The sequence below is a fragment of the Rhea americana genome, unplaced genomic scaffold (assembly GCF_003343005.1).
Source record: "Rhea americana isolate MKP2758 unplaced genomic scaffold, rheAme1 scaffold_75, whole genome shotgun sequence".
NCBI lineage: Eukaryota > Metazoa > Chordata > Aves > Rheiformes > Rheidae > Rhea > Rhea americana.
The window spans coordinates 1,434,661-1,567,294 of record NW_028186923.1 but is presented as its reverse complement, the minus strand read 5'-3'; the positions used below and the strand labels follow the sequence as shown (position 1 = coordinate 1,567,294).

General features: G+C 45.9%; 3 protein-coding genes across 6 annotated transcripts; all 3 read left to right on the top strand.

The window, feature by feature from the left end:
- The first annotated feature begins 34,458 nt into the window (after positions 1-34,458).
- MAPK4 (mitogen-activated protein kinase 4) lies at positions 34,459-68,894 on the top strand. Of its 2 annotated transcripts, XM_085322168.1 has the most exons (6): positions 34,459-35,947; positions 51,622-51,766; positions 60,451-60,612; positions 63,262-63,463; positions 65,330-65,837; positions 67,327-68,894. In XM_085322168.1, the coding sequence occupies exons 1-6, from the start codon at positions 35,402-35,404 to the stop codon at positions 67,390-67,392; spliced, it is 1,629 nt and encodes a 542-aa protein (XP_085178294.1). In that variant the 5' UTR covers positions 34,459-35,401; the 3' UTR covers positions 67,393-68,894. The 2 variants fall into 2 exon arrangements, with proteins under 2 accessions (XP_085178294.1, XP_085178293.1); XM_085322167.1 differs by having other exon boundaries at positions 65,330-68,894.
- An 11,356-nt stretch (positions 68,895-80,250) lies between these two features.
- On the top strand, positions 80,251-116,948 carry ME2 (malic enzyme 2). 2 transcript variants are annotated; one of them, XM_085322179.1, is made up of 16 exons: positions 80,251-80,363; positions 87,114-87,242; positions 97,790-97,923; positions 99,264-99,413; positions 101,282-101,357; positions 102,174-102,335; positions 102,848-102,951; positions 103,304-103,413; positions 103,523-103,620; positions 104,348-104,461; positions 104,553-104,667; positions 105,801-105,943; positions 109,375-109,477; positions 110,096-110,166; positions 110,896-110,994; positions 111,394-116,948. In XM_085322179.1, the coding sequence occupies exons 2-16, from the start codon at positions 87,135-87,137 to the stop codon at positions 111,541-111,543; spliced, it is 1,737 nt and encodes a 578-aa protein (XP_085178305.1). In that variant the 5' UTR covers positions 80,251-80,363; positions 87,114-87,134; the 3' UTR covers positions 111,544-116,948. The 2 variants fall into 2 exon arrangements, with proteins under 2 accessions (XP_085178305.1, XP_085178306.1); XM_085322180.1 differs by lacking the exons at positions 80,251-80,363; positions 87,114-87,242 and adding an exon at positions 97,300-97,576.
- Positions 116,949-118,171: 1,223 nt separating this feature from the next.
- Positions 118,172-122,441, top strand: ELAC1 (elaC ribonuclease Z 1). 2 transcript variants are annotated; one of them, XM_085322182.1, is made up of 5 exons: positions 118,172-118,315; positions 118,928-119,066; positions 119,148-119,326; positions 120,174-120,638; positions 121,455-122,441. In XM_085322182.1, exons 3-5 carry the CDS (start codon positions 119,170-119,172, stop codon positions 121,925-121,927), a joined length of 1,095 nt encoding a protein of 364 aa, XP_085178308.1. In that variant the 5' UTR covers positions 118,172-118,315; positions 118,928-119,066; positions 119,148-119,169; the 3' UTR covers positions 121,928-122,441. The 2 variants fall into 2 exon arrangements, with proteins under 2 accessions (XP_085178308.1, XP_085178307.1); XM_085322181.1 differs by lacking the exon at positions 118,172-118,315 and adding an exon at positions 118,660-118,838 and having other exon boundaries at positions 118,928-119,326.
- Positions 122,442-132,634: the final 10,193 nt, after the last annotated feature.

The following is a 132,634-nucleotide window of genomic DNA, read 5'->3' as shown; positions in this document are numbered from 1 at the left end:
ACCCTGTCCCCACCATCAACCTCGTCCTCATCATCCCCACCATCAACCCCATCCTCATTGTCCCCACCATCAACCCCATCCCCACCATCAACCCCGTCCTCATCGTCCCCACCATCAACTCCATCGTCACTCATCAACTCTGTCCTCATCATCCCCACCATCAACCCCATCCTCGTCATCCCCACCGTCAGTCATCATCCCCACCATCACGCCCATCATCCCCATCCTTATCCTCTCCACCATCCTTGTCATCCCCATCTCCCCTGCCACTCTCATCCCCATCATCCCTATCATCCTCACCACTCCTGTCCCCATCCTCGTTGCCGTAACTGTTTTGGTTGCGCTGAGGACTCGCCGCTCAGCACCGCGTGGGTCGCCGCAGCTTGCACTGGTTTCCCAGCACGCTGAAGCTCTCTGCTGTGCTTCAGGAGCTCCTGCAGGAGTTCCTCGCCGTCGCCCTGGCGCCTGGCTGGCCCAAAGGGCTTGGTGCCGCTCTGCGTCCACCCCCCCACCCTCCCGACTGGAGCTGGCCTCGTGGAGTTAACCACAGTTATTTTGGAGGGGGGAAATCTCATTGCTGTAGAGATTCCCACAGGAGAACGGCGGGGAAGGGCGATGGGTGCCTGCTCCCGCGTGAGGTGCGTGTCCGGACGGCAGCAGAGGTGTACACGCACGTTGCACGTGGAGAGGCTGGCAGCTGGCGCGTACCTGCTGCCTTTCCACATGTCGGCCGTGTAGCTCCTTAGCTTCAAAGCGCACTTTCCTCAGGGTGGTTCACCAGCGGCCCAAAACATTGTGTTTTTTGTAGCGGACCAAATTTTTAGCTGTGTGAATGCTTTCCCTGCAAGGAGCAAAGAGTGAATGACTGACCCACCCCAAGATTCGCCAAACCTCTCTCCACCCCGTAGCCCAAGAGACACCTTGACTGCCTGAACTACAGGTGGAAATGCCCAAGGTGGGATTCAGGCAACCTTTCTTTTGCACTTAGGACCGCATGGTGCTCGTTGCAGGGTGTTGCATGCATTCTTCTTCCCATCAAGGTTGCTGCTGCCTCCTTGCACCGCTCTATAAAGCGGCTGCTTCTGCGACAGTGGTGCATCCATCAGGGGCTCCTCGGGTGCCTCGCCTGCCTCCGTGCCTGATGGTTTACTAACTTCTCCTCAATCATGAGGATTTTCTAGGGGGAAGTGATACAGTTCTGAGGATGTTGTGAAACGACGTGTTTAACAGACTTGAGACAGTTTTGTCCAGGGCTTGGGTGAGCTAGCTTTGCTGTGAGGGTGCTTGCTCTGCCCCTGCGGGCTTTTCTCAATGCCCGTTAGAAACTGGACCTCCAGAAGAACGRGTGTGAGCCTGCTGAGGAAAAGTACTGTTTCAGAAAAGGTCCCTAAAATTACAGAGGAGTTAACTCAGCAGTTTCCATTTCATGTAACCCTTTTCAATGCTACTGCCGTAGAAATCGGAGATAATTCCCCGTAGGCTCCCAGTGGGACTGGCGCCTGCAGCATGCTCCACCGAGCTTGAAATAACGCCCATGGTGGCATTGCTGATCCTGCCCCGGCATGCGGCCTCCTGGTGGTTCCCCAAACTCTCCCTCGGTCCTGGCTTGTCCCATTCCTTCAAGCCGTCTCTCCTCATGCCCGCTCTAAGTCCCCTTCCTGCTTTTGGTTGCCTCTGCCCTCGGGCATGTCACGCCTGAGCCATCCGCTCCGTCCCTTGCCTGGCGCAAGCGGCTCGGTCAGCCTTGCAGGCTGCCTCGGACGTGACTTGGCGGCAGCAGGTGAGAGGCAGAGCTGTTGTGAGCTGCTCTGGAGGGTTACGGGGCAGACGTGACGGGGGGAATGGCGAGCAGTCGGCAGCAACGTTGGTCTGGGGTGATCCCTCAGCTGTGCTGCCCTGGGCAGCTTTGCAGCTGGGAATGCAGCTAAGCTTTTATTTTTTTATTTTTTATATCTTTTTTCCCTGTTCTATTTTTCTAGYGGACTCTGGGGAAAGAGGGCACTTGGCTGGCAGTGGGCTTGTGGAGAGACTGGCATAGCTGAGAGCTTGGTATGATAGCTCTGATTTTCTTGTAAGCAGTGTAATATCTGAAGAATAGTGTGGGTGGGTACCTGGGGGTATGAATGACTTTTCTGGAGACTTCAATTTTTATAATCTTGTTTTTAAAACATATGACATACCTACAGCTTTGGTTTATTGTCAGGGAAGTCRAATAAATAAACATTCCTTTCTCTCTGGTTTTACACCTCCTGGACAGACCCATCTAGATCTGTACAGAAGCAGACGGTCTTCAGCATGACTTGCTCTGCTCTCCAGCCCTCCTTCCTCACTGTCGGCACATCTCACATTCATATGCATGCTCGCCTCCGTTGCTTCTGGATTTCTGGCTGTGGAAATTGTYCCAACAAATTCCCATTATTCCCACTCCTTGAGGGTCACTGGGACTCTGTCGCTTGAGTCTTGAGGGTCACTCGGTCTCCTGGATCYCTGGGGAGACCCTGGAGGTCATCTCAACCTGCACATCCGGGCTTGATGTAAAGCATCGCAGAGGCAGGGGGCTCTGCAGGCGTTGATTCTGGGGAGACCTTTGAGCTTTAGGAGGTTCTTGATGAATAGAAACTGGATTCACACTTGAAAAAGATTTACTAAGGCTTTAGAAGAGTGCAATGGAACTGTTCATTTAGCAACATGCAACTTCATCTTATCCTTTTTTTATGCCACTTTTTAAGTAAAAATCTTTATATATATATATATATATATATATATGTAAATACATGTGTAAGTATGTGCATGTGCATGTTTATGTGCATATACATACATATATTTATATGTGCACATTATATACACACACATGCACACACCCCCTTTTTTAACCAGTAGGACTATTCACAGTTATTTTTATCCAACACAGTGAATGCCTGGGCAGAGAGTATATTAGATGCTGGTTTTTTGCACCTCAGCTTTGCAAGCAAGACTTTTCTTACCGAAGGGCTGTGGGCCAGTGCAGTCGGTTCAGGTGTGTGTCTGGAGGGGGCAACCGGCTTCTCTCTCCTTTCCTCTCTCTAAGGCAGTCTGTGTTTGTTCTGTGTTTTATTTATTTACTCTTAGCCTGAAATAGATCCTCTGGACCTGAGAGTATGCATTTTGCTCTGTTTTAGAAGACAGGTGGCAAATGTCCAGGCTTTAATGGCATCAAATGTACTTAATGTGAGGTAAACACACTGCATTTAAGTCAGCACTTAGCTACCGTGCTAGCAGGCACGGCACCTTGGAAAGATTCATCTTGGACTGATGTAGCATGAGTAACAGAAGTGAGGAAAAAAAACACACTTCAGAGTTTCTCTCCGCAGGGCTCTGCCCAAGACAGCGCTTTGGYCTGTTGGATCCTCCAGCCCTGGGTGCCTCGGCCAGAGAGACGCAGGACGGGTTAGGTGGGGGAGAGGTGAGTGTGCCCTGGCCAGGGCTGTGGGCCCAGGTGGGGTCTGGCGTGAGCCGCAGCTGCAGGAGGGGCTCGGAGATGAGGTGGCCGATGGGGAGAGGCAGCACCGCGCGCRCCACGAAGTCAAGCTGCAGCTCAGTGATTGTGCTGCCCTTCCAGGGRCATCGCAGCAGCTCCTGTGCAGCAGCTCCGTATCTCTTCAGAGCTTGGGCTGTGCTCTCATTACTGCTGGAACTAGAACCCGCTGCAAGCCGGGTCATTGGAGGTGATAGCAGAGGGATGGGTTGAGTTCTTTAATAAACAGATAAACACTTAATTACTCTCGGTCTAAGGAGATGGTATCTCATTTCAAGGTTGAACTTACCTAGTTTCAACTTCCAGAAATAGGATATTGTTATGCTCTTGTCGCAGAGGTGAAAAGTCCTTCCCGATTGCTTGTATGCAGTGATTGAATCACCTCTTAACCTGCTTGTCGGTTGCTTGAATCCTCTGAGTTGCCTTTAACCTCACACTGAAAAGTTCCTGTTCCACCTGGTATGACTTTTCYGGCCGTCTGTGGAACTTCTCCTGGTCCGACTGCGTTGTCCTTGCCATCTGGTTGCAGCCGTCTAGCAGTAACCTCAGCAGTGCTGTGTGTTGAGGCAAGATTGCTTTCCTGCTTCCAGCACCGTTCTTCCCACCACACATTCAGTGACCACATTTTTGGTTCTAGTTTTGCTCTGATGGCACGTGCAGAAGTGAGTTTTATAATCAAAATGTTACATGCTTTGAAGAAATCGGGTAAATTCTGTATCAGGGCAGTTGCCTGTGTCATGCAGCTCTATTGCCCTATCAAAGAAAAGTAAGTCTTTTAAACAGACCCAGTCCCAGGAAACTCTGCTGACTGATTTAAATTGTACTTCTAGTCTTCTGTTCTTACATTTACTTGAAATTACTGTCCTGCTATTTTAACTGGGATTAGCCCCAAGGTTCTCTGCTGCTCCTGGACTTTGCCTTTAACCCCTTTTTAAGTACTGGGACTATACTAAGTTTTCCCATTCATCCCCTGTTGGTTTTAAAGTGCTTTATTTTAGCAGATGTTTGGCAGATCCCAGAATCTATCACTAGAGTTTTTTAGGACAGGTTATTCAAAAGCTATAGAGAAAGTCCCGCTTTTGAACAAAGTGATACACTGGGTTAATTTTTAGACCCAGTTTCTCTCATCCTCTTTGATATCCATTTATCGCATCCCCAGCATCATATAGGCAGCACATAATACAGAACAGAAACTATTGAACATGCCATTGAACATTTTTATATTCTTTTTAGTATCATCATTTCCAATTTTACTGATGCTATCTAACAGTGAGGCTAACAGCTAGCTAACTCTCTATTCCTACTATGTTTAAAAAGTGCCTTACTTCATAATTAATCCCGGCGGCCATTCAGATTTAATGGATGCCTTTAGAGCCCTCATTAGTCATCTATGCTGTTAAATTTCTCTTCAGTGCCTTTTCTTTCTCCTCCTCCTTTTCTCTGTCTTTCAGAAAGATTGCGTTTTCTTGGATTTTCCACATCTCATTTTCACCAGAATAATTTTTGCCTGACTTCACTCTTACTGCCTTTCTGGGCTTGTAACTTTGGAGGTCTTTGGTAGATGTTTTAAGCAAGTCCTGTACTCTCAGTTATGCTGACAGTTGTTTTCAGCTTTAAAAAACTTGCCCCTTTAAATGTAGACATTGCTATCATTATTTTGGGCTCATTGCTTCCCTAACTAGTGCAGAAATGGGAAGAATGTGTAACGGAAGAGCACTTGCATTAGAAATGGCAGTTCGTTTTGCTACCACAGTGGCTTCATCATTGTCTCGTAGATCTGCTGCAACAGCAATTAACACTGAAGCATGAGGTATTCCACAGCCTGCCTAAAATCGCCAATCTTGGAAGTGCCAGTGGCTTTTCATCTGAAAGATTTATCGGTGTGTTTATTGGTTTTGTTATTGATTATTCATTAATTGTTTGCACTGTGGTATTTTTATTTGCCTTTCTGGGTTTATGTATGTGATGAATCATGGCAAAATGTCACCCTCCTTATATCAATGTAGTTGAATGTTGTAGAATAGAACCAAATYCAATGAACAGCCAGCAAATAGTCTTCACTTGTCTTTCACAGCACTGGTGAAGAAATCACATACTTAAATTCTCAAAAATAATTAAAACCTTATTAAGCTCTAAATCTCCTCTTTCTGCCCTGGCACCTCCATACTCACCTCCAAACCAATCTCTGCACCTTTCAAAACTCATCAAGTGCATTTGCCAGGCGGGTGCGATGCTAACTGATGCGGTCCACAACTTGCATGGGGGAGTCACTCTGAGTTTCCTGTGATCTGCACTAAGGCAAGGTTAAACAGTGATTTGCTCTGCAGGCTTTCCTTGCAGGATTGTGTGCGAGGATTTACTTGAGCCGATTTCCGTTCTGCTGGAAAGTGTCAGAATGACCTTGCTGGAGATCCCTGCCCGTAGGGCCAAGGCAGCAACTGTGCAACCTTCCCCCTTCTCTCCCAGCAACTTTCCCTGACCTGCAGACTGTAAGGCGATTTAGTGCCGCTTGTTCCTGCAGTATTTTGCATCAGAACTGAGGCTGTCTTTAAAAAGCAGCCAGCGTGGTTGTACTTGGAACAACCAGCTCAGTTTCTATATTATACAAAACAGTCATCTCTGTAGGAAGTGGGCCAGCCCACGTCACTACAGCATCTGAGTGCTACATGACTCTTCAAGTACTTWTCCCCAGGATATTCCTGGGAGGAAGGGAAGGAGCGGGGCAACACACGAAAAAAACTTCCCGAAGCACTTACGCGAGCATCCCCTGCCAAGAGGCAAGTGGTGGCCAGTTACGTGGTAGGTGCGTGGGTCTGGTAGGCCACCGGCAGGGAAGCTCACGTAGCGTCCCACATCGCTGAGCGTGCAGCGGCAGGTGGTTTTTCTGGGAGGGTTGGGGAGAGCAGTCCTGCTGTGGAACACGATGTGGACCTGTCACACGCCTCCCTGCCTTCCGGTCTTGGATCCTCAGTCTTGCGTTTGGTCGTGTGCTCGTAGGGCCTTCGTCACAGGCTGTGACCTGTCTCAGCTAAAAAAAAAATTAGCCTCCACTGCCCTAACTGCATGTCTTACTCCTAGGCTAAGTGATAGAAAGGTTTCCAYGCAGTTTCTCTTTGAAATGGTTTGGCCATCTTTTGGCTTCCACAGTATGTGTCAGGATCCCTCTGGATTCAGAGGAGAGCAAGCCCTAAGGTCAGTAACCATCGGTGTCCATCTGTTCCTGCTGTCCTGATTCTGTTTGCAGAAGTCAGTTCTTGGTTACACCTAACATTACAATGGTGTTAATTACAGGGTGACTGATACACCTGCAGCAATTAGCTGTGTAAACTAASATAAAAAGGCTAATCACATTCTATATTTTGGAGCCTTAGCTAATTCTTTATGGATGTTGAGGATTTATTTTCCATGTATGTAACCTGGCAAAAGTGTGTAGCTTTGTTATTCAGGGCTTCTCAGGTCCTCTGGAGGCACAGGGCGGATCAAGGCTGGAGGGAAGCRGCTGTCCCGTGTATACTGGTGCGACCTGAGCAGAGATGGGGCCAGTGGATAGCGGACAGAGGCCGGGCAGTAAAGCTCGGATGTACAGAGCCTACGCCAGCTCCTAGGAGGGGAGTGGGTTTGCACGTTGAAGCCTAACCATGTTGTGGCAAGAGCTGCTGCAATGGAAATCACGCAGTGGGTTGCACCTGGTCCTCTCCCCGCCGTGGTGATGCTTCCATGTTCCCTGGTGCTCCYTTTCACTTTTATTGTCAGGCTGTTTTCTTCTGGAAAAGCCTTTGGATATTGGACACTTWGCCCCTCTGCCAAATTCTCCTTCCCCTGAAGGAAGCTGCAGATCTTCTAGAGAAGACCCTGAGTAGGGTGTTTATCAGCTAAACCCCCCTTTCCTTCACCTGCCTGCCCAGTGGACRCTACGGGACCTGCCAACTCTTGTCTTATGAGTGAGGAGTGAGTTTGTGTTTCTCCTTGAGCTCCAGGAGAGGAAACGTCAGTGGTCTGCTGGAGCAAGGCTGCCTTTTTCAGGTAGCAGTGTTTTTGCTCCACCGCGCTCTTTCTGTGCTAGTTCCCCAAGTGACAGCTCTCTTCTGCTAGTAGATAGCCTAATTCTGCCCTCGCTCACTCTGAGGGGTGTCACAGCTATGCTTCTGCTTGTAAATGGAGCAGGGCCAGGACCCAGCCCAAGTGCTGGCACACGGTTGCTGGCACCCTTGCATTCATAGTGTGGGTTTTGCCTGGGCCATCTAGCACCTTCCTGGGTGAAGCCTGAGCACAGTTCAGGGCCTAGTATGGGCCAGGAACCATTCCTGGGGAGCAGTTTGAAGGTGGTCACCCTGCTGCAGGGAATAAGAGAGTTTTGCTGGGTTTGTGCCAAGGCAGCTGGTGTAGGTCRCAGCCAGAAGGAGGTTCCTGACTCATTTATTTACTAGTCAGATGTAGGCCGTATGGCCTGTATCAGCCTGCTGAAAGGCTGCATTTTGCAGAGCTCAGCCTGATTTTGCAGTAGTGCCCAGCACCTGCCTGGGTCTGCAACTCTTGTTGCTACAAATCTTGAGCTGTGATTCTYCCCCGGCCTGCTCCAGCCCCCAGGAACACTGTCCTTGCTTCCACGGGGTTTAGAGACCAGCTTTCCCCCAACTGCACTTTGGTCAGTTCGTAAATCAGCCCACTAATGTTACAGTCTCCAGCCAGCAGTGGTTGTGCACAGTCGCAGCAGTGGGTTACATGACTCACAACTGGAGAAGATGCTGGGGAGTAAAATCTTGAGTCWGTAGCAAGACCTCTGTTATGGTTTGTGGGGCCCCAGACTGCCCATGGACTGGGATCTGCAAAGGGCAAGCGCAGGCAGGCAATTTGGGGGCAGATTCAAGATATTCCCCTTCTCCATCTCCTACTTCTGTGCCTCTGATGCTGCTGTTGCCACTGGAAGGAGCTGGAGGCATCYGCAGCTCCCAAACTGCTGCTTTTCTGGCTGAGAATGACCACATACTTTTTGGGCCTGGCTGTTTATGTAGGAGAGGAGACGGAACAAAACACAGGCTAGATCGTGCTTAGGAGCAAGGGAAAATCATCCCGCTGCTGCAGTGTAGATGCTGCTGATTTTAGGAGGAATGGCTTGGTTTGATTCACTTGGTACCGTTCTGGGAAAAGTGCACGAATTAATGGTACAGCAGGTTCACTGCGRGGTGAGAAAACAGGCTGTGTGTGTGCCTCCAGGGAAGTCCCAGGCATCGCTTGGGGCAGTTAATCAGCTTCAGGAGATTTTCCAGCATTGGCTGATGCAAAACGYGTGCTGTAGAGCAGCCTGAGTCGTAGCGCTCTGTGCGGGTTGGACCGAGGAAGGCGATGCGAGGAGTGCGTAGGTGACTTTCATTCGGTTGGGTGCCCTGGCTTTTTGCTCCTAAGAGACCGGAGAGAAGTGTTCTGCTGTTCCTCGGAGCCTGCTGCACGTGCTGTGCACGCTGCTGCGCGGTGTCTGAACCCATCAGCTTAGGGACCCAGCATTAAACCAGCTCGGGCTGCTCCGGGGGGACGTGGAGGGAAGCGCCATCCCGAGGGCTTGGGTTGCCGGTGCCAGGCTGCCACAGATGCTCTCCTCCACGCGGCGAGATGTAATATTGACATGTTGTCTCCACCATCCACGAGGACAAGGATGTCTGCCTCGCCACAAGAAAGCCGTTGCTTGGTGGAATACCTTATTTCCATCGCAGAGAAGCGCTTGAGTTGCAACAGGCACTTCAAAGTATACAGTTAAGGTCCAGTCTCTACGTCAGTTAAATTCCAGGTCCCTTCAGYGAGAAAGGGGCGACATGGTGACACCTCTCACGGTATTTTGGGTGTGGAAGGTGTTGGTAGCTCTGGAAAACCAACCTGGCACCCCTGTATCTTCTGTCCGGGGTGTGCCAGCAAGCCACTCTCGCGCAGCAACGGCTTTCCCTGCTCACTCACCTGGGCTGGGTGAGAGCCAGGGCCCTGGTGGGCASAGGCTGCGTGGTCCATTAACTCGCCCTGCTGATCTGTCCAGTCCTGTGAAATATGGAAAGTTTTCGACTATTACAGAGCGCCTTTGGGTAAAGCTAAATTAAACCCTGGCCTGCTGTGAGGAGGCAGGGCTGAAAAGGTAAATGCAAAAATAGGTCCCAGCTAAAATGACTTCAAGGACAGAGGGTAGGTGCTGAGCTTTTCAGGATCTGATTCAGCTGGGGCTGGTTCCAATTAAAATGAGACCAAGGAGAAAGGGAAAAAAGTTGTTTCTTTGCCCGTCTTGTGGGTATAAAGCAGCTGTCAGTGTTGCAGTTTAAATGTTGGAACTGTTTTGGGTGTCTTCTCTAAGCAATGAAGCTGACAAGGAGAATATTTCTTTAGGAATTATCTGCATTCTGGGAATTTGCTTTTTTCGTTTGTTTGTTTGCTTTTATGATTCCAGGTTGTATCGACTTTAGAAAGCATTTCCCCAGAGCCACWGCTGAAATGAACAGGCTAGCATGAATTTCCTTCCACATGTCTCCCAGGCTGAGTATGGTCAGAAGTGCAGAAATGTCATCAATTAGAAATAATTATATGCTTTTCGTAAACCCGCAAGTATGGAGCAGACTATTGAAGACTGTGAAGTGTCCAATGCTCGGTGATTAGAGCCTCATTTCCCCCCAGCCATGCTGCTTCTAAAGGAAAGAATGGATTTATTTATACTTAAAAGGCGTAACATCAAAATTCCCCGTAGATGTGTTTAGTGCACTAGAAACAGTGCATGCAAGCGTCGTAAAGCCAGTACCAGATAAACTAAAATAAAGACTTTATCTTAATGCCAGCTAATAGCAGGGGAGAACAAATCCTTTCCCCAGAGCTTCCCTGCTCGCAGGGAACGAYGTTCAGGTCGAAGCAATTTGATCCAAGGACTGGGGAGGGGGATTCGCTTTCCTGTGGCTCTGCTCTAAGGTGAATGTCACCTCGTTGCGGTGCTGCGAGATTTAYGGCTTACGAAATCCCCACTTGCGCCCAGGAGCTGCGGCTGCGCTTCCTCGCTGCTCCGGCTGGGAGCAGAGCAGCAGGTAGCGCGGTGCGGGGCCGTTAGTAGGTCATTCTGATAGCTGGTAAAAGATTATTTGATGACAGCTGTGATTCCTGTAGCAGGCCCGTCAGCCCGGAGCGGCTTGCACGCTYTCGTGCTCTGAAACGGCCGCGGCGCGCAGGTGAGGAGCAGCTCTGGGCGCGAGCAAGGGCAGACGGAGGAACACAGCAGATGGGAGTGGGAGAGGAGCCGAGCAGCAGGAACAGACTCTGTGGTCAGCCAGGTCGCATTAAAGTGGGGCTAAAAACCAGTCACCGAGTGGCAGAACTGTAAAGGRTGGAAGCTGTCCAACTAAATTCTCTCTGCTGATGGTCGAGACTGAGGATTAACGATGCCAGGAGCTTTGTTCGTTCTCCTTTGCTGTGAATCCCTTTCCTGATGCAGCCGGGGACGGATCCAGCCAGGGAGCTGTGGAGGCTGCAGGCAGTTTCTTATTCCTTTGAAAAGAAAGGAAATGATTCGCTTTAAATGAACTGTTTCGAAGCTTTACCGTGTGGCTCGTGTTGCGGGTCCCGGCTCTGTGCTTCGGTCCCGTCGTATTCCGGCCGCGTGCCGGGGCTGACCCGTGCCTCGCCACCTCGCTCTGACTTGTTCTGGGCTCCTCGGTGCTTCCCAGCGGTGCTGTTCACGTTGGGGTGGGACGACCTGAGCCGCGGTGGCGCTCGAGCTCTGTGCCGCGAGCACTTGGGATGCAGCAGGAGCAGGTCCCGGCCCGGGTGCCGTGCGCGGAGAGCGGCCAGGCTGCCGCTCCGGGCGGGTAGTAGGGGCGCARGCACTTCCTCGGGCTGAGCCAGGGCATCCCTCATTTGCACGGGGTTGAGGGGGTGCTGCAGGACTGGTTCCCAGTGTGCATACAGCTTCGTCAGCAGCGGCAGACTGGGAGGCTCCATACAGGGCTTTCCTGCTTGCTGGAAGGACATTCCCCATTCCTGTAAGACTGCACTGCCATTTTCTAAACTTCATTGAGGTGAGTCTTAAAAAGATTGTTTCATAGGCCTGTTTCTCTCTCTCTTTTTTTATTATTATTTTGCTATTTGCTTTATAGCTGAGATCAGTCTTGAACTCCCTGGTAAAAGAGGCAAACAAGGAAATCCGATGGTAACTCTCTTAGAAAAAACAGCCACGTGTTTTAAACGGTGACTGTGAAGGGATCACAACACACACAATAATGTTTTTTTTATATATATATATAYGTATGCATATATATACACATGTGATAGAAACAGTGCAATATCAAATGGCATCTGATGTGCTTTGTCACACTTGCCAAACAATATCAGTGGTTTGACTTTTAAACCTATATCGTTTAAATGCCAGCTTCCTCTGAGTCTCACCTGGTGTTGTTATCAGGGATTTATTTTGCTTATCTAAAAAGGAATGAAAACAGATTTTTTTTTAAGTCTGCCATCACARTAATGACATGGCCTCACTCGCTTCCCAAAATACCTGCTTGACATTAAGCGTGACAGATGTCCATGCCAGCTGAGTGCCGCTTCTGCATTGCGTTTTGTTCAGGGTTAATAATTGGGGGAAAAAAGCCAGTTTTCCAGAGATGAGTGCTAATGAAAGGCAGCAGAGCTTGCAGTTCCTCTGGCCAGGCCTCACTGAGCAGCGCTCGCCTGAATGCAGGCTTGAATCTGCTTTTTTTCCCCACAGCTGTCGGACACCGTGTCTTCTGCTGAAACGGTCCTTGCGTCGCGCTTCATGGGGAGGATTTATCTAACACGGTGACCACGTTTAGGTAAAAAAAAAAATCCTCCGCTTGCAGAAACTGAGGTCAGGAAGGATTCTCAGCGCTGGTTCAGACAGTGAGGCTGTCCGTGGTCAGGAGTCGTCGTGCTTCTTTCTGCTCCTCGAGGGAGCCTTGCACGGGCACTGCCCCTTGTTGAGGCAGGCGGTTCCCGGCTCGCTGCTGGCCCCGTGCTCCGCGCAAAGCGCCGGGTGCCGCCGCTTGCACGGACTCCGTTTCCGCTCCYGAACGCAGAAGGGGGACCGGATCGCCCGCTGGATGCTTCTGTGCATCTCTGATTTATGCCGCACGTCGCTGCGCACGGCAGCGCTAAGGCTGGTGCACAGGCAGAGCAATAGCTCCGGGTAAGCGGCTCGGTAAATAACGGCTGATTAGCAAAATGGAAACGCTGCGAAGAGCCGTTGCTGAGCTTTGCRAGGATGGCAGAGATGCACACGAGCAAGCGTGCCAGCGGTGCAAATCAGACTGGTAGAAAGGAGTCTGATCGCTGTTCTTGAAGGCCCTCATTAGCTGGCGTGTTCATAAAGAGCAGAGGCAATTCTGCATTCAGGAAAGGCTTTTGCAGTCTCTGTCTCCTTAAATCATTAGAAGTGCCATGATCCTTTCTGTTAAAAAGATGGTTCAAAGAACAAAACAACAACAACAAAAAAAAGCGCTCAGCCTCTGTACTTGAAAGCTAATTACTGTCTACTCTTCAAATGCAAAGAGGGAACAAGTTTCAAGGAAATGCCACTTAACACTTGCAACATCTTTTCAGGATCCAAAAATGCTGTGTATTTCAGCAGATACCAGAAACACTTCTGGGATTAGTGCAGCAGCAGAACAGCAAGGGAAGATTATGAGTTCAAAGTTTGGGAAAGTTAATTTCTCCTTTTTCCATCTAGTATTTTTACTTATTTCCCCTGTATTATTATATGCACCGCTGCACGTGGCAGCTCCGTCCTGGTAGGCTGCCCAAATTCCCTGAGCCCCTGGGGTCATGGGGCTCCCGACAGGTTGGGAGAAAATCCTCCTTGCACACCACCAGTCAGTGTCCTGTGTAATGACTTGGGTGGCCTCGGGGGACCGAGGGCACCCCTGTTTTGGAAGCTGCTCCTTGTGGCCTGGGGCACTTGCCCTTCCTTTGTCCGCGGGCTGCGTTTGAGGTGGGCAGGAGGAGCCTGCAAGACGGTTGGATTGCCAAGGCAATCTTCAGCATCACTGTGACCGGATTTACTTATCCGTAAATGGGAATAGAGCTCTATTTGTGCAAAGCCCCTATGGTTTTGTGCTTATATCCTGGAATATAAACTCCTCTCCTGTGCTGGCCTCTTTTATCTGAATATATCTTGTGTGTCTGTTTCCATTCAGACAAAAAAGAGTCTTTATTGCTGTAATATATATTCGGCAGCCTTCCTTGATCCCAGAAAAGTGCTGTAAGATCTGCACATGAAAGGCACTCTAGAAATGTAAGATTTTTTCAAATAGTAAATATTGAAAGGGAAAAAATGTAAGTCTTTGAGATGTGGGTCTTACAAAACAATTTAGCCAGGTTTTCTTGGCACGATTCCTTCTGCAGAAATGGGTATTTCACTGCCCGCTGGAGCCAGAAGTCAAGAAATGGATTAGGCCCGCTGTGTTGCTCTGTCCTGATCACTCCGTTATTGCCGCGCGTGGAGCAGAAGGGATATTACAGAGCAGAGTTTGGCTAAATGCGAACCCTTGGCAGTCGAGACCCCGGGCTGGTGCAAAGGAGCGTAACTGCATTGCCTCGGTGGAACGGTCGCAGTTCGCGTCCGCTGAAGCCAACGCCAGCTGATGATCTGGCCCTGTGTTTAAAGCATCAGACGTCAAAACACCACAAAGCTTTTGCAGCCCCACGGTTCAGCCTTTGAGCTGCCTCTTCATCCCTTCTGGGCCCCCAGTTCACGAGGGGACCGGGATCCCCTTATTAAGGGCTCGTCTCAGCTGCAGTAAGAGCCAGGCCGCAGGCAAACGATGCTCTCTGCTCCTGTGAGCTGCCGCCTGGGCTTTGGTGCGTACATTTATCTCCTGTTTGCATCTCTTTTTTACTGAAAGTGAGCCTGGGTACTGGACCCCATGTCCTCCCAAGTAGCAGTTAGCTGGCACAGAAAACGCTGGGCAATGTCTTTAAAGCACGAGAGCCCCACGGTGGTGCGGGTTGGAGCTTTGAGGGGCGCTGCCCTGGGGGACAGTCATTCCCGGAGCCCTGGAGCATCCTGCAACGATCYGGGGAGGATCAGTTGCTCCTCCTGAGTTTTCTCATCCTGTTTAAGATCCCTTCTGGCATGAAGAGTGGAAAYGTAGTAACAGTCTTCGTTGCATCTAGACAACGGTGTGAATGGTACACCCCGAAAACAGATTGCATGCATGCGATGGGAGCCTGTGGCACAGCAGACTCGGCAGGACTGAACGTGGTTGTTGCAAAGGAGCCAATTACGAAAGCTGGAAAACTGATTCTGTCATAAAAATGTGGCGAGATGTCCCTGTGATCGCGCACTCAATGGCAAAGCGGCTCCAGCTCCTGCCTTCAACCCCTGGATTTCGACCCTTTCCGCAAGCGAAGCTGGTGATGTGAGGTGATTAGTACGTGTTGAAATGTGGCTGACGACGAGGACGGCATTTCCAGGAACTTTTTTCAGCAGTATTTTAGATCTGTTCCCCCTTCTCTGCAACCCCATTAAAATTTAAGGAGAAAAGTGGGAGGARTGGGAGAGAATTTGCTATTAAAGGCTTAATTCATTTTAACCCCAAGCATTAGCTGGAGCTTGTGCAAACCACTGGTAAGGCAATTAAASTGACTTTTTAGTGGGTTATTTTTGTCACTTCATCAGCACGGGAGCTAAAGATCCCAGACTGTGAGCTGCCTGGGCTAGGGGCCATCTTTTTACTGTGCTCCTCTTATGCTTAATCCCCGACTGGGATTCCTGCAGGAGCACGAGGCATGGTGGAGTCGCAGGAGGAAGGGCACAGAGATGTGCTGCAGCAGTACATGGAGAGCAATGTATTTGGGCTTCAGTCCCTGGGTCTCACACTTGAATCTATCTTGGAAAAAGAAAAGAGCGGAGAACTACTGGCATTGCGGTGCCCAGCTTATTTTGAACCTGCTGGGTGTTTTGCAGGGGGCATCTCTCTAGCTGCTTCTTTAAAGCCTCTGCAGCAAACTTTCAAAACCAACAGGAAAGAGTGAGGAGAAGGACCCGAATTCCAGCTTTAGTAGGGAGCAAGCTCCTTACTGCTGGCGTGACAGGCAGAAGAATCCTCGTTTCACTGCTGCTGATGTCGTTAGACCACGCGGGCAATTTAAACAATCATTTTAATCAGGATTTGAAATGCATTTGCCCATCTTTTTCAAGTTGCCCTCCGCGTGCTGCAGGATTKCTGTGTGCCAGGGCGCTGTGCACCTTAGGACACCAGGCCAGACCCTCGTGTTTCCTCCTAGCTGCGAGTGTCACTTTTTTCCTCTCGTAGTAGAATACATCYCAGGTTTTTCATTCCCTCCAGTACAGTAAGAAGGTGTCAAGTAAGCTTCAGTCTGTTTCACAACACACCATAGAAAAAATGCAAGCGCASACGCCAGCTAAATTAGTTTCTTGAGCAACTCAGCCAAGAGAAGGCAGGGATGAATCTGGCCCGGTTTTCCTGTGCAATGTTCTCTCACTTGCGTGATGCACCTCTGTTGCCTTGCAGTCTCTCTCCACAGAGGTGGTTATTTAGAGGAAGGATTTCTAAAAATAACTGTCTGGTTTCATGTCTTTCTGGTATTACTCTGTGTAGCATCAAAAATCTGCCTAGATGAGCTGTCCAGCCCATTGATGTTCTTTTAAAATAAAGTTAATCCGCATAATCTCATTATAGTAGTAGGCGATTATACTGAGAACAAGCATCAGCAGTGGTCCAGCAAAGCCTTTTATTCCCCATGTATGATGTCGATGGCTAAAAGTCACAAGGGGTGTTTTGGTTTTGCTCTGGTTATTTTAGGATGAGGATTTTTTTTTCTTTTAATTCTCTAGAAAAGTTCCCCATGTTATTTTTCACAGTGGCAGCACGTTTCTTCCACTGCCACTGGCTGTCCACCGTGCCAGCCACAAGTGTCCCGTGAGGCTGCACCACATTCTCCCAGAATCTTGAAACTCAGAGGCATCGAAGTGGAGCCTTTTTCGTGGGGGAGAAGCGGGGAAGCTTTGTAGGTCTGAGTTATTGGCCTGGGAATCCCAGTCTTCAGCATCTGTTTGCGACTGTTTGGGACCTCGTCTCCCTGGCTCTTCAGGGAGTGAGGCAAGGGAGAGAGCTCAAGTCTGGCRCGGTCCCTGTCCCAAGTCCCCGTCGCAGGGAGGACCTGACTCCTTTCCTAAAGGAAAGGCAGACGGGACGTATGATGGCAGGCAGACGGGTTATGGGGTCCCCCCATGGAGACCTATAGTTCCGGCTGTGCTGGGAGATACCGTGGGCCAGAGCTGTGCACCAGGGAAGCCTGGCACGGAGGGAGGGCTTGTGTCCGTACGGAGGAAGGGACARTCCAGTGCTCACTTGAAACAAGGCTCAAGCCTGCCCTTGAATAGGGGTGTAAATGCACTCCGGGAGGCTTATTGCCTAAACCCCTGTACGTGCGAGTCTCTCATAAACATTTGACACCAAGGGCTGTCTCTGCGACAGTTGCCAAATATCATTGAACTCATGGTAAAATATCATGTCTGGACAATCTCGTGGATTTATGGTTAATTCTGTTCGACGCTGGAAGCTATGCCGGTGCTGTCTGTGATGGATTGCAGGTCATGGTTCCTCGTGTACGTTGTCTTGTTAACCGGCTCGTTTGTGCAATAAAGCACAGCTCTGCCGGCGTCCCAGCACGTTCTAGCTCACAGCGCTTCTCCCGGACGTGGCGCTTACGGCAAAGAGCAGCGGTCTGAGGCTCTGCTTTGCTCAGCGTGAAAGCTCCTTGTTCTCAAGGATGCAAGCAGAAAAGGAACGCAGGCAGCCGGGAGGAAGGTGAATTCAACGGAGGCTTTTATCAGGCTCCCAAAAGGTTGTTCATAGGCGGAAGTCGCCATCGTTCACTCCTTGACCTCTCAAGGGTGAAGGAGGCAGGAGCTTGCAGCCGAAGGTATAGCTCCACTGAGCTGCTGTTGATTCCTTGAGGCTTTAGTACGTACCTGGTGCAACGTGTGAGGCACGAGGGGGTGTCAGCATTGCAGTTGTGGCATGGTCACTGGGCAAGCCTCTGCACCTCACATTTTTACCCCCTTTCCTCTCTTACCCAGTTCGATGTCACTGGAGCTGCTTTTTTACTGGTGGCTTGGGACTGCAGTACTGTGGGGACATGGCTGTGGGACTGCAGTGGGAGGAGAGAGSATGGGAGCGTTTTATCAAATGATTTCTGCAGACGAATGCAGCTGTTCTCTCTCTAAAGCCTGCCYTGACTGTATTTCTGAGCTGAGCATGCAGATCTGCAAGTGGTCCAGCCCAGGCCCCCAAAATGAACTGTGGTACAGCGTGAGATTTGTCAGGAGGTTATGGGAGGGGTTAGACATGCTCTGAGAGACACAAGTGCAAGCGCTTTTGCAAGATGACAGCTTAGTGTTTTGAAATGACATCAGGCTTTTTGCTTGCAGAGGTTGCCTTTGGTTTACAGCCACTTGTGGTCTGTTGGAAAGTAGGAGTAAGTCAAAGGAATCGCTCTGCTGTTTCCCTTCCCACATGTGCCAGAGAAAGTGCGGTGCATGCTCCTTGGATTTCCTTTGGGGTCAGCTGCATATTCCTTGCTCACAGTGAAAAAAGCTTCTAGGGATATATAGATGTATGTGTGTGTGTGTGTRTATATATATATATATATAYACAYATATATATATATGTATGTATGTATATGCACACACACACATATAGCTTTATCTTTCTACTTTTGCTTACCTTGCTTCTGCGCCACCAGTGATAACACAGGCAAAATGCAAACCCAGGGCATCTTTGGGGAGGAAGGTCCAGCTCTCTCTGATGAAGCATCTGGCTTCCAAGCTGCAAAGATTGGATTATCTCATTTCTTAGAMGAGGAGATTGTAGGTGCTAAACCAAAAGGGCAAAGTGATTAGATACCGTGTTTCCACTCTGATATGTGGCTAGTGGAGAGATTTCTGAGTCATTGATGCTAGTAATTGTTGAGTTTAGGTAAAAGAATTAATTCTGTTTTTATTTCAGTATGTTCMTCAGTATATTTTTAGCCATTAAAAGCAAGTTTGATATGAAAACTGCAGCTATTAAACCTGTAACTGAAGAATGAACAGGACAGAGGCTCCAGGTGCAGCAGAAGGTACCAGCTAAGAAGTTGTCCATCTCTTGTGAARTACTTGACATGATCAGAAAGGAAAGCTGCTTGTGTAGCGATGGACCCCAGGGCATAGTTGTGAGCATCTTATTAGATATAAAGCTGGGTTTTTCCAGCTTAACGATCTTGTGTCAAACAAATGTTTTAGTTAGATTAATAGCAGAAGGTATGTTGGCTGTTTGGTGTATGCACTAAACCAACATTTGTTCAAGGCATTATCTAGTTACTCTCTGGCTGCAAACCAGAGCACCCAGCGTTTTCTCATGTGTTCGGTTCCTCTGGGAAAGCGACCTTTCTGCACTTCTTATCTGTATTCAACAGTTTGAAGCTCCTAGCCACGGTAGATTTACCGAGACAGTCTGTCTGACTGGGGGTCAGCTGAGTACCTCTTCTGCACTACTGAAAATCTGTGCAAGTGTCAGCAAGTTCTTCATTGTTTTCTGTTCTTTCCATGAACTAATGAGTGTCATCTGATTTTTTTTTTTTTTTTTTTTTTTTTTTTTTTTTTTTTTTTTTTTTGCTAGTATAATTTGGCCTGGCCACAAGTGCACTAGCCATTAAAATGGAAAGTCCTATTTTCATGGAAGAGGTTTGGGTAGCAGAGGTGGCTTTGTCATGTTGAGTGATGCTGCTGCGCTTGCTTCCATGATGGTGGTATGTATGTGAAAACTGCATATATTTTTCTACCATTCAAGCCAAGACYCTGGGATCATTTTTATGCTCCTTCCCTTTGGTTCTGCCTTCTCCTTCAGGCTCTTCCCACACAGTCACACTGATTTCACCTTTCATCTGGGAGGCTGGGGGGCAGTGGCAGCAGCAGTAGCGTCCTGTTTGGTGTCTTCTTGCCTTTTGCTGCCACAGCTGGGCTCGTCTCCTTGCTTCTCACTGGGACCAGGGTTGCTGTGRGCTTCCAGTAGAATCTTGGTATTAAAGAAACCTGAAAAATACTATTTTGTGRGKGGGGGGGGGGGAAGAATAGGTATATGATCCATTGCTGAGCCTAGGTGAGGCCCCTCAGAGCCAGCGGTGCCGGAGCAGCGGGGGCCGTATGTAGCTGCCCCGTCCCTCATTTCTGACTGTTGTGCTAGAAACAGCTCTTGCATAAGAGGGTCTGATCCTGCCCGGCAGGGAGGACTTTGCTTGTCATAATAATAATAATAATAAAAAAGAGCTTTGCTCGGAGGAGCTCAGAACAGTAGCCCTCTAATTTGGCAGCTTGCTTTCATACGGGTCCAAGTGCTGCCTGGTGCCAGCAACTCAGTGCCTGAGCTTGTGCTGCTTCCAGGGGCCTCGGGACAGGACGTCTCCGACGGAGACGCTGGCACGGAGGTAGCTGAGGACGCGGCTGCACACCAGCGTCGCCTGCTCCTAGCATCCTCCAAAGGCTGAGTTGCTCCTGTCGCTGGCCGTATTTGCGATGAGGTGGGTGAATAGCTCGTTCCCCCAAAATCACAGGGCTGACAGAGCACTGGGTTTCAAGGGTCTGCAAAGCTGTTTGGGCCTCAAGAAGGGGCTGGGGTGAGGATGGAGCCCCCCACTGTGATAGAAACCTCATGTGCCTGTGAGGTCCAAGAGACTGCAAAGCAGAGAACAAGATCCTTTAGTTTACAGCTTAARCTGAAGGAAACTAGGAAAAGGGGAGGGAAAAAGCCATTTGCTAAGATGAGAATATAAACATTATATTTACATGTGCTCAGCCCTGAAGAATAACCCTGCTCTCTGTGGACGTTGCTGCGGAGCTTAGCAGGAGCCCTTGTTTATTGATGGGAAAGTTTAATTAAGCTGCAGCTTTAAAACTGTCCCTGGTCTGGGAGCGGACGAGCCGGTCTCTCTGCTGCATCGCCCGCTCCTTGGGTCTTTGCTTCGTGGCTCCTTTGGGTAGGAAATGACCTTTGCTGTGSTTGTGCACCGCTGTGCCCGGCAGGGACGGTGCTGCAGCACCGGTAATGATGAGGCCGCGATAAAGGACGTTTGAAGGCTTTTGTAAGGGAAGGAGGGATTCTGGCGGGGGACGAAAAAAATGAATCGCATCATGCTCCAGCCAAATCTGCTCCATGTGGGGATCAATAAGCTCAGTCCATCCACTGAACACAGTYAGCGGTACGACCCCTGCTAGACCAGCCCTGCCTTGCAGCGCGGTGTTTGATCTTGGACCCGRAGCTCCTGGTTTGCAGGATCTGGCCCTTTCGTTACACGGCTCTCAAGCGAGAGATCACTCTGTTATCCTCCTTTAATTAGCACCCGTGGTGCTGTGTTAATAACAGACGTCTTGTTACAGCGCTTGAGCTTTAATGAATTCATCCAACGATCCGTGCTTGTAGCAGGTTCAGTAAAAAGGAAAAGCTTCTTATGTTCAGCTCTTATCCGAGGAAATGCTGGAAGTGCATAGAGAATTGCGTACGTCTTCTGGAAACGACAGTCGAGAGCGGTGCAAAGGCCCCAGGAACCCTCTGACTGCACAGATTGCTGAGTGGGTTTGAAAGGGTCGYGGGCAGCCGGAACGGCAGCATCAGGGCAAAGCCCGTACGCTTTCCTGGTGATGTGATTCAGGAAAGCGAGTCAGGCRCAGGCTGCCTTCGCGCCCGCGGAAGTGCCGCTTCCCTGCAGGCTGAGGCATGGGAAYGAGCCGGGGCTGGTGCAATGAGAGGGAGGGAGGGAAGGGGAAGAGAGAGAATGAAAGAATGGGAGAAAAATTCTGAATTCCCTGGTCCTTGCCCTGGACAGCACAAGGGGCCCAGTTAGTCTCACCAGGTGATATGCTATGTAAACGGAGGCAGATGCAGCAGCTGCCCTGATGGAAAAAGTGAGTGGAAGGTAAATTGAAACTGTAAAACTATAGTTTTCTATGCAGTATTTTTCTACTGTTTTTTTAATTCTGGGTATAAGGAGCTGTATCTCTTTCTTGGTCGTACCTTCGTGCACAGGCACACGTACGTGACTGGAGGGCAGTTCGGTCTGAACACAGGATTTTCACAAGCTTGTCAGGCATTCCTGATCATTAGCTCTGGCTTTGCTGCAGGTTCAGTGTAGTAGAAGGTCAATGGTTTTGAAGTTATTAACCCAGTAACAGGAACCTGAATCATCAAATGGAAATACAATCTCACATGGCCTGAACGTGTTGTAGTTGTTCAACACAGTCAGTACAGATGAGTCCTAAGAAYTTCAGTGGAAATTCCCCAGTGAACAGGGACATCTCAGCTGGTGGGATGATCTCGGAGCACAGTAAATCCACTCAAATTCTGTGATGACAGTGCAGTCATGCCGTACTGCTTCAGTGGTATTCTGGAGCTCGTATGTATTTACTAAACAGACAAGATTTATGGTCTGCAGATATCAGAGAAATTTTCTGTAGAGAAAATTGGGAAAGTGCTTTCTGAAAGTTCCTTGAACTTACCTTGTTCTTGCTTTGTAGTTACAGAAGTTGAGGCTAAGGGATTTGCCCAGTGTTGTCTGAGATCAAGTGTGACCTGAACTCCTTGTACCTTTAGAACTGGGATAGATGGGAGGTGGGAATAGTTAGCACCCAGTTCCCCTAAGATTAGTGTCCCTCCATGTTCTTAAAATCTTCCAGCACTACAGCAAAATCCTCCTGTCAGGCTCATAAGCAAAATATCCAGGTGACTCAGCCAGTATAAACAAATCGAATGTATTTTTCTGCATGTCATCTTCATGTAAACACAAGTTTTATCACTCTCTGATCCTGCTCTATCATGCTTTAAGTCCTGTTTGCTGTATTGTACTGCAGTTTGCCCTGAAATTCCCATTGAATTCAGCTTTTAAAATGGATGGCAGAGCATGACCTCATCAGTTGAAAAACCCGTGGGAATCTGGTTCCTAGTTCCACGAAAATAGACCATGTTTTCCATCATCTGCAGCTAAATGGCATCACTGCTGTTTTTATGACCGCTGTTGGTCTCTGCAGCTGTTTTCTTCAAGCCGCTGAAGTAATGCTTTCTCATTGCAGTAGGCTTTGAGAGTGAGAAGAGAGAAAACCTGGGATTGCTCATGATGAGGCGGGCATCCTGAAATTCCCACTTCAGTGTCCGCGGTGCTCCCCCAGAATCCGGCCCTTTGTCGGATATGCACATTTTGGACAGAGTTTGGTGCTTGTTTCCCCGCTGCGATATCGGGGCATCAGCTGCTCAGATGACTCAGGAGCAGCATCCAGATCACATATGCACTTTACTTCATTTCTTTAGTGCTTCTAATGAAATAACCGGGCAGAAGTGATGTTTAATTTGGATAATGGAAGCACAGTTAAAATAACTCCAGTAGCCCTTCAGAGAAAGTTGTTTAACCTTTCATTATCTGATCCTTCGGGTTTCCTGTTGTCTCAGTTGCACCAGAGATGAAAAGGACAGGTGGAGGCAACTGTCGTCCCCGAAGAACATGTTGCCTGTTGACGGCTCTGCTGTTGTGCCCTTCTCCGTATTGTGCGGGAGGTGGGCAGCCAGGGCYGGGTCTTGACTCTAGATGGTTCAATAAGAAGGACCGTGCCACAGCAGCGAGGACAGGAGCTTGACTTGCGATCCTCCAGGACCATCCCCTCAGAAGTGATTTCTGCCTTGGCAGCTCTGTAGTTGTAGAAGGTGCTGCAGAGTCATCACTCAACAGGGCATTGAAAGAAGCCAGGGGGCCATGAAGCTTACGGCAGTTTGCTGTCATAGCCACAGGAGCTTCTGGGCTCCCCAAGCCCCTTGTTTGCCTGTCATCTTCTCATCCTGCTGGGCAGCAGGGGCACTGTATGCCCAGTGTCAGTGCACATCCTTGTGGTGTTCTGAGCAGGACACGATTTTTAAAAATTTTCCATGAATCCATTTTACCTAATAAWTTTTTCCTTTTGATCTGCAGATGAAATACGTTGTATATAACACACTGGTAGTAAATCAGAATCCAGATACTGCTATTCCCACCTTCCCAGCACCACTTTCAGCCTGGAGGATGAGAATTGCATTTCTCCACTGCTTTCCACTCCAGAACTCTCTGCAGGACATGCCTGTCTGCTCACTGGTCTGTGCACATCTMGCCCAACAGTTACTGGGTTTCCCTCGGTGTCCATTCCCTGTCCCAGCGCAGCCACACGTACCGCAGACCCACACTGTGCCCCATGCCTTCTGGTGTGGGTGCATTTTTGAGCAGAGTGCTGGAATTGCCTTGCCAACAGAGGAGTGGGTGGAAGGATGTAGAAAGGGGGCTGTAGTGTCATGAGCGTGTCGGTTAAATCCATGCCTGCTGCAGTAGTGTAGGTGTTACCAGCTTGCACCAAACAAGTTGTATGTAGTACAGAAGCACTTCTGTGCTGTACTGACAAAATAAGACTTTCTCTTTTAGTGATACACGTTGCATTTTCCCTGTCAGTGCTTCTAGAACTGTACTAATTTGATAATAATTAAACTGACAAGCCAGAACTTGATTTCCTTCCATTGCATATAAAAGAAGCCCAAAAGGTATCAGCAGTAGCTCTCTCTTCCTCCAGAATTACTCCTAGCCACCGACCATTTGGCATTCTTCTAGCACAATGTCTTCTCGCACATCCAAGCCTACCTGGTCTCAGCTCTACCTGTTGTGTTTGGTTCATATTGCCAAAAAGCTCAGAAAGGTGCTCAGCTCCAGGTGGCACAAACTTCCCAGTATGGTAGGACTGAGAGCTGGTTTGCAGAGACAGAGCTCAGATCCGACATGGCACATCGCCTTGCTGTCGAAGCTTGTTGGCCCAAGTGCTGTTTCAGGTGGGCACAGTTCCCTCTGCTGTGAGGAACTTTTTGCTACTTTCTTCTTGGTTTTCTCTACTCAGACATCCGGGAAACCTGTGCCTAGACTGAGGACTTCAGTGCGAGAAGTACGTCCTAATGGCTAATGGCAGCTGAAATAAAGCAGCTCTGAAGACAGATAAYTTATGGCTTAAGCTGGCAGCTTGATTTGAGCTACACCATCTTTGCAGTGGTGTAGCTGGATTTGAAATGCATGGGAAACTTTCCCACAGAGATTTGCACATGACTTTCTTCTGGTTACCTGCCCGATTCATCTTGCTCTCCTTGCAAAGCCTATGCATTTGTTTGCTTTCCTTTCTCCTTTCTCCATGTTGTTCCTTTTTTTCCCTCCTGTGACTTTACAAGCTAAGGCATCTCTCTGGCTTTGCATTGCCCGCTTAATGGCTGCAAGAGCTGATTTATCTGTTCAATACTTGCATTCAAAAGCCAGCATTGGATAATTGCTGGATTGAAGAGAGGCTGTAATTATTTTTGCTTCTAACTACAGGAGCGAGTGATGTTTGCCAAACTGTTCGGTAACTGCTGGCATATGCTTTTCCAAGGGTATCCCTGGACTTCCTACATCTCTCCTCGGTGTCATATGTTCCATATATCTTTATTTTAACCATTAACTACTTCTCTCTTCAAATACCTGCTCCACACTAGCTTGATATATTTCTCTTCATTCATGAGTCTATGTTTAATGATTAATTATAGAAAATCAAAACAAAGCTTAATGTTTAATATTTTCCATATCATTACTTGTAACTTCTGGTAGAGGACAGAGAACAGAAGGGTTTCAGGAAGGATACACTGGCATTTAAAGAGAATACTGTGAAACGCACAGTCAGGGAACCAGCTGTGAGCCCGCAGCTGGGTTGATGGAGCAGCTCTGGTGATGAAGGCCTAAACCAAAGAGTGAGGAACACAACGGGAGCAGAGTCACTTTAWTTTTTTTTTCTTTCTTCTTAGTGCCATTTAGACCGGTAGCTAATCTAGGGCTTCGCTGTGCAAAGTCACCAACTTTGTCACTGTGACCTTGTACCTGCAGGTGCTCCCGGCTGCGAGACTTCAGGGAGGCCCGAAAGCTGCAGATGCGGATGGGGCAAGGCTTTAGTTTGCGTGARGAACCTGTAGCAACGTGTAGGTGTAGCAAAATGATCTGGGAAGTCATGGGAGTGTTTGGGAGCAGCGCGTGTGTGGTTTGGGGTGGTTTTGTAGCGTGGCCAGGCAGGAGAAGTTTTCTYGACTCCTTAAGATTTGTACGAGTCAGCAGGAAGATGTGATAGGTTGAAAGCTGTCATGAGCAGCACATCTGGAAAAGACAAAAAAAAAAAACCCCATGATTTCCTTATGTTTCATTCCTTTTGTTTAATTCCCTTTCTAAATGAAGTAATTGGAGACCAAAAATTGCAATGTTTTATCTTGAAAACTTGTAGTGCTTTGACAACTTTGAAGCCTCTTTTCCTAACTGGAAAATTTGTCAGAGACAATCCTCTTCCCCTAGACCAYTTCTGCATGGATGACATTTTCCCGTGGAAAATAACACTTTGTCAGGAAAAAGATTCCTGATCATCCATGTATCCATCATGATTTTTTTTCACTGTTTCAAAGCACTATGCAAACCTTGGTCAAATCCTTTGAAAGGTCATTGTAATAATTATTATTGTAGTATAGGGGAAAAAAATGGCAGTTAATGGCTAGCTCAGGAAAACCAAGGCTGAYGGATGTTTAGCTGGAGCCCACTGCTAGTTTACCCTGATTTTGAGGAAATCTTTGCTAATTTGAACCCCCCCGATGGTCATGCAGTTAGACTGATCTCTGGCCTCCCGTTTGGATTTTTATTATACTCATTAATTTTTCCTGGGCACCGCTGATTTCCTTCAGTGACTGTCGGGATGCTCGGTGTGAACGTGCAGCTTTGTCTCCAAGAGCCGTCAACATTTACCCATCACAGCATTCACAGCCGTGGGGGTGAGGGGACCGTAGCGGCGAAGGGACAATTACCGTGGCGGCTCGGTCGCTCGTGGCTCGCCGGAGGAGCCGGAGGCCCTCGCTGTCCTCCGCGGCACTGGCCACGAGATGGACCTGCACCGCCGGAGCAGAGGGAGTCACGGCACAAAGATGCGCTTCTTGGATGGGATGGTTTCCACTTCAGTGCCGTCCTGTCACCCCTGGCTTGAAGACAGCCAACAAGTCGCTTACCGTTTCAGCGGATGCTCCCCTGTGTTTTTGAACGCTGGTGCGTCTTTTTAAGAGATTCCTCTGGCTCTCGTGGGAGTGTGTGCTAGCACGGCTGAAACGCAGACAGGCTCTGGAACACAGTTTTATGCTCAGGAGATGCCACAGCATGCTGGCTTTGCCCAACTCGTTTGCACGGGGTCCTGGCAAAGAGACGTGAGCTCCCCGCRGCATGAAACACGGATGCACCTTGGGTGTTTTCTCAGGGTCTTATTGAATAAGAACAGTGATATATTSCCAGTCTGGCAAGAATAGAGGCAGCACTAGAGGCCTCCGGTTGACCTGTGATGCATTAAATGTGTTTGTATCTTGAATTTCATATTCATTTGTTCCAGCTTGTTAATACCAAAAGTGTTATAAAGTCTTTTCATATGAAAAGAAAAAAAAAGGTGTTCCAAATTATATATATATTCAGCTGTACTTGCAAAGGGAACCAGCAGACGCTAGATTTGTCTTTTGACTTGCATTTGATTGGAGGAGTTCTTGGGTCTCAGTGAAACCTCTAGGAAGAGAATAACAAAAAATCTGCTCAGAAGGAGAGGTTGTACCTCTAGGTCAGTCAGCGGGAGCTGTGGATTTTGCAGTTTTAACAAGGAAATCTTCCGGCAGAGGGATGTGTCTGGTCTGCTTTTGTAGTAATTCTTTGGCTAGCTCAAGGCTTGTGCGGCTTGTAGAAGCTTACCCTTCATTTTGGGTGGTGAAAGGGAGGGCTCGGGGAGGCGTGCGTGCTTTTTGATGCTCATCATGCCCTTTGAGTTTGGAGGAGGGCTACACCAGGTCGTGGGGGGAAAGGGGGGAACCAGACGCAGGACCAGAAATAAATGCCCTTTGCGGTGGGGAAATGGGAGCTGAGAAACCAATTTCAACAGTGTTTCAAAATGACACTTGTCTGCTCTCTCCTGCGAGCCTGTGTCTGAAGCTGGCTTTTGCACTGAAGCACAACGTGTTCTTGCCTTGCGTAGAGGAAAATGCTACTAGCACCTTCCTAGTCAACCAGAACACGTTCCCACRCAGCTTTGCCAAGAGCCTGCAGGGTCATTAGGTGGCAAAAATAACAAGCAAGGACACAGCAGAGCCCTGTCCATGCTCTGCTTGCTAGTTACTGTCTTCCCAGCTGCAGCTCTTGCGAGTCTCACAAACGGCGTGAAGGATTTTACTTGGAAACAACAATGTTTGCAAGAGGTTCTTCAAGCTCCAAGCCCTGCAGAAATTAATGAATTTCCTTGATGACTTAAATGGAAGCTGGCTTATGCCCCTGGATACTACACTGGGACAGATGGGAGAAATTAGTTTCCTGGAATCAAGGGGAGAATAAATGATACAATTTTGTTTTATCACTCAGYGTCAATTGTGTGCTAGCAGACAGGACTGCCCATCAGCTGCAGCTATCAAGAGTTTGTTTTATCTACTTCAGTATAGGATATTAACCCTCTGATTGGTTAATAACATGACTGAACGCAATAGCAGATGTCAGTGCGTGGCGTAAGAGTACAGGTCAGTGCTTTGGTTTGGTATCCTTGAAAAACCATAACTTCTGGGGTTCCGTGTTTTCCCCATGTTTGTAATTTGCAACTCATAATAGCATCATCTCAATGTTTTCCCTAAATGCTCCATTCTCTCTGTGTCACGGGTGATCCCTCTGGGTTATATCTGTCATTTGGTGTGATGTGAAATGATGTCTATTACTACTGCACTGTACAAACATGGAGGCATTTTGAGGCCAGGGAGTTTTTACATCTAGAATTGAAATCTGCCTGTGGACATCAGGTCAAAAAAGACATCTGAGAGTCTGATTGCTAAAAATCACCAGAAATGAGTTACAGCATGTCTGTCTGCTTCTGAAGGTCACTAGGTATTGAAGAGATCATGGACTATCAAGGAAAACCAGGGAAGCTGCCTCACAGCAGGTGCTTTCCTACAATTTTGTAAAGCATTTTTACATACATAATACTCAGAGGCAGGGGTCTCTGGGCATCCTGCAGCGGCAGGGCCAGCCCTTGCCCACCAGAGGAACAAGCCCACACGGCAACACCCTCACATGCACAGACAGGAGAAGATGTGCACAAGGCAACAGGGAGGGCGTACGCCTTTGAGAAGGGCGAAGAAGGAAAGAGCAGCAGAGAGGGTCTCGGGCTGGGAGGGGAAGCAGAGAAAGCAGGAAAGGATTGAGAGGCCAGAGGACACCCCAGCTGGAGCAACGGCCCCTGGGCAGCAAACAGCATGTGGTGGGTTACATGGAGGGGAAGCTGGAGATGAGTTTGCCTCCGTGTCCCCAGGGAGCCTGGAAGGGCACTAGCAGAGGCTGAGCGGTCGTTGCGCTGAGCACCCATAAATACGCATTGGGTATGAGASAGACTGATCCTGTAGTCAGGCAGCTCATGCTGGCTGAGAAGACCTAGATTCAAGTCCTTGCTCCAACCATGCCAAAGAGATTTGAGCCATGCCAGCTGCTTTAACCACTGAGCTGCTTTTACTCCGGTGTGGAAGAAAAGCCTATCTCTTTGCAGGCAGGGGTCTGTCTCTTATTCCAGGTTTCAGTACCTCCCTCTGCTTGTGATATTCCTGCCTCTTTCCTTTGCTGTTTATTCCGATCTCATTCAAGGAATTCCCAAATCAGCTGTCCTGAGGAGCTGTTCCTTGAGATATCCAGCTCACCCAGTAAATTGGATGGGTGCCATGGTCTATAGCTCGCACAAGATGAGTCTGCTAGGCAGTGTGGTTAAGCATTTAAATAAGATCTAGACTGAGGACCTTTTGTGGCCATTTTAGGGGTGATGTCTGAGCATCTGTAGAGGAGCTTGTGACCGGCAAAAAGAGACAACCTTTGAATTTGAAAGCAAATATGAAATATATCTTACATTGCAAGGAACTGCCATTTGCCTGGAAGTCTTGGATTTAACACCCTTGCTTTGTAAAGGTGGTGCTGAGCATCCACATGGTTTTCAGAAATGTTAGTCACATCAAAAAATGTTCTTAAGCCATACAAGATTATTGAACATGTGAGATATTTTCTGAGATCCTGAGGGCTGGATTAATCAGTGAGGAATTGCTGAGGAGAGAGAGACCCACAGTACGCTCACTGGACTGAAGTTTCCTAATTAGACCGTTAGAAGAGAAATGTTAGCTATTCGGTACGCTTTGGCAAAAGAAATGTACTGCCACACATGACAAGGRCTTCTGTACTGGGCTTAATGGTGAAAAGTACTTTAGAGGAATCAAAGGCATTCTGTGAAAAGCTGTTTGTCTGATGTTATTTCATGCTGCTGACGTCTCAGAAAACAGCTAAAAAAGCCTCTGTTTAGCATTGTTAGAATGACAAGAAGTTAGATTTCCATTCGAGGATCCTCGTCCGGAAGCTGCCTAGACAGCAGCCTGGGTCCWTGCAACTGCAAGGAGGATTTGTGCTGATGTTTGAGATTAATCCAGAGAGAAATCTCAGCTTGGCTGTCAGGCACAGATCAGCTCCTGAGTATCGGGCTCTTGAGGTTTTTTCGTAGGACCTCAAGGACCCGGTGAGGATGCGTACGAGGAAGGCTCTCAGAAGGCTTTGCTGGGTGCTGAAGGAGGATGTATYTGCTGTGACCTGTCACAGGTCACCCACCAGCAGAGGCAGACTGAGCCTGCGATGCTGAAACTTCTAGGTGGCTTCTTACCTATTTCCCAAACTAAAAACTGGTAAAAAATGATTAAAAAAAAATGGGTAAAATCTTTCCTGCCTCCATACCTGCTGGGTATGGGGTGCTCAAAGCATGCTATGTGTTTAGACTGCATTTAACGGCAAGTCTCTCTGATATTGAAAGCAGAGTCCCTAAACACCCTCTCCTGCAGGGCCAAGGCTCACTCTTTACTCAGGAGAGGTTATCAAAAATGTGACTATCAAACCATCCGTCAGCCATTCTTTTCCTGAGCTGCTTTTATTCTTCAGGCTTTTTTAAAGGGCTGACTGATCGTTGTGTGTCAAAAACTACCTGGAGAAATGCCTTAATTGGGAAGGAAACCTCATAAAAATTCATTGTCAGAGGCRTAGGAAGGAGTGCTCTAAGAATCACCAGCATGGTTAGACTCCACGATCTGAGATCCCGTCACTCTCTTTGAGCTTGTTGCCGAGGGTGGAAGGGATCTCCCAGCACATTTCCCCATCATCCGAAGTCTCGAGGAGAAGCCGTTAGGATCCTTAGCGCTGCCAGGCTCGGCAGGCTTGCGAGGGCGATGTAGCTTCCCCTAGTCCAAGAAGGCAGTTCATCATCTTGTCTTAGAAAGCTGCCTGAAGGTGGAAGCACAGGAGGGGAGCAGAGCTTTCTGCACCAGTTGAGCAAGAGCGAATGCCTGACTTGGGAGTTATAAATGTAGCCAAAATTACCCCTGCCCTGTATGTTAGGAACATCTGCACAAATTTGAATTTATTAACTGGAATTTCATGCATCTTTTAGGGAGTCATAAATGTAGCTAAAATTACCTCTACCCTGTGTATTAAGAACATTTGCACAAATTGGAGTTTATTAACTGGAATTTCATGCGACTTTTAAGCTTGTGTCCCAAAAGTGGTACATCAGCGGAGTGATTCTCCTGTCGTGTGGGCCTTAAGGTCTTATTCCTGACTGCTACAGGAGTGAACCGGGTAGGATCAAACAGCGTCTCTGGGAAGTGGCAGCAGGAGCCGCGYAGGAGGAGTTTTGCAGTGAAGCAGAACTTCCCCGTTTCGCACCGCTCTGCGGAGCAGAGTCATCCAGTGAAGCGAGTGTTTGCAAGAGCAGACCGCTGTCAGACTTCCCACATCTACCATCCTTGGGAGTGTTACTGCTTCCCCGGGCCTGGGGGCCAGCAGCACCCCTGTCGTGGCACAACTTTGCAGGCATCACCGGCTTGAGGACCTCGGAGGGGGAGGCCTCTTGGCCTGGAAGCTGTGACCACTTCTTCGTGAGAGCGGTAACAGGGGGAAGAGCGCGCCGTGGGGAGGGCGGACGCGCTGGCTTGCCTGGGGCAGAGACACTGGTCTCCCGCTGTGGCCGCGCATTCGTCTGAGTTTTGTGCATCTCTAGGGAAGAGTTTGGCAGGACATTTGCAGGTTTGTAGGGGCCGGACGGGTCCTGCAGTACCGTTGCTTTGCCAGATACAGTTCAGAGCTTAGCAGATCCTCCAGCGCATAGGTGCCCCTGGTATGGTGGAGCCGGGCAGGGAGAGGACCCGAAGTGCGGGTTGCGTTTCTCCCAGAATTGCCAGTAGTGACATTCCCATGGACATGAGCGCAAGCAGAGTTAGAACAAAGTGGAGGACCTCAAAGGCTCTCCTTGAACGCTTCACTGCCACGGACAGTGCAAATCCCTGGGCGACAGGAGCAGCACCGTCTCTCTGAAGGACACTGATTTTTAAGGCTGCACAGTGTATGTCTGAAGATTTACGGTCTAGCTAGAAAGACAAGCAGTTGACTAGTGAGTGTMTTTGATGAGTTAATTATAATTCATTACACTTACACAAGCAAAATGTTTTGTGTTTGAAAATTCTTAAAATATTTAGAGGCCGCCGGTGCCTTGTCGCCTACCGTGCTTAGCGATCGCCAAGAATCCATTCATGAATAAAGCACAAGTAGGTTTTCCTGATTTGCGATTGGTATTTGATGCTGTCATTGTGATTTAAGAACTGGATATCATGGGGAAGAAGGCCAGAATCGGACTGCTGAAGCATGCAGCCTTCGTTTCGAGTTACCCAGCAGGCGTGCGGATGCCCTTCACATGTGTCAAATGCTTTTCTCTTATAAGTAACCCGATGGCTGTTCTCCCTGCGAGACAGTGTCGGTCTCCTGCCAAGAGCCTGCAGGTCGCATCGAGTTTGGGTATGCATTCGTGCACCACAGTTCAGAAAACACGCGTCTTTTGGCTTCCTTATGGCAGAGCAGGAATTGCTGGAGATCGGAGTTTGCCCCAGCTAGTTGCTGACCTGCTGAGTTCTCCTCACGCCAGGCTGAAAGCCTTGGACCCTGCGGAGGGGTTCCCACCRGAGCGCCGTGTCCTGGGGGAATGAGGAGTCCTTTTGTCCAAGGAAGGACTGTAAAAAGTTACTTTTTATAATTTACAAAAGAAAAAATTAACTAAAGCAGTTTGCCCATCCCATCAGAGGCTTAATGCCAGGTGCTGTAGCAGGTTTCACGTTACTGTAGCTTCTTTGTGACTTAGGGAGTTCATCTCTASTTATAACTAAATGACAGTTGCAAAGTAAGGTGAGAAAGAAAATGTCTTGCGGTGCCTTCCCCTCGTGCCGATGATATTTGGGCRCCCGTGTAAGTGCAGTGGGTTTCTTGTGTGTCTGAGATCAGCAACGCTGACCTGACTGGTGTGGGATTATTTGCCCCATTTCTCCCTCCTCCTCTTCCCCATTTAGTCCTACCRAATTGCATCGAATTCCCAGCTATCGTCTCTGTCAGTGTTTTCCAGCTTTTTAAAGCTGAAAAGTCGTGAACAGATCTTAGCTGCCTGCAGTCCCTGATGTCAGCCGGTGTTTCCCAGGCTCTGCGGAGACAGCGGGAAGCTGCGCCCGGGGCTACCCGTGCGGCATCACGGCTGCGTCGCCGCGTCTGGGTGCTGAACAGGTCCTTGACACAGTGAGAAATGAAGTCAACTTGTATTCTCCCAGCAGGTTTTCCCGCCCCCGGCCTGATCGCTGGCGAAGCAGAGGGACTCCTGCCCCCTCGGCGAGGGCTGCGTGCGGAGCAGCACGCCGCCGAGCCGAGCGCRTGACCTGCCGGCTCAGCCCCTGCCGATGAGCAGCAAATCCCCGTGCTCAGGATGGCACGAGTYGTCCATCTTAATGAAGACGTTCTCCTCCTGTCCCTGGAACGCGCTGTACCGTCAGCACTTCTCGGGGCGGGGGGGACGAGCTGCGTCGTTAGCCTGCTCTCGCTCTCTGRTCTGAAAAAACCCGCAAGATTCTTTCTTTATAACTGCGCTAAAAGCGAGTGAGTTGGCAGCGTGACGCAAGAGCTTGGCAGCTACCAGCGTTTGCAGGCGCAAAGCCCGTGGGATCCACAGGCTGATGCTGAGCTCTGCTGTGGGACCTTCAAGTCGGCGGGCGTCGCGTCCCCGAGCAGCGTTCGTTGCAGCGGCAGGTGGAGGGTTTCTTTTTTGTGCTGTTCGCCTGCCCATCAGTAAAGCTTGTAAACTRCATTAGCTTGTAAACTTTCATTTTGGGTGAAAGGCACTGCAGAAATGTAAGATCATTTTTGCAGCTTGGCAACTGAGGCAATTTTTTTACTTCGCTGGTGCACAGCGCAGATAGGAATCACATGCTGGTTGGGAACACTTTTCCCCTTGCATTTGCATACAAAAGAGCAAAAACACACCTGGAAATCTGTTGTTTTTAAGCCAAAATTACATTTATTGCAAACCAAAGAATGCCATGGCATTCTTTACCCTCAGTTTCTTAGCMGAAAATCCCTTGCACACCTCACGTACTGCTAATGTAATTTTCTTGCAGTTCAGTTAAGCATGTTTGTGCTAAGTGGGCAGTCGRAGGCATAAGTGTGTTACTCAACCTTAGCCTTCTGCAAATCACCTCATAAAATTTCAAACAGATTAAAAAGGAAAAACCCTGTAAAATGAAAAGCAGGCTTTATCAGTTTTCCGTGTATTTCAGCCCAGAAAGGAAAGATTAACCGTCTGAAAAAACGCTGGTAATGATGCATGCCTGTGGAGGGCATAACTAACGAATTTCCGAAAGGTCGCAGTTTTGCTGGTGTTTAACCTTCAGGAGGAAGCCTTTACATAGCGAGTGCATATTCAGAGTTGTTAGCAAATGAGCCAATCTCTTGTTTTCTTGCAGCGCCCGGGCTGGAGCCTGCCGAGGGATAGCCAGGCGGCACGATGCAGGGAGCTCCTCCGCCGACAAGCGTTCCGCCCGGCCCTGAAGCTCGAGTGACGCTTGGGTTTGCTAACGGAAGACACGCGAGGGCGAGGTGTTGGGACTGCAAATGCGGAAACCTGCTGCTGCGCTGAGCACAGCTGATAGAAAGCGGGTTTCGGTCCGAGAAAGCGTTCACTTCTGTCCGGATCGATACCTGCCGACGGGAAAATGGGATCCGTCCGCAAAGAAGCGATGAGAACAGCAGAGCTGTGCTGATTTCCGAGGAGCAGATCCAGCCCCCGGCTGCGTTTCGCTGGCCCGTGTGACACTGTCGCACCTCGCGGGCCACCGGGCTGTCGGAGCAGCAAAGGGGCTATGGGGCGGCTCTGGGCTCGGCCTYGCCGCAGCGGGCTCGGCGCTGGCTGCGTCGCAGGGCGGCTGCCCTTGGACTGAGGCTCCGGGCACGGGTGACGGGACGTTTGTCAGCACGAGCGAGCCCATCATTTTGGYGTTGTGTTGGAGACTTCAGGGAAGAAAAACAAGAAAGTGGCTGAAAAATGTAGTAGCACTGATCTTTTYGTAACAAGAAGAATCGCCTTTCTGTGTTTTGATAGAGAGTGCCACTTCTTCACTGCATTTGAAATACCCACACTGTTTGGAAAGTCTCCTTTACCCCTTGATTCCTTATCCGGTTTAAAACATTTTATTTGTGTGTATGTGTGCGTGTATGTGCTCACGTCTATTTTTAGTGTGTCAACGTGTCAGGAACTTCTCATCTTATAATCATGGGCTCAGAGCAAGAAATTCCTCCAAGCAGCTGTGAGTAATAATGACTTGCTTTATTTCAAAACATTTGTGATCTGGAAGTTCTTTGACTCTCCCAGTTTTTCAAGTCACAAGGAAGAAAAGCTGAAAGAGGACTGAGCCCGCGATGGCAGAGAAGTGTGACTGTATTGCCAGCATGTACGGGTACGATCTAGGCTGCCGCTTTATTAATTTCCGGCCCTTGGGCTTTGGTGCGAATGGACTGGTGCTATCAGCCCTTGACAGCAAGAGCTGCCGCAAAGTTGCAGTGAAGAAGATCACCATCAGTGACGCGCGGAGCATGAAACAYGCCTTCCGGGAGATCAAAATCGTCCGCAGACTGGACCACGACAACATTGTGAAGGTGTATGAGGTGCTGGGACCAAAGGGGACCAATCTGCATGGAGACTTTTTCAAGTTTAACATGGTGTACATCGTGCAGGAGTACATGGAGACAGACCTGGCTCGGCTGCTGGAGCAGGGGAAGCTCACCGAGGAGCATGCCAAGCTCTTCATGTACCAGCTGCTCCGAGGGCTGAAGTACATCCACTCGGCCAACGTGCTCCACAGAGACCTGAAGCCGGCCAATATTTTCATCAGCACAGAAGACCTGGTGTTGAAGATCGGCGATTTTGGGCTAGCCAGAATTGTGGATCAACATTACTCGCATAAGGTATGTGTCACAAACCAATCTTGGTAAAGTTTGTTTCTCTTTTCACAAGTTACTGTTCAAGATGGGCAGATGTTGAAATCAAATCGCCTGGATGCTCTTGCTCCCGGCTGTGTTGAAGAGCCAGTTGGGTGRTCACCTCCACTCTTGTGGGCAGCGATCTTGGTTGCAGTCACGCTGTACTGGTTGATCCCTGACTGGTTTCTCAGCTACCACGGCTGTGGGATGAGACACAGCAGCTTGAGCATTTGCCTGCCTACATTTGTGCTTCTTCAGTTGCCTGGCACATGCACACGTGTAACAGAGGGAGCAGGACCGCAGGGAGAAACTGTTGACTGAGCCTTTTCAGGGCACCTGTAAATGCTATTAGGATTCTTGCTGTTAGTATTCAGGCTCCCTTTGCTAAGCCAGGAGGTATTTGCTGGGTGTTAGTTCATGCGTTTGGCTCTTCCAAGCACACTGCAGGTTCAGGGCAGAACAATTCTTGAGCTCTGGAAAGTGAGGAGCAGGCGCCACAATTCTTCAAGTGCCATTCAAATTTTTTTTTACTGCTTTGTATCAGGCTGCTGCTTTTTTCCATCACAGTAATGGCTATGGCTTTTTATTTTCTTTTTATGTTTGCTTGTTTTATTTAAATGACTAAACTCAGTGTTTCTTGCTTTGTCTCTTTTATAAAACATGAGCCATCATTCACCTCTACAACAGAAGTACGTGAAAAGGGTATCTGACTCCTGTTAGTAGACATTGTATTCATATTTATCCTCATTTTTGTGCCAAGTGTCCTTGGTTCATTTGCAGAATGTTTCTTCTTCTAGCATTTCACTCCATGTCTAGCTGGCATCAGCCACTGCAGAGGTGAGAACCAGGTCTCGTGATGCTGATCAGATTTGCTGCTGTCTCTCTCCACGTACGTTCCTCTAAGAGAGATCGTAGAAGAGGATTTCTGTGCTGTCCCTCCTCCGCTCGATCGCACTGTTAAAACCGTGGCTCCTCCGGGATGAGCTTGCAGTGGGATGAGGCTCATTAGTGCTGTATGTGCACCACAAATGAGCAWATAATCAGGTAGTTTCGCTTAGCAAAACTCCTCTGGCATCCCCTCCAGCTGTAGCACAGTTGAGAATGGCCTAGCGGCTGGGAGGACACCCTGCCAGTTTATACAAGTATTTACCAAACCTGGGGACTGCCACAGTCGAGGTTGGTTCTGCGACTTGRTTTTGGTCCGGAGAGATGACGTACGCTTCCCTCGGCCCCCCAAGAGAGACGCTGTTTCATTCCGCGTGCAGGCTTGGTCTGTGTGGGCTCCGCGAGGGCTCTGGAGTGCAAGAGAAAGCTGTTTGCTGCAGGATCCTCTGGCATATTTTTTTTGCAGAGTGTAGATGGTGTGGGTTACATGCAGGGTTGATTGCGTKTGGACTGTTAGAGCAGGTCAGGACTGTGGTACAGAGCTGGTGTCCGTGTTGCTTAAACTGGTCTTTTTAGACAGTCACTGGCAGCACACTTTTTGTTTCTTAAGATCTACTTGCGACAAGCCTATGTAAGAAAATATTTTCCTTTCTYACAATTTATTTAAAGCTCAGCACTGGCTTGAATTCAAGGCGTTCCATGGTTTTTAAGACACAAGCTGGCTGCAGGGCCCGTACCCTAGAATAGCCCACAGYCTGCTGCTCACGTCCCGGATGGTGAGGACCTGGGTACAGTCATTCCTCCTCTGCCAGAATTAGGCACTATGCAGCAGGAGACAGTTTCTGTTTGTTTTCACATCCTCTGTTTGTGTAAACACACCGAGGAACCACGTACCTATTGAGCTGGGGAGGCTGGGACTTCCTGAGAAGTTGGAAAGTACCAGATAATTGGGTGTGAAGCATCTCCAGCCACAGACGCAGTAGGAAAGCCAACAAGGAAATAAATCACTGGCTTTTCACRATGATCCTGAGGCACCAGTGGCAGGTGGTAAGTGGGCCGTGGCCACCAACAGCGTCAGCAAGTTACTGAAGAGGTGCTCATAGGTTGCCCTCAACACTGATGACGTTTGACGTCATCGTGATGTGCCATCCCAGGAGGCTGCTCCACGGGCTCTGCGCAGYGCAGATCTGGGGATGTGCAAAAGGGTGGTCAAGTGTTGCTCCAAAAAGGGTGCAGTGAATGGTGGTTTCAACCAGTTCAACCAGAGGCGAGGTTGCTGGGGAAAGCCAGTTAAAACAGTGCCTGTAGACAAGCAAGCAAAACAGCTGCRCCTGGACTCTGGATTATGGCACGCAGAAGTGATGAATATTTGAATTTGAACCTTTAATGGCATAGCCCAAAGAGCAGGAGTTAAGCACGAGCAACCTTTGGTTTGTTAGCAACTGAGGCAACAACTCCATGTTTCTCCAAGTCTTCAAGATTGTCTCGTGGTGGATAACCCCAAGGGAGGGAGCTGCCCCCTGCTCTGATACTGCTGAAGCTCCCAGCGCCGACGGGCAGCAGCAAACTTGCTGCTCGATCTCTCAGCTCACACCATCAAAAGCACTAAAAGTTGCAGGTGCTTCCGCTCTGGTGGGATGAAATCGGGAGCGCATTACTGCGAGGGAGGAAACGTGAGATCGGTTGCGCTTACCTTACCTGCGTGGGAACTTGGCTGAGCATGTCCGAGAGCCAGTATCTGCCCCCTAAGGGAAACTCCCAGGGTTTGGCACCGGTCTCCTAACAGTCTCCTAATGGAGACATGGGGCCGGGAGGCAGAGAGGAGCGTTCGGCAGGATCCGCCTCGTGCAGTTCCCACCTCGCAGGGAAGAGCGAGGAGCTCAGCCCGTAAGTCTGCGCTTCCCCGAGCAGCGGTGCCGCCGCAGCCCCCGATCCCCTCCGCGTGCCGGGGGCCGCCGCGGGAGCCCTCGCTTTGCAAAGCCGCGAGGCGGCACGGTGCGTTTGGCTCCCGTAGCGACGGCCCCTCGCGCTCTGGGACGATTTTCCCCCAACAGCCCCTAATCTTGTCTTCTGCTTGCAGGCTGTGGCGGCTGTGACTCCTGCGAGCTTCGCAGCGACGGGGACGGGGACCGGGACGACCCCGGCAGCGGCCAGCGGGGAAAGGCCGGGAGCTTTCACCCCGCGTAGTCTGCGGCAAAAGAAAGGCGCAAGCGGTCCCCAAACGCCTGCGAGAGCATCGCTGTTCTGCGCCGCCTCCTTTTCCCGGGAGCAGCCTCGGGGCAGCGTYGCCCCGGTGCTCGCTGGCGCTCCCCGGCGGGATCGCGCCGTGCCCTCCCTCCTCCTCTCCCTCGGTGCCGAAGCGGTTGCGCTGCTCCGCAGTGCAGTTTATTTCTTGCTGGATCTGTGTCGTCTCCTGGCACACGGCTCTTGTTAGTAACTTCTGTCTGCTGCTGTAGTTTTTCTTACAGCAGAAACAGCTCTCTTATGTTATCGCCCGAAAGCTGCTGGAGTATTTGCCAGTTTTCTTTGGAGAAAAGCAGCGAGATCCCAATTCCCGCTCAGTGTGTGCTGCTACTGTGTCTCTTGCGGTCATTGTTTAGTTCTTCCTTTTCCTTTGAGAAGAGACTTCTCAGTGGTAAGGCTGTGTTTACTTTATCATCTTGCCTTTTAGGAAATAGAAAATGTCATGTGAAGGTTCCCAAAGTATCGTGCAAACTCCAGAGAACATCACAAATTCAGACAGCGCGGATGCAACACACGCGTTGCGGCTCAGCGCCCTCGCCGTCCRTCCACGGCGGCGCGAGTGCAGCCCTGCCAGGGAATCCGTCACCGCTTTGCGATGGCCGGAGCAGCGGGGTGCGTACTGCAGGCGCGGCCCGGGAAGGGCTCGGGTGGCTCGGCCACGCGGCGCTGGCCAGGTCCTGCCAGCCGCTCATGGAGATCTGCTGCGGAGATGGACGTGGCCATGGCGGGAGGCTCCAGGTTCTCCCTCTCTTGCCCCGGCGTGCGGGGAGCGTGCAGGACAGCAGCTACTGCGCAGTAGGGGCGATGCTCATCATCCCACCACTGCCTGAATTACACTTAATCGTCCAGCGAGAGGAAGGGATCTGTGAGATGCACTTACGTTCTTTCACTGAAAGTCGAGAGCCAAGTGACAAATAAAACTTCCTGCTCCTCTGCGCTTGACGTGCCGTATTGTAACGCAAATCGCATACATCCCATGCAGCGAGACTGAGCGCCGAGGTGAACTGTGCAACTCTGGTGTTTGAAATATTCCCAGAGAGACCCTGTACTGTAGGTGCACTGACTAAGCGGGGAGGAGCAGCAGTTAAGCATGTGCGTCTCCCCAAGGCTGGTTTTTGCCGGGCYGATTTGCTGTGCACGTGGTGATTTCACCTTCTGTAGAGCTTCGGGAGCCGCGAGCCCGCAGCATGAAGCTGGGGCTGGTGAGGCTCCAAAGTGCAGGTACCAACTAAACCTCTGAGCAGCAAAACCCCTGTTTGAAATGTTTGGGTCAATTACTTAGCTTAGTTGTTGGCCTTTTAGGCCCATCTGCCTAAAACAGAACAGAGAAGAAGCCAGCTGAAGCTTTGGTTTGTGGTGGCTGTGGCCTCCGATGGGAAGCGCTGAAGGTGCTGARCGCGGTGTAGGGGTTGGTATGTTGGTCTGTCCACCATTCCTTCCTGCTAAAAGATGTGTCTCCTCACTGCATCTGCTCAGCCACGCTCCACTACAGGCAGGCTAGAAGACCTCAAATGCCTGTTTAGACCAAGTCTTCTGACATGGACAATCCACAGGGCATTATAGTGAGAGGAAGAGGTGCTGGTGAAGGTCTTATTCTGCCAGGCAGCTCTATGCTATATGCTAGACCTGGGTCTGAGAGGTGTTGCAGAGTGCACTTGGCCGGGAACTGCATCCAAGCAGATTAGGAGAAAGTGGAAGCTTTTGGGTTGCACTAAGGAGCAGCATCCACGCTGGCCTGCTGCCCCCCCCCCCCCAGTGAGTTTTGGAACCTGAATGAAGGATTTCTCTTTGCAAGAACAAGTGCAGGGCAGGTCCTGTGGGGGGGCTCCGACTTGCCTTGCGTTACTTTACAGTGTAGATATGTAGATATGCAGGGCCCAGGCTGATGCATGGAATATAAATCCATTGCTGTGGACTTTTAACGTCTCATTGTCAGGAGGGAGGATGTAGTTCTGGAGAGAGCTGAAATTATTGCTTCAGGGGAAAGTGGTGGTGTCCTTGCGAAGGTCGAACAGTGGAGGCAGTGGTACAGCACCGTCACTGGGTGCTTGGTGGATCCTGCAGTTATACAGCTCTGATTTTCTCCTATTTGTAAAATGCTGAATGAGGGTGAACCAAAGTAAAACGTGAGCGGAGTAAGGATTCAGCTGCTCCTGATGCTGTCTGGTTGCTGCATGGCTTGGAGCGTTCAGCGACCAGATTTTTCCTTTCCTGCAGCCTGCTTTACTCGATGCGAAAGGGTTAAAGGCAGTGAATACAGGTAAGAACTCTCCATGGTACAGAGTCCTGATTCGAATCGATTTTGAAGGAGTTACAGTTAACTTCCCGCTTCTCAGATAGACGCTCCGTGCTGCAAAAAAGGTGTCTGTGCTAATGGGACATGGCAAAACACCACTCCCTTTAGCTACCCTGCTGCTCAATCCTGCTGTTTCTGCTGCATTCATTCTTGCCTTATCTGACCTGCCAAGGTGCACAGTTCTTCGCTGTACGATCACAGATTGCTGTGGTTCTAAGAGAAAGCAAAATATCACATGGTTCGCACAAGGAGGCATGGTATAATCCACAACCAGTTTCCGGTTAAAGTTACTATTTGGTATTTGAAGATGGTAGGAGAAAATCTTTTCCTTTAGCTGGACTTTTGTATACATGATTGTCAGGCTCCCTTGATTTTCATGTTTGTGACAAGGTTTAAATGTATTTTGCATCGAAGGATCGGTGGGTTTCTGTCCAATACAGCTCTGGATTAGTTGATGTTGCTTTACAAGTGAAGGTAGGGAAGGAGGATGGGAAAAGGATGGAGGAACGATGATCTCATAAACCTAAAGAATACAGAAAGCAATCATCTTGACGAGTATCTGCCAGTCAAAGCCTGCAGGATAATGTTACGAGCTGTCTGTCCGTTTCTGTTGCAGAATTACTGTTAGTTCTAAGCAATTCTCCGCTGGCTTAATAGCAACCAGTGCTGCGGGAAGGAGCTGTCAGGCTGGATGGTGGAGGCTGCAGCTTCTTCGTGAGATGTACCTTCACAAAATGCCACTGCTTTAGCATCTCCTAATTCCTTCCAGGGCCAARAGACTGTAGTTTGGGCGGGGGAGTGGAAAGCAAACGCCGGAACCGCACTGTGCAGCGAGAAGTGTCTCTGGCCCCCGAGCAGAGCATACTGCAGCAGCCCAGGCCTGTGCTAACTGTCGGGAGCTTCCAGCACACAGGCTCTCTGCGTAGCCGTAGTTATTTGCAAATTCTGTTGATGGGGAAGGACTGTATTTGCCAACTGGAGCAGGCACCATATGCTTAAATCCAGTCATAGCTGTGCAACTGCCTCACGTACACACATGCAATGTTTTCCACGTGCTGGGGGGAGCTCCCAGCTGGTGCCGGTCCCACCGTCCCTCCTGCCGCAGCGATACACGCCAGCAGGAGCATGTCGTGTGTTGCCGTTGGACCCACCTGAGCCAGGTGTCACCCATTGGGTCCCACCCCCGTTTCGTTAGGGCCACAGCGTGGTCCCCGGGAAGTGCTGGGGAAGGCGGTGGTGTCGGCACCGTAGAGGTAGGACGGCTCAAATCCAGGTCGCACAGAAATGAGGAGCTACGGCAGGAGAATGTAGGTTGGGGCTTCATTCAGTCCTGCATTTGCTTTCCAGCTCTTCTCAGATGACTGAGAAAATCAATTCCTTCCTGTGTTTCTCTTTCAACCTCTGATTTTCTTGTCTGCTCATAGAGATTTATAAGCTTGTTGCTCTGTTTGGGCTTCACACACTTCCCTGCTTCAGAGGTGCAAGCAAGAGGGAAAAGACCTTTGGGCATCTCCAGATTCAAAGCTGCTGAGCCACTGTCCTGCTTCCAGATGGGACTGATCAGAGCAGAAGTCCTTACGTCCTGACTGTTGATCATGCCAGCAGGTGCTAATGTGGAGCTGCCCTAGAACAGATTAGATCATGCTCTTTTCTCTGAGGGTAATTAATTGCTAAAAAGATCCAGTAGATCCAAAGCTAGCACAGAGCTACAGCTCTAGTGTAATAGTTTGTGAGTCTCTATGGCAAGAAAATATTATCTAAAGTGCTTGGATTTTTCCCGCTTATGGTCTGTTGTGTCTGGAATACACTTAGACTGATGCCTAGGGTCTGCCAACATGACARATCGCAGATTGCGTGTTATCGTTCGTCTAAGAGGTTACAGCTATTCGGATCCGACAGTTCTCAAATCCCAAGTAATCCCCTGGTAACCAGCCTGCTAAGTGTTAAAATGGCAAATAACAGCCACAGTAGCCTGTGACCAGTTTGAAACAGTTTAAAAGTATATGCACCAGGCTGAGTAATAGTTTTTACCTGGTGGTGTGTCTTGTTGACGTGAATTGCAGCAGGCAGCCCTTTAATTGGGATAATTATAACAGAAAGGGAGTGCACACCAGTGCTGCAAGATGCCTTGGAAGTCACTGGGAATGCTTGATCAGCTCCAGAGAAAAGCTTGCTTGCCTTCATTTCTCATGCCATTTGTCTCATGCTCRCCACCGAAGACCCTTTCTCCATATTTTTAGAGTAACTGATGGGCATCAGTTCAGTTGAAATTCCCAGATAACAAACAGGATGAATTTCAAGCTGCAAAGTTCACATTCAGATCTGAGTCTACATGTTCAGAGGCTGTTCAGACCAGAAGGCTTAAAATTCAGTCCTTTCTCAGAAAAACGCATTTCTAAATTTCTTGAGTGCTCAAATACTTGTAAATATCTCTTGAGGGCACATTATATCAAACTTAGGAGTAGAGAAGACTACTAAGCCCACGAGATGGTCATCTGGATCCCCTGATCTCTCCTTTCACCCTGTGCYGTCACTGATGCTATCATCATACAGCCATGCAGCCTTTTTTCTCCTCTTTCTCACTACTCTTTTCATGCCCTGGGAGTCATTAATTCTGCTGTTTATCCCTCCAGAACATCTCCAAATTAATCCTTTTTTCCCCCGTCAGCACTGTTTATGGTCTTAATTTGCTGTGCTCCTCAAAGTTCAAACAGTGAGCAGAGGAGCATTTGAAATTAAGATATTAGTAGCTCAAGCCTCCCTAAGATCCTTATCATTATGTGAAACACAGCCRAAGTCAAGTGCTTCCCTTTCCTTAGATCACATCTTTATTGAATTCAAGCGTCTGATTTTCATCTTCAAAGCTCAGAATCGGAGGCCAGGCATGAAATGCCCCCAGCTCGAGAGGGAAGGCCTGGGGTGTGAAGGTACGGTTACCACTYGAGCACCCTCACCTTGCGGCAGGTAGAAGGGACAGGGGAGCAGGAAGAAAGCAAAATCAAGATTTAAAAATTGGGATAAAGAACATTGAGTAGCTAGACTTAATTTAAAAATAATAGACGTTTCAAAGGACAGAATTGAGTCTCRCCTTGCATCTGTACTGTGCGTTGCCCTGCAAGAGCGGACGAGCTTCAGYAGAGCAGAGCTACTTGGGTTCAGTGGTTCTGTTTGGAGCAGASAATGGAAAGGGTTGCAATATGGAAATAAAGTGAATTGGTAAATCTCTTTACTAGAGTGAAGAAACATCAAARTGATAGACTCATTAGCCTGTATATGTTTGAGGTAAGCACTTAGTTACCTGTTCTGTGGAATTTAAGACAAAGAGATGGTTTCAGAAGTGGATCACAGTGCTAAACAGCAGAAGAATATTTGCTTCAGAAAGAGCTGTCGCTCCATCAGCTGGAAGAGGAGGCTCTGGCACCAGAAGAGTGGGCAAAGAGCGATGGAGAATGTTCTTGGGGACCCAAATCCTGAGGYCGTTGTGCTTTCTCAAAGTGAATATGTACAAGATGGGGTCTAGCTGCCTTGCAGAAGCTGATCCTGCGCCTGGTGGGTAGAGAGCTTTGTTCTGTTATTTATTTCTCTGCAACAGATTTGGGGCTGTCACTGCTTTCTGGAGGTTGTGTTTGATTTCTCAGACTTCTCCAAATCTCCTGTCAAACTGACATGCTCGTTTAAGGCCTGAGCTTGTTCTCTTCGTTCAGATCTTTTAGTGAGGAGAAGGGGATTGAAGCCTTGGGTAAGTGGGGAGGAATCCTTGTGACCTCTTCTGTAGGCCACGGCCATGCTTTGCCTCCCAGTAATGCTGTTTCCCCAGGAAGTGTTATGTGGCTTGACTGGTTATTCTCTTATTTTCAAGAGGTATTTTCAATATTTTCCCCATCTTATGCCTTTGGAGGGGCTTCTGGTAGGATGCTGAGGCCCAGCTGCAAGGACCTGCTTCAAGCAGACTGCAGAGAACAAGGGGGGTTATTCCTGGTTGACTGTAACTCCTTCTCCGCACCAGGAGAAAGGTGTGTGCTGCTTGGTGACATGTGTCTGGTCTCCTGACCTGGCACTGCGGATACAGCCTTTGCTCCCCATTGCCGCGGGAGAGCCTGCGAGACGTGCTAGGAGCTGGGGAGGAGGTGCCCGCAGAGCCGCTCGGGGTGCGGAGGTGCCCACTTGATGCCTATCCTGCATATAGTGAATTTATCACTTTTGTACATTGTCTGAGCAATTCTTACACATGCGAGTTGCCTTGGGAATAGCAACGGAGGAGAAGCAGGAACATGATACTTGAAAAATTGCAAAAAATAGCATGGGAAGGCTTGAGAGCAAGGCTTGGATTTGAAACTATTTTTGTTTCTAAATTAACTTGGTATCGTATTTTTTTTAAAGAGATTCCAGTGTATATTTCAGCCCAGAAAGGGCTGCGCTGAAGCCATAGGATATTGTCATGAAAATATATGTTCAGTATTAATTAGCACTGAGTAGTATGCTTCTGTTCTTGGTATTTCTMCATGTTTGGTTGGCTATACATAGATAGATGGTCTAGCGATGCTCGTGGTATTCTTGTGCTAAACKTGGACTCAGAGCGTGTAAATGCTCGAACTCAGCACCTGCAGGGGAGGCAGGCAGGGAGCCGCTTCCCAGCCCGGCTCCCGCCTGTGGCTGGTGTTGCCGCATCTGCAGGTCATGGATCCCCCCCCCAAAATCATATTAGCCTGGGAATTGATATGCTTGCTTCTCCTGGTGCAGCTGTCTCTCCGTGAAGGTAGCAGGCAAGGGGACCTATCTGCCACGTTCACGGTTCTCCTGCGTGGGTGGTGCATCGGCATGATGTTTGTGCCTCTGCTGCACCTCCTTCCTCTGCGGGACGTGGGGAGAGCCTGCGTCTGGCGGGGCACTGGGGAGGAAAGGTGAGGGTTAAGTCGGACAGAGGGCATGCAAGCGAGGGAGAGGCAGCACTAGCGGCGAGGGAAGGAGCCCGGGTTATTTAAGGCTCTGCTAGGAAAGCTGTAGTTACCCAGCTGTTGCCTTAACTTTAAATGGGGYTGTTTGCGTACGTTAGGAGAACGGTAGAGAGGGGCTGCCTGTGAGAAGACGAGAGAGAAGGTATCCAGGCTGGAAACGATCGTCTCTGCGCTGTCAGTGTTGTTGCCATTGTGCAAGTCTTGATACACTGCATGGATGTGCAATGTCGTTATCTGACCTGGCTTTGTTTAAATCCTCATACCTGCTTCCTGTGACYGGGGGGGGTCTGTTGCGTGATCGGTGCTCCCAAAGCTATGGTAATATTTCCCTATTAGCAGAGCTCAACGTAACTCTGGAAAAATACTGGGCAGGGGGGAAATGTTCACGGCATTTTTTTCGAGCCGTATCGTGTTGGATTGCCATGAGGATGCCAGTGCCGCACGCGCCGGGCCAGCTGCGGCGGCGTCTGCTGTCGCAGGGCATGCTGTGCCGAGGCCGCTGCTTGGTTGTTTTTCATAAGATAAGGAATAATTCCTCTTCCAAAAGAGCAGGGACTTATTTTTTGTTAAAAAAAAAAAAAAAAAAAAGATTCTAGGCCACAGTTTTAACTACCGTGGAGCAGAGCAGGCCTAGGTTTGGAGGATGCAATAGACTGTTATGTTCATGCTGTTAAGGACTRCCCGAGTGGTGCATTTCTCTCCAGCTTGGGACCATGAGTTCAGTTTGCCTGGAGCTGGTCCGGGTTCCTGGCATGCRGCATCTCCCATGAGAAGACGTCAGATCATTCACCAGGGTCAGGAGGGAGAATCAGCCCTTAGGTTACCCTGGAATTATATCTGCTTCCAAGCTTGTACCTGCAATGAAAGGAGAAATTACCATGCAAAGAAAAATCTAATCTTGATTTTAAAACTTCCCATGACAAAAGAATCCATCAACCCTTACTAATATTTTCCCTTGTGGTTAGTTACCCTTGTGACTGAAAATCTGTACCTTGTTTCTAGCCTGACTTGGTTTAGCTTCAGCTTCCAGCCATTAGATCATGCTGTAGCTGTTTCCGATCAAAGAGCGCTCAATTAGCTAATTTACTTTCCCTGCGGGTACTTCTAGACTGATGCAGTCAACCCATAACCTTCACTTGGCAGAGTTTGCTTTAGGAGGAGTCAGGGAAATGGAGCAACTCACTCGCTCTGTATCTGATGTATTTAAACTAAAAGATTTTGGAATGTGCTACTTTTGAAAATAAATAGGCTTACATTAGCATGGTTACTTTTCCTTTTCCTTCTGTGGAATCACTTTGTGTCAGTGTTCACAGGATGATGAACCAAAACCTCTGCCACCAGCAGAAAGCAGGTCTACATCTGCTCATGTCCCTGGGGGAAACCTCCAGGGRAATGGGCCAAAAATGAGAAGCTCGGTGAAGGTGAGAAGGAGGACAGAAAACTCAGAACCCAGAAGAAGAACACTCTGGGAAGCGAGGGAGGGTCCAGATGCATGTGACRAGAATACGTGGGGCCGAGGAAGGAGATACACGTTCGTCTCAGTGTTTGTGCGTTGTGGCAGAGTCTGGAGGCCCAGTTACCTTGGGTTTCTGCTTTGTGAGCCTTTTGCTGCCTGGTCTGTCTTYGTGAACGCAGTTCATCTATTCTGTTCTCACCATGCTCACTTGGACCGTGACCTTCACCGTTTATTCTGTCGCGGTTTTTGGATGAAGCCCATCTCCAGTTTTAGCAGGACACAATTATACCTGAAAGGGTGTAATTCAACCCATGGCAGAAAAAAGGGATGGTGCCTGGGGTGATTTTAATGCTATGTTCCTACTGATTTCTTATATATTTTCCTCTCCCTGCGGTACTTGATGTAACGTGCGCCTTGGCTTTCCCTGTTGAAGAGCCACGTTGCTCTTTATATTGCATGGCCACACTAACCTTTCAGGCCCCGTAGCGTTGGGCGTTATCAAATGAACAGAATATGGCCCTTGAGGAGCTAATCTGATTGCATGACGTGAAAGGCGAGCCGGGAGATYGGAGAAGCACGGGGAGCTGCGCGGGCCGCTGTCGTCCTGGTCCTCCCTGTGCGTGCTTTAGCGGAGCCGTGGGCAGCGAGCCGGCGACGGGTCGCGGCGGGATCGATACCCGCCTGACCGAGGCTGGGCCCCCTCTTCGTTCAGTCYGGTGTGAATTCTGTTACTTCTGGGCGTTTGGAGAAAATAAAGACTGATTGCCCCAAATCACTATCCCCAGAGTTTAATTTCTGAAGATTTTCCAATAAATACCAGGATCTGCATTACTGTAAATAGTTGCAGTAGCTGAACACCAGCAGCCTGATGTGATAACCTCGACCGTTCTGCGATTCTGCAGTGACGCTCTGGGGCTTTTGTGCCCGTTCTGGTTCAGCAGCATTAGCAATAATATAGCAGCAATAATATGGCTGCGTTAAATGAGCCAGCAGCACAAATTCTCAGCTAATCAGTCTCAATTACAACTTATCTTAGGAAGACAAAAATTAAAATGTTCTTTGAAAAGAAAGTCTTTTGATTAAAAGCTTGACAACTTGCACATTTGGAGATTGGAACAAAAATCTGCATTGAGGGAACAGAAAAATTATAAACCTCTTATCATTTGTGATAGTGAACTGCTCTTGCATTTTTGCTTAAAAAATGTATCACAGCGTACCCTCGATCACAGAAGATATTGTTGTTAACGCCAAGTGATAAATGACAACGCTGTGCTTTCTGCCTTTCTGGCCCCTGGCTCATTTTATAACGTGTTCTTTGCAGTGGGGTTTGGGGGGGGCTGTCTGTGTCTTGGATTTAAGAGATCCAGGTGCCTCCCTTCACCCCCAAATCTTCCCCGTTGAAGGTTTAAATAGCAGCGTGTTTTATGCTCGCAGTTCCTCAGGGAGGGCCCACTTCTCCTGACGCGCTGGCACGGTTCCCGCAGGTGAAAGGGCCCTGCACTGACGGAAAGCTTAAGGCAGCCTCGCAGAAGCTGGCAGTAATCCCGACGCAGGACCGCGGCCGCACAGCCCCGCTGCGTCCCGGGCCGCCTGCCGTCCCGCTGGCTCCCGGCTCAGGCAAGCCGCTTCTCGGGGCTCAGCCTCCGTGCCAGGGCCACCGGGTGGCAAAGCCACGAGCAGGGGCTGTGCCCAGCCTTGCTCCGCTCTGTACACACTTACGCCGTCCTTAACCCGGCTTTTAGGATAGACGGTGGATTTACACGGCTGAGCCTCGCTGGTCCTCACTTGGCCGATGCGGCAGCAGGAGTTGAAAATCGGTTCTTACAAACAGCCCGTTCCCAGCTGCATCCCTAGCGCTTCCCTGTCACCCAGCAAATGGCATCKCCTCTCCCTGAGGAGAGCCTGTCCTCGAAGGAGCGAGCACCCAAACCAAACGGTTCCCCATGCTTCGGGACTGCYGTGCAAAGCCTCAGTAAAAACCGGTCGTTTCTAGGTATGCAGGAGCATACCTAAGGCCCGTGCTTCCTGCCAAGGGCGTACAGTTGGGATTTTTGACTGTTGTATGGAGAAAAGTATCCGAAGATCTCCAAGCACTTTACAGGCGGATGGTGACATCTCACAGAACTCCCTACCGGTAATGAAGCGACGTCTCCCCAGCTTTGCAGAAGGATTACTGAGACACAGGGCTGGAATCACCTCTCTGGAGCCATAGATGTAGCTCCGCAGGAAAGGGAAAGAGTTTCCTTCTCCATGGACATCACATAGTGCCGTGCCAGTGACCAGGGATGCCTAGAAGCTAGTCTGGAGGGGTGGCAGCCCCGGCAGATCGAGCCCTGGGGGCCCACGCGYGCCGTGTTTTTACGTCGAGCCTGCCAGATTGCTCGTGGGGTTTTTCCCTTTGTTTGGAAACTCTTTAAAGAACGCCTCGTTTCTAACAGCTTCCTTTCTCCTGCTCTCTACCTGTGCCAGCTCTCTGGGTTTCCTGAAGTCTTTTTTTGATAGATGGTATGGATTTGCTCTTTTAAGGCTTTTAATACTGTGCCTTTGCATGAGCACCACAGCGCTCGCAGGCGCGCTGCCCTTTTGGCAGCCCCTTTTCATTGATTTCTAACAAAGTTTCTCATGTCTATGTAGTTGCCTTTTGTGAGATTAAACGTTATTGTCACAGACTTTTTAGCTTTATCACTCCCGTCACGATGCCAAATCTGGGTAGCGAAGTTTGTTGTTACAGGATTGCTGCTGGATATTAATGTTTTCAGCCAGGTCCTGTGCGTTGCTCGGGGCTGAATCACGAGTGGCTTCTCCTCCCGTGGGCTCCCTAGTGAGGTTGTGCTGCAAAAAAATTTAGTTTCAGCATCAATACTATGTTTTTTCCTATTCAGGCTTGGAATATGGATCTCTCAGGTTTTTATGTTACTTGCTATATAACTTGCTATTACAGTCAGCTTAGTTAACTGTAGAGGGACTATGGATGTAATATTAACTGTAGATAGAATCAGCAAAATATTGCAAACTGATAAAGTTTGGAAATAYAAGGGTTGTGCTTACAGCTACCGAGCTGACAAGGGTTCCTTCGTGCACCGGTGAATTAYAGCTAGGGCCCAATTCAGCAAAGCCCTTAAAATATGCCTACCTGAAAGTGTCTCAAATGATTGAGTGTAGATTTATATAATGCATTTTAGCCCTCAAGAAATAAAGTGAAATAGCTTTTGCATGTATAATACACAAATACAGGTTGTTAAAGCCACCTGTCCTTGGCAGAAGGTGCTGCAATGTTATGGAGATAAACAGCAGATAGGTTTTGGGGCAGAAGCACGTGCTTCTCCTCCTGGAGCACTGACTCATTCCTGTTTTCAGCGGTGGGTACCCTCCAGCAAGGCATACGCCTGAAGCCTCTCCTCTGGCTGCCCTGAAATATTATGCGTGTAGCAGTTTGGATGAGTGTGATTTAGAGGCCTTTCCAGCCCCACCACCCTGCGGGGTCCCTCCGTGCCAGCGCGGGGCTGCGGCAGCGGTGGGGGGCACTTTGGGAGCAGGGGGGTGACGCCAAGGCGGGGAGGAAGGAGGTGCCGTGGCCCCAGCCACCGGCCCGCGCTGCCAGAGCCCGCGCAGCCTTTCAGCGGCATTTGGCAACCAACAAAACACATATATAAATAACTAAAGAAATCTGCCTCTGGCCTCTTTCTTGGTTAAAACAAGAGCTCTCCAAGCTGAGGTTTATGTGTGCTAAGCTCATCCCCTCCACAAGAGATTCAGCAGCTCAGGGCAGGGATGCAAGAGCTGTCTTGCAAAGTTATTGATGCCTCTGTTTCTACTCTTTCAGGGTTACCTCTCCGAAGGCTTAGTGACAAAATGGTATCGCTCCCCTCGCCTCCTCCTCTCGCCGAACAATTACACCAAAGCCATCGACATGTGGGCGGCCGGCTGCATTCTGGCCGAGATGCTCACGGGGAGGATGCTCTTCGCCGGTACGTTTCTAATGATTTTTTTCTCCCTCCTTCCTTCTTTGGTACCTGATCCGCAGGCGTGTCAAGAGTAAGACTGATAGCCCAGCAGAGCGAATTCCCCTCTCCTGGCCAGCCAAGGACCACGTATAGCAGCGCTACAGGTCTCCTATGTCTGGTTATTAGGCATTAGACGCGTCTCCGCCATGCAGTGCCCCCAGGTCTCTGCCCTGCCCGCCGAGCACCCCGCGGCAGAGAYGCTTTGCGAGACCTGCTGGGGTTGGTGTCATGTTGTGCAAGGTGCTGYGCTGGCCCAAGCAGGTCAGGAACGGTGTGCGGCCAAAAACACAAGCCAAAATGGATAAAAGAGCAATTCTGGTGAAACAACAAAATCKTTTTTTTTAATTAGATTTTCAACAAAAAATAGAAGCTTCTTGTTAKGAGAAAAGATGCCTGAAGGGTATGATAGGATGGAATATAAGGACGCAGGATAATGTGGTCCTATGCAAAGAGGTTTGTACTCTATGCAGTGGATTTAAACTGTGACTGGTATCTTGAATATATGTCTTTTTTTTGAGGGAGAACAATTTAATGCCAGAACAGTTGCAGCCAGAACAGTTTCACGTCGGGAGCGGTAAGGAGCTCACTCTGAGCTGACTGGTGTGAAGGGCTCGACTACAGCACTACATCGCCCAGCAGTTTTCTCAGGGATAGCTGTGAAACCCATAGTAAAAAATGAATTAGTGTCAAACTCTCCTGTAAAATCAAAAATATTCCACCGAGACCTATATACATACTTAATCGTGTTTGCTGTGAGCTGTTCCCAGGCTATAGAGATAAGCATGTGCCCTAAAATACTGTGCCTTTACAGCTATCTGGGCTTGTCCRTATTAGCATCTAGCAAAAAGATCTGATTCTTTAATCACATTAATGTAACTCARTTAACTTTCATGGTAGATCCTGAGGCTAGATATTTTATGTATCGCAGGAATTAGGAGAAGGAATGGGGTCGTTGCATAGGTGACCGCTGCTCCTCAGGGTGGCTGGAAGTGACCTGAAGCTGCACCCATGTTCTTAAACGGCGCGTGGGGGTGGGTGTGCCACAGCTCTTGCAGCCAGGATTTTCCTCATCCTTCCCAGCTTGGACCCTAGCTGTGTGCAAATTTGGCAAGCTACAGCATTCGCATATAGGCGGGTCCTGGCATTATAAAGGTGCACTGCAAAGAAAAGACAAAAAGCATCAGGAAGGAGCATATGATTTATCAGCACAGCACTTAGAGCTAAATTCTGATGCTCTTGAAAAGCAAATGTTTCTTCAGTACGGTTCCAGAAATGCCACTGTCGGGAGCAAAGGTCTGGTTCTTAGCTTTGTATCAAGCTGGGACGTGGAGTCATTTATTCAAGGAGGAAGCAGACGCGATCTGGTATCAAAGCGCTCTTCCTCCCCAGAGGACGCAGCGATGCTGCCTCTTTGTTATTGTTACCATTGCCTATTAGTATTTTGAATGACAAGATCTAACACATTTCATAAGCAGCTGTTCGCAGAGTTTTGTAAATAAATAATTAGTGCCATTAATAATAGAGAAGAATGCTTTCTTCAGAAATACTTCAGTGCATTGCAGCGCTCTGCAGCYGATGCTTGATGGCAGCTGCTCTGTCAGCCTCTTCGCACTCAACTTTCAGCTTCCGTCGTCCTTTTGTGAAGGCTGAAAATTAAAGCSTCGGTAGCATTTAGAATTCAGATTGTTGGAATTGCTGTGCTCTTTGCCTCCCTCTCCTTCCTTCCCCTTGCCTTCAGTCTCCCTTCCCAGAAATTTCCTAGTCCAGGGATGTTAGTCCCTGCGCTGCAAATTATGCAGCAGCCCCGGGCTGCGTCTGCCGCCTCCCTGGGATATGTTCCAGCCACTGCGGGGGCTCCGTTTTCCTGCCACGTCAAGGTGTAGCAGCTCAGAGTAACTGCCATTCCAGCAGCATTACCTCTCTCCACTTTACTTATTTATTTAGCTGCTCAGCTAAAGCCCCAGGGGAGGCAAATGTTGCTGTCGTTCAGCAGCTCCCTGCCGTCAGATCTCGGGAGGGGAAACGAGGAGGGAGAACGAATGCAATAGGGAGTCGCGCTGGGCTGCGGTGAAAGCAGCCTGTGCCTGGCCCCAGGGGCGCGGGGAGGGCGGGTGAAGCTCGTGGTCGCTGGTGGGAGACGCGAGGCTGAGCCACGGGGCGCGTTCGGAGCATCTCCTGCCTTGAAACACGCTTAGCAAATCCCTCGGGGGACTCGATCCGCCTCCGTCTCTCCTGCAGGCGATGCGCAGAGCAGAGGCTGTGCCAGGGCCTCATCCTGCAGGGAGGTGCCGGGTTCTCTGGGTGCACGTGAGGATGCGCTGCTTTGCCCTGCCCGTGCAGGTTGCTCCCTGCTCTCCCGGGGAGGGTCTGCGTTAGCGTCCCCGGGCGCCGGTGTGCCGCACTGCACCTTTGCTGCTGCTGCTCCTCACCACGGGCTAGCGCAGGTGCAGCCTGCGTCCTTTGGGATCCGCCGGTCCTCGGACTTGCAGCTCCTGCACTAGACCAGAGTAACGAGAYGCCTGGTGTTGAGCTGGGTGCTGCTACTGTGTGTAGCTGAAACCGTGAGGAAATCTGTCTGGACACTACATTAATCTCTTCTTTTGGATGCGGTTCCTCATGTCAAACAGAAAACAAGACTTATTTTTCTAGGTCCTTCTCTGGCCGTCCCCGTCGCAGCATCGACGCGCTCCTCGGCATCATCAGGCTTTGGGCAAACTCTGCTTAACCTCTGTCTCAGCCTCACCTTGTTTGTGGACACCTGGAKTAGAAGTTATGTTACCTGGTGTCAGACATCTGCCTTGTAGATAACTGACCCAGTCCCTAAAGCTCCCTTTACGGTCAAGGCAGAGACGCAGGCAATTCCAGGGTGCGATTCTTCTGGCCTGGTAGGTGTCTGCTGTCAGAAGAGATTGATTGTGTATTAAAAATACTTGTTTTTCGTCGCTGCTCATAAAGAGCACCCGGACAGATGTYGGTATCATACGTTGCTACAGTCAAATGAGATCGATCCTATCCCTGCAGCCTAGGCAAGTTTCGAAACRTTCAGAGACTCGGTGCCACAGAGCAGGAATACTGAAACCCACTTAGCAGGTTGCTGCATGAGAGTCCACAGCAGAGTGAAGCTCAAGAGAGAGGATTTGGCAAATCACAAGTTAAGTTCAGCTAGACAAGTGCTGCGCTCGTCGTTGTTTCTCTGCTTTTCATTAGTTAGCAATTGCTTAAGAAGTCCCTACATGGTGGCAGGATACTTAGTTAACGGGCAGAGATCAAAACTGGAACTTCAAAACCACATATTGCTTTTGGGTTTCTTTAAGAATAATTTGTAGAGTTTGTATTGGAAGCTCTGGGTCTCGTGCCCAGTTTTTCTGATCTACTTCTATACCAGTAAATAAAAAAGAGCYGCTCGTGAGCCCCAGCATGGGGGCAATATATCCATGTTGTCTCATTGCCTCTTGTACTGTCCGGATTTTTTCGTCTGTATGTGTATCTGTACAGTGGATTGGATGATTTGGAGAGGCAGGTTGAAGGCGAAGGAAAGATTTGCTCATTCTGGATGTGCCAGTCCCACGTGGGGCAGGGGTTCCTGCCCGGCTGGATGTCCCCCTGCCCGTCCCCTCTGCAGCAGCGCGTGCCCCGAACCTCYAGCTCCAGCTGGGGAGGGGGGGGAACTGCAACTCCCCCGTAGCCCAGCTCCGTGATAGGCAGCCTGGCTTAGGAAGTCTGTTAGGAACCGGACAGGAAGTCCCAGCTGAGGTTTCTAAATGTTACCTTTAACGTCAGTGGTAATTCTGATAGAAAACCTATCACTGAACTGCTGTCCTTTCTGCTGGACCTGGTGTCCCTCTTCGCCCTGGCCCTGGTGTCCCCCTTTGCCCTGTAGCGTACCTACACTTTGCAAAAGACTTCTGTAAGGGAATAGAAATCGGTGAGGAATAGTTCTTTAATTTATTTACYCATCACCTCGACATAAGCAATGGCATATTGTTTCTTCAGGGAAGAAGCTCAGATAATCCAAAGCTAGCAAGAGCATAACAYGTCTCCAGTGGCTAAAATCTGATTCACAGACCTTTGGAAAACAAAATTAAAAGCTACCCGCTCCCCGCCATGAGCAGTGTAGAAAACCAGGCAGAGAACCTGCAACAACCGTAGCTGGGTCACRCTCGCTTTGTAGACGGCAATGAATCCTGACCCTCTCAGGCAGGGAGGCAGGGGAAGTCTGGAGTCGAATCTGAACTGCTGCTTTATTGCATCTGAATTCTGGTCTGCGGAGAGGATTGGATCGTACAAGGAATTTTCCCTTTGGGTTCAGGGGGAGCTGCATTACCAGAGAAGAAAAATCCCGCTAAGGCGCAGAGAAGCCTGTCCTGCCTCCGGCCAAGAGCCACACAGTTTGCAGAGCTGGAAATTACGGAGGTTTCTGCCTGCAAAATGGAGGCCTGAGAATTTGACGATTTTATAAAACCCGAGCTCTGCTGTCACTCACCTCAGCAGTCGCCGCAGTGGGGTGGATGGGCCTGCGATGCTGGGGGGCAGAGAAGGCAAGTCAATCAGTCTGTTCAGCCCTCTCTGTTTTCAGCTGCCTCCTGTGCTAGCCCTAAGTGGTTCACAGCTCCCTCCAGTGATTTTCCACCCCTCTGCTTGTGGACACGTAGCCAAAAGCAGTGCCAGTGCGAGAAATAGAAATGAGAAGAAAGAGAAGAGCTTTCTATCCTTGAAGATCTCTGTGGGAATAGCCAGAGCACTGCAAGGCTACGGAAGGCTGTATGGGACCAGACACGTGTCTCACTTGCCAGGGAAGTCTGTTAGGGCTTGGATGTTCATCCTGGACTTGCCTGCAACAAGGGGAAGAATTTCCTTCTCAACAACACATGCATGAAGCTGAGCTTCTAACCCTCTAGTCTGATAATGACACTTTGCATTTATTCTGTCTTTAGTTCATGTTTTTCCTTTTGTGAATTAATGCGTTTAGACGCTCCCTAGGAATTAACAAATAGAGGATAATGGGTGGAGAATTGGGTTCCTACGAGCCGTAGACTGCTCCAGGGTTAATTAGCAGCTTCTCTGCATGGCAAAACCTTGTGCCTTCRCACTGCGGTCGTGGCCTTCAGGGGTCAGCAGCTGGAACTGCACTGAAACGAGAAGAGCCACCAAGCCGCCTAATGCCCTCTCATTTTGATCTCAGTTTGGGAGTTCAGCCTGAATAAGGAAAGCATTTGTTTCCTATTAGTCATCTTTAGTTTCAGCATTTTGCAGACTTCTGTTTTTTTAATGAGATTTCTCCTGATGAGGATGCTCTGCCTTGCTTGCCAGTGGGACAGAGGTGCTGGGCCATGCGTGCTCCACGGGCAGAGGCTCAGTCCTCTTGCGCAGGTCACCCACACACCACTTGTGAGTAAGGCTGCCAGAAGACTGTCAGGCAGACAGCAGGGAATGTGGTACCGTGAAAATCCCTGTTGGTTTGTCCACTCTGGACAGCTCACTATCTTAATGGATAATCCGGGCTCTAGGGACGCAATATTTATAATCAGCGTTTCTGGTGGACAGAAGATCGATAGTGCAGCTCCATATTTATGCCAGGCAGCTTCTTTGTACACGTAAGAAGCTGGAAATCGTCAGCAGAGCTCTTGGTCAAATTCAATACTGTGCTAAAGAATAGGATTAACTTTCATTAATTAGATGTTTGGCWGTGCTCCACTCTGCTGGTGCTATTTCTTGCTTATCACTGGCTGCTAGGCAGTTCTGGAGGGAAGTTTAGGAATACATGGATAAAAACGTCTTCAGGAAAAAGGATTTTAAAAAAATGTTTCCCAATACCAGTTGCTGGGATTCTCAGCATCGCTGCCTTGAAGTTACTCCCAACAGCTAGGCTGGTTATGGCTGGAAAATTGCAATTATTAAGCTCCAGTGTGGAGAAATAGTGGAACCAGGGTTGAATAATARTATCTAGAGCTGGACTGGTTCATCTGAGGTTGTAAATGAGCCCAGCCCTGAAGAAAGTAGCCGTCTAGGAGGCAGAGTGAGGTCTGCATTCCTCTCCCGGCATCCCGCAGCAACRCAGGCCCTTCCAGGCTTCGGAGGCTGCGGCAGGTACGTGGCAATTAGCCGCATTCCCCTTCTTGCAGCGGGTTTGAGTGTGTTGCCTTTCACAGTCATAGATATCGGCAGCTGTGCTCCATGGTTTCAGCTGGGTATGATTTCTGCTTCTGCTTCATAACCGTTTTAAATAGGTGGCCAAGTTAGCCAAAGCATTACACTGATGCTCTGAAGGCTATTTTAATCTCATGTAACATCTGTCTGAGCCTCTGAGCKCACAGAGTTTTATTACAGCAATTCAGTGCTGCAGTTCGACAGACTAGGAGCCTATGGGTATTGCTGGAACTAAATTGAACTTGCAGTATAAATTAGGAAAGGGGATAAAGCCGGGATCCCCAAGCACCGATTTCTCCTGTGACATGTGGCTTGGGCTGTGCAGCCGTGCCAGACCCCACTCCAACCTTAGACTTCCTAAATCAAGTTTTTGTTAGAAAAAGAAACAAAGAAACTCATGTCGATTATACCAGGAGGGCTAATCATCTAGGTCAACTATGTACCCTTCAAAAGAGGGGACCTGGCTTTACTGGGGGAATAGCGCACTGTGTGTATCGGACCTAACGGGTGGCTCGATCCTCACTACTTTGGAGCAGCTGGGAATCCCAGTGCCACAATGAACAGCTGCAGGTACGCCAGGCTTTGGGAATGGCACCAGAGGTGCCCATGTCAGATTGAGGCATCTCACTTGAGGATACTGACACCCTTGATTGCCATTTTGCCTGCTGATGTATAGAAGAAACAAAAGTCAGCACATTTAGCTTCATGCAGTGAAATGCAGAGTCCCATCTGCCTTGGAAAAGGCCAAGCAAGGCCAGAGATGTTGGCTGAGAGCACCACTGGCCAGTGCAGGGTGATTTGGCAGCTGGCTCTTGGCATGACTTTTGGACAGGTCTGGTGGGGGGCTGGCAGGGGAAGAAGCTCCCTGCAATTTCTGAACCCAGGAGCTGGGGATCCAAGCTATGCTCCATGGATCTGCGTGTTGAAATGTGCCCAAATGGGCCAGTTCAAGGGAAGGCAAGAGGGACTGTGCTCTCCTGCCAGTTTGGGGAATACCTGGCCAAGATGAAATGAGATTTTTGGTGCTGTGGATTGTCTTCCCTGTTCCTCTCCCCCCTCGCCTCCTGTGTTCCCCTGATGGCTCCTCAACATGTCCATGTTAGAGTGGAAACTGGGAACTGCTGCATTTCCTTTGCTCTGTGGCTGCAGTGCCAGGTTACTGTGAGAAGCCAGAGCTGCCCTTTTTGCTCTTTGGTGCACATTATGGGCCCAGAAGCACTCGGAGACAAGCGTTCCCAGAAGGAAGAGTCCAGCATAGGGCTACAAAGATGATCAGAGGGCTGGAGCACCTGCCCTATGAGGAACGGCTGCAAGAGCTGGGCATCTTCAGCCTGGGGAAGAGAAGGCTGAGGGGGGACCTGATCACTGTGTACAAGTACCTGAAGGGAGGGTGTCAAGGGGATGGGGACAAACTCTTTTCAGTTGTCCCATGTGACAGGACAAGAGGCAACAGGCAGAAATTGAAGCACAGGAAGTTCCRCCTGACYGTGAGGGGGAATTTCTTCCCTGTGAGAGTGACAGAGCACTGGAACAGGTTGCCCAGAGAGGTGGTGGAGTCTCCTTCTCTGGAGATCTTCAAGGCCCTCCTAGATGCAACCCTGTGTACCATGCTCTAGGTGACCCTGCTGAGCAGGGAGGTTGGACTAGATGATCTCCAGAGGTCCCTGCCAACATCACTGATTCTATGATTCTATGAAGGGCAGAAGAACCGGGCTGCCTGAGGACATAGGGGGAGTTGGAAGTTGCAGGGGAGGGAGCTCTCGCCCCCTGCCCTGTTTGTGCAGGGATTCTCTCAGTGCTGATAAAGGCCAGGGATATGCTGCCAACTCTGCTGCCATCCTAATGGGGATTTACTTGGGGCTGTTTGTAAGACTGCAAAAAACTCTTATGTAGATGCAGTCATAGTAGCCAGAAAATTCTCTGCTTCTTTTCTGAAGGCTTTGGGGATCTTAATGGAGCTATGGCACTGTCAGAGTGGACAGTAGAGTCAGGAGTATTAAGGGAGGACAGACTGACAGACAGCATGAGACCAGCAATAGGAAAACCTCAACCGATGCTGGGGGCAGAGCTGGGGAGTGTGGACAGAGAAACTGCCCTTGAGCTGAGGAGAAGTAGCAAGAGAGAGAGCAACAGCACCGTGGCATTAAAGTGCTTGGTTGCCTGCTTTGCATACGCAGGCAAAGGGCAGCAGAAGAGCTCAGCCTTAAAGTAGAGCTTTTGAGCAAAAGACAGGATGGGAACAGTAGGGCAGCAAGCTGAAGTGATCTGGAGACATCGTTGCCTCTGATTCATAAAAAGGTGGCAACTGAATTGTCCTTGGAAAAAAGAGCAGTGCCTAATGCCASCACTGTCAGCTTGTCTAGCATTTGCTGCTCCTATGGTGTGGCTCTGCGGTGAGAGAAGATTCACTGCAGAGGGGTGGTCGTGCAGGCAGGTGGCTGATGACACTGGCCCCATTGATCTGCATTCTGGGCCCAACTCATTATATTCTGCTTATTTAGGGGGACACGAGCTGGAACAGATGCAACTTATTCTGGAGACGATCCCGGTTATCCACGAGGAAGACAAAGAGGAGCTGCTCAGGGTGATGCCCAGTTTCATCAACAGTACCTGGGAAGTGAGGAAGCCCCTGCGCAAGCTGCTCCCTGAAGTGAACAGTGAAGGTACCGTAGTGTTTGGTGGTTTTGACAATGTTGTTCTGGTTGGATATCCTCTGGCGACCTTATTTTCAGACCTGTTTCCTCAGTGGGTTACAGAAATTGCTCTCTAAGGAAAAATGCACTAATGCTGGTGAATATGAGTTCAGAAATCTCAGGCTGTGCAGCACAGCTTGCCTAGTACATCCCGTAGTACTTACGTTCCTGTACTGGCCTTGGCTGCCTCATAGGTCAGGATCTTAGCAGGCCCTGAGGGAACATGTTACAGTGATACTTAAAAGATGCACTGAGGAGATGAAGGAGGTTTGTGGGAGGAAGGAGCTGTCTGGTCTCTTCGTAGCTGTATCCCCCTCTGGACTGGCTGATTGCCCTGAGGACTGGCTGGGGCTTTAGAGGAGAAGGAGCGTTGCCCAGCATTGAACATGCACGTTCCATCATAGCTCAAAGTCTTGAATACTTTCTAAGGCATGTCACATCCCCCCAAGCCAGCTCTGCTTTGCTGTATTCACATGCCTCTCCTCAAGCTGTGAGGTTTCAGCTTATTTTCAAAGCCTTGTTCATTTTCTTGTGCTTCTTTGATGAATAAAATTGAATACTACAAGAAGATAAATGCTTTTGCTCCACAAATGTCTGGACTCCGTGAGATGGTTGCTAGAGGCAAAACCTTTGTCAAAGCACTCTGGTGTGGCTGGAGCTGGGAAATCACTTGTCTTCCGGCTGTTGTGGCCTGGAATGATTGATCACCACTTCAGTCAATTCCCTCCTCTGGCTAATGCTAAAAAAACGAGCTGTGTTGTTGCAAGGGGGCTGCAAACTGCAGGCTTTTGGACCTGAACTTTAGCATTGGCAGCTTTGTAGGTAGTCACACATCGCAGGGTGGCAACGTGCCTAGAAGTCAAAGTGGAGCAGTAGGTATCAATGCACCACACCAACTTTTCAGAGCTTTTTCCAGGACCTCCAGTGGGATGGCATACCTGGACTTCTGCTTCTTTGGTTACCACCCTCATYCTCCTGAAGGCTTGCTGGATCAGAAATGTTCTTGTGGGGTGGCCGGTGCCTCCAAATACTGACTTACACAGTCCTTGTGTTTGGGCTTTGCCCTCTCCCTGCTCGGAAATGTGTCTGGGCAGGCTGCAGACGGCTCCCGGGGGGTTGCGCATTGTGTCCTCCCTGCTCTACCCTGCCGCCAGCGAGTCTGACATTCAACGCACAGGATCCGCAAGGGTGAATTTGCTTTGATGTGCTTAGCACGTCAAGCCTGAGCCCTACTTACATTCACTAGCGTAACTCTGAATTGTAAAGGAGTCCATAATAGGTGCTTGGCAATTGTGATTCTCATCAGCCTTGGTTATCTGGAGATTACGTCAGCCTCCAGTAAGTATTAAATGGATTTATTCCCTGTCATTACTGTGGGAAGAAAGGTCACCTGCAATGCTTACATAATTCATTGAAATTTTCCTGCCTCTGTGACCTGAACTCGTAATATATTGTTCTACCATGCRTCTTGCCTGAAGTCAGTGACCTTATGAAGCTATTGATTCCTTCTTACTTAATTAATCCAAGCAATGAAATAATCCAGTGGGAGACAATTGGATATTGGTTAATATTTAAGCACTGAGGCAATAGGTATGGCCTGTCTTTTCTGCTGAGTGATTTTTGCCCCTAAAGCTTCCTTAGCACAAAGAAACAGTCCAATCCATACAATTTAATTTTTACTGGGGATATTTCTGAAAGTACAGTGAAAAAGATCTGCCAGAAGAAAGGCTCATTCCTATTTGTTTTATCTGAACTTCAAGGGGCTCTTCCACAGACCAAGAATTATCTGAAAAAGTATTATGTCTTTAATGATTTGATCTTTTCACATAACCTGAGCAAAGGGAATCTTCAAAAAAATCACAACAAACCCTGTATGCTTACATTTAATTCTAGTCACTTTAATTGCACTTAATTTCCTTCCTCCTCAGCACAGAAAGAGTTCACTCTCCACTGTCTTTGTAGAATAATTTTAGGCAGTCAGATTCTTTAAATATTTAATGGGCAAAATATTTCATAGTGTTGGTCATGCCAAGGTCTTTTAAAAATTGCTCTTTAAATTTAATTCCACTTCTATTGCACAAATGTGAAAATAGTTGTCTGAAATGGAATATGCTTGTAGAAAGGATCTGAAAGCCTGGAATCAAACCCTGACAACATCTGGATTGTGCAAATATCCACGTTAATTTCGTCCATACTTGGAGGCACCATGATCCGAAATGCTGCAAAGGCGTAAGTCAAGGCACCCTAAAGCATATACAGAGAAACCTTTTTTCTGTTTGAAAAGGTGGGATGTGATTCAGGCCCTAGATCAGAGCACTGGGTGTAATATGTATCCTCCATCCTGTGGAGGTGCAGTGCTCCCACCATCATTCCCTCTGTTTTACTAAATGAACTAAAAGCTGTAGCCTGYAGGATTGCTCCAGTGCGAGCACAGAGCTCCCATCAGAGGTAACACTGATGTGTACGCAGCGAGGACGAATGCGCCTGTGTAAGACTTGACCTTTAATTCCTTTCTTTCTTCAAGCAGATGTGTTGTGGGGGATTCACGAGGCTGTTCCTGGAAAGAAAGCTGGTATTGCTTTTGAGGAATCAGTGAGCTTGTTTCTCTGTGATTCACAGCTATTGATTTTCTGGAGAAAATACTGACATTTAACCCTATGGATCGATTAACGGCTGAGATGGGTCTGCAGCATCCGTATATGAGTCCGTATTCTTGCCCTGAGGATGAACCAGTGTCTCAGCACCCGTTCCGGATTGAGGATGAGATTGATGATATTTTACTGATGGAAGCCAACCAGAGCCAGATGTCTAACTGGGACAGGTACTGCATCCAGGGCTGGTCTAGAGACTACGTATGCACTTGAAATTTTTAGGCRAAACTTGACTGGCAAGTCTCGGATCTGTGGTTAATTTGGTTCGGTAATACATGCCCTTAACCCACAAAGGACACCTGATTTTCCTTGTGTATGCCACATTGCAACTCTAACCCAAGCTGGCACCTTGCTGAAGTCGGTGGACRTTTTGTCATTGATTTTCACAGCAACACAGACATTTTGGGTCTGCATGTTTAAGTTACTGAGAAGTTCTCTGCTGTTGGTTTTATTAACAGACTATTGCCTTCAGCTGAGGTGCATCTGTTTAATGACGCTATGGTTCTCCCCCTATCTCCTGTTCATATAATACTAGTTATAGAATAATGTTGTAATTCTWGTACCATTCAGGGATCAGGCTTGATCTGGAGCTCTGTATTCATCATCACTTTTCAGGGTAAAAAAATCCATAACTGGATTGAATTTTAAATGGTTTGCTTGAAGTCATGCAGGAAGTTTAGAGTAGAGCAAAGACTTGAACTGAGGTTTCTTATGTCCTGGATTATTATCATAATTACTAGGCCCTTTCCAGTGACCAGAGCAGGATAAGAGAGAATAAGTAGCTAGGAATTAGCTGTGTTCWGTTTTCTATAGAGATCCTCCTCTCTCAGCGTTATGAATATATGAGGAAGCTGCAGCAATGTTCCTCTCAGTATAGCAGTAACGTCTCCAGACTTCATTAATCCACTATATTTCACCAACATTTAAAAAATAATCTAAAGAAATCCCRTACTTCCACTATTATTAATCTCTCTGCTAGAGTGAACAAGTACCACGGTGGAGGGTGGGGGGACAACCAAGTAAAYTAAATAAAGAGGAAACCTTGAAGCTTTTCTCGGCATGCCCTCAGTGTATCCCTACATCTGATCCCTGCCAGTTACAGTCACCAAAGCAACAAATCTATTGCTTGAGCTCATCTTGCCACGCTTTCACCTCTTTGCTTCTGTATTTTCTGGCATGACACAGTAAGCAATGTCCTGGACTGTTAGTCCTCTCACCCAGCTGGAGAGATTTGGTATAAGGCTGTAAATTTTGCAACACAAGACAAATGTTTTAGAAATGGGAAATGGTTTTGCCTGTATGCTGTGGGACACCTCAAGAGCATTTCATTTCCAAAAAAAAAGGAGCCCATAACCTGGGATAACACACCTTTTAAAGGCAGCTCAATTAGGAACCAGAAAATTCCTGGTCACTTTGAAAACTGTCTGAGACTATGAGTGTTGCAGGTAATTGCAACAGAGGTAGTTATGAGTGGTTTAAGAAGTTATTGCTTAGCTAGGTGATACTTCAGGAATACTCTCAGTCTGTGACATCAAAGTGAGACATCCAGTCTCAGTGGTTATTTAAGCTAATCTTTTCTTACCTTGTTGCAGTGGATAAGGAGCACTCATACCATCAGTGGCTGTTTCTGRGCTGAGGACGACTCTTAATAATAAACTTACAATTTGATTATCAAGATTAACCCTAAGCAGAGGGAATGTGAGAACTGGTTAAATGAAGGGGCAGACAGTTTGGTCCATTGGCTTTTATTCCCATTACTGGTCTCTTCCAGCCAGCTTGGGCAAGTTCTCTTGATAACTTACTCAGACCCCTGCCTTTCTTAACACACAGGAAAATGTTCTCTAATATTGCACAAGCACAAGGTTTTGCTGTGGTTTGATTGACTATTACTTTAAAGAACTTTGAGATCTGGAGGTAAATGGCTTATTAGCAAGAGAAAGGCAAACATTGCAGTAGTAGTGTGAATGTCTGTATGAGCACTGATAGTTATAATGAGGCCATCTGCTGCGTGTCTAATAGAAGCATGTCTTTCCCAGGTATCAAGTAAGCCTCTCCTCTGATTTGGAATGGAGACATGATAAATACCACGACATGGATGAGGTCCAGCGAGACCCACGGGCAGGGTCTGAATCCATTGCTGAAGAAGCACAAGTTGATCCACGAAAATATTCACAAAGCAGCTCAGAGAGGTTCTTAGAGCTATCACACTCATCAATGGATCGAGTATTTGATGCTGATTGTGGGAAATCATGTGATTACAAAGTGGGGTCACCTTCCTACTTGGACAAATTGCTGTGGAGAGACAATAAGCCCCATCACTACTCAGAGCCCAAGCTGATTTTAGATTTATCCCACTGGAAAAGAGCAACCATAGCACCCACAGCTGAGCTATCTCTGGAAGAAGAACCATCCAATCTCTTTCTGGAGATTGCTCAATGGGTGAAGAGCACTCAGGTGGGCCTTGAGTGTTCCAGTCCTCTTCCAGAGATTCAAGAACGGAGCCTGCCATCTTCTCCTCACCGTCTCCACAAAGAATCCAAGGAGGTAGGCAGTGAAACAGACCCTGAGTTTGATTTGGATGTCTTCATCTCCAGGGCACTGAAACTTTGCACAAAACCCGAGGATCTTCCAGACAACAAGCTCAGTGACATCAATGGGGCCTGCATAGCTGAGCACCCCAGTGAGATTGTACAAACAGAAGTGTACCAGAAAGAACGATGGTGAAGCACCTGCGTGTGGGAAACACCACTTTCTCCCCCTGTTCCTCTTTGATAGTGTGGCCATTGCCCTGTGCTGAGTGGCTTCAGGCTGTCATTGAGCATCAGTTTTTTTACACTATACTGAATGCCTTTTTCTGAAAAGGCAAGCACAAACCACATGCCCCTTTTGATGCCTTAGAAATACATTTAAGGGAATCAAGAGGTGTGAATGAAATACTAGGTTTCTTATACTGCCTTAACAATCTTGCCTTGCAATCTCTGGGACGGGTTTGCAACTTAAATGTACAACAGAAAGATGACAGTACATGATAAGTTTACAAATGGAAGTCAAATCAACTTCTTTTTCTTTCTTTTTGTATAGTATCTTAAAATGATGAGGACACTAATCAGCATCTTCATTATGGTCAGATGATACCCTCCTGGTTTGGCAGGTTCCAGACACACCAGCCGTAGGACTCCTTTGAGGCGCTCGCCCAAGTAGAGTCTGTACAGAGACAAGCAATGCAAAGGCGTATTCAAGTTCTGCCTTCAGCCTGGCGAGAGCTGTCGAGAATGTAACTAGAGGCAGAATTTGGCCATGAGACAGAACATAGTTGTTGGAGAATGTTAATGGGGAAGGAATTTGACCTACCATATATGGGCCACTTTGRATTTTTTTCTGATTGTAAAATAAAGTTTTTGTGAAGCACATTTTCCTTATTTGGTTCCTCGCACATGAGTTTTCCCTTCTGCTGTACTGGGGTAGTTCTGGAGTCTCTTCATACTTATGAGGCCCAATACCACGTATTTAACAACCTAATACTGTGAATCCTGTGTGAGGCTCCTGCCCAGCAGACCAACAAATCCTGGCATATAGGCAGGGAACGAGGAACGGGGTTTCACGGCATGATGCTGCTTCTGTCACCCACTAGCTGTAGAGCTTGAGCAAGGTCACTTACCTTCTCCATGGCATTTCCCTCCACTGCCAAAAAAAAGAAAGTACTACTATCTACCTTCTCACAGAGAAGTTATGAGAAAAAAATTACTATGGTTTGTGCATTGCTTTGATCARACAGAGCACTGCATGTACTAAATATTGTTACACCTTTCCATACTGGAAATCTATGCTCTTTGGCCAATATCTGAACCAAACTATTGGAAACTTCAGCTGTATTCAAATAGTCATTTAAATCGGTTGGGTAGTCTTTTGTGCAGATGGTCCTACACACAAGGGAAGGTCTCCTTGGTTCCTGTGGCATTAGATTTTTACACGTGTGCATTTCCTAATTGGCCATGATCACACATTAAAAAACAAAGATTCACATTTCTCCTAGGCCCTTTGCTTTCAGCTTCCTTTGGAACATAATGGTGGCAGCAGGCAAACCAGCGCAACTTTGTAAATAGGTATGAACACAACTGAGCTACTGTAACTTCCGTTTTCATCCACACTTCTGAGCACCTTAATAATTAATCAGCTAATAAGAGTTTGTATATGGAATAAATGTTCTATACTTGTATTTAATCAAACTAGTCAAATTTTTAAATTGAAAACATGTAAATAGTGTTACAAAAGAAAATCTTCACTCTCTAGCCCACTGTGTCATTGTGCTCTGCAGCACGGTGGCATGACTTTCATTTGTAAAAGAGAGACTACTGTACTTAGTAACTCAGAGGTCCCTATTTAACTGCTGTTCCTATAGGAATTATTTCTACGCTTTTAACAAGCAATCTACTAAATATTCTGAGATGTGAAGAAAACTCACATGAGACTTGGATGACTAACTAACAGCAGCATTTACTGTGTGAGCTGGTGACTGTTCTTGGTGGGGTTAGGTCCTGTGTTGAAGGCTGCGTGGATGAGGATGGGGCAGAGAGAAAAAGGCATCTGGAGCATGGAGCAAAGAGGCACCGGGTGCCCACGAGCCCAGGGCCATGTGCCCCCCATGAAGGTTTAGACTCCTGCCTGGAAAGAGGCAATAAGGGAGAGACAGAGGGTTCATTTATGGTATGTTATGGATTATTTATATACCTCAACTAAAGCTCAGCACTTTTACTCGTGGCGGGAGAAATCCAGATTCCGCAGAAGCGGGTGCATCCACGGCAGAGTGTTGCCATCATGCCAGCAGGATGCAGCCGGGCCCCACGAGACGCCCACCCACAGCTCTCCGCACACCCACGGTGCCGCCAGCACTGGAAACGCTCGCAGGAGCTTCCCGGCACCCTCAGCAGCCACGGAAGAGGGGAAGGAGCCTAAAGTGCCAAGCACCTCGTGGGCTGCACAGAGCCCACAGCTGGAGGGGTCAAGCAGGAGAAGGACRGTGGGGATATGACAGAGTCTGATGAGACTGAAGGATGTGATCAGCAACGCGAAAGCTGACTTTTCAAACTCTCTCCTCATAGACTTGGCAAATATTTGCTACTGTTGCGTTAAACATCAAGACATACTGACCTGTGAAATCACTGTTTATCAAACCRCGTCAGTATTTTCCTCAGTGGACAGAAATCTTCACATCTTCTGAAACAAGAAGCCATTTCACAGGAGCGTTACGTTCATTCGAATGTCTTCTCCAGAAGTGTACAGGACTCTATTTATTACAGCCATGGAAGCATCATTTTTGCTTTTGAAAATTGTGTTTTGATGGGGAGCGGGAGTTCACGAGCCCACTGTAAAACCGCGTTGTGAACTTCAGGACAAGCGAAGGGAGAGCTGACACAGCTGCTCCAGGTCTGGTCCGCCGTTTCCATCCGCGAGCTTCTTGTGCGACATCACTCCGAAACGGCGGTGGGGCTGCCAGGGAAGGGGGGACCAACGGAGGTGGCTTTACATTGGCACCTGGGTGCATTCAGCCCCTCACAAGCCAGATTTTTTTTCTCATCTGCAACAATAAAATTTAAGGCCTGAGTCTGCTCTGCTTCTTTGCATTATTTATTTTTTTATCAGTAGCCATCCAGGTATTGAGCACATCCCTCCCAACCACAGCCTGGCCAGGGATTTGGGGACGGTGACTGCGCTGGGTGGACGAGCCTGTGGCGGTGAGGATGCTGCTGGCACCCAGCTGCTGTTGAAAATGCTGTTACAGGGCAAAACGGTGCCTCTGACACCCAGGGCTCGGTGCAGGGCTTTGGTTACTGGCCCCCGTGACTGTTCCTTACCCCATCACAAATACCTGACTATTTTTACTGCATTTTCTTTTTAATTGTGGTTTGACTCAGCAGCTGGTACAACACCATGGAGCTGCATTAAACAAATCTTCAGAGCTTTGCCATTAAATTGATGGAAAAAAAATAAACTTCATCTTATTTTTAAATGTGATTTCATAGGCATCCTGGGAAGTATTTCCTATGCAGGTATTTCCTATGAACCCCAGAGTAAAACCACAAGATAGTGTCAATGAATGTTAGAAATGGAGCTATTGGAGACTGAACTGCTAATGGTCATTTCTGTCCATTTAAAATCCAAGGCAAACATATATTTGCACAGTTTCATGATACCAACTACATTTTTGCACGCTTGCGGTAAGAATTCTGTATAATTTTGCAAGCTGCCATTTCAGATCTGAAATGAGTTTTTTCCCATTGACTGTAAGAGGAATTGAAGAAGACCAATAAATCATATGGTGTTTGATATTTTCAAAGGCTGAATTTGAAGTTAGTTTCCTGGCAAACGTAGTCATCCCAAAGTGTATCTTAAGTTTCCGAGCCCACAAGCCGCACGTTGGTTTGAACTACTGTCTGGCAGCTGTTGGAGTTAGTTTATAACAATCACATTGCTAAATTCAAAGTGTAGGAGTAGTTTGTCAAAAAGAAAAAAAAATGAAAATCTGTCTTAAAAAAGCCTTTTCGCACAGAGGCTTATTCCACTGTTTTGTGTTGCAGCAGAATAGATTGTAACGAAAGGATTTCAAGGGGTTGCTGTGGTTAATTGCACACGGAAAATAAGCAGGTGTTTTAGGAAATCTGTATGAATTTTTGTTAAGTTTTGGAGAGAATATACCCAAGCACATCTCAGGACTTTACTTAAAACCACCGTTACCTCTCGCAATGTTTCACTGTTGCGTGAAGCACTTACGTGTATACACATACAGCATGTAAATGTAAGGTAGGGGAAGAGGGCCCGAGCGTGCGGAGCGGATGGGTGCCCCAGCAGCGGCTGGTGTGCTGCACGCAATACGGCTCTAGTGCAGCTTCTGCACATGTGTCCCCAGCACTTACTGCTTCTTCCAGCTCCAGTTCACCTCCAGTCAGGGCYCCCCGAAGCGGCGGATGTGGTGGGGCTCCGAGCTGCATCCAGTCGTGAGACCTCCCCACAGGGCTGTCTCATCTTTTCTATATCAAAAATAAAGTATTTTATTTACTTCCACTGCCTAGTCCCCTTCAGCTTCMGCTTCAGGCCAAGCACCCCTAGGCCTGAGGAGGGCTAAGCAGCACCCAGTCTCCTCTGCTGCTAGTGCCAGGTAGATAAATTCTCCATGGAGGTCTGGAAACCCAAGACAACCCTCCTGGAAACAGTTAAAAATGATCTGGAGGAGCTACAGATTTTGCTTGTTTAATGCCACGCAACTGTCAGCTATGAAAGGGAGGTAAAAGAAAAGCCTCTCTCTCCAGAGAAGACGTTATATGATGGTTATTCATTGCAGGCTGAAAAAGCTGTCACTGTACCAAAATACGAGCTTACATCCGAGTGTGTTTGCCTTTAACTCGGAGCAYGCAGCAGCCGGCACCCACAGCGTGATGGATGCGGTCGCGTTAGTCTCTCCYTACGAAAGGATGTGGTGGGATTAGTTTCTCTGGCCAAAATTAGCAGCAAATCAATGGCCGAAGCCATCTCCCGGCCRCGCACCGTGGCCTCGCTTTTTGCTCTCAGAGCACGTGTCAGCACCCCGACGTGTGGCCCGACTCCCACCGGCTCTCCGGGGGCCTCCCCGAAGCTGGGCAAGCAGCAAGGCAGCGGATGCTTACTGTCTCGTCCTGTGCACGCACGTGGTGCTTGCAGCCTTCTCCCAGCACTTGCTTTCCTTTAGACAACCCGTATTTCCCGGTTATGTGATGAGGAGCAACCCAGCTTCTTGTGCGGCGCTGCACGGGGCTGGGGTGGATGTCCAGACTCCCACGTGGTTTGGGAGGCCTGGTCCAGGGAAACGGTGATGTGCCAGGAGCAGATGAGGAGCACAAAGGGGAATATGGAGGGAAACGAGTGTTAAGATAGCAAAATTCAGGTCAAATGTGAGCTGTTTAGGGGTGGGACTTACTTTGGTTTTATGGAGTATCTGTTTCTAAAACTTGGAATTGGGTTTGCATTTTACATGCCCATCAGTTTTCAGCACTCAGGTCTAGAGTCACTACTGGTAAAACAGAAACAAAAGCTCTGAGCTGTCCTTCTGTTCACATTCTAGTAGCACATTCAGCATCTCTTCATGCTCATGAAACAAAATTACGGGCCCAAAGGCAGTCTGGCCTGAGATAAACCATCCAACCTGAGAGCCACAGAGAGGAATTTTCTCTAGCTCTCCAAAATCCATTTTGCTACAATAGTTTTCTTCTGCACAGGTCCGACTCTAGGCRCTGATAGACAAGGTTACATTTTGCAGATGACAACACTGCTTTTTTGCTTCTAGCAAGCAGCAGCAGCAGCAACCTTTAGTTTTTCCATGACAGTAGTGTTTCTAGGCAGCAGAAACAGTTAAGGTGCTGGASTTGGTGGGAGACTGGCTGGACCTAAAGAGTTTCTGGGCGCTAAAGGGAAGGGGTGCAAGACCACAGCCTTGTAGCCAAATGCTCCTTTGGGATCGTGCCCCAAAGGAGACCTGCCCTCTGGTTGCCAGGACTGTGGCTGTGGAGGGGAGCTCTTGGCCAGGTGGGAAGAATTGTGTTTCTTGGTTAAAATTGTGTCTGATGAATCGTTGACTTCTGATTTTTGCAGCTCTTGGAAATGTAACTTGTGTTGGGTGAGGAAGGACTGCCCCCTGCAGGGGAGCTGATAAAAGTAGATTTTTGTCCTTTCCAAAGTCTGTTCTTTGTCCATGCACTGCCTGGATTAAACCCACAAATCGAACCCATAGGGGATGTAAACCAACAGCATTACCCAGGGAGAATGTCCCTCCACCAACAGGCTTCCATTTGTAGTGCTCGTGTGCAGAGAACTGCAAGGTGAGGAGGTACCTGCAGCTGTTGATACGACATCAGGCTTTTCCCTCTGCAGGGAGAAAAAAATACATGTGAACAATGAGCAGAGGCTGTAGGTCCAGCCTGCGAGGTGGTGACCATCCCCCCCACCTGCGAATGAAGCCCGCAGGTGCGTTGCCTTGCTGAATTGCATCCTGCAGGTTTTCTCCAGCAAAGCATTTAAGCACTGTATCATCAGGCAGGTCAGCAGAGTCATTTAAGTCAAGGGGGGATTACTCCCACGCTTTGCTGAGTGTGTATAGCTAAGCACATTGTTAGCYTGGATTGGCATTTAAGTAACAGGTTGGAACAGAAAGGGAAACTTTCTCGGTTCTAGTGCCGCGATTCCATGCTGCGGGTTGTACCAATGTGTTCAACAAAATGCGAATTCCCAACTTCGGCTTTGACAATATCTTCATCACCCTCTCTGACAAAGCAGGCGGGGAGAAACCTCGTCCCATGTAAGACCGAGCTCTTCGGCCATGCCTGCAAAATTCACTGGCTTTTAGAACTCAGAAAAGCTCATGCTTTGTAGCAATATTTAAAAATTGATGTTGGAAATGCTTTATCTGTCATAGAGAGAAGCWTGTGATCCGATGGGCTGAGTTCAGCAGAAGTCAGAATCTCTCCGAATGGTAACCTGCTGCTGCCACCGATTTCCTGGTTAACTCTTGCTCTCCCCCAGATGCCTGGGACACAGCTAGCAGTGCAGCAATTCACATGAGCTTGTCGGGCCTTGAAAAGCGCTGTCTTGCTCTTCAGACCTTTGTATGCAGTACTGGAAAAGAAGAAAATATCCGAAAAGCTGCTACCCCTGTTTGTATTCTCCAATTTCCAGTCGGCAGGAGCAACTGAGAGGGGAGCACAAGGAACGGACTCTCCTGGGTTCAATCATGCAGACCAAATACTCCCTGACCAGAGGCACGTGTGCGCCTGCTCCCGACCACAGCAAACGGCTTCCTTTGGGGACGCAGCAGGCCACTGCGGTGAGTGTGAGCTTCTGCAGGCTTTCRCTTCTGGCAGTCTCCAACAGCTTCTGCTGCACTTTCCTGACCGGGAAGCACCAACACCTTCTGTCTTCAACTGCGCCTCCTCCCCCGAACCGCGCGGCAGAGGAGCAACTCTAGGTGTGTTTCCTTGGAGTTTCCKCCTGTCTTTTGCCCAGAATTTCTTTACCACAACAACTAACTTTCTCCTAACTTTATAACCTGGCAATTTTTAGCAGAAATGCCCCACAGTGGGGCTCAACTTTTGACTTAAGAGTGACCCTATTGAAGTTGCTCATTCACTGATCTCTTCAGGTCACGCTTCCTCTGTGGGATGCTAATTCAACATCCCTGCCCCTTTGGGCTTCTACTCCTCCAGAGACTTCAGGAAGTTCTACTGCTGTTGGAGCTGTCAACCAGGCCCAGGGTAGAGGTAAGATCTGTGGCTTCTGCAGCAAAAAAATGTCATGCCATCTTCTGTCCTTGAATGCCTTCCAGCAGAGGTTTCATTCAACCTCAGTCCATCTGATCCAAGACAGAGAAAAATAAACTCAAGCTGGAAACCCCTGTTAGTTGAATACATTGGGTTTTTTAAGAGTCAAATTTCCTTACTCTCAGAAAACAGAAAAGACTTGTTTGCGAAAGCTGTTGAGAATCTGAGCCAGAAATTCACACTGATATTGAAATCTTGATGAAATTAGAGTACCCATAATGTAATCTACAGAAGCTCTTCAGTATAAATGCAAAAGCTCTTCTTATAGCAGAGATTTTGCAGTTGCCTCATAACTCTCTGCCCAGCCATCTCAGAGTTAAGATATGTTAAGCTATTCTAAATCCAGATGTCTGCACATTCTGAAGAGTGATGTGAATTAGTCACCAACTGATGTAAAGAATTTATGKTTTTTTTCTTCATTTGAGAGGTAAAAGTTGGGCCATGTCATTGTTTTTCTTCAAGCATCTTTTCAAAAATCAACCTTCTGCTGCAGGAGGAACAAGATTTTATGATTCAGCTWGCAATAATGTGACCAATAAGAGTACATGGTGAATGACCTTAAAAGCAAAGGAGTCTAAACACGAGATGGATGAAATACTGTGGGTGTCAGTAGCTATAATACAGCTTTGTGACTATGTCATGTTAAACTGTTAATCTCTTCAATCCTCTGTCAATTCTCTTCTTCCTTTCTAGTTTTTAAACCAATTTGCCAACTTTAGCCAAATTTGACAGAGGAYTAAAGATCTCAAATCTATTCAATTCCTATGAGTTCTGTGAAAATTGAGAGCTTGGTGAAKAAGAAAGACCTAAATTAAAATCTTTACTGTGGGAAAGGCAGACTAAGGGAAAAAAAAAAAAAACTTTCATCTGTTCTTTAGGGGAAACAGGGTTCCCTGTCAGCCCAGCAGAGAGCCTGAAAGGTTGATCATTAGTGCAAGTGTAATTAGTCCCCTAGCAGAAACCTGAGCAGGCTGTGTCACACACACATGTTAATTTTAGCRGAGTCCCACAGACTGCTTTCCCTTCAGCAGCCAAATGGTTGTTCCCAAAAGAAAAGCTATGACTCTGCAGTGTGGGGCCTTTCCACTTTTTGCTTCATTTCCCCACTCTTGTTTTTTGTTCACTATTGGCAGGTCTCGCCAGTGTTTTTCTCCGTCATTGCCATTCTGAAACAAAAGCCAACTCTGGTCATTTGAGATGGTTTCATGGTGAGGCACCAGTTTAATTGCCTGGGATCCAGTCCAAGAGGGTGGGATTCACCAATTTAAGGCAGCAGCAAAAGTCCTCAAGTGCAGATGCAGCAGGCTGAAGAGCCTCACCTTTTAACCCATTCCTTTCAAGTCCTGACACTGGCTCTGATCAGTCCCTGTAAGGTCTGTTCTCATTCTGCAGTTCACATGCACACATGCATATTACATATAAGGTGCTGTATGCTCATTTCTAGACCTTAAAACCAGATGCTATTTCCTCGAGCACATGCAGACAGAGCAGACTCTCCTCTGAGGTGTCTGAGTGACACCTCTTTCCAGTTTAACTGAAGTCAGTGAGGTTTTAAGATTTCTAAGTTTATTGTGAGCTTAGTATCAAGACTTTAGTGGATTTTTTTTTCATACTAGCAATGATCAAACAAAGGAATGGCAATCCTAACTTATTATACAGAGTGATCAGAAGAGGGCAGTCCTTCTCTTCTGGACTTGCTGTATTATACTTGAAAAGTTAACAGTCTCAGAGTCACAAGTTGATGCTGCGGACTTGTGCTGGTATGGTTAYACTGCTGAGTGATATGAATAGATGCAACCCTTGACTGACATTGTGACGCTGGAGTAAGGCCAGGGTCAGCACAGTCCTGTCAACAAGACGGCACTTTTGCCTCACTAGCTATTTTCACTGTTTGGTGCTGCAAAGTGTGGCTGCACATTTACAGCTGCATTTCTGCAAAATTGTGTGTGCTTTGCCAAAATTACGTCAGTATTACTTTATGGGTAGAGCTTTCTCGGTGAAGATTGTTTCAAGATTGCATATGCTTGATCGTATGTTCTTTCCATGGGTTTATTGTCCAGTGGAGGTGCATATTTCCAGATTATTAATAGTAATTAAGATGTTATTAACATTATTAATTATTTGTCTCTTCTAATTGCAATGCCTTTTGTAAGGTTGGGAAGGCACCAGCCTGAGTCTACCTGTGCTAATTTTAATCCAATTAACATAACAATGGAATATGAAGGTATTTCCCTGGGTTCCCAGCAGAAAAGTCAAATTACTAGGGGATGAAGTCACCAGGAAGGCTACGGGCTCCTCCCATGAAAACCACTCATTGCGGCTGGTACTTGTGCTCTCTGGCTCAGCTGATAGGGTGGAAGCCAGGCAGTAGTACAGTTGCTTCTGGCCCTCCACAGCAAACACATTAGTTCTACCTCAGATAAGTTTGTGCAAACTGCAATTGTATCTTCCACTTGCAGCATGGCTGTATTTTAGAACTATGACGATAAAGGAAAAACAGTAAGAAGGGAGATGGTCGTTGGGCAGGATAATTAAAGCAGGTGGCAGAGTGACAGAGTGCTGAAGGTGAACTGAAGAAACTAGAAACTGAAGGARGTGGAGGCAGAGGCAGGAGAGCGAGAGGCAATGCCACCTGGCTGGAGAATCTCAGGTTTTGTCACCACGGCCCAGCCCCTTCAGGAGCTCGGCAGAGCAGAAGCAACTGATGATCTGGTGTCAAACTGGTCGCTAGCCTAAGAAGACGTTTCAGATCAAAGACAGACAAAGTAAACGTAAGTTAAAATGCAGCATGTGCCAGACCAGGCTGAAAGGAACATGTTACCTTACAGTTACAGTTAGGAGTTATTGACAAAGGAATTGACTGAAATTAAGGAAGATGAAGGGACCTGTATCAATGCACAACCAAAATTCCCAAACAGGGAACACTTACAGAAATGTATGGATATATATTTAAGTGACATCGTTCTCAGTCTGTGTAGAATGCTGTCCAAGGGCAAGCCAAAATGCTTTCCAGATGGTTGGCAGAGGAAGGGTCTTTTCATAAGGGAAAGAAAAGGTTTGTATAAAAGCATCAATTCTGAAATAGACTAACCRAAAGCTTTCTTTCTCTGTCAAGCAGACAGCATGAGTAAAGCCCCTTTAGGGCAAGCAATAGAGGTAATAGCCTGAAGCCACCTCCTTCCTTATGCCACAGTTTGAGCTAGGTAACAAAATAGGCTGTCAAGCCTTGTAACTTTAACTCGCAAATTTAACAGTGCTGCAAAATATTTCCAGGGTCTAGACCTCAATCATCTATACTGCTTAACTGTTAGCACAATTCCAGGCATGGTTCTGGACCAGAACTTTATCTTCCCAAACAGTTCCTGGAGGCAGCTGGGGTAACAGCGCAGGACACGCTCTTTCCAACATGTAGCCTGCCTGGGAGCATTGTTTTGGATGGCAAAACACTTTAAAAGCAGGGCTGTGCGTTGTTCCCATGCAGGCTGGTCTCAGAGCCAGAGAATAGCCCTGCCACATTTATTTGCTAAAATGATGAGAAATTTTAAGCAGAATAACTTTAAAAGATAGAGTAAAGTTATTAGACAGAAGTAAAATCAAAATTAGGGAAGCAATGTGAAGGTAATTGCCAGTGTTTGTTATAAAGACGTAAGAGAGGTAAGGTTTGTGGGTAGAGGTAGTATCTTTAATGGAATTAGTATAATAAAAGATACTTTATCTCTTTGCAAACCTTGCCTTGAGGTAACAATCACCTTTACTGCACAATTCCAGCTATAGTAGCATATTATAAATACGAAGAGTAATTAGGGTCATCTCTATATTTGAGGATTAGTCCAACCATATGATTAATTCTCAACCCATTTTACCAGAAATAAGGAGTGGAAGATGAAGATGCCTGTCTTCATCAAGCTGTAGGTACTTTCTTCCTGAGAGATGGCTTGTCTGCTTGGATCTGCACTGTAAAGATTGTCTTAGATTGGATGTAGATAAAAGCTAATGTGATTATGCTTAAATAATCATTTATTCATTTCTGTATTTTTTGTAACTTGTTCCTAATGGTAAAAACGCATACTTAAATAACCTTTCTTAGCGTTTCCCACAGAATTCAGATTAAGTCTGGTCGTAATCCATATTTTGCTTTTCCTTATACKGATGCACACCTTAATACAAGTTTCCTGATTCTGTTCAGCATCTGTGTGTATATATATGTCTGTAGCTACATTATCAGTACATATATGGGGGTAATAGTGTACATGTTAGGGCAACATTACGGAGGAAAGAAAAAGAGCCCTAAATTCAGGAGAGCAGAACACCAGAGTAATTTTTTTTACTTGCATTCAGTGTCAGTGAGATAAAAACAAGAACACTGAGTCTTGGTCTGGTATTATTACTGCTTTAAATAGACTATTTGGAAAATAGGAAGTATTACAGAAAGGAGAGGCAAAACTATCTGACAGATGGAAAAAAAATTATTTAAGCCTTCTGTTTAATTTATGAGACAGACTTCATTACAATCAGTAAGTAACAGCATAAGTGAAACAGAAAAGCAAGTATCAGATTGCAGTTTAGCAAAGAGATACATAACAAAGGGCAATGATCAAGAAAACCAAAATGAGAAATACGGCACAGTTTTAAGAGCGTGCAAGTGATTTATCACTGAAAGGAAAAAAAAACATCCTGATATATACCTCCAGATTCAGATCAGATGCCTTTTGGGATATGCATTTTAGCTCAGCACAAACTGTTGGCTTCCTCTGAAGGGGAACCTGAGTGAAACACAGTGGTCTGTATGCACAGCAAATCTGCTATCACGATCCAACAGTCTCTTCTTGTATTAGAAATTTATGAATGAATTTCTGCCCTGGAGTGAGCGAGCCATGAAACTTTTTGAGGCTGGTCCGAAGCAGTGGAAAGAGACAGCAGAGCCGTGACAGCTGGATTTAAGGAATTCAGGAATGCCAAGGGCTTCCAGGGGTTCTCCTGGCAACAGCAAAGCAACAACATCATGTGAGCCAAAAGAAACTCTTCTGTGTTGAGCACCAAATATGGGGATTGAATGTTCTCAGGAGGAGGAAGAAATGACAGCTTTGCTTGTTTTATAGCACAGGCAGTTGCATGAATCAGATGTAAATCTAACAGTCACTCAAAGGCTCGACGCAGTGATCCTTCGTACTTCATGGACTTACCAAACAACTACGGAGAGACACCACTGACGCCAGAGTGGTGGATGTGCAGTTCATAAGTCCTCCCTTCCATTAAAAACTTCCTGGAAGTTTCAGACCCCGAAGCCCTGACAAATATCATCTGCTGGGGTKGGGATTTTTCTTTTCTGGCATTAACTACAACACAGCTTTTAAGACAGACATTCTCTCACGAGGAAGAGTTTCGCAGTGTGTTTCAGCATTCAGTATAAATGTCCACTAGACACACTGGACAGGAGCCTCAACCAGTCTAAAACATGGGTTTACAGCAAGGCTGATTTATGCTGTTTTGGTATTAAGTGCAGTGTTTTTAAATGCTTTTCATTTGGGCTGTTTTTAGCTGGGCACAAAGTCATGACCTTTCATGCTATTTTTGCAATTTTCTCTGTTTTATGGGTGCAGTATCACACTATTCAGGGATGTTTCAAAGCTGTCACAGTTGTGCTGGTGCAGGGGGAGGCAACTGAGTATGTAATTCATGACAGGCCTCAAAATGATGATCAGAAGAGGAGGTTTTGGTTAAGCAGGTTCCTACATTTTTTGTTACTGCTACCATAGCAACCCTGCTTCTTTTAAGGGTACAGTGCTCATTCACATCGCTAACGATTAGAATCATCCAAAGTACCAGAAAAGAATTAACAGCCTCATAATTTTTAACCCCCGGAAAATATGTCAGAATATGGACTAAAGAAGTGATACCCTCCCCCCCAAAGGGCAAGGAGATGGAAGCAAGCTGMGTTCATACAATCTTATCTCCAAACAGCAGGAAAGCTTTGCTGGGGGACAAACTGCATCTCCTCTGTTAAGAAGGCTAGAAARGTTAGAATATTAGGAACAGTTTTATGTTATTATGAGGGGATATTTTATCAYCCTGCGGTTCCTCTCTGGGTCTGATTTTCGTGTTGACCTGCAGCATTAGGTGCCTGTTAGTCTCTTGCCAAGTCTTACRTTTTAACCAAACACGCTGTATATTATTGGGGGGGGGTATCCCAGCTCTTCAGGGAGGGGAAATGCCCCTATGGGGGTTATTTCCCGATGGATAACAGCGTTTCTCCGCCGGGATCCAGCGCCTCCGCCCAGGAGGACCGAGGCCGCCGCCCGCCCCTAACCGCCGCCCGCCGCGCGCGCTCCCCCGCCCGCGTCTCCGCTCGCCTCACGGCTCGCCCCGCCCCCCTTCACGGCGCCGAGCTTCCCGCCCCGCCCCCTCCACGCCGATTCGCCGCCTACTCTCGACCTCATTAGCATATTACCGGCCCGCTTTCCTCTCCGCCGCGAGGAAGAAGGTTCATTGGCCGAGCGCCGCCGCCGCCGGCCGGCCGGCTTCCTTCTCATTGGCCGCGCGCCGCTGTCAGTCACGGGGGACGCCCCGCCCTCCGGGGTGTCCCTCCCCGGCGCAGCCTTGTTTGCTTCATTCAGCGGTGGGCGCCGGGCGGGGCGGAGCTGCGCCGGATGGGAGCGGCTGCGGCACAATAGAACCGGCTCCGCGGGCGGCATCGCGCAGAGGGCAGCAGCGGGAGCGGGAGCCCGTTCCGGTAACCTTGCCGCAATTGCAGCGGCGTGCGAGGGGCCTCCGTCTCCTTAAAAACGCGTTGTTTTGGGGGGGGGGGGTTTCTTCCCAGTGCAGATCCGTGTGCCTTTCCTCCTCCTCGAGTGCCCGTGCCCTCGGCGTGTGCTGTGCTGCGCGGCCCGGCCGGGCCCCGAGGGCCCCGAGGGCGCCGCGTTGCCGGGTGCTGCCTCGCCGCGGCCCGCTGCCCTGCCCGGCGGGCGCCCCGCGGCCGGTGAGCCGGGGTGCGGCCCGGCGCGGCCTCGCTCCGTCCCTCCGGGCGAGGCGAGGCGAGGCGGCCGTTTCCACGAGTTCCTCCCCCCGCTCCATCCCCGTTTCTCGGCAGATTTTGGGGCTTTTTTTTTTTTTAAAGGAGAGGGGAGCGGCGCAAACTGCAAAAATTGAGGGCGCAGCAGCTCCCACGCCTTGGTGCAGCCTTAAAACGGGGAGCGAAAGTTGGGAGACAGCAGAGTTTGAGCAGGAAATGCTGATATAACCGCTTGGTATTTTTAGGACTAGTTTCTGTGTTGGGGGTTGTTTTATTTTTTTTATTTTCGCTTTTTTTTTGTTTTGGTCCTCTTGGCTATTTGGAAGAAGATGTGACGGTGGCTCYTTGAAATGCCGCCTTCGCCTTCGGTCCCGCTTTCATCTCGGTTTCGCTGCACCTGCARTATCGAGAGCTGCTGGGTACCAGCTTGACTCTACGAGCAGCTCGATACCTTATATAATAACGGCACGGTTTAGCTGGCTGAGGAAACCCTAAAACGTGTGGTGCGTTGGTGAACAGGTGGTTGAAAAAGGGCAGTCTTGCAGCCAAGGAGACTCCTCTGGAATTACCCTTATCGTCGTGTTCTTAGTTCCAAAAAGTTAGTAACAAACGGTACAGGGAAGTCTCCTATAGATGTAAATATCCATGCATAATTCAAAGAACTGTGCAAACTCCAAGACCCGGTGGGTAGTTGATTTGTGTGTCTGGCCATGAGCGTCCAGCGCGGAGTTAGCTCTGTTACGTGTAGTTTGGTCTACGTGAAGTTAGGCTGTGCATGTATTTTTAAGGAAAAGCATGTGTTATCATCTCAGGACAGGATCCCTGATAAAACCGTGCGTTAGTGCTGTGAGTCGGCGGCCAGGAGCGCCGGCAAGATGTGAAGCTGCTTCTTGTGCAAACTAAGAAACAAGAGACGCCGCCGTCATGCGTGGTAGGATGCTCTGCTCRGGGTGAATGCTCATCGGGTGTTCATCCTCGCTGCTAACGGCCTTCCTGCTAAAGGCACCTTTATTGCAGCAGAAGCAACGTTGCACTATTGCTTGGGCTGATAACAAACTGCCTATGTACGATTTTTCAGATTCTTCTGCAATTTAGGAAGGAAGTTTTTTTTAAAGTCCCTACTGAAGTACACAACAAGGTTATCAGTGGTTGACAAGCTTATACTTTGCATTATCTCYGCTAAATTAGCCAGTAGCACAATTTCTCCATGTTTATTGCTGAGTTATCCTCCCGGAAGGAATCACCCTTTTGTAAGTGTGCAGCTGTAGTTGAGAACAGCCCTGTTTCTGTCTCAGCTGATGTCCAAAAACCCTTGGAATGACGAAACTCTTGGAATGAAGAGCCGTAAGATAACTGTGTACCTGCTCTCCAGAGTAAAGCAACAGTRTCTTTCTGTGTATTTAGAGGAATTTAATATTCAGTGTTCTTTATGAGGCATCTGCAGGATGGGGCGTGCATACATGTGGTTACCTTTACTRCCATGAGTCTTCCCACTAAAACAAGTGGAACCACTTGTGGGAATAAAATCAGGATCTGACTATATTTTTTTCAGACTACACCAAAAATATTGCTACTGTACTTTCCATTGCGCAGGTTAATGGCCTTTCTGGTGCTTAAGAAGAATATTCAAGTCAGATCCACTCTTGTGTAGAAAAATAGCTTTCTGAAGTTATGTGATGAGATCTTTTATGAACCGAAATTCCAATACCAAACAATTTGGTACTATTTTCCAGTTGTATCGCGTGCAGTTTGCTGATATTTTAAGTTGTTTTTAAAAAGAGGTTCTGGAATTATTCTCATTTGAACTCAGCTAAGTGTGTGTTATTTGCTGAATGCTTCAAACCTCAAAATGTGAACTGACCAAATCTGCTTAAGTACTTTAGATCCAGCTTTTCTTCCTGTTGGATTGGTTGCTTGAGGATGAGAGGGAAGAAAAGTAGTTCCAAGATGTTAAARATCTGCTTCCAAAATGGCCAAGTTTCCACTGTTGAACGTATTGTTATTAACACTTGCCAATGTGATTGTATCTTTTAATCTGCAGATCTCAAGGTACTTCAGAAACGTCATTTAAAATGATGACTTGGGGTGTTGCTGGAAGGAAGCCAAAATATCATTGTCACCGTTTTCTATTAACTATACCCAACAGTGTCTTGAGCACGCAGGGAGTTGGAGGTGCTGCGTTACTGTGCAGAGCCTTGCGTTGTCCAGCTCCGTTGCTCAAACACGTGTGCTGATGGGCTCCTGTTACAAACTGGAAATGCCCCCCTTTTCCTCTTCTCTCTGCAAAGCACTTACTGCAATGCTGGAGGGTAGCAGGCAAAGGGAAACCTTTCTTTGAGAAGCTCCTGTTGGGGAACACATTTGTAGTTGATATTTGCGTAGTGGAATAATTTTAGACTGCTTTATCACTACTGAAGTGATGAAACCAGTGAGTGTGTGCCTGGTTTGTGTCATGCTTGGCTAGGCAAGGCTTGGTTTTTTTATTAAAAAAAAAAAGAGAGAGAGAGAGAGAGAGAGAGAGCATAACCATGTGGAGTTCAGAATGTGCAGACTCCCAGAACGGTTGTGATGTGTGTATGAAAGAAAAGGTTTGGTGGTCCTAGAGTAGTCGTGCATAGGAAACCAAAACCATTCTTGACCAGAAAGGTGGGAAACTCTAGGAGGCTTTAGAGTCTTCAATTAACAATTCTAGCTTGTGTTAGAACAAGCTCCTGATAGCACAGAGGTCTCCATAAGTTCACTACCTGGGAAAAAAAAAAAGGTTGGAACCATTCATTTATGGAGAATTTCAAGAATACTTGAAATATTTTTGTTTAGGCATYATTCAAACTGAAGGAAGACTGCAAAGTCATCAAGCATAAATTGCTGTCCACTGAGAAATATTSCTTAGTATTAGGTATAATCCACAACTCAGGCTGTGTAGTAATTGAGGCGGATCTTGCTCTAATTGATGCTGAGCTTCCTGACTCTSTGAGCAATGTAATTGTACATTTTAAAAGTATGATGAGCCTTTCCCTTAAAAGTAGCTTTTGCAATTTAACAAATCTGTAATTGCAGCAGGAAAACATTTGCTTCCAGATAAGGGCACTTGTACAGAATTAGTAATTAGTTTGAACTGGCCAGATGCCTCCTGATAAGGTACAGCAGAAAGCTGTCATCTGGTTTGCTGAAGAATTTAATTCCCTTAAATTGTGACACAGCATGGATGTAGTAATAAGTCAAAAACTACTGGTTGTAATRAGTTGAATCTAGTGGTGTACCACAGGCTTGTTTATTCCTTACATTGTCAAATACTGTAAGTAAAAGAAGAAAGAAAAAATCTTCATTCTCATTATGCTGACACATGTTTTAGCAAAAATTTTATTCCTCCTTCAATGCCTCTGCTTTCTTCCTAATTCCTGCTGACAAGACATTGCGTAACCTCGGAGCTCTGTGCATCTCTGGTCTCGCATCCTCCCAGCCCGCTCTTGCCCTCRGTTGACATCCTTCCCTCTTCTCTATCAGCCTCTACTCTTAAAATCACTTCTGCTTTTCCTTATGGCTAAAATACCACCATCTCAGGCCTAATCTTTTTCTAGGTAGCATTTCTACAAAACCCCTCATGACTACTTAAAAATCTTCCTGCAAAGAAGCATGACCCAATCTTTTATTTTGCTGGAAGCCAGGTATCAGTTCGGGGGCCTTTCCTGCAGACCTGTTGTTGAGCTCTTCCCTCAAACAGGCAGGATAAATATGAGCTGCTGTGGCATTAAGCTTCATGTCCTTTCCTCCTTCCCTTGAGGCCAGAGGAGAAGTGGCGGTGGCCAGGCCAGCTTATTTGCCKTCGATTGGACCGTGCTGCATCTAGAGTACTTTTATTGTCTGGTGGAATCTTTCATCTGAGAAGCTCTTGGCTGTAATTCCAAATTCTTGGTGTGAGCTATTTTTATAGCTACCCAGGGCTGCACTGGGCTCAGGCGCACGCTCCGTGGATGAGATCTTGTGGATCTCGTTGGGGCGTGCGGGGTTGGGCTGGGAGCTCTATTTCAAAAAGCATTAACCCACCCAATGGCGTGATAGATGTAGCCTTGATTTTGAATCTAACAGGTTAAATTCTGTCAGAGGGTTAAATTTTCTGTCAGCTGTAAATCAACAGGGATCATATCTCTTGGATCTAAACTAAGGAAATGGGTGGAAAATGAAGCCCAGATTCCTTCCACTTAGCTGTAAGCATCTGAGATACCACAACTAGGAGACTAGTTTTAGGTCCCTCTAGGGCACCTCTGAGGAGAGGAGCACCTCCAGAAAGTAATTTGGCCCATGTAAGATTTGACTCCTACCCAAGAAAAGCCTCTTTTTCTTGTTGATTAGAGAGTTAATCGATTTGAAGTTAGTTAGGAGAAATCTGGGCCACAGTCTTGTTTGGTTCATAAATGCAGCAGAGTAAAGGGGTGATGTTTGGCCTACTTCTTAGTTTCTTCTTTAAGGAATCCTCCCTAAAACAAGATTGAGAAGATGCCCGCTGAGTTTTACTGGGATTGTGTGATCACGGATCATTTTTGGCTCCATATGCATAAGGACATGGACTTACAATTGCATACTAATACCAAAGGAGCTATCAGAATTAAAATCAGTTAAGACATAAMGGCTGATTGTTTTGCAGCACAAATTTAATTTTGCTTATCTGATCCTGCTGTATGTATTTTCATCTGCCTTAACTCTGGCAGACCATCTGTGTTCAGTCCACTACTAGCTAGTTTAGGGAGGAATTATCGTGTTAAAAGCAACATTTGGTTGTCATGCTGGCATGACTTCCATTTGTCCTGTCTCCACGCAGTAAATTTATGTTCTGTACTGCAAAACAACTAACCACGTGGGTTTTGATCGGAACTTTCTGAAACTGGAAGGCCAAAACGAACAAGAGAGTGAACCTGCTGAATGTCAGCGTTGCTGTCCTCTGGAATTTGCAGTGGGTAAAAAAGAAACCAAGATATACTGATGATGAAAAATAGYAGATTTATACATATTCTTTAAATGCTTTGAAAGATTTTGAAGCACATTCTCAGATRATAACTTCTAAAATCAGTCTGCTGTCTTAAAAGTTGATTATGTGTAACTTTGTAGCAAGGTCTTTTAAAGTACTCAGGCTATTTTTAAGATAATGTAATTTTACTCGTTAATCTAATTTTTGTCTTCCATCTGGAAGAAATTAAAAATCCAAACCATGCATCTTTGCAGTCCTTAAAAATATCTCGTACCTGTTTTACTGTTCGTGCATRTGTCTAGGATTTGAAGGTAGAGCTGGGGCAGGGAACCCTGGAGCACCAGCTGCGAAAGGCTGGGGCCAGCGGGGACGGGGTTGTCCGAACAGCCTAACTGCATGCCCTGGAGACCCCTTCCCTGAGGCCCTGCAAAGGAGGGAGAAGAGTTCCCTGCTGTCCCGTCCCAGGGTCTCTTTTTGTTTTTTTTTTCCCCTCCTCTCCCATCCTCCTTGTGCCTGTATTCTGCATGATACTACACCCGGGTGATGCACACCTCGTCCTTGCCGGGCAGCAATCTTAATGAGGGTTTATAGAAGCCTACGGCTGCAGTCCTGCGTAAGGTCCTGAGGTGTGACTGCTCTTCTGTCTCTGAACGTTGTTGAAATAGCATTTAGARACGAGTCCCTTGTGCCACTGTGTTATGCAAGTTTGTAATAAATAATAATTTCTGCTCCAAAGAGCTTTCCGTTAAAAAGAATTGAATAAAATAGATTTGAAAGTGGTCATCACCTGACAGTGTTAAGAACTAGGCTTTTGAGTGGCTCTAAGAAATTTTTGAATCTATTAGGGAAGGATTTCCTTTACTGAAAAGAGTATGCTTCCTCTGAAAATAACTTTTTTTTTTCTTCTTTTTAGAATTGGAAGTCTAAAAAATTGAGGAATGGAATCCAGGTGTTCAATAATCATTTAACTGTTTTACAATTTTTGTCTAATCTAGTTGTAATAGGCCAAGAGACACGTATTCTTTCCTTTCTGTTGTCCCAGCCAGTAGATTTTGTTGTCAGAAAGGTATTGGAGAAACACAGCTTCAGTTTTCTGGCTGTACTGGCCCAAGTTGTTCTGTCCTCCCTGGCAGTTGTACTGGTGCCAGTTATGCGGGTCACCATAGAAGGATAATATTTGCGAGTGGCTATTTTCCACCCTAGGTCTAGGGTGCAGCTACAAGACAATACYTAATAAATGCCGGCTCACTGCAGCTCACAGCACAATGCTAATTACACTAGTTTCTCTGTATGTTCTCTCTACTCATTATCACACTCTGTGTATTGTAAAGACTTCTGTCTCTTTTGTCGTCCTGSCCCCAACAAGGCAATTTTAGGTGATTAGCACAATGTTGGAGTGAGGAGCCTTATCTAACATGTACCTATTTCTCTTACAACAGATAACGCAGAAATATGAATATTAGTTCAACGACATCTGTATCTCAGTGATTGTCTTTTCTCCTTCCCAGGTGCAGAATACAAAAAAAAAAATGTTCTCCCGATTAAGAGTAGCTGCCGCTCCCTGCGCAACGGCGTGTCGCAGTGCACATACGAAAGAAAAAGGGAAGCCACTGATGTTAAACCCACGAACAAACAAGGTTGGTAGCGCCTATTTATCAAGCATTTTATCTTCAGCTGGTAACAGTGCAGTGAACCTTGTTCTAAGAWTGAAGCAGTGTTCAGTGTTAAGGTCAAGGAACTGTACTGGGCCACAGCCAAAAAAAAGGCGCAGAAGATGGAGGAACCAGTGATTGTTTGAAGTTTGCTACCTGGAGAACTACAGTGCAGGGACTTGCAATGACACTTGCTGCTTCTGTCAGCCTGCACTTCTCTCAATTTGCTGTGGTTTACACATCTGATCTTGCTGCTCTCTTGTGGCAAGTTAAGAATCGGTGATTCTTGCTGATTACTGGCTTAATTTTCTGGCTGGTTGAATTCCAAGAACATTTTAGCAGATTAAGAGCTTTATTGCATAGTTCACAAAAGTAATTTTGAATTCAAACTTGCTAATGATAGAACGGGTTAGCCTCTGAGTCCTAGTCCTGGATTTCACCTGACAGACTGTGAATGGGAACCAAGCCACATCAGTTAGAAACATCCCTGGTCAGAGAGAGCGCATCTGAAAATAAGGTATCTGGGAGGTAGAGACGTTATATTGGTTCCATGCATTGGGAGAAATTTCTCTTCGTTGGGGAAAAAAAGCTACTTTCTTAGAAGATTCCCTTTTCCAACTCTGTACCCCAATCTCCCCCTTTTTTTGTAGAGCAGTAGTCATCTTTGGGATTATGAAATGATCAATCTTTAAACTAAAGCTAAAGAGAAATGAGATGAGATCTCTTGGCAGTTAATCCAAGCCATCTCAAGTGGTCAAGAAAAGTGACAAACCTAGCTGCCTTGAATAGGGGGTTTTATGAAGAAAGGAACTAGCAGAGCTGGACTTTCATGGTTTTGTGTGGTTTGTGCTTTTTGATGTCTTGCTTTTCTCCTCCATTCTGTTTTCCCCCCGCCCCCTCCTGTCATGCTTCAAATTTCTCCTCCTCTGTAAACTTCCTTCCCTTCGTCCCTGTGACCTTGGCTCCTTCTCTGCCCCGGTAATCATTGGCTCCTTTGCGTGTCCCCTGCCCAGACACGAAGCAGCACGTGCTGCCGTGAAGTGGCCAGCTGGCAGCCTAACGCCAGTGCTCAGTGTAGCTCTTCTCTCGGTGGGATCCCTAGGCTGGCTCGCTCTTCTAAGTGGCAATTTTTTTWAAATGAAACTTGTGGGAATTTCTTTTATTTGGCGCTCTTTTTCTGTCAAAATTAGTAGAGGTTTGGCAGTGGGTTTGAAAGTTATGCGGGAACGAGGGAGGGAATCAGGCTAAGAAATACAAGCTGCATCTCTGTGGGTCCTGCCCGTAACTCTAGTGAGAATTGCTCCAGTTCTTCTTTGGGAAAGAGTCTCCGCAGTGTCCTGAGAAGAAGGAAAGAGGACAGAAAGTTGCTTGCATTGTTTTGTACAGTATGAGACGCCCCAATATTGTATGAATGTGGGTTGCACAAATACAGCAACCCGACTGCTTGCAAAAACAAATTTGAGATAAAAGTGTTGCAGGGAGGGAAAAAGGAGGATAGACTGGTGTGATTTGTCAAGATTGGGTGTCTCAAAACTTTCCTGACCTATAAGCACTCTGGCGTGCTAGAGGAAATTATTTCAAGCCGTGAAAGCTTTTCCAAGTGCTGATTATGCAGCAGTGGTCAGAAGCAAAAACAATAGGTCATTTCTTACTGTTTTTCTGGTGATAGCTTTTTTCTTTTTTAAAGCCTGGAGTATTTTTGTGGGGGACTGAGCACAATGCAGTATTTTTTATGGTTTTTTTTGAGGAGGAGGAGGGAAGAGCAGAGAGGTACTTATTAATAGCAGATGATCTTTTTTATCTTTTTTTTTTTTTTTGATTTTTATTGGCTCCAAGAAATGATACTGGGCAGAGGAAAAAACTTCCTGCCTGTTTGTTCAGCTCTGCTTTAGTCAGTCTGTCACTAAGGCAGACACCTGTTTGAACGGATCTATAAAGTGCTTAAGTGATACTGCTTGGTGGTTGGATGTAGTATGTATGTTGAAACTTAATTTGGAAATTCAGCAGAGAAATAAATGATTGACTAAATATGGAAACTGCCTTTCCCCCTCTTCTTGTCCTGATTGTTTCGTATGTGCGTCTGTGTTCATGTGTGTATATACATATGTAAGTGTGTTTGTATGTGTATATATATATATGTATACACACACACACACACACAGAAAGATAATGGGCTTTATCTCCTGCTGATGACTTGAGATCAGCATTTTATAACTTGTTTTTAGTTGTTTATGCTTAGTTTTTATAATCTATATTGAGTTACTCTGCAAAACAYGTGGACTCCATTAATGTACATGGGCCCTAAAATAAGAGCTGTAAGATGCCAGCATCACTGATAGAAATCCCCTTCCMCATCTGTAAATTAATCTGCTTTTCTACTTTACTCTCGGAGTTGGGTTTTGTTTTTTTGCCCTTGTCTTTCCCAGCCTTAACTGGCTCCTGCAAGATGCATCCYGCCTGCATGAACTGTCTTAGGCATTTATGTTTCAAAACCAGATTTCAAATATTTATTGTCAGGGCAGCTCAGAAAAGGTCATGAGCTATATCAGTAATGCCCTTGCTGTTGCAGCCAAACAATTGTAGAACATACTGTAACTGCATTCCTGGCATCAAGTATACTTATAGTCTCCCATGATGTTTGATTTCTGTTGAACTGCTCTGTGACAGGGATTCAAATTATAGTTAATTGGCTTCAGGACCTTATATTGTGCTGGTGATCCCTACTGTGTAGAAGCAGTATTTTAAGCTTGTTTGGCACTTAGACAATTTCATTTGTTTAGTACTGGCAAATAAAATGCTATTTATGTTGTAGTAATGTGTGGGGTTCTCACTTATAGGCCAGCATTCCTCCTCCAGCACAGAGCAGGTGATAATCCTGATGTTGGTAATGTCCATGCTGCCRTGTAGAATGGCATCAGTATGTCTTTATCTTCAGTGGAAATATGTGACCTATAATGTTATTCATCCATTTGTTTTCTTTTGCCTGGGGTAAATTTGAGACTTTGCATAGTTTGTGATACTTTTTGTATTTTAGTTGCTGTCTATTGGCAATTTTCTACCTTGTGGTGTCAATTCTTCTCAATCTCTTCATGTGTGACTGTTGTGTGCAGTTGGTTGCATTACCCCTTTTATATTACTTTGCTCCTCAATCTTGTGTAGTTACTTCATTCTTTGGTATTGCTCTTGTATCCTGACAGTGCTTCCTAAATTTTTCCCTTCATCAAATATCTTTAGTGAATTTTGTATGTCCACACATATTTATATGTATATGTGCCTGGGCACATGTATATGTGAGTATGTGACACATTTTAAAAAATAAATTAAGAATTTGCTGATGGTGTCATGAATTTAAGATTTAAGATTTATCCCCAGAACGATTACTGAAGAACTCTCCTAGTGYCTGTTATCCAGATTGGCAGTCATCTTTTCATAGTATCTGTTGTCTTGTCTTTAGCTATCACATTAATTGCATTTTCATTTTTGTTCATTTCCAGCTTTTTCAGCCCAATTTATTTTCCTATATGCCTTGTTCAGTACATCACTAAAACTCTGACAGATTATCTTTGTTTAAAAAAATCAGCCTCTTACAAAGATATACGTGGTCTGACTGACTTCTGGCAAGTATCCAGACAGTGTATTTCCAATTCAGAATAAAAAAAGAAAACAAAGCTACTTGGGCAAAATAAGTAGGGCAGGACAAGAGGATGTGAGGAAAGGTCATGTAAAAAATAAAGCTCTAAACAGAAATGCTCCGTTTCTCCTTCCACTGCTCATTTCCACTGCACTGGTCTAGACATGTTTGGTTTCTTTTATTCGGAAATTTTGCAGACTGTAGCTGCTTGGTTTAGCAGCCAAGGTGTAGAATAAGCAATGCCCATCTGCCTTCCTGGTTTTCTTAGGAAACCAAGATAAGTAGAATATGTAGATGTACTGAAAGTGGTGATATTTATCTTGCTGGAAATTGCAGTGTTTGAAATATTACTGGCAGTTCCTGGTCAGTGACAAAGAAATGTCCTAGAAGGCAGGAAACATTGACAGGAACTACTAGAAAGAGATTACTAGACACGTTGCATGCGCACACACGGAGCCCGGAAGAAGAGTGTCACCACAAGTCTTGTGGGCTGCCCAACTGGTTTGGGGATGGAGAGGTTGTTGTAAGGAGGTCACATGGCCACACATCTGCAGCTTCTAAGGCTATTACCCGCTTCCTTGAAGATCTGCCTGCTTTTAAGAGGATTTAAATGTGGAAAGAAGATGGATCTGTTTAATCCGTAACTAGCTCTCATCATCTCCCTGTAAAGGTGCTACATGTGCCAAAATTGGTAGGGGATACTACACCTCACATAACCTCGATCAGTTACTGTGCTCACAGCTCGTGAGTCCTTGGGGTTGCAGGTGAGGGAAGGAAGGCAGTTGTCTTGGTTTTGAGATTCRTAGGGTTAACGCCACTAAAAGGGAACAAAAGCAATGGCATCTGTTCAGTTACGGATAGCAGGTCATGAGGTGTCTCTGCGGTGCTCACTAATGCTGTGCAGTTGAGATGAAACGATGGGTGATCCATTGCAATCCATTATGCTCATGATTTGCAAAGTACAGCTTTCCCGTAACCATTCGTGCTTGGAAGCAAACCCCAAAGGGGCTGGATGACCTGCTTGCTTGTTTGTAAAGGCTTCTGTTTGGGGGAGAAAAAGCTCCAGCAGAACGCAGATCATTCGTAAATGCTGGTTAGCCAAGTCTGGACAGCAGCTGCAGTGACTTACACCTGGTTCCCTGCATACAGATGTGGTACAAGAACTGCAGGTGTCTTTGCCTGCAGATGCTAAGCCCTTTAAAAGCATAATAACGTAAGAACTGGGTCATTTTACAGCTCAACAGGGAGTAAGTAGATCACTGTGCCATGTCAGCTGCGTCTTGCAAGCTGTCTTGCCAGGAGATTCTGCCAGGCCCTGCTCACGGAGAGGCAAGGACAGTAAGACTCAAAATCTCAAAGGAACACAGGCGACTATGGTGCAAGAGAGCTCTAAGTATACAATTTTATTGTATACAATTTTATTGCAATTAATATCTAAACTGCAGCTGGCCATTTTAGTAGCCCTGCTCTTGATGGGGAAAATTTAAAAAGCTTTCACTTTATGTTGTACTTGAGCCCCCTGCCTCCTGCCAGTATGAAGTGCTGTTTGTGGAAGATGAAAGATGTTAAATTCTGTTTAAAAAATGAAAGAGGAAAGAAATCGAAGGAGATCCGCATATTATATACTATGTATATAAACACAGATAAACTTTGGATCTATGTTTCTGATAGCAAGTACACCTTTGATTCTTATGAGTGAACGTATTAACTTGCACTGGAGACACGTTGTGCAATAGTGAACTTTGAGATTTAGCAAAGGGAAGCACACTTAAGAAAAAGCCCGCAATCCCAAGTAAAATCTACTTTATTTTGAAAATGTAGTTTATGGTACTACTTCAAAGCCTAGGATACACTGCTGAGTGTTATGACAATGATTAGTAGTTACATGAGATCCATTTTATTAAATCTTCCCTGTGAAGTAGGCTAATTCATAGCTTCCAAACAGTATCTGCATTTGGATATRTTCTGCATTTACATCTTTATCAAGGGCTTTGAATGGGATTGTTATAAACTATACTTTTTTAAAAATGCTTCAAAGCATTTATGAGAACAGGTAAAAATATCTTCCTATACAGTTTTCCCTCAAGCCTTATTATTAAATTTTGTCTCACCTGATACTTTTCTGCTCAGAAGCCTCACAGTACTATTTACCAGTAGTGCTATGAAGGTCCTGGCAAGGTTCTGGTCTCCTACTCGCCTTCATGTGAAGTGGGCAACTGGATTTTTTTTTTATTTTGGTATTTATTGCACCATTAGCTTTGTGTAGCGAAGTCCACTGGTTAGGCCAAAGTAAGATCCTTGTGCCAGATAACTGGTGCATTAAAGGCACAGTATGCAATGATTAAATGGGAGCTTGTCCTGTCTTAAAAATAAATAAATAAAAGGAAAGACCGTCAACACTTCTTTTTCTTTTTCTTTTCTGTAGCGTTATGTTGATTTTAGTGTGATAAATTTGTCTATATTAATTATTTAACTTGTAGTCTTTGAATGTGCTGGGTTTTTTTCCTAGGTACAGTCCATGCCTTGTCTGTGTTGTCCAAAAAGGACACCTGTTACTTCTAAGCTGTAAAAAGGATTAAGGAAACTAATCTAAGCGAAAGTCAGTGCAAAACACACTGAAAAAGCCCACCCAACACTGTGGGTCAAATGAAATGAAAAAATGATTCCTATGACCTAAGCCCAAATCGTTAGAGTATTTATGTGCTTAATTGCAGCTGAAACCAATGGAAATTGGGCAGTGGAGTAGGTGGTGGGATCTTCAGTGCCTTTGAGAACATCAGTCCCAGCGTTGCAAATGCCCGCGTGCCCCCTGATTGCCTGGCGRCTGACAAACAGCACTGGAGATGCTAGAAGGAGGGGAGGAGGCTAAAAAATTTGTGTAATACTGTAGCTCTTAGGCAGACCAAGTTTGAGGAAGATCTCCATCGTGCTGGGTGCTACATGGGGAGCAACCCCTGAGTCCCAAATGCAAACCAAGAAGCAGCTGATGGTCGTGGACCAAGATAATGAATAGGAATACAGCAAGCCTAGGAAAGGGCTCTGGGTATTTTATAGTGCTCTTCTGGACTAAATTTGTTATGTCCTAGTTGGAAGGAGGATTAAATTTCTGTAGGRAGGCTGGTGGCATTCAGAAATTAAAATGCATCTTTTAACATGGTGTTGCTTAATTGTCATACTCACAAACCAACAGCTGGCAGTACTTAGTACCACCTAAAGAATTCATTGTGTTTAAAGTTCCTGTGACTCCAGGTACGCTGAAAATCTAGGTTGCCTGTAGGCTGAAAAAAATCTGAATAAATTGAATAAATGTGGCATTAGCTGTTCTGCTAATACAAACCTGAGGGCTCATTTGGTAGTATTATTGAGGACCCAGGGGATTTATTTTCACTGGGTTTTAGTGTACAGGGAAGTTAAGAGAAAGTCATCTTGCAGTGTCTGTGCCAATAATGGAGATTAAACAGATTTTATTTTAAGGGATTTTATGAACAATTTCTGAAAGGGAGGCTTTAGGTTTTGCTAGTGAGATGTTTCAGCTGGTTTAGAGTAAAATGTTAGCTTGGTAAGTGAAGTACCACTAATAGGATTCTGGCTTTTAGCGTATCTTAGACCAGATAGATACTAATAACTTTATTGACAAGTGTTTATATATCTCCTGCTAACTTTTTTTTCTTCTTAACACCATAAATCTTTTGGCATTTCTATTTTTTGTAGTGCCTAAAGTAACGGTTAAAATACTACAGATGTTTCCCAGCTGTGTTTAGCTCCATATCCTGAATATGGCATGCATTGAGAAATGGTTGTTTTTAAAAGGTATAAACTGATGGTGGTAACAAACTTAGGTAAGGAAAAATGGAAGACAGCTGATACATATTTTTGCCTATTTCAGTTTCATGCAACTGTAACAAATGTGTTTACGTTCCTCGAGAATCTTCTAGTGAATCTTGTGAAGGATGTAGAAATGGAACTGAAGTAAATTCTTTATAATAATTGAATTTATACTGGTAGTAGTAATTTTTCTGCTTTGGAAATAAATAGTGTAATTTGGAAATAAAAGTAACGTATCACTGGTTCAGTTGACTAGCTTCTTGATGAGTTTTTGTTTGCCTGTTTCAACTCTCAAGATAAGCTAGTGCCACAATTAATTATTTATATACTGAGTTCCAAAGATTAAAAAAAATATCTGGAGAAAAAAAATCCTTTGAACTTCTTCAAAAACTGTTTGAAAACTGGTCAAAAAATCCCTTGAAATATATTTCGATTCAGCGATGTTCAGCTAATTTATTTGTATCCATCTGAATACTTACGGTCTTGCTGAAGAAGTGTGTCTGAACTGAGGGGAGAAGATGGCATTTGCTGTCTGTTCCCCTTGGCTTGTTCCTCGTGCCTCTGCTGCTTGCTGATTCTGTTCCCATCTGCAATGTTTTATTCCTCAATTCGTTTATCAGGAAAAGGCATCACGCGGCTACAGTGGCTGCGACCACTACACGTGACCTACAAATGACAAGCASCCAGGGTAAAAAGATGAGGAATAAGCGACAATCTGCAGTTTGCTTACAGAAAGTAGCAGAAGAATACATGAGCATAACAAGTACATGAGGGGGAAAAAAAAAAGACTTGCAAGTGACTCACAGATAATTAAAAAAGAATAAATTGGATTTAATATTAAATGTCAAGTCTGTTACATTGGAAGCTAAATCTTAGACATGTATGGGATCAGTCTATTTTGGGGATAAATACTTCAAGCTTTTCTAATTTTATTTTTCATTTTTGATCTATTTTTTTCCTCCTTGAGGTAGACTAGCTTGCTTTCTGAACCTTCAGATAWTTTATTACTTTAGAATATAGTGTGCAGTTAGTACCAGAAAGCAGGTGGAGTGCTTAAAACAGTATAGTCAGAATGACTGATAGTAATGACTTTGAATAAATAAAGAGAAAAATGATATAAATCAAAATCAACTGTATTTAATTATGGATTTCCTAAGGTGTAGTTGATCTGCGTTGTTTATAAACAATTCAAGTATGCTAAATTACAATGAATTATAGCCTCTTTAAACCACGTTTTCTTTTTGTAAGAAATATATATACTTTATATAAATACAAAGGTGCAAGTACTTTTACAAATACATATGAAAATCTATTCAACCATCTACAGAGGTGAAAAAACATATATTCTAATTGCTAATTTTATTTTTTGTTATTCTGAAATGGGCAAATGTTTCATTAAAACTTTTTCTTACGATTTGTCTGACTGCAGATGGAATTTATAGGGTAGTTGACATAAAACAACATTTTAAAATGTTTTTTTTTCTTTTAACATGGCAGTTAATCTGCTTTAGGTGTGGGTAAATTTGAGAAAGCGTGCTTTTGTTTTTTAATCTAGCTGCTTTAGCAAACAAAGGAATCTCAGTKTGTTAGTAGATCTGATGTTTCTTGTTTCCTTTGCTTTCAAAACATTTGGAGGAACAGCCCTCTCCCTTTGAGGTTCTGCTTTTACTGATGGATTGATAGGGCACAGAGGCACAGGGAAGTCTTTCCTGCATTTTCAGCTCCTACTTTCTCAAATACTGATTAACCATTCACTAAACCRACCCAGCTGAATAAATTCAAGTAAAGAAAATTTATTGTTTTTCTTTTGGCAGGAGCAAACTTAARTTGGAGTCAGTTACGGCCAGAATGAGGTTTGCATTTAGCAGCTTTGGCTCTGAGGTCAGGTTTTGTATCAGCTAAGTTTTGCAAAGTTATGCCTAGGACTTAATTGCCCTGTGATGGTGCCTCTTTATCTACAGGTAGCTCACAGCAGGCCATTAAGTATATTAAGTGAAGTGCCAGCCGTTAATGCCTGCTTGAATATTAYTGTTAAATAACTCAAAATGTCTTAAGGATTAGAGTCATGTTAGGACCTAATGTGTACTGCAATTAATTTTAAAATCARAATATTAAAAGGTTTTAAATTATTTTTTCTTTCAGCAGTGATCTTCAGCTTTTAAAGTAAAACTCAATCCACCTTGCAACAGAGAAGAATGGCAATGGTGGGGTATTTTTGTGATTTAACTCTTTTGAGACTTAATTTGTTACAGAAAAGACCATTTGGTAGTAGAAAAATGAAGATATTAAGAAATTAGCACTTGCCCTAATTAAAGAGGAAGGACTGGTTGTGATCTCAGTAGAAGCATTAGGGCAATTCAGTAACCTTCTAGGGTCTGGCTAGATTATTAGAAATATGGACAAAAATGGAGCAATTTGGAGAAAGCTGTCATGATTCAGTGTTACTGGCTGTGRTTGCAGGGACAGGGTTAGGTGACCTGTATGTTCCTGGTCAGCCTTTGAAACATTCCAGTAACCACCTGTCTTTGTTTTTTCTTTTTACTTTTAAATCTCAGCATACCTGCCGTGGAATCTCTTAGTTGTTTCCAGYTTTACAGAGGACAGTGAGACCTAGGGAAGGTGTGAGGACCAGAGCTACAGCGAGCCGGCGGTCAGAAGGGCACCGATGGATGAGGAGAGCCCAGACAGGGGCAGCTATATCCCACCTCTGCTAACTGTGGCTCCTGCAACACAACAGGAATGCAGGGCCGCCACAGCTGGCGGGAAACGCAGCAACCAAATTTTCTCGCTATGATTTTGCATGAGCTGGTGGTTGAAGGACAGAAGCGAGGTCTGGGTTCAGTGCTGCTCTTTGCCAAACAATGTAATAATTGCTTCTTTGTTCAGTTCTCCAGCCTGTARAATAGGACAAGATGTCTTTTTTCTCCAAAGAGACATTGGTCCAATAATATTTGGTGTACTTTGAGCAGTGTGCATGGGTATCCTGGAAGTGGATAGTCAGAAATGACAAATACATTATAAATAGAACTACTAGAAAAAAAAAACTAAGTGTTTCTCACCTCTCTCTTGTTTTCAGGGCATGGCCTTCACGCTACAGGAACGACAGATGCTTGGGTTGCAAGGACTTCTACCTCCTAAAATAGAGACACAAGACATTCAAGCCTTACGCTTCCATAAGAATTTGGCAAAAATGAATGACCCCCTGGAAAAGTAAGCACTCCTCCAGCCTCGCTTTGTCAGGCTGGTAGAGGAATTGGTGTAAAAATATTTCATTGGGATGACCACACACGCTTTCTTGGCCTCCACTAAGTTTTCCGGTTGTTGGATGTTGTTTTCAATTTTGTACAAACTTCGTTCATTAGTGCCTTATGTAGCTAAATGAGGTTGGGGAGCAATTTTGTAACATTGCATAGTCATGAGGCAACAAAAAAGAATGTACACAGATTTGCCAGTAGCTGAGCTGCAGATTTAGGAGCAGCAGCTTTCTGAAGACCTTGCTGTTATGGTTCTATAGTAGGTAAGATTTGGCTGGCAGGTTGTCAGAGCACAGAATTATTTTTTAGCTCTGGAGAACACCAGAAAAACTTGTGTGAGTTTAAGTAACTTGCTAATTAGATGTGAAAAGTAATGTTTATCTTGTATTGTAATTGTTGCTAGAAGRAAAATACAACCGTAATATTTTGAGGCTCTTAATGAGTAGTTCTTTGAGATCAATTTTTTTTTAAACCCACTATTTGGATGGAAAAAGTATAAGATGTTTTATTTTGTTAAAATGGCATGTTCTGTTACCATTTTCATATAAATATGTGAATATTTGCACAGAAAATATGCAGCCTCGTAAAGGCAAGAGTAGCATTAGGATGATTTGAAGCATACTGGACCATGTAAAAACTCTGTTCTCATGGCAACTGAAAGATAACTTCTAAATCCATGTCATTTCACCTGCTGATCTGAAATGATCAAATCAAAGTATGCAGTAGCTGTRACCTAAGATAATCCCTAATTAATGGTCTGTACACCGTCCAGTCAGCTAAGCTGGATGTGAATTGGTACCTGATCGGCTGGTATATAAATTGGCAAAAATGAAGGCTTAATGTACACACTGAGTTGTGTCCTTCAAAGCGGACTTCTGTTAGGAGCTGATTAGTTTTGCAGCTGTGTTAATGTTATGATTAAGAAGATTTTACTGTCAAGACCTCCTTTTTTAGCTGAAATATTCTTTCACTGATATATTTTTTAAGCAGTAATGAGACTCCCAGCTGTATCCTGTAATAAATCCATGGGCTATCTTATATCATAATGCATATTTGTGCCTTAATTTGTTAGCATCCATGGTATGTCATTATCAGTTATTTTTATTGCCGCTTTTTAGTACTGCTACTCTTCCCTTTACAACTTTTGTGTAGTTCTCAAAGCCTGACTTGAGAGGAGGAAGGAATTTTATGAAGATATAGTGTGAAGCAAGATTGGTTTTTTGCTTTGCCATTTTTCACATTATTTTACATAAGCATAAATGTGAAACATATTTTTTTTTCTTTGCTTTATTGCAGGTATATCTACATAATGGGAATCCAAGAGAGAAATGAAAAATTATTCTATAGGGTATTACAAGATGATATTGAGCGGTTAATGCCCATTGTATATACACCAACAGTAGGCCTTGCCTGCTCCCAGTATGGACACATCTTCAGGCGACCAAAGTAAGAATGATACATATATATATACACTGCTACTACTTTTATTATCACTTTCTCTRTATACTTCTCTGAGGTTTGGAAATGCTTTATTTCATTTTCATTTGGATTCAGGTACATTAAAGTTAGGCTGGTTCACTARTAACAACTGAAGAGCCAGTTTATTTGGGAAAAAAAGAACAAAAGTGAAGGGCTTCAGCCCTATTTCCGGCTCTCCCCAGGAGGCCATGCTGCACTTGCATTCCCAGGATATTGCTGTGGTTTTCTCCAGCTCTTGAAATCACATCTGTGGAGCTGGGAATCTGGAGAGGAGCAGCACATTCAGAGAAAAATATAGATTGAAAGGGTCTCTGGAAGTCATCTGGTGTGACACTCTGCTAAGGAGGGCAAACTTCAGTTAGGTTCATTAGATATATTCCTCTGCGCTTCACCAGTCAAGGCAAACCTGCTTGCAGCCTGCTCGGAGACACAGAAATGTGAGCACGTGCACATTGGCAGATTTGCTGTAAGAAGCTCAGGGCAACGACGACTGTGTCAGAATCGAAGCTGTGACCAGTGTTTTCCCACTAGAAGTGGCCAAAGCTCGCCACGTTGGAGAGACTTACGGTGGTCTACGGAGCAGTAAGTCATTACGTCTTGGGTGCAGAGGCTGGTGAGCTGTGGTTTAGGGAGAGTCCTTGGCAAAGCAGAGAAGGAGAGACTGCAGCTTGATTTGGCTCAGCATACCCTGTTGAGTGCAATATTCCTTGTATTAAAGTGATTGCTAYTGGGAGCCCTTTTCAGTGATGTTGAAGCAGTAAGTGTGCTTGGTTGGGGTCTGAATTGGGTTCAGCAGTGATTCAAAATAGCAGTTCAGGTTATTAGCTCCRTGTTGAGGAAAGCAATTCAGATTGTCATTCATTTCAGCTCATTTCCATGATATTTCTATGTATTTCAAGAGCCCTCTTACTTGAGGGTTTCAGTGCAGTGCAGAAAAGGGCTAATCTTTCACTTCCCTAAGGACTGCACTGCACAGTGCAGCTGCTGTGACAGACAGTAAAAAGCTAACAGTTTTTGTTCCTAATCTAGGGCAGAGAATGTGATACATGTACATTTAGCTCTTATGTGCTTCCTCCCTGTTTCCTCTCCTCCATGTGTATTGCAGGCCAGTTTGAAAACTGTCCTCTAGAAGTTGTTTATCTGTGAATGGCAACATGTACGGGAGCTCAGGATGTGCTCCCTTTCTTTCCAGAACCATCACTGTCCAAGTTATATTATCTGTTACAGTCCCCCCCTTTCCTCCTAACTACAAATGTSTTGCAGCAAGTGGAATAGCTATGGTCGATTCTGTGCTTCACCTCTGCTCCTTGCTGCCTCTTTTTCTCCCCTCCCTTTTTCCTGCAGTTTGGGGAGTGCTGTTCTTCTCTTCCCAGAGCAGACAGTGTGGTCAGTCCCTGCCTTTCCTTGCTTTCCCCTCTTCTCTCCTTCTGTAATGTTGTGAAGAGAGATGCACCAAGGTAAAACCAGGCTTAGGGTCATATTCCCTTCTCGCATCCTTTCAGGGAGAGTAGGTCCTGTCCTGTCTTGCTGAAACAAACACCAGAGGTGTTTTGCCCTAGTGGAGTATTTAAGCTGGCTCTCTGTAGGACTTTTAAAATCCAAGTAGCATCATGACCAGTATTTTCTCTGCTTCTGATTTTGTTTTAAAGTGATAGAGTAGCCAGATAGACTTAAGCTTGTTAGAAAATTGTCTTTTCACTGTTTTATGTAATTGATTTCCAGACTTATAATTTATTTTCATGAAAATTTTACTGTTCAAAATTTTGTTTTAGAAAGCAAGGTGAAATTTCTAATTACCACCTATAAAATATTTCTGGTTTGTTTTTTTCTTACAGAGGATTATTTATTTCTATCTCAGACAGAGGTCATATAAGATCAATTGTGAACAACTGGCCAGAGAATGACGTTAAGGTACTATCACTATATAATTCTTTTTTTTCTAATTGTTATTTGATCTGAGTTGAGTTCCCTAAAATTGGTTGATATTTCATGGAAAAATTAACGCTAAATCAGGCATCCTTGGCAGTTGTTTGACAATGATGGCAAATATAGTTAATGAAAACAAAACATCTCTTGAACTGTGTTTTGTTATAAATATGAGGTTTACAGTTTGAGTAAACAGTGATGATCAGAACTAGGTTTGCCAGTCTTTTGTTTTACTTTATCATTCCATCTGGGAGGTGCTAGCGGGTGCACCTCTGGGTCTTATTTACTATATTACATAGCTTTGGGAGAGGTGATCGTGTCCTCAGATAAGAACATAGAAGTGATAGCTGGGAGACCCAGGTTTTACCATTAAATCTAYGTGACCCAGCTGGATCCGAAACCACAAAAACAGATGAGGTGGATAATACTCATCCAGACTTCTTGCTGTCCGGATTTAGGAGTGGAAATCATATACCTGAGTTACAAGCTGCTCCTGGATTCTTCTGGCCTGGATTCTTCCCACTTTGCTTTCAGGAATTTAGGCAGTAGCTTTCAGCAGACAAAAAGGAGCTCAGCAGATTCTGGTATTATCTTGTCTACTTTCTGCTTGGGTAAAATGGGCAAGGAGTAAAATGTTATCATTTCAGATTTAAAAAAATAAAAATTCTTTGTAATCTATTCATACTTGGTTTAACTGTATAAACATACTTGAATTTTTGCCTGGAAAAAGCACAGTTAACATTACTCTAAGCTTTATAAATTCCAGAAATCATATATGACTTCACTTGTTTTTGTTTGCAGGCCGTTGTTGTCACGGACGGAGAAAGAATACTGGGTCTTGGAGACCTAGGTGTCTATGGAATGGGAATTCCAGTAGGAAAACTGTGTCTGTATACGGCGTGTGCAGGTATACATCCAGATAAATGCTTGCCTGTATGTATCGACGTTGGAACTGATAATACAGTGAGTTTGACTAAACTTCACCTGCCATAAACTCTTRCTATAATTGTTAAAAGTATTTAGTACTAAGAGGAGATTTTTATTTGAGCGCTTTGTTTTAAAATGAAATCAAATATTTTATTTAAAGGCAATTTGCTTTGTAGCTATATATCAGTTACTGAAAAACTCCAGTTAATGTGACAGTGAAATGGTGCATTTGGAAGTAATTTGAATGCTGGTACACTGTAAAATAGACAGTCAAGTTGACCTGACTTTGAGAGGCTGGAAATGTGAATCCAATTTATTAAAGCAGTTTATTGTTCACAGTATTGATTTGTTCCATTGTAAAAGCAGCCATCACCAACCCCAAGTGCCAGCTGATATTACTGAGTGTTGATATAGACTGGAGGCAGTTAAAGTGGCTATATAAATGCAGTATCTTTGAGAAAGGTGCAAAATGTGTTACTGTGAACACTGGGAAGTGTRTACTGAGGAGGTGACTCATCTTGCTGCTCTCTCTCATTTATTYTTTTCAGACACTCTTAAAAGACCCATTTTATATGGGCCTGTACCAAAAAAGGGATCGCTCGCAGGTCTATGATGACCTAATTGATGAATTTATGGAAGCCATTACAGACAGGTATGACACTGGATTTTCCGCGCAAGAATATGGCCAAAACTACTGGCAGAAAGAGCCCATGACACACTGTCCTTGAAAGTCATTTACGAAAGATAAAAAGTCATTTACTGAAGATAGGACTARATGACAGGAGACATGGGCTGTATTTCTGGCTCTAGTCATTTTCTCTGTGACTTGGAATATGCTGTTTGTAGTTATCTGTTAAGTACACACAGAACAGAGATGGAACTGTTTTAAGCAGTGAAAAGCCTGAGGGGATTTTCTGTCCAGAGATAATTGATTAAGTGCAGGATTTGTTTTAAAATAATTTGTTCATGCATCTAATGATAAGAATATTTGCCGTGTTCTGTAGGTATGGCCAGAACACGCTTATCCAGTTTGAAGACTTCGGAAATCACAATGCTTTTCGTTTTTTGAGAAAATACAGAGAGAAATACTGTACCTTCAATGATGATATTCAAGGTATGAGCTTTGTTTATGTTTGTTAACATATATGCAAAAACATTGCCTGAAAGAATAATCTGCCATGTAGATCTGTTCAGCTCTTCTCAGGTTTGTATTGCTTTTGTAGGAACAGCTTCAGTGGCCTTAGCAGGACTGTTGGCAGCACAGAGRGCCACTGGTAAACCAATTGCAGAGCAGAAAGTGCTGTTCCTAGGAGCAGGAGAGGTGAGTTCTCCTAAGGTCTCTAGGACAACAAAAGATTGTATTGTGTTATATTTTCTGGTTCTGTAAAATCTGGATGTTCACATCCTTTGAAATTTATTGTAGAACTCTTTATGTMAGGTCAGCTAAAATACATTAACAGAAGGGAGAACCTGCTTGAAGAAGACTATTTGAAAGGCACTTAACATTTGCCAGGGCTCAGTCTTTCATGTTGTTACATGGGCTTCTCAAATCATCAGAGACTTGTATGTAGTAGAAGGAGATTTTACCATGAAATTATGATTCAGTGAGAAAGGTGGAAAGAAAGGGAAGCGTTGCCAGCATCTACTTTCTGCCCTGTTGCCTTCTCTGWCCACGTGGCCTCTATGACCAGCAGCAAGAGCAGAGAAGGGTATAGAAAGCAGCTGGGCACAAAACGCTAGGCCATGATTTCTTGGAAGGAGGGCTGCAGCAATAGCTCATTCTGAGTGKCCAGCTGGGTCACTTTGCTGTAGCTGCTSARCGGGTACAGGCCCAGCACRGGGCACAGTACCCAAAAGAGCTGCCTCTCTTCTTGCTTAAAGGCACGACKCTGTTGATCCCAGGAATGTGCCCCYGTCTRCGCAAACATTGCTTGTGTTTCAGAGCTGACCTAACAAATAATTTTTGTGGGGATCTAGAGTGGGGTGGTGTTTGTGATGACAGACCCATTTTGTGGCTCATTAAAAACAGAAGTCCTTTAATCTGTCAGGCTGCCCTGGGAATTGCAAACCTCATAGTTATGGCTATGATGGAAAGCGGTATTTCTGCTGAGGAAGCCTACAAGAAAATATGGATGTTTGACAAATATGGTTTGCTGATTCAGGTAAGAATGCATCAGGCCTGGAAATACCACAATACACATCACCAGTGCTCTCTGTGGCCTTCTCACAAACAGCATCAACTTTAATGTGTAGGGCCGAGAACACACAGTAGATTCCAATCAAGAACCATTTACGCACCAGGCTCCAGAGAAGATACCAAAGACATTTGTAGAGGCAGTGAATGTACTTCAGCCTTCAGCTATCATTGGTAAGTAGGGTTATTTTCATTTCTGTATTTCCACAACTTGGTTATTTGCTGTGTTTGCTTTCGGTAATGTGGTCCCAAGGAGGTTGGTGACGGTGATCTGCATTTCTGTTGGGATAAAAAGGAAAAACCAAGGGCTATTTTCTGCTTGGAAATAYATAGAGCTGAAAGTTATCTCTCAGTGTATCCTTCGCTGGAGCTGTGCTGCTCCTTCTGTGCCTTGTGTGGTTGTTAGCTGCTTGCTCCAGTCCTTGTCCTGCCCATCGGTGACCTTGCTCAGAACAACTCTGAGCATGTTCTGAGAGACTGCGTGGCCACAATGAACCAAAACTCCAGTGAAGGGCAATAAAAATCATGTATCAGAATACGCTTCTCAAGGGAAAGAACAGAGGCAGGAACCACTGTATTTTCTGATAGACAAGAGTCTCCTAATTTGAGTAATTTTTTTTTTTGGCCATCCTCCCTTCCTCTAGTCAGCTTTTCTGCCCGCAGCCTGACTTGAAGGAGTTGTCTGGTACTGCGGTCCCTGGTCACCAGTACCTATAAGGTCACTGACATGTATGCCATACCTATATATGTATCGATTTATAACTGTGGCTGTCCCCAGAGGCCAGATGGGATTACAAGTATTTCCTGTTACAACTCCCTTTACACGGAATCATTTTCGGCAGGGATGAGGGAAACGTTTTCTGGACTGAGTARCTGTCCTTAAGTCTACATCTGGTGTGTATTCATTTTTATGTATTTATATCTATGTGTTTAGGTGTGGTTAGAAATGCCAATGTGAAAGGAAAGTGCGTTGTACAGTTAACACCCAACTTGGATGAATCATCCTCAGAGAGCTGCAGTCACCTCTTGCTTATCCAGGGCAATGATAAGCATTCTTTACACACATCAATACAAAAAAGCATGTAAAACAGGCTTTTGGAACGCATTAATTAGGTGTTCCTACGAAGAATGAGATTTTTCAAGCAGCCRATATCAGAGCAGTGCTTGGTCTCTGTCTCCTGTGCAATGACAAGGCTGTGCTGGTTTGCTCAGTCTTTGGGAGTGGCAGTGGACTTCATCTATAATCATCATCTGACCTGGGGAAGTTGAGAATTGATTCCATTTTTRTGTGTTCCTGTATACTCCAGGGGTTGCAGGAGCTGGACGGCTTTTCTCGCATGACGTGATCAAAGCGATGGGCTCTATCAACGAGCGACCCATCATATTTGCACTGAGTAACCCCACAATGAAAGCTGAATGCACKGCAGAGGAAGCATATACGTTAACAGAGGTATGTGACGTTTTGAAACGTTGACCTATTGGGCACTTGATGATAGAACTGCTTGCTGACAGTGAGAGTGCAAAAACTCCTCAGATTATTACATGGAATTTCTTCCTGTAATAATAGATTTCTTTCTTGTTGTCTTAAAGTAACTGGAGGTGATTTGAAAAGAAATTTTGATTATTAAATAATGACATGCTGCTAAACTTAAAATAGCCTAAATCCTGTTGCTTCTTTTTTAGGAAGAGACTATTAGTTACTAAGTGTTTAGTAGCTTTGACCARTTTCATCTTTCCCACCAAATTTTTATTGTTTTAATTTCTAAAGAAACAGCTTATGTTAATAGCAAAATAGAGATTAGATACAACCTTTAAAATATAATAGCTGACACGTTCTAGATAAAGTTCTTAAGGCAGCACAAGTCCTTGTTTCTAATCAAGACTTCTGCTTTGCACTCAGTCATTTCCTAGTGTTTGCAGGTCAGTTGTTATCATTAACAGTGACCCGAGAAGACCTGTGCTTCAAGCACAGGTCTCTGCTGGTGACCCTGTGTCCTCATGTTCCTCTGTCACCACGCCTGAATCTCATACCCTGGCGCCACCACAAGTCCAAAGCAGTGAACTAAGTATAAATGCATCTCATTTTGCACTCTGATCCCAAAGTAATTATGCTGCGAGTTTGGGGGGGGGGAGCATTTTTTTTTTGTTTGTTTTTTGTTTTTTTTTAGAATGGCATTATCACCAGCATATTTCAGGGCAGGCGTATTCAAATCTAGGGCTTGTCTTTAATAAAGTAAGTCTTTATTCTTCTGCACAGCTTTTATATAAAACCAACCTTCTTTGAAGAGAGCCTAAGGGGAAAGAGATGGGAGGCAAGGAGGAAGTATGAAGCAGACAGTACTAGCTTTAAAACTTTGAACTGGCTGCTGATTCCTTTCCTTTAAATCTTAGGCTCGAGCTCGCAGTGAACTCTCCCCTGTCCACAGGCCCCGCCTGAAGATTTCAGGGATGGGGCTTTATTTTTGTTAATACAGCCCCAAATCGAGTGACTCGTATATGTAAAAGTGAGTGGGTGGATATCTTCCSTTGTTTCTTGATGCAGAAATGTGAACTACTTCCTTCCAGTATTAGTGCAGTTCTTAACATTAAAATCGCATACGTGGTGTGGTATTACCTTCAGAGAAAAAATGGYAGAGCTTTCCCCTACAGCCAGAGCTCGGACTCGTCTGTGTTAGTGGGCACATCAGTTTGRAGGGAACTACTGCTGCGGAGATGTGCAGGCCAGGAGGGAGCTCTGGGCACAAGTAACAGCCTCTGGACAAAATCTAGACCTTAACTTTAAACAGTAAACGATGTTGCTTTTAAATGAAGATTGTTTAATCTCTCTCAGATATTTTGCATCTGGGGATTAGCCAGAATAGTACAAATTACTTTAGCAGTGTTTCAGGATATAAAATTCATGGTTCCAATATCTTGGTCTGAAAGTAAACAGAAGTTAATTACAGAGCCAAGCCATTAGCTGGCGAAAGAGCTGCACTGCTGGCATCTCTGATGGTCACAGGGGGAAACTTACTGGAAAACTGTTTGAGGGAGGGTCAGCCTCAGCTTTATTTGCACATTTACAAAAGCTCAACAGAACGATGAATGTTTCCTGGGAGCAGACTTGGTTTTCCTTCATCCCATCGCTGTGTGCTGAGTCTCCAGGAGGAGGACGTATACTTCAGGGTGTCTGTCACCATCAGGTGCAGAAGCAAGACAGATCTCGTTAGGTTCAGGTGTGGTAAAACATCTTTACTGTGTAAGCATAGCGGCRAGAGGGTCTTTGCTTTTTCTGTATTGAGTTCATACGTCCTTTCAGTCATGATTTTCCGTAAACTATTGTTCGTACATGTGGGTCATTTGGGTTGCAAGTATTCCTGGTCAGTAAATGAAAGGGTGTAACTTTATTCTAGTCYTATTAGTAAATTTTCTAATGTTTTTGACTTTTTCGATTTGTCTCTATATCCAATGTTTGTTTTTATAGTGCTCTTTAGTTCTCTGAAATGTGCTCAATACAACACAAATGTACTCAGTTTACCCACAATTCACCCTTCAAAATGTAATAATATCCTTCCCTTCAAGATACAGTATCTGTATCTTGATACAGAAAATCTTCTCTAACTTTGCTTACTTTGTCATTTAACTAACCAAGTTTGGCAATTAATGATGAGAAATGTCATCCCGACGTGTCCCCCAACCTCAGAAACAGCCTAGTCCTGGTTGGCTTGAAATCTTAGCTAAGATGGGAGGTCACTAATGAAATGAAGATACCATCACCAACCTCCTTTCRCTTACTCTTCTTCCACTAGATGGCACCTGTAAAAGCATGCCGTGCCCTCTGCCACTCTGCGGGGAGTGTGGGCTTCTTCTGTGTTTTGGTGTTYGCTGGCTTTTGATCCTGTCCTCAGCTGCATCCATGTATTCTGCACGTTGTCATTACACCCTAACGTTCAGGCCTGCTCCCTGAGTCTTTMGCTTCTTCAGTAGTTTATTCTCATATGTAGTGATCATGAGGAGACTTAAATATTTTAAAATAGTGTTATCTTCATTATGCAAGAGAAATTCAATTTTTTTTCATTTACGGGCATTTGCTGCTTGAGGAAAGGGTTGTTTAGCTGGAGGATGGATTTCACGTTCAAAACCCTGGATTGGTTTTAATATTTCATGCTGATAAATATTATTTTCAAACTGCATTATTAACTCCTCTCAGAGCTCTCATTTCTCAAAGACAGTATGATATAGTAGTCCTCTCCTTGCCCCCCRCCCCGACCATCAGGTAACAAGTGACCTTTTGTACTGTACTTATATTTCAGTCTCCTGGAAGTGGCCATTACTCCGCTCTTTTTGTTYGATGTTTAAGGTGGTGGGTCCTGACTTGTGGCCGTGGTTTTTGATTAACGCTCTTATACTTAAAACATAAGTAAATTGTTTTGTATGCAAGTAATTCCTCCAGGTTTTTGCTGTCTTAAACAACAATGAATGTTAAAACAAATAGGTATCTCTCATTGCCTAGAGAGCTGCACAATTAAATGGGCATGCTTTCTTCTTTTGCCTTCCAGAGATTTGCAGGAGGAAGAGGTGCTCACTGCTTCTCTTACCTCTTCCAGGCTGTGCTGTGCTCTACTGGGAAGCATGGGTTTGGTTGTTGTCATTCAAGGATTGGAGAGATTTGAGTCAGCAAGGCATTTAAAGATGCACTTTTGTCTGGTTGCATTCAGGAGCGCTGTTTTGCCTTTTCCAGTTCGGCTGTGTGCTTGGTACCTTGCTGAATCAGTCCTAAAGCTGACTGGGAGCTGCAGGGCTCCGGCCTCCCTGTATTTCGTAACGACGTTATTGCTCCGTAGTGCAGGCTCTTTGGGAGCTGACTGGCAAAAGATGTGATTAGTCTTTCTGCCTCTGCAGGGACGATGCTTGTTTGCCAGTGGCAGTCCCTTCGACCTGGTGACCTTGAAGGATGGACGAACCTTCAAAGCAGGCCAGGGAAACAATGCTTATATTTTTCCAGGTAATAAAGAAAATTCTCTTCTGCTGGTCTTTGAAACTAGGCTGCTCGCACCTCTAATCAGACTCTCTTGCTGCACTAGGCAGTGGGTGAAGCTGTACAGAGACAAGTTTCCAGCACTAAGAAGTGTAACTAAAGATGAGAAGAATGAATGAAAGACAGTCAGTTAAGGGTGGGTGCCAGGCATGGGGGACTATATATGTCACATATACATATAATTGCTCACGCAACTGGATGTTTTTAGGAAGAGGGTGTTATTAAAGGTCTCACTCTTGCTGCACGAGTCCCCCTGCTTGTGTTGGGGGGAAGGAGAAAGTAAGTGTCAATACACTCACCTGTGAGTTACGTCTGCGTGAGTGAGGGTGCAAAAAAAGGTAATAGGGATATTTCCCTGCCTTCCTCTATCCTTTCTCTCCCTTTCTTCCTCCAGCTCCTAAGCTCCAACCCCCTGTCAAAAGCCACTCATTATGCTAAATGACTGGCACACATGGTCTTGTGAACGTGTGTAGAAGGCCGTGGGAAGACTTTTAAAAATAACATTCTGGATGACTTTCAGCTTCTCAGCAGCAGGGTGCGTAATTTAAAACGATGTGGCCCTAATTGGCGGTAATTTTATTGTAGGCGTGGCTCTCGCTGTGGTCCTCAGCAGTGTTCGACATATTAGTGATAAGGTTTTCCTAGAGGCTGCTAAGGTAAGTGTGGAAGCAGAGTAGGCTGTAGCTTCTGACACAGGGGTGGTTGATGTGACAGGTTTTCTGAGATATCTCAAATCTTGCTGAAAACTGTATGATTTTTCTGTTTCCTTTTAGGGGGGATAAAATCAAAAAAAATGTTTTTTGATCAAGCAAAATGGTGGGAAGTGACTGCTTCCTGTGAAAATTTAATATTTTTCATCCATAAACTGAACACCCAAATGCGAAATCTGTCCATGTGTAAAGGCAGCTCCCTGCCTGCCAGGAGTGAGGGCATTCCTGCCCTCCTCCTGGTTGTCCCCTCGGGGCCCCACGGCAGGCCGGGTGCTCAGGGACACGCGTGGCCCCGGGGCTCCYGTGCTGTACAGCCTTTCTGCTCTGGAGCAGGAGCTCCTGCCACGTCGGAGCAGCCGCTGAATCAAGTGACCAAACGCACGGGCACCCCTGCAGTCGTGTTGCACTCTTGTAACTTCYACTGTTAATAGGTAACTTGGCCTCAAAAATAGGATCTCATTTCTGCTGAATGCTTACGAGCAGAATTTGCTGATCCGGACATAGATTGCTGTGTCAGCCTTTGAGAATATTGAGACTTGAGGTGTCACATTCTACTGTTTTGGGAGAGCTGTAGTAGCAAAGAATGCTCCAGCTGATTTCTCTCTTGCACCTTAGCGTGTTATTTATCGTGTTCAGGATGCAGTAAATAGGAACTTGTTCGTTTTTCTAATTCAGGCATTGACAGAACAATTGACTGATGAAGAACTTGCACAGGGAAGACTTTATCCTCCACTGTCTAATATCAGGGAAGTTTCTATTTATATTGCTGTCAAGGTGAGTATGAAGCATAAAAGTGGACTGCACTATGTGTTTTATGTGTATATTAACTTAGTGAGTTGTACAGCATGATACTTGGACACTAGGTACTTAGGCACAAAGCACCCGGACCTATCTTTGTGCCATTAATAACACTTACAAAAATGTTGATTTTGCTGGATGCTTCAGTTTGGCAGTGATGGTTGGTCAAAATTACTCTCCTTTGATTTTTGAAATGAAGTTTCCAGATTCCTGATAAGGCATTCAAGAATTGTAAATTCCTGAATTTGTAACTGTAAAAAGACTTTGGTATTTATCTTTGTTCGAGCTGTAGAGTCCTAAACATTTTCCAGTGGAAGCACAAATTTTACATGAATATAGTAAAAGGCACAACTGCATGGTGATTTAACTTTTCAGGTTATGGAATTTTTGTACACGAACAACATGGCTTTCCACTATCCTGAACCTGCAGACAAGAACCGTTACATTCGATCAAAAGTTTGGACCTATGAGTATGAGTCCTTCATGCCAGATGTGTATGACTGGCCTGAGTCCAAGGTACACTGATGCACCGGAAGATACACTCCTCAGACAGCATCTTCTACTCTGCAGGGATCCCCTTTTCAGACCAATTTAAATCGTGACTTTTGAGACTTGTAATTTATTTTCTCTCATTTTGTTGTCTGTTTGCCTCTCCCTTGTTTTTGATTTGACATAGATTTCTCCCCATCTTCCCAAGTATCTGATGAACCATATGGGTGATAGCATCYGTCACATAATTGATAGAGCTTTCTCAAATTAATTTGAATAATGATGTTGCATTTCTACCTTAGAGCCCTCACCGCACTAAAGAATTCCAATAATGATGTTTTAGCTGCATGCATATTTTAATGAATTATAGCACTCTCCTCACTGCTGATTTGCAGAATCATTTATTTCTGCTTTTAATAATCAGCCTTCTGTCTAATTCTCCTGGTATTGTCACACTGCATCATTTGTGACATTGTAAGAGAATTTGTCAAGAAAAAATAAGGACGTCTTAAGACAAATCYAACAGTCTAATGGGCTGTTTGGTCTGATGATTAAAGAGGCGTGTGTCCGGAGTTCCTTGCTTCATTGGCTGCTCTGTTTTTCAAATGTGCTTTGAGGAGCAGTGTGATGTGCACGTGTAGAATCTGCAGCAATATTTGTATTCTGAATTTTCATCACTGTGTGAAATCTTCTATTAGGAGAAATATGAACTAGTTAAAATATATTCTTGGAAAGTCTGAAAATTAGTATTAATCACTTGCTGACTTTAAAAAACAAAGCTATGCTATATCCTGTAAAGCATAAATTATCCTATAAATCCTATAAATTATATCCTATAAAGGCAGACTCTGAAGTAATCTACRGAAATCTTTTAGAGGAACATCTGTGGTAGACTCCAAGGTGATGTGAAACAAAAGTCCTTGGGCACTTGTTAATTTTTTTCAGGTTCTGTTTCCTTTAAGTAAATCAGCAAGATCGTTTTCTCCCTTTAGTTTGCATAACTTTGTTTTCACAGAAGGACTTGCTTTTAATGTTTTTATGATACCTCTGACTTGAAGGGCTCCTAAATGGACTTAGTTGCCACTTTGAACAAAAGACTCCTCCCCACAAGCTTTTGAAGCTAAACCCGGAGGTGTTACAGGCAGCTGTTGACACGCACATGTACAGAAGTTTGACTGAATGTTTCTTGTRATCTCGGTTCGGCATACTCCTAGTTTGAAAACAGTAAATAGGAGACTTGAAAGATCGAATGCTTAGAAATTGYAAGTTGATCACTTGAGCCTCCCTCTCCCTGTGCAGGTTTAATTTCTCGGGTGTTTTGTATGAAGACAAAAATTGCTAGTGTAATTTTGGCTCTATTTCCTCACAGTGATAGTACTGCACATTTGATACCAATATCACAATGTGCATTGCTTTTCATTTTGTTCACATCTGCTTTCGATGACCTTCGTTACTTTATATTAGTGTGCAACAACAAATTTTCCTAGCGGCAGTCTGTGACTTCTCTAAATCTAGTCTCTATAAAAGACGATGGTATGTCAGGAACAGAAGTGAAGATGATATGCCTTCTCGTCCTTTGCTGCGTAAAGACAAAAACCTGACAAAAATGAATAAATACATATTGAAAAAGTTGTACTGGCCAAAAAAAAAGATAGGTTTAAAACCTGACGCCATAAACCAAAGAGATGAAGTAAATCTTGCTCAGAATTTACCCATGGCAGGCATATGCCTTGTGCCCTTTATTTACATTGGAAAATGCAATCTCTTCTGAAGTATGTAAAGTATGGCCAGCACAGAACAGGAAACACAGACTTCGTACCCCCTTAAAAAGACACCGGCTCTTGCTTATTGCCTAGTCTCTGATTTTAATATAAAAAAGTATTAGGGAAAAAAGACAGTAAACTTTTGGAAGATTTCACCTAAGCAAGGAAAGAAGACTGATAATACAAACACAGAAAGCAGTGATGTGAGGGAAAAACAAACATATTCAAAATGGTGAAGAGCTGTCTYGTGGGGCTCTAGATGCTGCATTGCCAAGTTGTGTGATTTTATGTGGTTTGCAACGTATATATAAGTATATATACAGAAGAAAAGACCAACACACACACAATGTTTTTACAAAGAATGTTTTTTTCATCTATTTTTGCTATGCTTAGTTTTTAGTATATTTAAATATATGATCTTACTAAAAATTATTTATTTAGTGTACAAATTATTTTTACCTTCTGAAAATTCAACTCTTGCTGAAGCACGGACTGAAAGCCTGTTGTAGTGCGTCAGTGAGGTTCTGCATCGTTGTATTAAAGCCTATCAGCCAACGCACGCTTCCTCGCCTCTGGCAAAATCCTAATTACGTAGAGGAGTAACAGATACCCCATGCACTGATCCTGAGCGCTGGCTGAGACTGACTGCAGAGGCAGGGCAGTCAGTAAATGCAGCTCCGTGTTGCAAAATAAAGATCTACATCCATCTACTGAGCCTGATCCTTTTTCAGGCAGCGAGCGCAGCCACCGTTTATAATGAAAGGGCACTGACGGTACTCAGGGTTTCAGAACATCTGCACTTGGGAAAATAATATTCCCCGCTTGCAACAGGAGTCCTGTGTGGGGCGAGAGTGGTTTCGGTTCCCAGAGGAAGCCACCAAACAGGCAGCTGGCAGTGGCTTGTGTCAAGGACAGGGAAGATGCCTGTTTGTGAAATGCTGTTCTTTCTCCTCCTGGCGTGGGTTGCTTGCTGTCCTCTCTACGCAGAGGCCAACAGACGCTGTTCAGAACTAGCTGATAGCRGGATTTTCCTAGCTAAAAGCATTACTAGATAATTTTTATGTAATCCCACTGCATAGGTGAGGAGAAACTCCTCATGTTTTTACTGTATCTTTGACTGTGAGGCTCCGTGACACAGTCACCTCACGATGTGGCTGTAGATGTTCCCGAGGTCTRGAGTAGCACAGTCCTCACTGTGTCTCCCTAATCCGTCCCAGTTACATCAGCTGAGAGGTCCCAGTAGGCTTCGTCTGCACGCACATCTGTCTCCAGCATGTAGCAGGCTCTGTTGGTCATCTATAGCTTGAAATAGTGACACTGTAGGATTTTTGCCTTCAACTTACAGCCATTGTTTTCCGGTTGCAACAGGTAGCGTCAGCTCACAAACGTCTGAGTGTGTCACTCTTCCATCTTTTTCAGAGTATTTTTAAGTACATAGATTCATCTTCAGCTTTGATGAACTCTTCAAATCTAATAAATCTTTGAATCAATTAGCTAGCTGTTAATTGACAGTTAACTAACTAACTAACTGCTCATCTTGCCACTTAGGAAGGATCCCTTTTCATATTCTACTTAAGCTGATATTTTTTTCTTTGCAGGCTTTATCAAAAGCATTTATTAGTCTGTATCAGTACAGAAAATTTTCTCAGGCAGCATGCAAAAGCAAAGAGCTTTCACCAGGATGCATTTTGTAACGCTACATAGAGTAAGTTAAGCTTATATAGGTTTTTGAAAATGTTTGCCTAAACGACGACTAGTGTTGTAGCTCTTCACACAGCCCTAGTGACTTTTGCCCTCTGAATGGTATAGAAATGTCTGTCATGTCTCTTCTGTTAGGATGCTATTCTGGAGGTACAGAACACTTCAGAGAAAATACTAAGCATCAAAAACTCCTATAAAAGTCAGCAGAGCTGAGGATGCTTAGTCTTTTTCAGGATTGATCCAAGACTTGCTTCCTTAAAATCAGCTGGAGCAAGACTGGGTCTTTTGACAGCAACGTACAGAGACATCTAGGTGAGGAGAAGCAGAAGGTCTTTAAAAAGAAAAGCAGCTAAGGGAGCATAACCTCACTTATGAAATGTGCATGTTCTCCTTCAAAGATTACAGAGGTTTGTGTATTCCAAGCGTATGCCAGTGTGCCAACAGCTGACACACAGAGGAAGACTATTAAAATATAGTGTCTGATATATTTAAAACCAAAAGTGTGACTTGCCAYGTAAGTTGTTCTTGGATATGTTAGTTAATGGTGATGTTTCATGATGCTGTGTTTGTTTTCCAAGCTTAAAATGAAGTGATGCTTTACATGCAGATCACTGTTTAACAGGTTTCCCTGTGGTAGGTGTATGTGTTCTSTGTACTGTTTTTTCCAGCACACTGTTTTGCAGGAGGGGGTGAAGTAATCCTATGTCACACTCTTCTGGCAGAAACTGTAAGTAAGGGACGAAGACAGTATACCTTGTGTTTTTTTCACTAGCAGCCCTGTTTAGTGAATACTCCTGTAGGAGAACTGGGATCAGTACTGTTGTGTAGCTACAACTTTGAATTTTAGTTCAGCTGACTCTGGATTTAATTAAAATTCAAGTTGTCATCTTTCATTTGGGGTTTGCTGCAGCCTTCCTCGATGTTAAAGGTGCAGATGTTAGTCTCTCTGTGATTTAGATGAAGTAATCTACCAACTTTCAGATGGGGACAGTAAGAACAAAACAGTTTGGGCTTCAGTTCTCTCTTGGATATAAATGCTATTCTTGAATTTAAGAAGAAAACCACTGTCATTTTAGGACTCTTAAAAAAAGTTGATGCTCACTGTTGCAAAGCGTACTGCTATCCTGTTTTGTAGCAAATGTACATATGCAAGGACTGGTATCGTGTTGAATACTAGAGCAAGGAGAAAATCTAGAGCAAAGCTCTAGTTACACCCACTTGGCGGCTGAATTTAATGAATGCAATTCAGTTGCCTCTGGTGAAGGAACATCTAATTCTGTATGTATCTACCTTGACCTTCCTACCTACCCATGAAATATGATGTTACCGTGCTATCAGAAAGTCTGCAGATGTTCTCGGTGGAACACGAAGCAACCTCGACACGCTTTAGGCCTCTGCTCCAGAGGGATGTGTGCTAACAGCCAGGTGGCACRCGGAGAATTCGGTATCGTGTGGTGTAGTGAACCACGGCTAGAACTCATTAAAACCTCTCTTGGGTCAGGTGTTCGACTTGCCRGCACTCCGAGAGCTCTCTGCATGGTGTGCACATACACTCCGCACGCGCAAAATGGGCACTGGACTGAACTGAACGTAACCCTCCGAGTACCTCAGGCTTGGACTCACCCATCTTTTAAATAGCTCCTTTTTAATAAAAACAGAAATAACAATGCTTTTCAGACTACGCAAACATAGCAAGTTTGTCATTTTTTTCAGGAAATAGAGTAGCAAAATAATTTCTRTCTTAAGCACATCTGTCTTACCCAAGTAAAAGTAACTCTGTATTGCAATGCTTGTGAGAACAATTCCAGTCTAATCTGTCGAGGGTTGACTTAATCTAGGAGGGTCATTGCTCAGCTGAAACTAAAATTGTATTTAAATGTGAACTGTTTTATTTCTTCTTTATAATATTGTAATTGTTGAAATGTGTGTTCTGGTCTTCTATTTTCTTAGTAAAATGCATTCTCTTTGCCTAAATGACATTTGATTTTATTTATTCTCAAACAGTGATGTTTGGCCTATACAAAATTGGTAAGAAATTACCTACAGTAGCCACTTTTTTCTCATTTTTCCCTTAATCTGTTTAAAGACATTCCTGTCCCTTGTAAGTGATCAAGAAACAAAACAGGTACTTAAGACTGTTGACTAAACAAATAAATTTTTTTCTCGCAGCRGGTTTTCTAGAAATAGCACATCTAGCTGTTTTACAATACTTTAACTGGCCTCCTTAAAAGCGGACTTGAGTGCTATTTTCTGTGCTTTACCAGACAGAGAAATTGAGTCTTACAGGGGAAGTAGTTTGTCCCTCGCCACGTGCATGCTGGAGTCCCAGGTGCTGCACTCTACCCACGAGACCACTAGTTTCTCCGTTAATACATCTGACGCCTCATGAGATAGGTGTTCTGATGACAAAAGATGTCTTGTGTCGTCGTACCTGCATARTCCTACAACATCAAGAAGGGAGGAGGAGTTGGTTAGGGAGTGAAAGCTGCTGTGAATTACCAGAGCTTGTTTATTTGTGCTCTTTGCGCCTATCACTTAGTGTTCGGGAGTTTTTGCTCGTATAAAAGGAGCGCTCAGTCTGCTCGCGTTCAGCAGGGGAGCGGACAGCAAACGCCACCGCTGCGCGTAGCAGGGAGTCCCTGCGATGGCAGTTGCCTTTCCAGCATCATCGTAGGTAACTGGAGATCCTTCAAAAGGGAAGTTTTAACAGGCCCTAACTTAGCTGAAACTGCAGCTGCGCGCACTCGTTTGGCTTCCCTAAATCCAGTTTGGAATAGATACAAATTCAGACAAACTGATCCGTGAGCTGGGGGTCTGGTGTGCTGGAAATGCTCTGGATCCACGGAGCACATCCCACGGGGATCAGGATAGCCGTGTGGTCGTCGTCGGGATGCAACAGCCAAGGCAGCGGTACGAGATCCCCGTTGTGGCTCGAGCGCGGGGGGTGGATGCACAGGGCGTCCGCGGGCCTCTGCTAGCGCCACCGGCCTCACCTGGGCTCACCTGTGTCCAGCTGCCCTTCCTGCGCCGCGAACGAGCGCCGGCACGGACGCCGCGGGGAGCTGACGCGGCCCTCTCCCCTCCGACGGCGACAGCTCGCCCTCACGCCCGCGGTCCGCGGAGAAGAGCCAGCGCGGCCGGGGAGAGCATCAACCCCGCGCTAAAGAAATAAAAGAGCAACGCGGGAATCGCAGCGCCCCGGGCTGCCTGCCAGAACGCGGCGCGGGCGGCGGGCGCCAACGCCAGCTCCGCGCCGCGATTGCAGAGGCGGAAGGGCAGAGGCAGGGAGCGCGGGGAGGGGAGGCCGGGCCTGCGCCGCCGCCGCCACCTCCAGCTGCAGCCGGGTAGGCGCCGAGCGCGGGAGGGAGCGGGGGGAGGCCGAGGGGAGGCTGGGGGAGGCTGAGGGGAACCAGGGAAGGCTGGAGGGAGCCGGAGGAGGCTGAGGGGAGGCTAGGGGGAGCCAAAGGAGGCCAGGGCAGGCAGAGGGAGGCCAGGAGAGACGGAGGAGGCTGGGGGGAGCCAAAGGAGGCCAGGGCAGGCCGAGGGAGGCCAGGAGAGCCGGAGGAGGCTGGGGGGAGCTGGGAGAGGCCGGCAGGGGGGCGAGGGGAGCCTGGGGGGAGCCAAAGGAGGCCGGGGCAGGCCGAGGGAGGCCAGGAGAGCCGGAGGAGGCTGGGGGGAGCTGGGAGAGGCCAGGGGAGCCAGCAGAGCTGCTTCGAGGGCCGGGGCTCTCTCCCCTCACTCGTACTGGCCTGTCTGCTTCTGCGGCCTCCACGTTGGTCCTTTGAGAGGGGCTTTTACCAGGGAAGCGCCTGCCCCTGGGGAGGGAAAAACGGTAGAAGGAGCACTCCAGCAATGGGAAAACGTAAGGTTAGAAATGGAGAAGAGAGACGTAGTCGCAGTTTCAGAGACCAGAGGATTTCCGGCTGGTTAGGGTTTCGTTTTGCTTTACTATCCAGGTCACGGRCAGAGGTCCCACGCACCAGCCGGCGTGCACGTTTGCAAACCTTCCCCTGGCGTAAGAAGGGAACCTGCTGCTGGTGGCCGCCGCGTTGTCCCTTCGAGGGAAGGGGAATTTGATCTTCCCACGAAAGCAAGGTGGATACCTGCACTTACAGCACAGATGTTTCTTTCCCAGCAGAAATAAGCACGTTCAGCGGCTTAAAACATCCGTTTCAGGTGGCAAACTGACCCGCGTAAAATGTCCATGGAAGTAACTTTCCTTGGGACGGGCTCAGCGTTCCCGTCTCCGGCGAGAGGCGCGTCAGCGCTGGCGCTTCGCCGCGACGGGGAGTCCTGGCTCTTCGACTGCGGCGAGGGGACTCAGACGCAGCTCATGAAAAGCCACCTGAGAGCAGGTTAGCGCTGCCGGGAGGCGCCGCGACGAGCGGAGGGGGAAAGGCGCCGGGGGGCTCACGCGAGGCGCTTGGTCCCGCCGCTCGCGGGGTTCGAGATCGTGCCGAGGGTCTGCGTTCGTCTGCAGGCAGCGCCGGGCGATAGGCGTGTGCCTGTCCAGAGAGATTTTTGCTGGTGTTTTTGAATAAAATCGGGTGCGTGCGGTCCTATTTGCTTCTTCGTTGTAGCAAATAACAGCAACAACCTCCCRCTCCCCCAAAATCTGAAGCTACTGTCAGATTTAATGTCAAAGTGAAGAAACAAAGTACTGATTTTTACTRTTTTTTTTAACAAATTAGGTAGGAACTGTGGGGTTCTGGCTCTTTAAAGAAGTTTGAATCCCCCCAGAATTTTKGGGGGGAAATTGCAATCATTTCATGTCTTAAATTCAAAACACAAATTCCAGCTGATGTTTCTCATTAGTCCACAATTTCCGTGTGATGTATCAACATGCAGCCACTCTCCCGAACTGCTGTGCATTTTAATGCCGCAGATGTCACCAGCTGATCCTGTTCCTTTCTCTTAGCATGTTTTGCTTAGAATTAGGTAAAACTCATATCTCAACAGTCTTTTTTGACTTGTCTTTTTGATGTGTAAGTCAAAATAAGCCTTGAGTGGAAGGTTATCACTATAGTGGAAACAAATACTTAGTGGTTTGGGATTYAGTTCTTAAATATTGGTTTTATTTTCATTTCCTGCCTTCCTTTCATTTCCTTCTCTCCTTTTTGTCAAAAAGTAAGTGATTCATTTTTGAGTTGCCATGGTGTTTGCTTATTTTCTTTTTTTTTTTTCTGTTGTGCTAATCAATAGGTAGAATTACAAAGATTTTCATAACCCATCTTCATGGTGACCATTTTTTTGGACTTCCTGGCCTACTGTGCACACTGAGCCTCCAAAGTAGCCCTGACCCAAACAAACCACCTCTTGACATTTATGGACCATTAGGACTCCGAAACTTTATATGGAGGACTATGGAGCTCTCCCACTCACAGCTTCTGTTTCCTTATGTTGTTCATGAACTGGTACCGACACGGGACCAGTGTCCTGCAGAAGAGTTTAAAGAACTTTCTTATCTGGACAGAGAAGTACCCTCAGAGGAAGCACGAGGGAGAATACTCCACTTGGATCCTGTAGAAAACTCTTACTTGCTGGTTGATGATGAGCAGTTCGTTGTGAAAGCGTTTCGTCTCTTCCACCGCATTCCTTCGTTTGGCTTTGTAGTGGAGGAGAAGCCACGGACGGGTAAACTCAATGTACAAAAGCTAAAAGAAATCGGTAACTACTTTGACTTATTTCTTCCTCTTTAAAATTAGTTAATGCTTTGGAGACCGGTATTTTGTGGAAATTATTCCTGAATGCCTCTACAGTATCACTGCTTTTTGCTGCGTTTGCCTTGGAGGTCTAACAGCCTTTCTTACACCTATCGGACCTGTTAGATGCCTTTGTTAGACCAAAGGGGCATGTTCTGATAGCAGATGTGTTCATATTGCAGCTTCAGATGCTGAGAAGTCATCAGGAGGCAGCAGATGTCTAAGTGCATGTGTTCAAGCTGAGTGCTGACTGCAGTTTTCAACAATTGCAACAAAATCSGGTTCGCTAGCAGCAGAAACCTTTTTATGGCTGCCTTTCTAGGTATTCTAGCAAATTAGAGCTGTGTTTATGTCTCCATAATTCATTTTAATTCCATTCTCTAGTAAAAGCATTCTAATAGATTATACCAATGCAGCAGTCTGAATCAGTGTGTCATGCTACTGCGTGTTAGTATTGCAGACTACTCTCATACTGAGAAGAGCAAACAAATTCAGAAGGTAAGGTTTAAAAAGCATAACATGGCTTTCAGAGAAAGGTATGGCAGTGTATTTGCATGACTTTGTTYACTCTAATATGAAGAATGAAGCTTTTTTCAAAAGAACCTTCTATTAGTTACAAGCTTTTTATTTGTATGAAGTATGTGAAATGTCAATTGCTACTTATATTGAGGTTGTATTTTTTAAGTGAGACAGCTCTATGTGTAATGTATCTCCTTTTAAAAGATTTTGAAACCCAGCAATGATCTTAGCACTTATTGACTCTTTTGCTTTTATTTACCAGGAGTTCAGCCAGGTCCTCTATATGGAAAACTGAAGAATGGTATYACAGTTGTTCTAGAAAATGGAGTAACTATTTGTCCTTCAGATGTCTTAGAAGACCCTATTCCTGGAAGAAAAATTTGCATTTTAGGGGACTGTTCTGGGGTGGTTGGAGATGCAGCCATGAAACTTTGCTATGAAGCAGATATATTGATTCATGAAGCCACATTGGATGATAYGCAAGAGGAGAAGGCCAGAGAGCATGGTCATAGCACTCCAAAAATGGCATCTGATTTTGCAAAATTATGTAAAGTTAAGAAGTTGGTTTTGACTCACTTTAGTCAACGATACAAACCAGCTGCTCAAACAAGTGAAGGAGACACTGAYGTAACAGAACTGAAGAGACAGGCAGAGTCAGTGTTAGGTGGTCAAGAAGTAACACTAGCTGAGGATTTTATGACAATAGAAGTTCCACTGAAAAAGCAAAAATTGTAGTATTAGCAGGCTCTACATGAAGATATAAAGTGTGCTGGTGTTCAATGACACTTAAAACTAACGGTAGGGTTTCTGGTATCCAAATTAGTTCTGTGGTTCATGGAGAAGAGCTGCAAACTTGAGAGTGGTAGAGAGAGTACCAGGTACAGTTATCACCACTTTTGTACAGAAAGAAAAAAGGTACTAGGAAATCTGGAGCGTGGAATAAATCCTTAAGTGRTTGCTGTAGGCACCTAGGCTGGCCGGAAATTGAGATGCATAGGCATAAGTCTTCTGAGCCTAGATGTTTCACTTACACGAAAGACTCCTGGAGCAGACCACTGCATTATTTCACTTAATACAGTCTTTAGGAAGGTTATATTCTACACGGAATTTAAAATATCTTGCCTCYGTTACAAGTCTTTGAATAACATCTATTTCAAACTTGTATACATTATTTTGTAACTATTTATCTGATTTCTATGTAAGAGGGCTATTACACTAAAACTAATAAAGCATTTATAACTCTGCTAAATATTTGTGACTGGTGATGTTGCTATGCTCAAGCTGAGGAGTTTTTACAAATACTCCCGTCGCTTGTAAAGCTTTCACATAARTAACTGTATTTTAGGCCTCCTGTCAGAGGTGAATCACTCTTAGTTTGATTCATTTAGAACTCGGAAGTGCAAGTCCTAGGTTTGTGTACCTGTTCCTGCATCACTGAAGTTTTGGAAGTGTACTCCGGTGATCTTTAGGGAGATGAAAAGCAATCTTTCCGAATGTGTGCCTCCAAGTGTGTTTTCAAAGGCAAATTGTTCTGGTAATAATCATACTATTCTGATAAAAGCATATTTCTATTGGTAGAAATACATCTAGAGGAGGAATTTCCCTTGTGTTTAGCTAGATCTGTGTCTGCAATGACTTTATTCTTTCAGTTTAAGTGATGTGTAGACTAACTTTAAATCTCTCTCCCCTTCCTCAAAGCTAATCAGACTTCAGAGACTACCACTTTCCTATATTTTAGCTCAATTTTCTGTTCAAAAATTAAATGACTGTTTTTGAAAAGTCTGCCCTAGATGTGTATCCCTTAGCACGCATTCCTGAGAGCTGAAATGCTTCCTAGCTTTCTAGTAAACACTTAAAACTTTGGCAGGTATAAGTGCAGCTGCTAGAGTTTATGCTTGTGCTTTTGTTGAATTGATGATGATACAGATGGAAACCAAATTTGTTTTAATTGACCATTTACCTCCCAGCTTTAAATCTGGAATAATAAAGCTATAAACATGAAAACAGTGCTACGCTTTGAAGATCTCTCATTTGTAAATGAGGTACCACTTTGCACTATCTGTTTTTAGGCAGTGGTAATCTTGACCCAGACCAAGATGGTGAAATGAGAAAGTTAAATCCTGCCTATAACGCACTATACTATTCACATTCTCTTCATTTAAAAAGTGTGTGTGGCTGTAATGAACAGCAAGCTTTGAAGAAAAATAAAAGGAGTGTGATTTCCTAATATTTGTCTAAACTGATCAAACTGAATCTTACCCTTCTAACAGACTCTTTGCCTTACTGCGATTACTGTAACTCTGAACTAAATTACACCAATGATAATGTTTTGTAACAATATTTCAAATACAGATATACGGTCTTCAGAGGAATGCTTTGATTTCTTTAACAATTGAAGCAGATCCTGACTGGAAAGACTGCAGACTTGAACAACATGGCATTTGGAGCAGAAAGTCACKGATCTCTATGACTTTTCCCTTAAAAAATGGTGTAAAGCTAGAAGAGGCTGTAGACTGCAGCAGCGCRTTCTTTCCAAGCAGAAGTTGTTTTTCTTTTGGAAGATCATATGCTGGACATCAACAATAACAGCAGGTGCAAAGAGCTTGTTATCACCCTCTACTTTATGTAGTCAAAAGCAGAACAGTTTTCAGCCACTGTGTGCCTTCATACAGTGAGAGAACAACGCTGGCCCTCTCGAGCACGAGCGGCGCTCAGCTGCCTGTCCCTCCGCGCTGGAACGGCTGTAGATTTGTACCTGTAAGCYGTTCACAGTTGTGATGTGAAATTTAGGAAACAACTTCAAGGCTGTGGAGAAATCCACTGGATATGGTGCGCAAATGACAGGACCGAAGAATGGAAACGATAACAAAGCCCCAAAGCCTTTGCAGCCTAAAATATATGTATGAGCGCTACAGCTCRTCTTGCTTCGGGGCTGGATACTACCTCTCAGGAGAGGGTTTATCCACCCTAGAGGTGAATAAGGTTTGGCATTCATGTGGTTTGTTAATTGCTGAGAATTCAGGAATATCYTCGATTGCTATTCAAGTCATGGAAGGTGTGGATAGACGATACGGGTGAATCGATGCCCCAGTTTGCTGCCATTGAGGAGGAGAGGCTCGTCCCTCCRTGCCCAGCTTTCCTGGTGCCCACCCAACTCGCTAGCTCAGAAGAAAGCTCCCTGCTGGGCTGGTTCGCAGCTGGGTTGTGGAGCTGAATTGTCTTGCTATGGGGCTAGTGCAAGAGCTGAACGAAGGAGCGAGCAGACGTGCTTGACCACAAATGGAGAGCTGGCTTTGGGCTTCCTTTTTTTTAGTAGTAAGCAAGACAGCAGATTAGCTCGATCGTACCACATAACTATGTCCTAAATAAATTCCTATGAGAGCAATTTTGGGGGGATAATAAGAGCAAGAATATATCTAATTGAGGCAGTAGGCCAGATCTGCTCCAACTATTAGGTGTGGGGCCTTTCTTATGTTGCATGGAGTTGACATTAGTGCTTTTTTGATGGCAATTTGTTCTCTGCAGGCTGTCACATTAAGGAAATACTCTTCGCAGAAAGTRGGAAGAGATGTTGCAAGTTACTTGACCTATACGCAAGGCCAGATATGGCTGTCATTTTTTAAAGACAATTTCTTTTGTGTATGTTTGTGAACAAGGGTATGTTTAGTACTGAAGTTGTGTGAAATTCCAATTTTTATTTTGGATTTGATTTCTTTTAGTAATTGTAATTAAATTATAGTTTCCTATTTTTGTCAGATCTACTTCCTATGGCCTCCTTTTCTCTTTTGTGTACATAAGGGCGGATACCAATTTTTAAAAATTGACCACTAGTGAGACTTGAATTAAATGAATGGAATTACGTGTGCCAATAAGGACAGAAGAATTTGGATGATAAAATGACTCTTTTCCCTATTAATGGGTTCATCTTTCCATTAAGCATATGTTAATTATTGGAGAAGAAAGCTCCTAAGGGTTCAAGCATATATGCAGGAAATATTTTGTTTGACAGCAAGTAAGTAATGTGATAATATACTAGAAAGCTTGTTAGCGTTGCAGATGGAGGTTTGGGCAATCTCTTTTATTTGTGCAGCTTCTCAAATGGAGAGAAATTTGAGATCCTTGATTTCCCTTTTTAGTTTTGTCTTTAAACATGTTCAAAGTTAAAAATACTTCACCCTGGAGAGAGAAAAAAAGTCACGAAAACTTGTGGAGCTCAGAAGTCAGTATTCTCCTTTTAATCTTAATAGGCATTTCAAGGTACAAAGGATGAATTCCTCCCATACACAAGCAAATATTGAACAGCACAGATTAAAATTTGCAGCTGTGCAAATTGCCCTTTGAGCAGCACAAGCTGCCTCAGAGGCTCAGGTAACGTTTCCTGTCCTTTAAGAGTTTTAGGCCAAGCAAAATAGTCTCTAGCATTTAGTACTCTCGTTAAGTAACTGGCTGCTGCTGGCTGATGTGCAACGAYAGCATGTGGATTTGGTGTTCCAGCAAATGAAGAGACCTAATTAAAGGTCTAATTCTGCAGAACGTGAGTTACCCTYGGCTCCTAAATGAAAATGACTTACGGGCTGCTCCTGTTAGATGCTGATGGCCTGGCACTGCAGGTGGCTTGTCCTGCATTTGGTTCTTTGAGGGCTGTATAATACAAAACCAGGGATTTTTATGGTGCCTAGATAGCTGTGGGGGAGAGAAAGGGGCAAGCAGGAAGGAGTTCTGCTTTTCTGATTCTTCCCTTTCCTCTCCTCTTTGTCTAATTGAGAAAATTAGGAAACATCTGCCATGACTCCCTTCAGAACTCTCTTATGCCAAAATGCAAGACCTGAGCTAAAGAAAGAAAATGTTACATGCTTTCACTTCTGAAAGTGATACTGTGGAAATGTATGCCTGCAGTCAAGGCAAGGAGAGTTTGGGGGTAAAGCAGGGAGGAAGAAATTCTGTTTACTTACATATAGGTAAAGATTTTTGAGCTTTAAAAGCTTGTTTTAAAATTTTTCTACTTGAATGTTTCCTCTAGTTTGCTTTCTTTTCAGCTGGTACCACCAAAGGGATTGCAAAAGAAGTTTATTATATTATGGGAAAGAGGAGGAGGGAGGATACAATACCTGAAGATTTTTTTAACACCACAGTTGCTATGTAGTTTTACATGTAGTTGCTAACTGAATTGATGAACTTTGATAAAAGAGAATTAGGTTAAATCTTTTGTCTGTTGGGATCTGCATGAACTTGCAAAAATAGRAAAAAGCTCATGAATTGATAACCTGAAGCTCAAAAATGTTTAGCTGTTCCAAGGGTGATACAGTCTTTGTAGGAGGTGGATTCTGCTTTCAAAGGATCTCCTATACAGCCTGTGATCAAGTCTCGGCTCTAAATCTAGCTGTGGGAAGGGATTCAATTTTTGATAACTACTATCCAAACCATATACGTGACTATTTGTCTGTCTATGCTGAACAAGCTGGATACATAATCTTCATTTACAAGCTTTGTTTTTAAACACTTTTAAAATAATTTTATATTACTGAATTATGTTCATTTATAAGGAAAATACATTAATTATTTACTTACTATGTTTTCATTCTATAAATCTAATTTCTGGCAAGATGATAAGACTGACTGAAATCAGTGGTTTGGCACGTAGTCACTAGAACAACTTAATACATTTGTTATTAATAATAAAATATATTGACTGGGATCTTGAGATAAAACAAGTTACAGAAGTTTGATCAAAGTAACAATTTGGGGTGAAGGAGAAATGTTGAAATACGATGTGTTAATTTAATCTCACTGCTACCAGTATTTTATATTTCAAAAATAAGTTTAAGTTCAAGGGAGTTTTGGTAGCTGGAAAATGTACCGTTTTGTTGGACATAGTATTTCTGCAGGCTTTCAAATTTGCTTTAAAGCTACAAACATCCTTCCTAATATTAGCTGTTCTTACAGCTAATGACATAATGAGCTCAGTATATTTCCTGGTGAAGTTTCTACCTGATAGCTAATTATACTTCACTTACAACTCTTCCGTGTACATCTAACCAAGTCCTTCATTCACATGTCAGTGCAGTCCGTTACGTGATTTTGCCGTGTGCCTCCAGAAGCTGCTGTGCCTAACGATGCTGCTGGAACATCTGGAGGCTCAAATGAACCTTGGTGCAACTGAGATCCTACGGTGACTCTGGCAGGGACATTTTATTGGGCACGCAACTGAAATCCCACGTTTCAGTTTCTCCACCTGTTAGGTATGGATGTTATTACAACTGCTCTGTGTACTTAAATAATCCTATGTACAAGCACAAATAGTTACCCCWTCAGCTTGAAGCACCAAGTCAAGTCTCACTACCTCAGATCTTCCTGTCTGCTCTAGAGAGGAAGACTCTACATTAGCACATGTGTTATTATACATTCAGCAATTTTAAGATACTTAATTCAGATACTTTCAGATCTTAATACAGCACTGATCCTATAGAATCATATTTATATAAATCACAATATTAAATAATGGAACTGCAATGTCTTGTTTATAAAGAATGAGGCCAGGGAAACAAGTGTGATAATCAACAGCAGCAAAACTTCAGGGAACATCAAAGGAATAACATTCAGCTGAGTAACTGAATGCAAGTGACTTGTGTGCAGGTGAAAAAAACATGATGGAAATGCCAGGTTAGTTTGAAAAATACAAGTCTTGAACACTGCACACACTGAAGAATTTGTGATTTTATACCACACTTCTGAATTTAAAGAATTTTGGAGGTCTAAGCGTTAGCTTGTTCACACCTGCTTGCTATAATATCATGAAAGACTGGATTTCCCAAAACACACTTCCCTTTCATCTACACTGTTAAAAACACAATCTTGCATAGGAAGATCACCATCTATTGAAAAGAGATCTAAAACACAGTGTCCCATAACAGCAATTCACTGCATCACCTCCTCCGACATCTTAAATGGGGCTTTGGCTCACAGAGTATGCCTTGAAAACAAACTAGTGGTATTATAAAGGGAAAGAGATATAACAGGTTATATTTAGATTTATTATTTGCCATTATACAATCAATATGAATTCTGTAAATTATACTGCTTATTTCACAGTGCTTGGTGTACAGCATTAATGTTTTGAAGCTTTCATCCATGTATTTGAACGAATTATCTCTCTGCATGAGTGGGCTTGCAGCTGATTCTCCCAGAGAAGAAGTAGAAGGGGGAATAGATTGTGTTTACAAGTTGCAAAATGTTTAATGATTTTTTTAAAATGATTCTAGTGACGTACCTTGGAGAGGGAGGGGAAGCACTCGTGCATAACTAGCATTGAAACAGTCTTTGTCAGCAAATTGAGATCATTTACTTCCTTAGGAGTCTACAGTACAGGAGCACAGGCTGGCGTAACCAGTGATAGCTCACAGGCAAGCCTGTGGGGGATTTTTTGCACTGTAGTCTACGAGTATTGCACACCTGCATCAGGAGACATATTCTCTGAAATTCTGCTCTCATCTCCCATTCATAATGTTAGTTTCTAAGAAAACCTACTTCAGAAATAGATAATTTGCAATTCACTCAGCAAATCCTGGTCTTCTGTGTGCTGTGAAAAGGCCAAAATTACATCTCTCCAGGAAAAGATAATGAATACAGTAATGTTACACAATACTATTCATCAGTATTTAATCAGTATCCTTCTTCAGGATGTGGAAGTGACTATAAATGGCTTAGTCACGTGAGCGGGAAATTTCACTATAGGGTGGCAATATAGCAAATCACTTCCCTTAAATCATATTATTAATTTCAAAAAATTTCCCTAGTATATTGCTTCTTACTAGAGTAGTTGTGATAATACATGCTAACAGCTTGCAAAACACCCCATTTATTTCACAAAAAAAAGTGTTTTACAGTGGATATCATATTTCATATACCTTTCCTTTCCTATTACGTATCCTGCTGGGGTTGAGCAGCATGAGGGTAGACAGATGTAGGCTTCTAGTTTAAAACAATGAACAAAAAAATGAACAAAATGAATCTTTTGAGCTGAATTCCTTGAAGAGCTTATTTTTCCTGAGCTAAGTGATGAAAAACAGGAGAAGCAGTTCCTGCATTGGCCATGGATGCAGGGATCTGGGTTTGTTTCTCAGTTGTCCCTTTCTKGAGGACCATCACACATGCTCTTGGTACTGAGCCAAGCAGGATGCTTGTTCCTCYAGCTCCCCTCCTCCAGCCAACCTAGCACCTCATACTTTTGAATCCTAGATGCTTTGGCCCATCTCCAGCCCCCACATCCCTAACACCGCTGGTTGATGGTTCGAGAGCCACCACACTGGGTTAAATAGAAGACTTGTGGCAAGTATGGTTTAAGCAGTACTTTCAACAAATATAACTGTAGCATAACTCCCCACTGYGCACCTGCTTCAATGTTTTTTCCATTTGAATGTTGTGTGCTTAGCAGTCCCTCCTGCCACAATTTAATCTGGGCCTCACTCCATAGAGAAAAACATAATTTTGGCTTGCTTTTAGCAGAGCTGCTCAGCTTAAGAGTTGTGTGTGCTTTGAAGAAAGGATTTTTCAGTGTATTAGTATGTAATTCACTGTGCACTTGAAACTGCCACCAGAATAAATAATCATGCCATCTTCTGCCCTGGATATTTGCTCCTGTGCTTGTTCTGTCCTCTCGCTTGTGCTGGCACAGGCCTCTGTGAGGTTCTGCGATGAGCTTTATCAGGGAACTGTTCCAGCTTCAAACTAACTTGGCAAGCAGAAACGGTTGTTCTCAGCCGGATCGATTTCCTGATGCCGTTCATCACGCAGCTGCAGGAGGGGGACAGCACGGGAGCGGGAGTATGCAGCCATRGTTGGCAGAAAGTCAGTTGTAGTCCCTAAAGAAGCTTTTTTGTCTAATACCAGTTGCAAGCTTGTGGCCACCGCTAGTCTTAAGGAACCTCCTCTGACTACCAGAAATGTCCATCTTCAACCCAGTCCAGGCATAACATGGTATATAGATAAGCTGCTTATGATTTAATACAGTATGCCTGCTCACAAAACTCTTAAAATGCAGTCTTCCTACTTAATAGGAATCATTTAACTGATCTCTAGGGATGAGCAGCTTTTGTAAACAGTTTAAATGAGGTAGAATAAACTAGACAGTGGGACGACACTGTTCAGCACTTGCTCCCTTTGTGGATTGTACACCAGAACCAAACCCCATTTTAATCTGCAGAAACTAATTACTTGGCTTGGGTGCACTAATTCCGGCTAATTTCCCAGTGTCAGCAATGGCTCCCGGGTCGAGTATTCAAACTAAGAGGTTTTTTGTAAGGTAACAAAAAGAGCTGTCGGCTCAAGGAACTCATTAGGATACCAGAAAGAAATGGGATTGTTATGATTAATGGTGTTTGATGCTGTTTTCTGTAGGTGTTGGCGAAACAGTGAGATGATTAACCTGCCGGGATGCTCATTTCTTGCCCTCCACACTGTGCCCGGTCCTTCTGCGCTAGGTTCATCACTGAGTCATCTGGGTATCGCACGTCTCAGAAACGAGCTGCCACGGTGGACGACATCCAGGCTCAGCTGAACGTGGGAGGGGGCGTCAAAAACGCTGTTTGGTGTTTTTTCTGCCAAAACGCTTTTCCTGATGGATGCCAGGCTTGGCGGGGAGGCCGGAGGAGGCGGGTTGGGGCTTCGCCGCCTCCGAGCTGGGCATGGTTGTACCGCCAGCAGGTTGAGCTGACATGGCTGGGACGAGGAAAGGCACAGCCCTCAAGGAACGGCAAGATCACCATGTTGTCCCAGGGATGAGCAAGGAGCTCCCGATGGGGAAGGGCTTGAGGCTGTTATTTGATCTCATGAGATAAGCATGTGTTTCCATTYGGTGCTGTTTGGAAGAGCCTCCATGGTGTTTCTTGCCCAGATAATCGAGGGAAAGTCGACCTGAGTTTGGGGAAGAACAGGTAGATCCAGTGGCCATTTTTTGTGGCTCTCCCTTGCCCTTTTTGCCTGAGGTATGACCTGCTTCCAAGAATCAACTGGAAATTGTAGTTCAGTATGTTTCCTGCTTACACAGCAATCTCAGGCATCAGTGAGCTGGTAACTTCTGCCCCCTTTCTGAGGTGGATCCGCTGATTTTGCAGTAATGTACTAAAATTCTCCAGTTGGTGACTGGGTGGCAGCTGGGAGGGAGGAGAGTTGGTGTATGTGGAGGGGACGGTTGGTGTGTGGAGGGGACGGTTGGTGTGTGAGGAGGGGACAGTTGGTGTGAGGAGAGGATGGTCAGTGTGAAAAGGGGATGGTGGTTGTGAGGAGGGGATGGTTGGTGTGTGAGGTGGGGACAGTTGGTGTGAGGAGGAGACGGTTGGAGTGAAAAGGGGACAGCTGGTGTGTGAGGAGGGGATAGTTGGTGTGAGGAGAGGACGATCAGTGTGTGAGGAGGGGACGATTGGTGTGAGGAGGGGACGGTTGGTGTGAGGAGGGGATGATGTGTGAGGAGGGGACGGTTGATGTGTGAGGACAGTTGGTGTGTGAGGAGGGGATGGTTGGTGTGTGAGGAGAGGATGCTGGGTGTGTGGTAGGACGGTTGGTGTGAGGAGAGGACTGTTGGTGTGTGAGGTGGGGCCAGCTGGTGTGAGGAGGGGACGGTTGGTGTGTGAGGAGGGGATGATGTGTGAGGAGAGGACGGTTGGTGTGTGAGGAGGGGACGGTTGGTGTGTGAGGAGGGGATGATGTGTGAGGAGAGGACTGTTGGTGTGTGAGGAGGGGACGGTTGGTGTGTGAGGAGGGGATGATGTGTGAGGAGAGGACGGTTGGTGTGTGAGGAGGGGATGGTGGTTGGTGTGAGGACAGGACGGTTGGTGTGTGAGGAAGGGATTGTTGGTGTGTGAAAAGTTGACGGTGTGTGAGGAGGGGACGGTTAATGTGAGCGGACAGTCGGTGTGTGAGGAGAGGACGCTGGGTGTGTGGTGGGACGGTTGGTGTGAGGAGGGGACGCTGGGTGTGAGGAGGGGTTGAGGGTGTGCGGCGGGCCGGCTGTTGTGCGCTCGCTCACTCTCAGACCGCCGCCAGCGCCGCGCCAGCAGCCGCGCACCCCGCTCCCCCGCCCGCTCCGACGGCGCACGCCAACCACACGATTAAACCTCGGAGCGCGCCCGCCCGCCCGCCTCGCTCCCAACCGCTGGGCGGCGCGGCAACCGCGGGGCTGGGCCGCGCGCAGGCGCGGTGCCGCCGGCGTGGCCGCGCGCGGAGGGGAGGGGGGCGGCGGCGGCGAGGAAGCGCTCCGCTGTGCAGGCGGCGGCGGCGGCGGCAGCGGGGAGGGGGGGGGAAGTGTTCCCCGGATGTCGCGCATGCGCGGGGGCGGCTGGACGTGTCGGCGGCGGCCCCGGAGCGCGAGCGACAGGAGCGGCGGCAACAACAACAACAACAAGGCGGCGGCGACGACGGGGGCGGCCGTAGCGGGGCGGCCGGATCCTC